General features: G+C 33.3%; 4 protein-coding genes across 6 annotated transcripts; 2 read left to right on the forward strand and 2 right to left on the reverse strand.

Annotated features, from left to right (window-relative positions):
* Window positions 1-36391: 36391 nt before the first annotated feature.
* On the reverse strand, window positions 36392-51364 carry KAT8_1 (K(lysine) acetyltransferase). Of its 2 annotated transcripts, XM_051215168.1 has the most exons (10): window positions 51200-51364; window positions 49219-49336; window positions 49104-49175; window positions 48895-49064; window positions 48125-48178; window positions 45474-45731; window positions 43440-43580; window positions 40913-41006; window positions 39296-39443; window positions 36392-38153 (listed from the first exon to the last, which is right to left on the reverse strand). In XM_051215168.1, the coding sequence occupies exons 1-10, from the start codon at window positions 51209-51211 to the stop codon at window positions 37865-37867; spliced, it is 1356 nt and encodes a 451-aa protein (XP_051068358.1). In that variant the 5' UTR covers window positions 51212-51364; the 3' UTR covers window positions 36392-37864. The 2 variants fall into 2 exon arrangements, with proteins under 2 accessions (XP_051068358.1, XP_051068359.1); XM_051215169.1 differs by having other exon boundaries at window positions 37612-38153; window positions 49104-49336.
* Window positions 51365-53653: 2289 nt separating this feature from the next.
* Window positions 53654-90093, forward strand: AK5_1 (Adenylate kinase isoenzyme 5). 2 transcript variants are annotated; one of them, XM_051215170.1, is made up of 19 exons: window positions 53654-53761; window positions 55144-55303; window positions 57251-57525; window positions 57582-57695; window positions 59016-59219; window positions 62223-62304; window positions 63166-63345; window positions 64246-64430; window positions 65351-65374; window positions 66372-66488; window positions 70399-70590; window positions 72870-72941; window positions 74195-74302; window positions 75091-75106; window positions 76430-76570; window positions 82281-82340; window positions 84433-84683; window positions 86647-86787; window positions 89618-90093. In XM_051215170.1, exons 1-19 carry the CDS (start codon window positions 53687-53689, stop codon window positions 89675-89677), a joined length of 2457 nt encoding a protein of 818 aa, XP_051068361.1. In that variant the 5' UTR covers window positions 53654-53686; the 3' UTR covers window positions 89678-90093. The 2 variants fall into 2 exon arrangements, with proteins under 2 accessions (XP_051068361.1, XP_051068360.1); XM_051215171.1 differs by lacking the exons at window positions 57251-57525; window positions 57582-57695; window positions 59016-59219; ... (12 more) ...; window positions 86647-86787; window positions 89618-90093 and adding an exon at window positions 55345-56099.
* Window positions 90094-95781: 5688 nt separating this feature from the next.
* Window positions 95782-111141, forward strand: MS3_00006935 (uncharacterized protein). The gene is made up of 7 exons (XM_051215172.1): window positions 95782-96736; window positions 96779-96925; window positions 96957-99190; window positions 101678-101811; window positions 104163-104295; window positions 107016-107225; window positions 110315-111141. Exons 1-3 carry the CDS (start codon window positions 96275-96277, stop codon window positions 97116-97118), a joined length of 771 nt encoding a protein of 256 aa, XP_051068362.1. The 5' UTR covers window positions 95782-96274; the 3' UTR covers window positions 97119-99190; window positions 101678-101811; window positions 104163-104295; window positions 107016-107225; window positions 110315-111141.
* A 9039-nt stretch (window positions 111142-120180) lies between these two features.
* Window positions 120181-129816, reverse strand: MS3_00006936 (uncharacterized protein; the record flags this gene model as incomplete). Its single annotated transcript, XM_051215173.1, has 5 exons — window positions 120181-120288; window positions 123108-123340; window positions 126101-126233; window positions 129499-129703; window positions 129746-129816. The coding sequence occupies 5 exons, from the start codon at window positions 129814-129816 to the stop codon at window positions 120268-120270; spliced, it is 663 nt and encodes a 220-aa protein (XP_051068363.1). The 3' UTR covers window positions 120181-120267.
* Between the last annotated feature and the right edge of the window lie 14363 nt (window positions 129817-144179).

Raw genomic sequence — 144179 nt, forward strand, 5'->3', positions numbered from 1 at the left:
GTACTGACTTTGAGTCCTGAAGTGGATATCAACTCTAGAATACAGTTATATCCAGTTGATAAGTCTCAAGTAGAACGAAACACGAGTCCTGAATTCCACTGCTAACCATCATTCATTTCTGATTATAATTTAAACCAGATTTATATTACTACTTATTAGTAGTCCTTTGGTAATAAATCACTTATTTTTGTACAATATTACTATATTTAAAGATAGGATAGTCAAATTTTTTAAAACCACAACAACAAGAAAAACTGAAAGAAATATTCACATTGTTTATGCATGAACGAATTAAGGATAATACACATATATGTATCTATGCATATAACTATGAACCAAGTTCTCCACATAAAATATACATACTATATGAAGTATACTGATAATTTCTAATTGTACAAGGCATACACTATATAGAATAAGATGAATTATAAATATTATGGTGTATATATAGAAGTCAAATTACATAATTTAGTTAACTTAAACTCAACTTGTTGTTGTTAACATAATACACAATAATGTAATAAATCTTACTGATTACCATCACATTTGTCAGTACAAGTTATGTTTATATAGATAAACATTTACAAAAGTGAAATCTTTCCAATCATAATTCCGTTGATTATTATTATTACGTAATTTGACAAATGATTAAACTAGAAATAAAAGGAAAACCCCGTTTACAATAGATTGATCACTATGTGTCAAGTCCTTATTTAGTGCAGACTGTGAAGCTGGGTGACACGGGATTGAATCCGCCAGGGAGCACTAGTTCCCTCAAGATTACAGGTACACCTTGCTGACGAGTGCCAACCCGGGTCCAGAGTTTCCTGTCGACTACCTTCAATCATCATCTAATCTCAAAAACCCCGTTTCTATGGTGGAATAATTACAAATAACTAATTCGCATATGTAAACTAGAATGATGAATAAATCTTTTTTTTAAACAAGAAATAAAGACATGATTTCATTTTAGCGTTAAAGTAAATTACCTTATTGATTATTTGTAAAATATTAAGAATTGAATTCGATCAATCAAATTGACGGCATATATGATGGAGAAGATTTATAGTTCAGGTGGATGATTTTGAACTTAAGGTAGAAGTTTGTGTTGATAATGTCGTTCAGAAGAATGATGAAAGCTTCACGACTAAACCATCCAGCTCAGAGAACAAAACTCTATCAAAATGATGTGATATAATAATCCTTTGAATGAATATCATAATAGAGATTATAGTTTAAGATTTACTATATTTATGAATATCATGAGGTAAGCGTTAACTTGAAATCTTGAAGGGAGATAAAAAAGAGGAAGGTCAAAGAACACACTGCGTTGAGAATTGAAAACAGACATGAGAAAGATGTATAGCAATTTGAAACAACTGGAAAGGATTGTTCAGGACAGAGTTGGATGGAGAAGGCTGATGAGCGGCCTGTGCTCCTCCGTAAGGGGTACAGGCGTAAATGAAATGAAAAATGAATGTTTATGAATAGGTGCTAACGATAAAATAAATAATTAAGGATAGTGTTTATTGGGAGACATTCTAGTTTGCTGAACTTACGTATCAATGTTAAGCTTTATAATAGTTATATATTTGTGTACATAGATATATTTACCGATGATCACAAAGGGTTTGTAATTGTTTAACTAAAATAGATAATTAATATTACTCGTTTGTTGGGAATGGACATCAGTAGCTGTATAATTGAAATTGTCCTACATTAAATGTTTCTATGCCATGAAATATGAGCTTTAAATTTTACCGAATTATTTTATTAAGAATTCAAATGGACTCTGCTAGTCATTTCATGCTGCCTATTATGATCGACACAAGCCTTAAAGAAATAAGTAAAGTCAAAGAAATGCTTCTTACCCTTCTTTTGTACAGTTGAGGAAGCAGCGTGATGACTGATGAGCGACAATGATGATGATGATGATGATGATGATGATGATGATGATGATGATGATGATGATGATGATGATGATGATGATGATGATGATGATGATGATGATGATGATGATGATGATGATGATGATGATGATGATGATGATGATGATGATGATGATGATGATGATGATGATGATGATGATGATGATGATGATGATGATGATGATGATGATGATGATGATGATGATGATGATGATGATGATGATGATGATGATGATGATGATGATGATGATGATGATGATGATGATGATGATGATGATGATGATGATGATGATGATGATGATGATGATGATGATGATGATGATGATGATGATGATGATGATGATGATGATGATGATGATGATGATGATGATGATGATGATGATGATGATGATGATGATGATGATGATGATGATGATGATGATGATGATGATGATGATGATGATGATGATGATGATGATGATGATGATGATGATGATGATGATGATGATGATGATGATGATGATGATGATGATGATGATGATGATGATGATGATGATGATGATGATGATGATGATGATGATGATGATGATGATGATGATGATGATGATGATGATGATGATGATGATGATGATGTAACTAATAATGAATATTTGCTTACATTCTCAAAAGATAAAAAGTAGCAAGACCCATGCATCAACTATTTTTAACACAGTATGAGGTTTTGGAGACTGTTAAGTTTTTTATTGAGATCATGAATTGATCAGTGTTAGACTATCACTGAAAATTTGGAAGAGCTGGACGGCCGTTTCGTCCTAGTGCGGGACTTCTCAGCAACGAGTTAAGCTATCTACGTTAAATTATTTCATTACTTTGATAAAAGTGAGCAGCTGACTGCCAAATTTATGTTATCAGATGCTAACATTTAACAGCAAACGATATTTTTATGATGAATGTTTTTACTGTATAACAAGTAAAGTATTAATATCTTAATAAACCGTTAGTCAGAATGTCATAATTAGTAGCTTTGTATGACGCTGGTAAAATATCACAAATAGAAGGTATAAATGTGAGACAATCAAAAATATTTCTGCATTCTAAGTGTAATTATTTGTAATAAGAGGCTTGGATGTCTCAAGTTCTGAACTTGATGAGATCATGAATACATAACTGTAAACATTTACGGCAGCGATAAGAACGTTCTATGCGACAAAACAGAAAATAACGTTCACTAGTAGGAACATATTTTCTATGTCCATAAATGACAAGCCTCCCCGTCTTTTCGCCTCCATGTGCATCTACCAGTTCACCTGCTCTCACGGAGCATGGTACATTGGCCGTAGCCAGAGTTTGCTTTCAACTCGGTTACGGGAACTTGTCCCTGTGCGGTCCTACAAGGGTAATAGTAAAGCAATTAGAAGTTCCATCTTTGAAAATCTAATCGACCCTAATCATATTACTGATCCAGAGGTTGAATTTAAGGTTATGTGTATGATTCGTTCAAGCCCACTCAGATTTCTTCATGTCAAATTCCTTAGAATAGCAGAAGCTCTCAATATCCATGATCCTAAGCCAGAAATGTGCGTACAAGAGAAGTATGTTCTATCATTATCGTTACCTTGGCCTCAATCTATTATCATTATTCCTATTGCATTCTCCGTTTACCTGTCTTATATCCTCATGAATTTATTCATAATTGTTCACGATATTACTTCATTTACTTTTTACACCTCTATTACCTTTAATGACCTTTATTTATTGTAAAAAAATATTTTAATCATCTTACTACATTCAAAATATAATTCGTTACTAAGTCTATTGTTATTAATCGCATTGCATAATCTAGTATTATAAGCTTTCGATTGCATTATCATGGTTATTCCATGTTCATATATCCTCACGGAACTAGTACTTTAACACAAAAAAATTGTTTCCATATATATACGATTGTACAGATTAATAATAAACTCGTTGAAAACAGATCCCTTCGTTGAACTTCATGTTTCTACTGTTTATTACTTTTCCAATGAAAATCAATCCTCAATGCTAACTGTTTCCGCAAAACACATACTTCTGTAATCTAAAATAATTTCATTAGAAATAAATACAATGGTTGTTATAAAGGAAACTGGTTACACACAACGATCGACAACGGAAGTCCTATATATATTCAAACTAAGAAAGAAAAGATGAAGTAAACAGATAACTCGGCTATTCAGTTTCATATGTTATACACAGTTTTTTTATGTTGACGATATTGGTAAATTTTGTTCACCAACAAGATCTATTAAGTTTAATTTATTACAAATTCTTTATTTATTCAACCTTTAGAACTGGATATATTCAGACAGTTTTAAAATATTTTCCCTTTCATAAGCTTTTCTCTTCTTCTTGATACAAGTTGCGTCAGTTCTACTTGAGTCAGGATAATCACAGACTCTATTTGTCCAGTGATAAATTTTTTATTTCAATATCAGGTTCATAGATATTTTACCTTAAATTATTCTAACCTCAAATAGTTTCTCTATTTAGAAGTTAATGTACAAGCTATCACTAGACCGAAGTAATCAATACACTATATGCTAATATAGATCTAGGCTATTAATCAATATATGCTCACTAGTGACTGGCTTCAAGAGATATATCCTGGAGTTCTAGTGGGAAGCAGTGACCAGTGGAGTTCAACCACGTCTATTGTGAGGTAGTAACTCACTGATGACAATGGTGGATGTATCGCTTGATTTTGTGGATTATTTGAAGTTAGATATTAACACCGTTAGATGCTGGCGCCAGTGCGAGACTGATAGGTACTAGGCTCGAATCGTGGATATCGTGGATGAAACGGCCATCCAGTGCTTCCAGGTTTGCCGTGTTGGTCCAGCTTCAATTGACTCATGATCTCAATCATTAAAAATTATTAATATTTTATTGCACAGTATTATGCCACTTTGTTATGTTTTGAATAAATGATACTTGGATATAACCTGTACCTACCCAGTTCGATAAATGAAATTCAATAATGAGAAATTAGTAATGACGGTTGTGGTTAAGACATTTGTATATTGAAATAATACATTGATAGTATTCTGTTAGTTTGGATAATTTCTAAGTACATTCAAACAGCACTACGGTTATTTCCCATGGTTGTTTATTACAAACTTATATATATCTGTGAAAAATTGATAAGTTCTTTCTGCTATATATGTGTGATGTCCTTTATGCAAATACTAGGCATAAACCCAAATTATTTGGCTAAAATGTTTACATATTTTATTTCATTATTCATGTGATAAACTAGGGAACGACAGTTTAAGATGTTTAATACCTTCACCATTTAATTAGTGTTTGTTAAAACTTGTAAACTGTGAATGATTAGCAACCATGTAAATTATCACTTTTCTTGTTGCTATAAATTTGTTTTTCTTCTCTTTTTTCTTTCACAATTATTTTGTGTACTATCTATGACATTTCCAATATTATCCTGACAAGTGTCATACGTGCTTAACTATGTAGGATTTATGTACATAATTGTCTAGTTCTATTTCAGACATCATTGCATTGTTGTACTTGCAGTCGTCATAAGTTTAACTTTCTTACTAAGATATAGTGCAATGATTTATTATCTAACATTATTCAAGACTCCTTTCTTGATACAACAATGTCAAGTTTTATGAGATGGAAAGCACAATATTTCAGGTAATGATTATCACAATGTGTGATTAATAGTATTTGTAAATTAACATACTTTTTTATCAATAAGAGCATATTTGGAGATGGTTTACTTTAGTTAGGATTCTTGATGTTTAAGTGAAAAATCAAAACTTCAGTTTAACGTCTTTTGAAGTTAAAACGGTTGCATATATGTTAAGCACCACCTAACTTGATGCGCAACGTTGTTTCGAATAGGAGTAGACTGAAAGGTTATATAGGACTGAATCAAAATATTATAATTGTTCATGAAATAACTAGCTGTTGAAGTGAGACGCATTGGCAGGTGGAGACTAATTGAATGTTCCTGGTATGATAAAAAAGACCAGTTGTTAGGGATATTAGATGACTATTCAGAATTCAATATGAGATCTTAGGTCTCAGTTTTCCATTGTATATACCTTCTTTTCAGATCCTAATTTAAAATGTTTCATCTTGTTTATATTGTGCTGATCTAACAATTACTTTGATTCCTCGCTGTTCATCTTATCTTTACAGTCCATCGTATTGATATTGCATAAACTTATTAAATGGCACTTATTTGTGCCAGTTAGCAATGTTATTTGTGACTAAATGAGCTTGACTACTATCACCAATGGTGGTCGCAGCCTGTAAATAATTAGACAGAAACTTATAAGTATAAATGTATCCTGTTCACTGACAAATTAAATTACTTTTCATTTGTTCTTACTTGTGATGATAAATATATGGCGTTTTAAATTCCTAGATCAAGCTTAAATACTTAATAAATGCATCATGAACTGCATCAAATAATTACAGTTTATTACAAAAACTATATTCAAATTCAACAACCTCTTATCACCAATCAATCTATTAAACATTACATTCTTGATTTACATAAGATCCAGTTTCATCAAATCAGAACAATTGGTAAGTAGACACTAAACAATGTGGTAAGAATTTGTCAAGGTTATTATCCGATATTAGTTCATGTTACCTTTTAGAAAAGTTTATAATATATTTAAAAATGTATGATAACCAGCACAGGAATCCATGACGTATATTATGTCCTATTTTGAGACTGTTATATCTTGAATGTTGATTTCTTGATGTACCGTGGATAACAGAGCACCAGAATACCAAAACCCTTACAAGTCACAATAAGAAGACAGAAGACTAATGAAAGGAATATTATTCCAAACAGTGTCAATTATAGTACAAAATTGTCAGGTATTCATAGTTTTTAGTAAGAACGAAATCATCATTACAGTCCTCCAATCCGCATACAGGGGCTACTAGCATTGTACAATCGGGAAGCTACATGTAGGAATTCTAGAATATTCTTCCGAAAGGTGGTTGGATGGAGCATTGTCGGCCCCTTCTGAGCCTCTTACAGCTTCCTCGCGTTCACCCGTGGTCCGTCGTCACAGAGACTCGTTAGCCTTGACGTACCAGCACCCCACAACTGATATTTACTCTAGAAATTTAACCCAGTGCCGTTAATTTAAAAAGCTATCACATTATCCATTTAGTAACTGAGTCCAGCTAGTCACTAGCTTGTGGAATGAGTAAACGGATGAGTTGCACTTAGTAACAAGTTTTATTTAGATATTCGATATAATTTTACTTTTATGAACTTCAGTAGAGTTTTGTTTTTAGATTGAAAAACTGTTATTCTCCTTTTAATAAACATCAAATCATTTTCAATTATTCAATTTTGATATTAATCAGATAATAACTTTACTAAATGGGTTTTTAATGATAACCCCGATAAGTCAATTAGTTAAATGATCATTTATTACTGTTTTCTATTAAAATAAAGTTTTATCATTAGTGTAGTTATGTTTTTGTTATGATTTGAACTTCATTTAATGTTAAGATCTGATCAGTAAAGAGCGAATGATTCTATTTTTTTCAATACTAATAATAGGCATCCATAATTATTCAGGGTGTGATGTGAGCTATTTATATTCACATAAGTAGTATATAACGATGGTTAGGAATAGAGTATATATTTCAGTAGAAGATCAAGAAGGAAAGAACTAGAACGGAAAGCAATTGATATGAAAATATAGGAACAATGAAATTTGAGACGATGGATTGATATTTGCAAAAGGAATAGTCAATTTTGAGACAATGGGTTGATATTTTGCAAATTAACTATTTACTGTATCAGAAGGGGTTTTGTGGAGAGTGTAATAATTTCAACAGTTGAGATCATGAGTCCATTGGAAAACCTAGAAGCATTGGACGGCCGTTTCGTACTATTGTGGGACTCCTCAGCAGTGTGCATCCACTGTATGGTTGTCAGATTTTAGTGAGATATTCTGTAATTTAGTGTTCAGGTACATTTGATTGTCCCCACTCGTGTTGTTGTTCATTACAAAGGATGTTCGAATGCTTACCTTGTGTATATGTATCTATCTATCGAAATGTTGATGTCATTTTGTCTTTTCTTCTTTTTTTATGAGATTGACATTTTGCATCTTTGTTGAAATGCTTCAAATTTTATGATTGATTCACAAGACTAATGTATAGGAATGTTTAACTTCTTTAAATTTGAACTTTTATCAAATAGTTGCAAAACTGTTGGGACATATTAACTCTCTTACTTGATATCTGTTTTATAATTCACTGATATAATCATATAAGTTATGAATGAAACATATAAATTGGTTGTTCTTTTGATTCATGTCGAAATCACTTATCAGTTATAGAACTAGAGAAATGTTAGAGTTAAACCTGAATTATGGATAGGTTTGAGTGCTTACATGATTGGTAAACTTGTTTTCCGTGATTATGATATGTTCCTATTTAGTCTATTCATATCACAGACTGTATAAGCTTGTAAAATTATCAGATGATGTATTTCATAGATTGATTAAGATATGAATAAAATGTGAACCGTCAGCAGTTTGAAAATGTAATGATTCATGTGTTATAATTTACAAATCATTCCTCCGGCTACTTCTAGAATACTGTCCTTTTACTAAAATATATCCTGAAGTGCTTACACTTCGTATTTTTGGAAGTAATTGTACTTTACACAACAAATTCTAAGTGTATTATTCTAGGACTAAATCGTTCATTGAAGTGGATATCTCAACTAAATCCAACCTCCTCAGCAGTGCGCATCCACGATTCCACAGGTGGAATTTGAACCGAGGACCTTTGGTCTCACGCGCGAACGCTTAACCTCTAGAATACCGAGCTGGCATCCAACGATGTTAATTTCTAACTTCAACCACAGTGCATAGAAAAAATGTTTAAAAATCTATTCAATTCTCAACCGAACCTCCCTTTAAATCGTTTTGATCTGAAGACACTGTCATTCGAACAGTGATTAAACATAAACATGACAATAAAATTCATATTTTCCGACTAATTTCATTTCTACTCGTCATTTAATTTGAATAGATTTACCAAAAACTAAAAGACAAAGATATGATCTGTTTTTGACGGAGTAATTAATGTGATTGGAATCATTTTTCACAATCTCATGGGATTGTTTATCAGGTACATTTAAAATAATTGCCATTTTTATCAGTATATTCTTGTTAATAATAGTTACCCTATAAGAAAAATAACTCCGCATGTAGCTCTTCTAGAGTTACTGCCGGTTCTAAACTCGGGTAATGGAGGAGCGTTGTGCATAGGGTCGGTAACCCTAACCCATAGAAAAAGAATCTTGCGAGAGAAAAAACGCCAACCCGATTAAGTAAATTGAGTACGTATAAGAAAAATACAAAATAGACAGCTAATTATGAAGTGTAACAACAAAGCTTCATCAAAATCATCCGTCTGAGCTACAAATCTTTTTTACCATCTCAGTGTAGTTGTTGGTACAGCAATGATCAAAAGTGTTAGTGATAATATAAAGCAAAGCCTAATTAACTAACTAATGAAAAAAACAAATTTTGTTTATATTTTCAATCGAATCACCTTTAAGGATAACTCCGCCTGAAGCCCCTCTGGGGCTACTGCCGGTCCCAAGCCCGGATAAAGGAGAAGGGTCTGGCATGGGGTTAGCGATCCCATCCCATAGAAAACTAACTCGCTAAAAAACGCTAGACAGAAAATTATTCAAACCACCTTTAAGGATATAATATGGCGGACAATTGAAACTTATCAACATATTTCATTTCATACATAATTTGAATCCATACTGAAAATACCTTCGTTTGATTAACTTAAGGAAAACAATAGTAAGATAATATCAGTTCATTTCATTTCATTAAGTACTATTTAGCTACTTATAACCTGTAGTTTATTGAAATCAAAAACAATAATAAAAACCAACATTCTGTAAAACATCATAGTAACAAAAAACTATACTCATGAGAATATGTGATTATGTAATGAACAAAATCTAACAATGATTAAGAATATAATGAGCCAAGTTTATTTAGCCAAAATATTCAATTATAAACTAAGAGAAAGTTGAAATATTCCACTAACAAAGTAATCAAATAGAACTATATTAACAAATACAATTTAACTAAATAAGTCTTCTGTCATTAGGACAATCAAAGATATTAAATTATTTATTTTTTTAAAATACAAATTGTGTTTTAGACACTTAGTAACAATCCATACTTACTTACTTACGCCTATTACTCCCAGTGGAGCATAGGCTACCGACCAGCATTTGCCGACCTAATTTGTCCTCAGCCTTCCTTTTGCAGTTCTATCCAATTAATGTTCATTATTCTCATATCTGTCTCCGTTTCTCGGTGCAATGTGTTCTTTGGTCTTTTTCTTCTCATTTGGCCTTGAGGATTCCAAGTGAGGGTGTGCTCTGATAAAATTAGCTTCAACATCATTTAAAAGACTTCAACTTGTCTGTTAATTAGCCACCTAAAAGGATATAAAAGTATCTACCTAATGTCATGCGTACAAGAAGTAACTAAAAATTATGAAACTGAATACTTATTTTTGCAGCAAGGAGTCTGTTTAAAATCTATTTTAAAAGTTGTCGATAATCATATTTTCCTATTCTACTAATATAACTAACGACATCTCATAGACCTAGTTTATGGAGCTTAAAACTTTCTATCAATTGTCTTTGAAGATGCAAATTGATTTTAAAAAGTTGAGTTTTTAGTGAATTTATCTTCTTTTGGTCTGTTATCTTCAACTTTACTAGGTTGGTCAATAAATGCGTGTAAAGCTTTTGTATTTTAGGCACAGTTTAATTCTTATTAACCCTACCTTCTTTCTGTTCACTAAACATAACACTTTCCACTATAAGCTAGTGACTTTGACCATATTTTTCTTGTATTCACTTCCTGAAACTAATTGGCCTCATGTATGAATCATTTCGTACATTCTTTCGGTAAACAAAACATTAACTTGTCAAGTATAGGGGTTGTGGAGATTATTAAGTTTTTGATTGAGATCATGAACCGATTGATGTTAGACCACCACAATTGAAAACCTGGAAGCACTGGACGGCCGTTTTGTCCTATTGTGGGACTCCTCAGCAGTGCGCATCCACGATCCCGCTCGCGGGATTCGAGCCCAGGGCCTTCGGTCTCGCGTGCGAACGGCCGTCCAGTGTTTCTAGGTTTTCGACTGTGGTAGTCTAACATCAATCGGAACATGATCTCAATCATTAACTTGTCAACCTGGTCCCAGTTGTACGGCAATATCAACAAAGTGTAACTAATCATTGTTTTAATGCCTTAAATAAAGTGAATATGATGATATTATGACACTACTTGTGAAAATTCTAATAGGTCGGTTTCATACCGGTAACTGTTCTACACCATAGTTGGATGATATATTAATTTTATTTTCGGATGTGTACATATACATTGGTGTAAAAAATGTAAAGGAAACACATCGTTTTATGAAAATAATAACATTTACTGTCAGTTTTCTATCTGACTTTCACTAACTTCACATCTAAATTCTCTTTTGACGCTGGAAACTGTCATTAGAACACATTATCCTGTTTCGTTTCGCATTCATTCACACTGCTCGAAATATAAATCATTTCAAAAACATATTTGATGTAACCTAGGATATAAAATTTTAACCACTAATGCCTGACATTTCAGATCAACGAGTCGTCAAACTATGGTTGACACTGGCATAAACCGACTCGTGAAACTCCAACCAACGAAATCCTTGGAAGAGTATTACGTAATTTCAGAACATCAATTGAAGCTAAACATATAAACCATCGGATGCCAGTACCGTGGTCTAAATATTAAGCTCTGGTTGGTATTCCTTCAGATCCTCAATTCGATCACTCGCGGTCGATGAAGAAAACAGCTGATGAGTCCTCTTCTAATGAAACGCCTGGTCATTTTTTTCCGGTTCTTAATTGTAGTTGTGACAGGAAAACAGTAACCTTTAATGAATTATAGATCATTAGTTCTATAAATTCATAGTATACAACATTTCCCCAGATGGATTAATTATCTCTAGAAATAAACATCTCGGTCAGATACAAATATGTAACAGTTAACATCTAGCCTGATGATGGGTCTGATTCTAAAAAACGGATGTGAAAAATCCTGAAAAAGCGACAAACAAGAAAAGAAAGTGCCTGGCAACTCACTGCACATACTAGATTTATTTACATTCGGTAGTGAAAGCAAACGACCACAATTAATAATAAGACAAGTGATATTAAGACAATCTGAATGTAGAACCTATAATTTAATATAATAGGGTATCAAGTGAGCCTCACTTTCGTATTATTATTATTATTATGGAGTAATCTGGTGACATTTTGATCGACGCCACTTCTCATCAACTGCAGTTATTTACAATCGATCGATCACTGAATAGTGAACGGTGTCATATATGTCATAGTACTGAAAAATTTTTGGCCATACTAGTCTAAGTAACGCAACAGCGCATGGATTATTTTCAAGCTTATATTATTACTTAAAGGTAACCGAAAAGAAACCCTTGTAATTTCACTAACAGTGAAGCTAAGTGACACGGAATCAAATTCCCCACGAACCATCCGTCCCCTAATGTTTACCTCCAACTATCACCTTACTGTAGTCATTAGACAGTCTGTCTGAAACTACATCTTTGATTTATTTTACAGACATTAATTTTACGATGCATCATTGCAGGTTTTGATGAATGTACTGTAAAGGTTGAATGGGTATTCTTTTGCATAATGTCAGTTGCAAATAATCTTCCATACTTGTCTATCAATATTTGTGAATGATATTATATCCTGACTCACTTTTGTTACTTTAAATAGAAAATATGCATATAATGTATAAACAATAAACACAGGATTAAATATTCTATTTGCCTCGGCAACGTTATCTTGGTTATTAAGTCTATCTCAAAAGTTCAATTTCAGTGCAAATTTCAGATCGATCGAACTAAGCACACTTATGATTGAAAGTAGGTTTTGTTCTTATATGTAGTGCATAAGTATGATACAAGATTCCGTATTCTTAAAAGTTTTATTTTATTTGACCAATTGTCTTATCATTAGAATATGGGCAATAGGTAATTCACAATTTTATGTTATGAAATGGGATTTTCAAACTTACCTTAAACGATTCAGTACAAAACATCAAATATTTAAGTATATATTCCTTGAGTAGATTTTATCTAAACAGGTTAAATATTTAACTAAAGGTGTACTCAATTGTATATGTAGTACCTGTTAGTCAAACAATATAAAAGACTTACAATGGGGTTAAGTATCTCGTTTTATTTGGTCTTTGTAAGTGATCAAATTAGGTTGAAATACAGATACTTTATTTAATTGTCCTGACGTTGTGATTCTTGTTAAGACCTGTATGACATTTACTAAAAAGTGTTTTTATTTAAAAAACAATTAATCATAATCAATTACTGAGCTTTTGTAAAATTTCACATCCTAAGCCAAATTTTGGTAGATACTGACTAGTTATTTCTGTCCTAGGATAGTACGTTCCTGAACGCATTGTATTACCCACGAATCACCGGTCATGTTAGACATTAACACCGTCGGATGCTGGCTCAGTGGTCCACTGGTTAAGCGCACGCACGCGAGACTGATAGATCCTGGGTTCGAATCCCGCGGGCGAGATCGTGGATGTGCACCGCTGAGGAGTTCCGTAATAGAACAAAACGGCCGTCCAGTGCTTCCAGGTTTTCCGTGGTGGTCTACATTCAAATGACTCATGATCTCAACTACTGAAATGTAAACATACTTAAATTCCAAATAATGTTGGTGTTATACTATTTCTATACTAAAAATAACTCAAATCACCTATCGACTGTTGATTGATAACCTCTGTGGAAGCTAGAGCACTCAAAACGTTTCTTGTTCACATTGGTCACCTACCATTAGTTATTATACTCAGCATCTCAGGACATAAAGACTGAGATATTCATATAAAAAATGACTGTAACGTCTCCAAATCATTGAAGTCACATTAGTATTGCGGTAATATCAATACAGTTAATTTGATTTGTCATATCGGTTTAACTATGACCTCAACTACATATTTTACATTCAGCCATGTATAGACATAATGTGACTTGCTTTTTTAGTCAATTTGGATTTGTAGATACCCAATAATGATATATTCACACTTCAAATTTCCGTTAAACATATAATCCTGTTTGGCTATATTTTGGAATATTAAGTATATTTTATGATATCACATCATTACTCATCTACGTAACTTAAATCATCTGATAACTTTCCTGATGCCCTGTATATGAATTCCAACTAATACTCGCAGTAAATATATGGTGAAAGAAGATTTGATGTGGAAAAACACATTTAAATCGAATGACGCAAAAGTTAAAAAACTCATACATCAAATACATCATTTGCATATCTTTCTTGAGTCGGTCTTCAATCCTGCTGTCATTACGATTGCTTTCTTTTTTCCTTCCTGTTCTATTCATTTCAGTCTTCTGCTCCTAAGCATTCCACTTCCGACTTCTGCTACCTACTACTTACATCTGTCCGCATAAGTAGTACAGATGAGCCAGAAGTAAAGAACGTTAATTTGCTTTCATCGCTTGTTCATCATATATCTTTCAATAAATTCTATGTCCGAATAGTTTTATTTAATCGAACTCAATATCTATTTCATTGACAGACAAATAATCATCCATTTAGTATTTTCATTAAAAGAAAAACGCCATCTGATAAAATCTTTAAGTATGTAGAATAGGTTGATTTGTAAAATAAATATGTTGATAGGCCACATTTTAGTTACAAATAAACGAGCAGAATTACAGGTTATAAATCACCTAAATTGTAAGATTCTTGACTGCTTTCCTACTTCTTCAGTACTAATCAAAGTTTCTACTACAACCTTAAAGTGAACAAGAACACGAGTGGGGACAATCGAATGTACCTGAACAACAAATTACAGAATATCTCACTAAAATCTGAGAACCATACAGTAAGTAGTTAATTTGCAAAATATCAACCCATTGTCTCAAAACTGACTATTCCTTTTGCAAATATCAATCCATCGTCTCAAATTTCATTGTTCCTACATTTTCATATCAATCGCTTTCCGTTCTCGTTGATTCCTTCTTGATCTTCTACTGAAATATACATTCTATTCCTAACCATCGTTATATACTACTTATGTGAATATAAGTAGATCGCAACACAACTTTTTTTAGGAAGGATAAATAAATTAGATTAAAAGCAATTTAGGTAAAAATTTGTGAAAGTAATGCGATTTGTCTATAATAGAAAATTCTATTAAATTATTACTGAAATGATGAAAAGTATTATTTTGTTTGAATCTATTAAATATGTTCACTGATCGTTCACTTTCAGGCAAAAATTTCAATACACTCAAACAAATAGTAATCATTTACTCACTATTGAATAACTTTGAAATAATTAAGTTTAGAAGATCTACAGAAAAGTAGTGACTAGCTGAATCCGTCCATTTTTGTTATGAGTTAGATATCACCAACTCTAAATAACTGTCAACCAATACCAAATTCAGAATTTTCAATACAAATGTCAAAACAGTTCTACTGTATGGAGTGGAAACTCGGAGAACTACGAAAGCTATCATCCAGAAAATACAAGTATTTATTAACAGTTCTCTACATAAAATACTTCGGACACGTTGGCAAGACACTATCAGCAACAACCTACTGTGGGAGAGAACAAACCAGATTCCAGTGGAGGAAGAAATCAGGAAGAGGTGCTGGAAGTGAATTGAACACACAATGAGTAACTCATCGAACTGCGTCACAAGGCAAGTCCTCCCTTGGCATTCTCAGGGCCAAATGAGAAGAGGAAGACCAAAGAACACATTACACCGAGAAATGGAGATAGACATGAGAAGAATGAACAACAATTGTCTAGAACTAGAAAGGAAGGATGAGGACAGAATGGGTTGTAGAATGCTGGTCAGCGGCCTATGTTCCATTAGGAGTAACAGGTGTAAGTACGTAAAGTTAAACATAGTATATCATCACATGGCTAATATGAATTTCATTCATTTCATTTAATTTGGTGTTCCTGAAGATAACACGCTCACGGCAAGTACATAAGGCCCCAAGTACGATATTTAGCGGCTTCGTGTTTAGCCATTATCAAGGATAAACCCTATATCCAGTGATTCCTAATTTTTAATGGTACTTCATCTAATCTCAATTGATGATTAAATTTCTTTGAACCTGAAAATTCTATGTAGTTTCATAATCTAACATATTGTTAATCTGAGATATACAAAGAAAAATCCTGTAGAAAATAAAAACGAATTATCATCATAAACTTCCGAAATATTTTATAAGCTCTACTTGCTTTTCAGCATTACATGGTGAATGTATGTAAGGTAAGTGACCTTTAAACCTTTGTCTAAGTCTCGTCAGCTATTTACACTGTCATTTTCAAACAATTTTGTGACTGGGAAATGTTCTAGTGATCTAGAAAACTTCTCACAAAAGCTAATAAAGGCTTAGGAAACACTAGAAAGCATTTTATCCAATCAGCGTTCACTAGAAGTTTAACCAGAAACATCAAGAAATTGAAAAGTCACATGTAGAGTTTCTGATTGGCTGATTACTATACTGCTACTATGCTTAGTAGCATTCCAGAATTTTCGGGAAACCCAAGAACATCTAAAATACTATAAAAACCCTATATTTTCTGTACTAGAACGAATCTTTGGAGTAAAGTGCTTCTCGCATATTTTGCGCCTTTTCTCTTGTGTTCAAGTCGCTGTGTAGTTCTAGCTTGGGGGTTACGAGAATAACTTAAGAACCGAATATAGCGTTCAATTAGCAAGACTTATAGGGAAGCTTAAATTTTTATACGGACACTATGCTCTAAACTCATAGATAAGAAGTGTATATCTACTTCAAACTATCAACTTCACTTCGAGATAATATTCAATGGTTATCAGATTGAGACATTAACTATTTGATTCTTTATGAAAGTCAAAGTAATTTCAAATCTTCAATAATGAATAAAGATAATTCCTAGATATTGATTACACTATAATACAAACAGAATAAAGATGGATTGTATCATTCAATCCGTTTGAAACATCTAGTTTTCTTTTCAAAAAAAAAGTTTCAATATAGATAATTTATTTTCATATAAGGTTCAATGTAAACATTAATTTTACCATTGTAAACATATTCGCAAACATACCAGTTTATCACTTTCATTCTTATTTCTTAATATGTTTCTGACATTATTAAAGATTCATTTTAAGTAGTACATATATACATATATTACAAATATCGGTTTCATTATGTAAACAATCACAAATATGTACTGTATTCACTAACGTCTCTTCCCATTGTTCCCTCTTTCTTAACTGATATCATAAGAATGAAAATTCAAATGATTAAATGAATAGTAGTCTTCCTATTCTTGAGATAGATAAACTATCACCTATGTCATAAATAAATTCATTTGGTATTGTTTACTTGAATCTTCCAATTGATGTTTAGGACTACAATTGATCAGTCTCTTATTGGCATATGTATCCACAAGGAAGTGGCTCTCAGGACTCAGTAGCTAAGTGGATAACACGATGACGTTTGAAGCGAACGTTACTGGGTTTGAATCCCAGAGTGAACATCAAATCTGAGTTGCAAGTACATTCAGCTGACGAAACGAGAGTCTTGGATTCCACTGCTAGCCACTATTCATCTTTGCTTAGAATGCTTGTCAACTAAGGTAATATTGAGGCAGTTCTTAGAGGATGCACATTTGCCAACAAGAGACTGTTCAACTGCAGTCCTAAATAACAATGTGCAGATACAAATAAACAACACTAAGTGAATTTACCATATTCTACAACTTAAGATGATTAATAGTTATTTAAGGCTACATATAGAACTCTTAATAACCTACACCAAGTATAATTAGTTCTCTAGCGTGTTTTCCCTAAGTGACCATATAGTGCTTATTTTATTCAGTAGTAAATATATATTTACAAAGTAAATTTTACAAAGGAACCTAAAATATTGCGGAAATATTTTAAAGTAAACTTTATAAAATGTATTAACTATTGGTTTAGCATAATGAAACTGAGAACTGAGATGGTGGAGAAGATTTGTAGCTCAAGTGGATGATTTTGATGGAGTTTTGTCCTCTGAGCTGGATGGTTTGGTCGTGTTTTCCACTTTGCTCAGCTATTCTCCATCCTAATGGGCAGTTGATTGGAGGTCTATATCTTACACTTGTTGGTAGAACACGCTGGCGAAGACACTCATGGAGAAAATATAGTTGTTCTCGAGTGGAAGCCTGCCTTTTGGCGAAATTCTCCCATTTTCGAACAACGAGAAGCGTATTACGCTCATATGATTTTGAGAGGACAAAACTCCATCAGAAACTGAGAACTGAAATATTCAGGGCAAATTTACTTCAATTGAAACCCACAGATTAATTGTTTATGAAACAAGATTTTTTCAATTCTGCATTTTTCACTCATTAAAACAAAATGTCTAACGCAACATGTTGATGTAGTACTGAACATCTTCAGAACTATAAAAGCTTAAGTAACCAGATGATCTCTACAATACTAGAGCTTGATAACTTTTTCACTTTTGAGAAACTATCTTTATAATGAATTCTGCTGACAGTAATCGCTCTTATCATGTTTAAAATCAAAGTAACAGTAGCTTTCATTCATCTAGTAAAAAGATAGTCACCACCCAAATATTATCAAAAAATGCCTGTAAACTCAAGTTTCAATCAGTAAATGTATTAACAAACACTCAAAATATCATACGACGATGATCGGACCAATGACGCATAAAACCTATACGAGCAGTCTAGAGTCATGATCTGTCCTTCTTCCTATCTAGACCAGCCAGTTAAGTCCAGAACATCATTCTCAGCCTCTGTGATATGAATCATTTATTTCAAACATACTCGGCTTATATACCAACCAGACAGACCAAATCGTACCAATAAAATAGGAAACAACATTTGTACAGGATTCGGCCAAATGTGGCTGTGAGTGTGGGAGGTAGTAATTAATAGACAAGGCATAATTCAAGAATGATAAATTGTATAATAGTAGTTCATAGGTCAAAATAAAGCTTATAATAAGAGGGACATGAATATGAACAGTTTAGTTATTTAACAATTATACGATTAATGTATACGCAAAGTGTTGGTCCATAAATGGATCCCAAACGTTACCATTCATTATGCTTATCGGGACCTAACACAAACTAACACAAAGCTTTCTAGTAATTCAGAGATACCTTTATAATGTAGACGTTGATGTTACCAGGAGCAATAATCGAACCTCATGAATGTATAATTTTCTCCTATTAAGCCATATGATTAGATGTATTCTCCTAACCTAATATTTTCACCTATCATTTTAGATGCAGTTTTATCGGTAATACTCCTTAGCGAAAGGTACTGATCACTCCCAAGGAAGATCATATTCCCAAAGATATTTCATCGTACAATATTCAACAGCATTTAATTATGTAAACACTCGATAATAAATATATTTTTTGATTATATCCCGATGAGTAGAAAAATCGTATTTCTGACGTTTCGTGACTTATTGTAAGCCACTTCTTCAGAAATACAACTTTTCTATTCACTTAGATATAACAAAAAATATATTTATTATTAGCTCTCTATCCAATGCTCAATTTATTTGAAACTATCAAGTCAAAACATGGAAATTATACCTATAAACTCATTGTGAACACTGGGTACTTTGAATAAAGTTTAAACATTTACTATTTCAACCTAATCATTCATCAGATTAGATAATCAATCATGTATATACGATCCTGACAGTGTTCAGAGACGTTGATGAGGTACAAGGAAATATAACTGAAATTTATCATTGGATCCAGTTAAATTTATCTGTGAAAGTGTTTAAATATTCATGAGATAACAACAATACGACTCTTAATTTAAATGAACGATAGTTTCATATGAATTTGTATATGAGCATTAAATAGCACTTCATTCATTTACGATAAATAACTTGACAAGAAACTATTACAATTCAAATGAATCGTCTGATCAAGATCACGAATTCATTGAAACATGATTACAACAATACCTTCTACTGATCTGAACATTATTCACTAAACAGGAAATTACTTTATACCCTACTGATGTTCACAATAATCGTTATAGAATTTTTTTTAAAAAAATCTTGCTAAGCCAAATTAACGACATTCTTCCTAAAAAATAAATCAATATTACATTTATCCTAAACTCATCTTATCTTTATAGAATATATATACAAATGCATAACAACTATTACAAAGATACCTTAGAAACAAAATTTGTTATACTCAACTTATTCACCATAATAAACCAAAATAAACAAATATTAACCGACTTAAAGTACACATATAGGATGATAAAGAAAGAAAGATAGAAAGAAAGAAAGAAAGAAATGGAGACAGATATATATAGAGATAGAATAATTAATTAATCTTTTCTATGATATTGTTAGACATTACTTCTTTCTCTTATTCTACTTTATCTAAAAATAAACCATTACAATAATTTATGATAATAATTTCATGTCATTTATCATAAGATAACAGTATAGTCTCTTTTTGTTTGATAAGATGAAAATAGAATAATACAATGAAACTATATCTGTTACATACTATACAATCTTTTCTATTCTAATACAGTGAACAAGAATGTAATTGAATACAAAATTAAAGAAACTCAGAACTATACAGTAAATAGTTCATTTGGAAAATATTGATCAATCGTCTTAATATTCACTGTTCCTTCATTTTTATAACAAGCATTTCTTGTTCTCATTCTCTTTTCTTTGATTTTTTTTTTAAAAACTTTCTGCTACCAGGTATTTTACTTTCGATTAATGATACATACTACTTATATCTGTCGACATCATAGACTATACTAGATGCTTGTGGTGTTTGAATGAACTAATGATTCCTTTGTACTTGTCGAATGCTTGATTTCGTATTCTAAATACAGTGCAGTCGTTTGTGATTATTTAGTACTTCTTGATCTGATTATGTTATTTCTCGGATTCTTAGTTCATACTATAATTCAAATACTCATCATCATCATAATGCTACATAGAATGAGTGGATTTAATACATTACTGAATACTTTCTCATTCAAATTGGTTATAATTGTTGAGGTAAAAAGAAGGTTAATCAAAAGGGTTAACAAATTCAATAGAGAAAATCTATAACGGTCGAATAATGATGAATAAGTGTTTTTAACATTTATTATTAATTAAAAACAAAGCTAATCCTGGACACATCTTAACATTTAAGGTCTAATATGTTTTATTCAGTTAAATAAACTTGTCCAATTCTGTTGCTAACTGAGCTACTATTTTAAGGCATTTTCGAAATTATAAAGAAATATAGTGATTGGATTTCAGAACTAGTAAAGGATCGAATACTTAATAGTTAAAGCATTCAGCTTTCAATTCATAGATTACAAATTACAATAACTTTATATATACTTCTATGAAGGTTATCAGGATTATGTGATACATTTGTGCAATACATATTGAACAGTTTGATTATGTATATACTTGATAAAATATTTGATATGAAAAATAAAAGATCATTTAGACAAATTAAAAGGTAAGTGGAAACAAAGATAGTAAAAAAGGAAACAAAACAAATGTGATTATCACTCTGGATAATGAATCAATATTACCAGGGTAGGTTTAGGGTGAGAACAAATTGTTTTTGAACATATAATGTGGGTTTCACTTTCCCTATAGTCAAGGCTTCAATAAACCTTAGTATACGTCCTTGAAGGCTTTTGTACAAAACTACAAAAGTTTACTTGATATCAATTTTATAACCGGTTTCAACCAAATGTTTCACAATTGAGGAAGATATTTGTCTATCCTGAGATCTTATTTGACCATTGGAATTCATTTGTTTTCGCAGCCATTTGAGTATGTGTTCAGCCACCCCTACTTGCAGATCACGATTACTCCTCCCTATGTACGTGTCACCGCACATACATGTAAAGTGATAGCCACATGGGTCTCATCGTATTGCAACCTTTTCAACGGTTTGTAAACTCCAATGAATAACCGTTGTTCATTAATGTTCCAGTTAAGAGCTTTGTGTCTTCTTCAATAATATCACTAGTACAAATATGATTGATCCTATTGAATAAGCCCTTTATTAATCCACGTTTCTACTGAGTTGGACATGACATCAAAGGAACACATTTTCTTAGTTTTTATATTAACACCTATTGAGTATTTCATTAATACAAATGAGTCTCTCAAGGTGGTGTGGGTGAGAGTGATAATGATTTGTTGTCAGACATATAGGTAGTCTGATGAGTTATATATTCTCCTATCCTTATAATAATAATTATTGATTGTTTATTGTTGTTGGATTGTGTCGAGTTTTGATGTGGAAATATATTTACGTTCTAGTCAAGTTAATCACGTGTTCTTGATCTGAGTTGTGTTGAAGTTCGGTAGAAAAGACACTGGAATGGAATCTAGTGTATATATTATTTTAAGGTAAATTAACTTCCCATAAATGTAAACGTGGAAAACCAACCGTTATAACATAAAGAATACTGAAAAATTGATTTCGTATATAGTTTATTACTTTGTCAACCATTTTGCTAGATTATGTTTAGGTGATCGACACATTGATAGAAATAAACCTAAGGGTGTTATTGAGTTTATGACTTTTTGGTAATCCATATAAACTGAAATACACCGAACTCATATGTTTCAATAAATTAAATTCCTCTTTGTTAATAGTATTCATGTTGAACGATTTCATTAGATTTGAGTTTACTTTCCTTCTTAATTTACGTAATCCATCGGTGTCAACATCAAACAATTAAAACATCTGATACTTTATCAAGGTTAACCATAATAATATCAGCATTATTTTGCAATTATTCTAATGATTTGAAGTTAATATACTTCTCTACATTGGTCTAAGAAAATGAAAATGGTGTGCTATATTCACTAGCACATCAACTTTGATTCTCTAAGGATGTAGGAGCATAAGTACTCAGTTGATCATAGAGATGTCTGAATCAGGCATTGATTACCAACGCAGGTGAGTCTTCTCATCGCATTATCCATAAATTATTACCTTTGATTACCTTTGAGACTGTTAAATCACATTAACTACTGATGAATTTTGATTGCTATGCTAGACGATGCAACCCTTTTTCGTTAATTGCTTAAAAACTTTCATTACATTGAAATAACACCCTTGCATTTATAAATTATTATGCTCAGGACTTGAAATTTTCGACCATTTTGATGATATTATGAACACCACTTCATTTTCATTGACTTCCGCTTGTATACGTTTGACAAACTTTGTTAATTTTGTAAAACTTCTCTATTCTATTAGAGACTATCATACGTAGAAATTTACCTATGAATACGGTTGTACAGCTTCAGGAAATGACATCATTGAAAAAAAATTTCTTCCGTGAAACATCTTCGTTGATTTCAAGGTAATTATGCCCAATCATCATCACTCTCAAAACTCAATGTTGGCTCCGCTGATAATAAATAAAAAAAATGGTTCGAGATGACCAAACCGAAATTTGGCGTCAGTTCAAGAAGTCATTTACTGCTGGATCGAGGCGTGCATAATAAATAAAGACTACACAGTTGACTTCTGCTAAATTATGATTAGCATTTTGTTTCCTTACAATTTCATCTTGGTGTGATGACATGATTTGACCACTTGAATTCAAGTAAACATGAGTCTGATTCTATATTTATTAAAATTAACTAACTTTTGAGTTCTGAATGTAAACTCATGTAGAATCATTAATGCCTACTGATGAAAAACTATTCGTGAAACAATATAACAAAACGAATAAGTTGCTTAATATCAAGATATTTTCAATAATGACAAATAATGATAGTTTCCATATCAATAACGTACTAACCTATTTATTTCTAAAAGTTAATATTTCTTTTTGATGGAGTTTTGTTCTCTGAGCTGGATGTTTTGTTCATGGAGCTTTCATCGTTCTTCTGAACGACATCATCAGCACAAACTTCAGATAGAACTCGTGTACCATTTTTCTTCCACTTTGCTCAGCTATTTTCCATCCTAATGGGCAGTTAATTGGAGGTCTATATCTTACACTTGTAGGTAGAACATGCTAGCAAAGACACTCATTGAGAAAATATAATTGTTCTCGAGTGGAAGCCTGCCTGAATTCTATCTGAAGTTTGTGCTGATGATGTCATTCAGAAGAACAATGAAAGCTCCACGACCAAACCATCCAGTTCAGAGAACAAAACTCCATCAAAATCATCCACCTGAGCTACAAATCTTCTCCACCATCTCAGTTAATATTTCTTCTATACATTTACAGAGAATTACATTAGATTAAAGCAATAAATAGACTTTTCTTAAAATAAATGCATATCACCCATTCACACTTTTTGAGTAGATAATCAAATAAGTAAATGAATGAAACTAGATTAGAAACATCAATTGGAATACAAGTGGTCTTGTGAATATTTTGTTTTGTTTTGTTTTACACTTAGAGCTAATTAGTGTGTTTGAGAATGAGATAAAGAATTCCTTCAGGAGCTATTAATTAATAAATCAATAGTAATATTAAGGCAATCTGTACAGAATGAATATATGCCAAATGAGACTAACTAATTAGAATCCTAAACACTGATAGGAAAATTCAAGCAGCTAATACAATTGGATTAATGTTTGTTGCCTTATCTATTGTAAGTCATGGTTTCACAATTAAAATAAAAGGTACTGGCATAGAGTCTTAGTGTGGTTATCAACTCTGGTGAGCATGTTTAATTATTATTATTATTACAGAATGCCTTCATAAAATTCGAAAACTATAGATTAAATATTTCATTTGCACATCATCCATTAATTGTCTCTTACAAAACTTCAATGTTCCTTCATTCTTGTTGTTAACATAATGACTTTCTATTTACAATTCAGTTCTCTTCAATTCGATCTTCTCAACCTTATGTCTATCAATATAAATAGCATACCTTGTGATGAGAAATCTGAAAAATCAAAACAGATTATAACTTACATAATGTAATTTACAAAAAAAAAGGTGCACATATTTCAACGAAGACATCGGCAATGAAACCGATTCATGTATTCTACAATAAATTGATAGAAAATATTAATTTCAATGTCAAAGCTTTAAGCAATAGACAGTGACTATCTACATTTTACATTGAACAATCAAATGTTTCCGTTTATATTCACAAGTTAAAAAAGAAATAAACATTTTGTTGTCAAGGTGTCTAGTTTGTTGTTTTTTTGTGATTAATTAATCATCTACTACATAGTAATTTCAACTTTTATTTGCCAGTTGAATTTATCATATTTATAGTCAGATATGATAGGAGAAGGAAGAAATATATGACTGAGAATGTTTTCTTTTGTAGGTAGATATAGTCATCTTTTGTTGTGATTAGTTAAATAGCTTATTTATATCAATAATATGAAAAATATTCTGAATGCCAAAAAAGTATCAAATAAACCGTAGAATTACAATGAAAACAAAGAGCTTCGACAGGTCAAGTGTTGGGGACGTTAGATCCCCAGAACTCATTTGAAAAAGGTCTTAATTTTGTAATTTTATTTTGAAAATTTGAATTTCCAATGTTTTCGCTCCAAAAGTGCCCTTTTCACCTTCATGTTGTATTTCCCACTTGGGAGAATCTTAAACCCTATTGGTCCGTTGTGCTTTTTAGTATGCTATTTTGTAACTCTTTCCAAGGACGGTTTTGTGCTGTATATATACGTTTTGATTTGTTTCTGTTGTTATCACTCGTGCTTTTGGCTTTTTGCGGAACATACTCCCCCGTTCGGACTTCGACTTCTCTCTCTAGTTAGCGGGGCTGGGACGCAGTAGAATAGCTAGTTTATTGGTCTTTCGTCACAAGTCTTTATAACGTTCACAGACTAAGTGGACTCGTAATTGCTTAAAACCTAGCATTAAGTTACACTAGTAACCATTAGTCAAACTGGCTCAACATTGATCTAAACTAAAAATAAACCTTCCACATCATTTTAGCAACAGATACCTATGAAACATGGGAATTATTCATACGAACATTGAACTTTATATTAGTTAACATTACAGAATTTGGCAAGACGGTTTGAGAAAATCAGGTGCTAATCAACATTTTTTCAACAGAGTATTGGATTATAAGCAAATATGGATAGCTATTAGCAGTGGAATCTAGGACACACGTTTTGTCGTATTTGGGATTCGTCAGCAAGTGGCTATCAGGACTCAGTAGCTAAGTGGATAACGCGATGACGTTTGAAGCGAAGGGTACTGGATTCGACTTCCAGAGTGAACATCAACGCTGGGATGCAGGTACATCCAGCTGACGAGTACCAAATAGGACGAAACGCGTGTTCTGGATTCCACTGCTATCCATGTTTGCTTAGAATGCTTGTGAATTAAAGTAATATTGAGGCACTTCTCACAGGATGCACATTATCCAACAAGAGACTGATCAATTTCAGTTCAAAATAACAATGAAAGGATACAATTAAATAATACCAAGTGAATCTAGTACTGGATTGCCTAGCAGTCCTCACACATGGAATTCTAGAAAGAAGCTGTAACCAATGTAGCTAAACCATGTTGGATATAAAAGAGTTATTTATCAATGGTATTAGAAGATAGTTGAGTATTACACTCTCAGTTAATTGGAGTTATAAATGAGAACATTTGGTTATCAACTCATTGTTCTAAAGTGTGATAGTCAGAAAGTTCGAAATTTGAACCTATCGAGTGCCAAATAGCACGAAACCCGGGTCCAGGGTTTCCTGTCGACTACCTCCAACCATCATCTAAACCAAGTTATTTTATGATACAAACTCTGTAACTGTGTAACACTGTTAGGATACATTTTACTAATATTCATTTCACTAAAACTCCGAAAAATCCTTTCCTTGTATAATAAACATTTACTTTTATAGCGAATCTCAATTATTTGTATCTCACTGGCAAACATGTTACAACATAAATAATTAAGAGCAGCCTACACACACACACACACACGATGAATGTCCTAAAACTGTATTATTTCACATTTAGAACATGAAAAATTTAAACTTGATTCACTAAGATCCAATAAGACTTCATAAATTGTCTTGAAAGCTTCTGGTTAAATTTATGCTTTCTTGTATAGAAAAACTAGAATATCAAGGAAATAACAGAAATATTTACATAATTTGAATATTCTATTAAAATTTAGTGAAATTCTATGGAAAGTTCTATTATATATGTGAAGCTTAATTGGATATCGAGGAATGAAACTGTTATTTCCTTGTAGTGTCGGTTACTATGTTAAGCTCACATAATTTATTCTAATTTTTGGACAGGCCAATTTATCCATTCTTCTTGAGTCACGTTTTGACTTTGTTAATTATTCACTTATCGACTCTGATTGTTTTTATATGAGCGTATGTATGTACACTTCTAATCCTATTCATCACATATCTGTAGCTTATTTTTGTGTGACTAAATATTAATTAACGTTTGGTTAAAGGGAGTTGGCTCACACTCCCTCCAATGCTCGTCATTTCGCTTTGCTCATTTGTCTTCGCTTCGTCCCTCTAATTGTCTGTGCAGATCAATGAGTGTACAAAATATACGTATTCAAAAATTTCATTATCGTATTTGACTGATTTAATTCCGTTATTCACCAGTTAAGTTGATAATTATATATGAGAATAGCCAGCATGTATATTTTGACAATAATCATTCATACGATATAACTGGAGTCAGATCTCAGGCCACAAAATCTCCAGCTTATAAGATTATCTTGAAATACGATTGCCAATTTAGATACGCTAACCTTTATGACCAAACTAGTGACACACACACCCGAACGAGCAGCCTAGAGTTCCGATTGTTTTTTTTCTCCTAGCCCTTCCTGTTGAGCTCAGAACGTCAATCTCAGTCTCCGCGATACCCATCATATATTTCAAGTCTACTGGATTCATACACAAATAAACTAGACCACATTACACCATAGAATCGAAAATAACATTTGTAAAAGATCAAGGCAAAAGTGGCTATGATTGTGAGGGACTGTTACTAATACATCGGGAATATCTCAAGAATAATAAATCGTATGATAATAGTCAATAGGTCAAATAAAAGCCTATTATGAAAGGAATATGACTATACATAGAATATGGTCACTTAATAGTCATACAATAAGAATATAACGTATAATATTAGTCCATATGTAGTTTCTAACGGTCACTATTGTCAAAAGTTTCGTTGATAGACACTATCCGATTGTAATTGTAACTTGTGACTAGACAGCAATATCGTTGCGATTTCCATAGAATAAATATATGCCTGAAGAGAATGATCAATAGTATTATCTTATGTTGATTAAAAATATATTTATCAGCTTTTCTTAATAACTAAATCAAGTATGAATAAATCAAAAGAAACATCTTCATTTTTGACAAAGTAATACAATCAACTGTTACCAATTCTTCATGAAGTAACAATCATCATCTCACAGTCTGTTATTGTGATAAACTTCATTTACACAATTTCATTTCTTTGTTAATCAATTGATCTTCGTTATTCAGTAGATATTTTCAAGCAAATCAAGTTATACTTCATAGTGTACACTTCTTTTTTCAAAAAATCTTACTTAAGATGTAAGCAATTAGTTGATAATCAGATTTAGGGATTTAGTGTATCATGATCATGTAACCTGAATGTATTTAAAATATTTTTTCAGATACAAACGTAGAATTTAACTATATTGTATTTTGATCTCTTATTGGATTTTACACAGTCACTTAACCAGATGAATAAACTCAAGCTTAATACATTTCTCTCCAATAACCACATATGGAGAAGTATCAAGTTTGTAGGAACATTAGAGTTAGATTAGCTGCTTATTTATCAAGACAAGATGCTATGTGTACATTTTAAATGAAAATTCATCAAAGATTGTGAATTTGAATTAGCGCCAAAACCAAGCTTCGTTAGGCCAGGTAAAAAATAGTCCGTAGTAATTAAAGGAAGTGAAAGCTTGAGATTCAAGGCACTTGTGATTTATTTGTTCGAGTGCATTTAGGCATTTATCTATTTATTTCCAGGTATAAAGTTATCTTGTTACTGTTCTTTAATAAGTAGTTTGATTACATCTGAATTTTGAATTAATTACTTTCTTACTTACGCCTGTTACTCCCAATGGAACATAGGCCGCAGACCAGCATTCTACAACCCATTCTGTCCTCATCCTTCCTTTCTAGTTCTAGACAATTGTTGTTCATTCTTCTCATGTCTATCTCCATTTCTAAGGTGTAATGTGTTCTTTGGTCTTCCTCTTCTCATTTGGCCCTGAGAATGCCAAGGGAGGACTTGCCTTGTGACGCAGTTCGATGAAAATTCTAAATTTGGTGTTGGCTGACAGAAACCATCGAATTTGTACAAGTGAATTCTACTTTCCAATAATCATTTCCAAACATTAATCTATTACTCAAAAATGTTGTTACATTTCACTTATCACTCTCCACAATACAACACACTTCATCATTATGTGGTAGTTGATCCAGATCAATATTCTGATCATTTGAGATCGTTACAGCAAACATCAATATTGTAACTTGTCATATTTCAATATTATCTTGATGTGCTGATGCCGTGTAATTCATATCAATTCCGATTGCATATTCTAATATCAGAGACACTACCTAGATCATCAAGTGTTTGCTGACTTATGTCTTTTGTCGAAATACATATGTTCTCTCGTTAACTCCCATCTCCTCTCTACTCACAACCCTGAAATACTAATCCATGAAATGTTCTTGTAACTGGTGTCCACTAACTAATTACACAAAAGAAACATTCACACTCAGAGAATCTCCCTTCAAAATTACATAATTAACACTGATGTAAAAAAGAACACGTAACAAAGTATGTTTGGTGATATAAAAACAAAACGCACATACACACACACACAAACGCACGCACACAATTTTGTACAATTTTCAACGCATAACTACTTCGCAACTATTAGAAATTAATAAATTAAACCAATAAAAAAATGGGCTACGTATTTCTGACATTTACAATTAAATACACACTATAAACAAACAAATATTGTATTTTATTTTAAACAAATTCACATGGGATATGATGAATTCATATTGAATTATTGAAACGGTATACATAAATATAATAAATATGAGAATGAATAAATTTTATTGACTAATAAATATTTGAAATAAAAGAATAATTAATTAGTCTATAGATCATGACGACGAGAAAGTAAATAGAAAGTAATTCGGGAACTCACACACACACACACACACACACACATAGACACACGACTAACTGGGAAATATTCAACAACAGAATGCATTCATGATACATTCAAGATATACATATGTATAAATGGAGTCCTTTCAATAGTTTGTCTATTTTCTCTAGTTGTTTACATTGTGAATTATTGGTCTTTCAATATTAATTAATGACTATTATTTGAGTGTTGAATTTTGTTTTGTTTTTTTGGTCTGAAAATGAAAAAGAAATTACAATTTTGGTCATTGTGACAGTTGCTCGGTGCGTATGTGTGTTTAGATGATATAACAGTTATAATGGAGTTGAGAACAGTTTGTACTACAGTTGAATAGACTGTTGTGCGTGAAACAAGATAAATGAAATACTCCGAAATATTATTGTGTCCAGAATGATGTTGATAGAATAGAATAGTGTTGTGACAATATATCGCATTAATTATGCTATGACTGGTGGTTTACTGTTTTAACTAGATCACCAGTTGTTACGACTGGTCGTCGCTGATTGTTATTTCGGAGTCGCTCATTACTTGTACTTCTAAAACGAGGAAACACTGCAATTCACACAACGCAAAGTGTGAACACCAAGACTGAAGATTTATTAACCTCAAAACGTGACGATGACCCTAGTTGAAAATACACTCAAATTTATGTATTTATTATTCACCCATTTTGTTAAGGATTAAACCCCATAATTATATCACATTCTGTATGTCATGATATGCATAGTCCATGTTAATTTAATACAGGAATATCATATGTTATACCGAATAAAATATCATACTGGAGAACAGAAACAAAACCTACACTGAATAATCATCTTATATAATTAAAAGTGGAAGTAATTGTTGAACAACAACCATAATGAATAACTGAATGTAATTTAACCTTTTCATCTCGTTTTAACACATCTCTTTCGTTTTTAATGAAATACGTAAGAATAAGTTTTCTATGGATAGTCTATTTGAAAAAAAGTGTTATTCTTTTCCTACTTGCTTGGATCTTGGCTGACTATGTGGTTGTGTTCCAACTTATGTGGTCGTATTGGTGCTTGTGGGTAGACACAGTGGTTGAAAGATCATTTTGTGACCCTTGGACATTCTAGTTTTGCAACTTCTTCGCATACACTTGTTATGTCAACTGATTTATCATGTTATTGAAGAGGGATTTTATGTAACATACATGGGGTGTGGGAGCACCCAACATGTTTTGCAACGACATCTGAAATGTGATCAGAATGTGACTCATTTGAAAAAATTTTCTCACACTGACTGGACATGAATGGGTTGTAAGAATAATAACATTTTTCGTGGGTCCTACAGAACTATAATTAGATTTGAACCTATTGAGAATTTGTGCTTCATATTGACTAAGGTTTTTACTATAAACGAATGAACCTTGAGAACATGCAACATTTATTATGATTTCATCAGAATTCGAATCATTTAAAATATTTTTCTCAAATTCACTAAAGACTTCATTAGAAACCAATAAATTATTAAGATAGTCAGCATCTGATATGACAGCATTAAAAATTTGATCAGAAATCGGTTCATTCGAAACACCTGTGTCACAATGATTTTGAATTTCACTTGGGGTGACTGGATAATTAGAATGAGAGGAATCTGATGAAAGAGTACTTGAACATTGCCCAGAGTCAACAGTACTAAAGAATTCGTTGACCTCTATATCAATCATAAAACTATTTCTTATTGCATCACATGTATCAGTTATCTCGTTAAATATGTCTATAATTTTGGATCCTGATTGTGGTGTATGCTTCTATGCTGATATATACATAAGTAATAAGCAGCCGCAATCGTAAATGAAAGGCCTGGTAGCAGAAGACTGTAATAAAAAGAACAGAAAGAAATTTGAAAGCATTCAAAATCATAACAGAATTAGAAGAATAATGGACTAGGTAAGGAAACTCAAAGAAAATGTAGAAATGATGTTTTTGATTTGTGACTTTCAGATTTTACTGAGCAACTGTTCAAGTTTGCACAAAACAAATTAGTCTTAGTTCATTTCATGATAATTAATTAGCACTTCGCGGACGCTCAAAATATTCAACGCATCTCTTCTTCTTCAATCAAATCAGAAGAGGTTTGGGGGATTCTATATAAGTTATAAAAGTTTGTGGGTTCTCAAACGTTTTCAGCGTTTATTTGTGGTTGCAATAACCTTTTTTAAACAATCGGTGGTTTTGTTAAATCAGTCAGTACAAAACGTATTCAGTTCTCCTTATGTATAAGTCAATATTAAATGTTCTCTGAAATATTAACTTCCCGATGTCACGGTTTAAGATCTATCACTGACATTCATTATATCACTGATACAAAGCGTTCTGTGAGTTCAAAATCATGTTTCTTGTTCTGTGGTGTATTTTCAGTGCAAATGCGTTTTGATTACCGTACAAAATTCTCTGGTTCGTTATCAAGCTCTAGTTTGATTAATAGTCAGGTTTTTAGTGAAGGTCTGTAATAACTGTTTGCAACATATGATTGAATGTTTCATCGAATAAATATTAAAATGTAACAAAATCACTCAGATATTTGTCTAATTTGATTGGCGTATATTTGTTGAACATAAATGTTCGACAAATCTACACTAGTTTGCACTTACATTGTTTACAGTCTATTTCGGGGAATACTCCCCACCCATAAAACTCAAAGTTTGTCTATTCAATTCGTGAATCAATAACTCAAATAACTGCATTACAGTATATTTTGCTCAGATAAACTATGTTGATAATAGTTAACTAATAGTACATTCAATGTTTTAAGACTTCTTGTCGATCGCTTTTAAAGGTCAACAAATAATATCAACGTATTTCTGTTAGACACATGAAACATACTGAATGTCCCTATCAATTAACAAGAAGGACATTTTAACAGTTAAATAACAATCAATATCTTTTTAAACAAAATATCCCTCTTATCAATCGGCAAACCAGTGAATAATCACTAGTTAAAGGGATTCGACTTAGTGGTATCTTAGTGTACATAGTAATATCAACAGACTGATATAGTGGTGCATTACCACAACACTCCTCGCATAAGATAAACAAACACTTTGACTTAATCGACGATCATTAATAATTACAATTAATGAGGTATATTGTCACAACACTATTCTATTCTATCAACATCATTCTGGACACAATAATATTTCGGAGTATTTCATTTATCTTGTTTCACGCACAACAGTCTATTCAACTGTAGTACAAACTGTTCTCAACTCCATTATAACTGTTATATCATCTAAACACACATACGCACCGAGCAACTGTCACAATGACCAAAATTGTAATTTCTTTTTCATTTTCAGACCAAAAAAACAAAACAAAATTCAACACTCAAATAATAGTCATTAATTAATATTGAAAGACCAATAATTCACAATGTAAACAACTAGAGAAAATAGACAAACTATTGAAAGGACTCCATTTATACATATGTATATCTTGAATGTATCATGAATGCATTCTGTTGTTGAATATTTCCCAGTTAGTCGTGTGTCTATGTGTGTGTGTGTGTGCGTGTGAGTTCCCGAATTACTTTCTATTTACTTTCTCGTCGTCATGATCTATAGACTAATTAATTATTCTTTTATTTCGAATATTTATTAGTCAATAAAATTTATTCATTCTCATATTTATTATATTTATGTATACCGTTTCAATAATTCAATATGAATTCATCATATCCCATGTGAATTTGTTTAAAATAAAATACAATATTTGTTTGTTTATAGTGTGTATTTAATTGTAAATGTCAGAAATACGTAGCCCATTTTTTATTGGTTTAATTTATTAATTTCTAATAGTTGCGAAGTAGTTATGCGTTGAAAATTGTACAAAATTGTGTGCGTGCGTTTGTGTGTGTGTGTATGTGCGTTTTGTTTTTATATCACCAAACATACTTTGTTACGTGTTCTTTTTTACATCAGTGTTAATTATGTAATTTTGAAGGGAGATTCTCTGAGTGTGAATGTTTCTTTTGTGTAATTAGTTAGTGGACACCAGTTACAAGAACATTTCATGGATTAGTATTTCAGGGTTGTGAGTAGAGAGGAGATGGGAGTTAACGAGAGAACATATGTATTTCGACAAAAGACATAAGTCAGCAAACACTTGATGATCTAGGTAGTGTCTCTGATATTAGAATATGCAATCGGAATTGATATGAATTACACGGCATCAGCACATCAAGATAATATTGAAATATGACAAGTTACAATATTGATGTTTGCTGTAACGATCTCAAATGATCAGAATATTGATCTGGATCAACTACCACATAATGATGAAGTGTGTTGTATTGTGGAGAGTGATAAGTGAAATGTAACAACATTTTTGAGTAATAGATTAATGTTTGGAAATGATTATTGGAAAGTAGAATTCACTTGTACAAATTCGATGGTTTCTTACCGCATAAATCATTGTCAGTTGTGATTTTTGAGATTGACAATCGAGTGGTGAGCATATTTCAGTATGCTTGTTGGTTTTCATTACTATTGAGTTTGAATAATCTCAAGTTTCTTATTACAGTTACGTTTTATGAAAATGTAAGAGGATCGGGAGATTTCACTATTTTAGAAAACGAGATCATTGGTTACGAAGAAGTATATTATTGTTGAGAGATACAGAGATACATTTCAGTCAATTTCTTTTGATCTTTAATTTTGTGAACTTGTTCATTTTAAACGAAAGATAAATGATTTGAACTCATTTGAAATCGGAAATACACGACAACACTGAATTATAATGGTATATAGTGTTATGTAGATTTCTTTGTTTCACGCTGTTTTGCAGTGCCTATATTTTAAATGTTAGTTGTTGTGTTTAACAGATCATTAATCTGGGAACATGGACCACTGAATACTCTGATAAGTGTTGGTAAAATGACCTATTGAATATGAAACCTGAACTTATTATGAACGAACTTTGGTGGTGTCGTCAGTGAGCATTGTGGATGTGTTATATACTAGATCGAAATATTCGATCAGCTCTGTTTGCAATCTAGTTTATTTTCCAAAACTGTACAAATCGAAGAAGCTCTTTTGACACATTGTTTCTCAGTGGAAATCTGTCATATTGGGAGTTTCAAGGATGGATACTACGTGAGTTATCGAATAAGCACTGATGCTATTCATACAGATGCTGGTGAACTGTGGACCATGATAGAGGAATCGTAAATGTTTCAATAAATAGAATTTGAATCCAGACTTTGTTTTGTTTCTGTGATGAGTGTTTTTCTAAGTCATTAAAAGAAGTATTGAAACAAACGTTTGATTTTCGTGTATGTTTTGGTGGGAAGGTACTAGTCTTTGTTTTAAAAGTTGTATAACTCAGTGAATTCACGTAAATTTATGATGTGTCTAGCTTGTAGTGTCGGTTATTATATTAAGCCCATACACGTTATTCTAGGCCATTCTATTCATTCTACTTGAGTCACATTCTTACCTTGTTAATTATTCGCTTATCAATCTTGACTGTCTTTATATGAGCGCGTAGGTGTGTGTACATTTCTTATCCCATTACTCATCACATATCTGTAACTTACTTTTGTGTAACTATAAATATTGATTAACGCTTGATTAAATGGGAATTGGCTTACCCACCATCTCCACTGTGCGTCGTTTCTCCTCTCTCTAATCCATTCACTTTATATACTAAATATATGTATTCACAAGTCCATTCTCATTATTTGACTTATTTAATTCCTCTATTGACTGACGCGATTTAAGTCGATGACTATAAACGAGAATAGGCGACATATATATTTCAACAACAATCATCATTACGATATTCTTGGAGTCAGATCCATGGGCCACTAAAAGCTGTCCCATGCTAACCTTTAGATACGTTGTGTTGGATAGCATTCTGAATGATTCCTGTCACTAACTTCCAGTTGTCAACATCTATTGGCCTATACCATTCTCGTGACCATGGGGCGTGGTAAAGATGCTTCATTGTGGTAGCGTTTCCCGCTCTATTGTAGCTGAGGTATGGAACATTCTCGTACCACTCTAGTATTTCGTTTACGAGCACGGTGTGCATGACTGTATAATGCTCACAAAGGAGGAGATTTGGGTATGGGTCAGCACTTTATTCGGAAATCGCGAGACTGATATCCCTTCCAACAATTAGATCAACAATTAACATAGATACATGATATATCCAGACAATGTGGGAGACTGGGTGGGCTACGTAAGTGAGGAGATATAACCTGGTGATGTTCAGAATAAGTGAAACCCATTGGATCCAAGCTGGACAGAAAATAATAGCCTCGAAAGAGGTGCTATCGAACCCTGACCATGAAGAAGAAAATGCTTCGAATTCACAAGTTGTTACATTGATGGTGTCCGAAGAAGCACGAAAAGCACGTATAGGATGGGAGTCTCACTGACGTAGAATCATAAAAGGATTCTTCGAAAAAAAGGGGACTACAATGAATGCTATCCATTGTTGTGCGCCTACCAATGGTAGCAACGAAGACGATAAAGATCAGTTTCATGAGGCTGCAGTTGATTGTAAAGACGAGCTCAGGAAAGGACCTGACCATATTGAGGGAAAACCGAAACGCTAAAGTCGTAATGTACAACATCGAGTATGATGATATTCTGGGACGACATGGAGTGGGAGAAAAGAACGACAATGCTAGGAGATTTGCAAATTCATGTGCTTTCAAAGAAATAGTTATAAGTGCCACCATATTCGCTCACGAACACATATACAAAGTTACATTGGTTTCACCGGATAGCACTACAGAACCCAATATCATGAGGAATCCAAAAATTTATTATCTGATACAACCTAAAACTACATGTCGGTTATATGCTGAATAGACACTGGTAGATTACAAGACTGGTTAGTGGACAGTATTCTGGAGTTTAAAGCAATACAAACTTGGGTCAAGTTCAACGTTATGACGATAAAACACGAATTCTGTGTTCCATTTTTAGCAGATATCGAAATGATTATAGAAGTTCCCCTGAAGCTAGTCGTTGTTGTCCAACCTGTGTCTAATGTGTTTCACTGATTTCAAATACCTCCAGGTTGTATCTCTTCATTTCTGCAGCAATTTGGATGACTCTCCCAGTCTCCCACATTGTACAAGCATTCTATTTTTTAAAATGTATTTTACCTCAATATATTTCGTAAGCAAATAATTTTAAAATAATTTCAACAATTACACAACTGTCTACACATTCAATGCATCTTGAAAACTCTTACATAGAACTAATAAACATCAAAGCAAAATTTTTAGATGGACGATAAATGCACATTTAATTTTAATTTCTTTAAAAAAACAACTTGTATTTACATCGAAATGTTGAGAGAGATCAACTTCATGCACTAATTAATAATAGCACAATTAAATAAATCAAAAAAATATAGTTGATTATAAAAACAAAATAAAACTTTAAAGAGAATCTCATTACTACTGACGATGATAATAACAGTAGTCACTGAATTTGTACACACACAAAAAAAAAATAAGTAACAGCATTAATTACATTTGACTTTCTTTGTTATTCTGTGATGATTTAATTGGTGGATCCCATTTCAATCGATTGATATCCAATACAAAAGAGTTTTTATGCATCAATTTACGATTTTTCCGTTGTTCTTTACCATCTGTAGGAAAGGCTTTCATAGAATGTTCATCATTTAATTGATTCAAATATTGTTGTATAGTATCACGATGTAGGCATATCTGATGACCATGTTGCCAGTTATTAATAATTGGATGATATTGTAATGTCCAAATAATATCATCAATGGCAATACATGTTTTTGTACTAAAATGCAAAATGAACATATGAAATAAGGACTGATAGAAAATGTTTACATAAAGAAAGTTTGTGATATTAATGGTATTACTTTGTGGATTGTATTTTAACATAGACTGGTTTCATTTAAGGTAATAATTCATTGAAAACTAGAGAGTATTGGCTAGCTGTTTCATGAGAAGGATTCACAATAATATAAAACAAATTCACTCGTCAAAGACTTGAATATAAATCACAATCTAAGTGTGAGAGCTAATGATACTAACCGTTTAACTAAACCAAAATAGGTGTAGTGGGATTGGATCAGAAAGTGATTATCAATAAAAACTAGGTGTTATTCAATGAACAGCTGTCTCGTCTTAGTATGGAGGCAATCGTTGGTGGAAAATTTGGGTGTGCACACTCCAGAACATAGCCTACAAAAAGGTGTGTAGAAATCTAACTAACTACACTTGGAAGCTGGAATGACTAGATTGTGACGCGATGATCTAAAGATTATCTCTCCGCCGCCAAATCTAGGTAAGATCCCTGATCGAATACCACTGCTGAAGAGTATGAGACTAGCATGGAACAGCTCCTAAGTGTTTTCTTATATTCTCTCAACTGTTTATCAAATGAAACCGGTTTATATTGTGCGAACAATCTGAAGAGTTTAATTACTTAGTATTTATTTCTACCTCATAACACGTGAACAGAGAATGTTATTTAGTTTGTAGGTATAATGACACAAATTTGAATCCCATAAGGAGCACTATATCTCTCAAGATTCCACGTAATTCAAGCTGACAAGTGCCAACTGGTACGAAACTTAGATCCTTGGTTTCCCATTAACTAACTCTATCAAAACACATAGTAAGCTTAGTGGAACAAGAGAGAACAGAAACTCCACAATTGCATGCTCAGATCAGAATATTTCGGTTGGTCTATTTTCGTCAGTGTTGGTGGATAGGGTAAATCAAGAATATGGAAGATTTTTCTGTGAATACTATGCGAAACCCATATTTTTATTACTGAACGTCCTGTGGTTTTGGTTGTTCGGAATACTACTCCCTTGTTTGCTTCTGATTTGAATCAAGTGAATGTAATGGACAAAAATTACTATCTATTTATTTAGGCAAAATACAACTACTTTTAAACATTTATAAGCTTACCTTAATTCATTCATTGTACAATTAGGATTTTCTAATAGAAAATTCAATATCACCTTTTCCCAATAACTACGATAACTTAAACGACCTAAATCGGAGAGAGGTTTCTCTGGTGTACCAACAATTTGTTCAATTTTAGCTAATTCATAACCTGAACAAAGAAAATAACAAAAACAATAGCAAAACAAATAGATGTGATTAAATTAAGTGAATGAAATTGTGTACAACTTAACCGCTACCTTAACGTAGTGATCAGCCTTGCTGAACGTGATGACTTACCTGAGCTATATTGGCTGGAACACATGCTTCTTTAGGTCCTACCATGCCAGACAGGTCAGTTGGAGGAGGATGGTAGTAAAAGCAGCAACTTAAAATTTGAGAGTGAAGTCATATTGTATACTGTAGAGCGGTGTGACAACAGTAAGGTGTTTTTCTCGGATAATCAGCATCTGCAGCAAAGTGAAAAACGCCCTCATACCTCTAGGAGCACCCGAGAACATCATGTTCATGACCGAATTCCTACAACCAATTCTGCTCGTATATCTTTATCCTCACGTGTCACCAATGCTAATGATTTGAGTTCACGAAATATTATTTTTGGTATCCGGAAACCACACTCTAAACTGCATTGAATGGTCAAACCTTGTATCACATAGGACAACAGGCTTCTTAAGCTAAGAAGCTAAATTCTCGCACCATCAATGTGCTTTGTCTCCGAAACACACATACAGGATCCAAGTATTGTCAATTACTTGACCCCACCTTGCCAATCTAAAGAACTGGCACGATTTACATTTATATATCTGGAGTCCTCACTGTTCATTCCCGTGACCTCGTCGGTATATGTACGGCATTAAGTTTGGAAGCACAACAGGCTTTCCTAGAATGTATGCTAAAAGACAGTCGTTTTTGTGCTGTCCAACTAAACTGGACAGTAAGCACTCAAAAAGATAGGGACACGTGCCGTTGTCTTTTCATTTTCTCTGCCTACGATCACACAGATTCGGATGAAGTAAGAGATGAATTTTATAAGAAGCTATCCAGCCTCCTTCAAAAAGCAAAACAGTGATGTAATTGAATGTAACTGAATGTGAATATTGTGGGTTGAAAATTTCAATATTGTATAGTTCTGACAAAAAATATTTTGCAGAAACCATTTATAAATTGTTAACAATGTCTGCATATTATCGAATCAGACGACTTTAAACAATGGAAGGATGATAAATATAGTTTCAATTACTCATTACCCACTTATTATCATAAGTATTTCCTGTCTAAAAGTATCACTATAAAAAATATATTTGTATCAAGGATATATATACAGAGAGAGATGCATGGATACAAACAACCAAATACATAGACAAGGTACGAACTAGTACAAATATCTATCGGTCTAAATCGTCACAAGTTGCGCCGGTACATAGACAGAAAAACGACAAGAAAAGCTGAAGAACGAAAAATATTATTTAAGCTAACAAAACAAAATAAGTGAATTTAGGCTGCATCTAGACATAATTCATTCAAAATTACACACACCGAATGTTTTCATAAACGAAGTCATTTAATTATGCTAAAAAAGAAGCATAACAATCGCAATGTATAAATATGAGAGAAACTCACTGAGACTAATTAAGAAATGACCATATCCACGACGTTGAAATGGTGGTAAAGTTAAGATACATGCAAGATTATAATTATCAGCAGATACTTTTTCCTGAAAAAAAATGGGAAAAGAAGATATTTTAGAAAGGAAAGACGATGTAGGATTTGCTTAATATTTCAACATACAGAGCAGAAATTGGTTGATTGATATGTAACATAGCTGATTTTTTTTGTCCCAGAGAATGCTCTTAAGACATGACATATAAATATTATATTATCAACTCATTTGCCAGATACAGACTCATGAACTTGGTTTTAAGTTGCATTTCAAGTGTGAGGGACAGTGATCGTACTCAAACGATCAAATAGAAATAAGTAGAGGGTCCTTCAAGTATGCATCTTAGTGGATAAACATTGAACGCATTAACTACTGGGTCACCGTGCCAAACATAACTACTAAAATAGACAACATTGATGACTTTCAAATACTTGAATTTCATTACTTAATTTTAATGAAATCACAAAACAAATAAACAATTAAAATTAAAATGTACATTCGTCATAAATTAAACAAATAGTGTGATAGAAATCGGCTGCTAAGTATGTAGCACACATCAGATGAAGAAATTATATTTGAGCTAATCTCAGCAATTGAAATTTAAATAATTGTAAAGTTTCACCTGAGCAACTGACCTGAACTTCAGTGAAATAATCAAAATCAGAACTACCAGAGAATAAGATTAAAAGCAAGTCTACACTAAACATTTAGCCTGTTATGTTTAAATGTTTATTTTGCGAACAGTATTAACACGAAATTCATAAGGGCTCTATGCATACGTTATCTCAGTAATGTCCTTAAAGTTGTGACAGCTATTTTGACTGACGAGACGGAATTATTAAATAAATTGACCGTTGAAAATCTGAGAAAAAAACATGTTAGTGTAAACAATATAGACTAATAGCACAGTGATTGCGCTATTTGTGATTTTCCTTTGATCATTTTTTTGAAGTTCAGATCAGTTTCTTGGGTGAAACAATGGAATTTCAGTTGATAGGATCGTTTCAAATGTAAGTTCTACACCGAAAATTAAGTTCAGTTAAGCAACACAAGCAAACTGAACTAAGTGAATCACGTGTGGAATTATACTGAAAGGTTACCCTTGGAGCCGAAGTTGAATAGTATGTCAATGCAAAAGCAATCATAGAATAAAGTGTGTATAGCTAACCTACAAAGGCCTTCAGAATGACCTTCAAAAGACTCAATATATTTTTTCTACAAAAAAAGTCCATAAGATAACAAAAATATGGTTGCAGTTCTTAGATTGACGATTTTTCTGAATCAATACACAATTAACTGATCCAGCTACAATCTTTGTCTTTCTACTGATCAATGTATAATACATTATTTTAATCATAATTTCTTACAATCTACTTCTTTACTTTTTAAGAAAAACTCCATTTTCATGTTTCATTTTATACTTCTGAAGACACTTGTGTCACCGAAAACTGATACATAAAATAATGGAGAAGTATAGGACAAATCTATTGCAGTAGTTCCTGGCATTTACAAATCTTGAACAGCATAAAATACATATAGTCTTCAAATATTGTGATCACAAAACACATTCAGACGATTAAGTAAAGACTCATTTATAAACATGTTCAGATTTAGTTATTCTGGTGATATGATGCGATCACTACTCACTGTTATCAGATTGTTAATACCTCACTTTGAACAAACCATAACTGTTACCTTGATGTGGTGGTCGAGGTTGCCCACCGTGATAAGTTCATCGAGCTATATTGATTATAACAATTTTTTCTTCATATCCTACCATCCCGAGATGGTTGACTGGAGGGCGATAAGACCGAAAGAAACGAAACTTACGGTCCAAGGGTGAAACGGTAGTGCTGATTGTACAAGGATGCGATGCTCGTAAGGTATTTCCATCAGACAACCAGTTTCTGCAGTAATGCTGCCTTCCCAAAGAGGAAGAAGAGGAGTAGGAATGGTCAACCCTAAAAATAGCGTACCACATCCTCCTCTATGGATTACATGAATACAGGCAGTGTGTGAAATATGATTATAGTCCCAGGTCGTCGAAATCACCGCTTGTCCAGTTTCCGTTCCAGATGACTTAAGAATAATCGTTGTACGGCGTGGGCATTCGGTTAGGGACAGCCGGTCGCACTCCTTTGACAGTACTACAGATTCCGTTAATTGAACTACTATTCCTTACTTTTCTCATTGTTTTTAATCATCTTCAGGATTGTTAACATGTCTTCTTACTAATGAAAGTCGCTTAGAACAAGTACAAACCCAGCTACTTAAAATTCGAGCCACAATTCAGTTTTGAAGATCAATGATGCTATATTTGACTGTTGAAACTGAAACCAGTTGAGCAAAGTACTAACCCGTACCTCAATCCACCAAGTCGGCGTACTTCATCATTAATATGTTTTATATTTAAAACGCCAACCGGTGAGTAAGAATTTGATTTCTTACATAATGAGAAATAAGAACGACAAGATGAATACAAATTACCTTGGAAAAATAACCAACAAGATGTACTCCATCATTGTCTATCTCACATAGAACATAGAATATAAATGGTGAGACATTATAATAAAGTGTTTTATGATCTAGAAACAATTTGGCCAACAGACATAGATTTTGACAGTAAAGCTGTAAAGAAAAAAAGATAAAAGTGAAAAAGGATAACGTCATTTCTTTTTTTGAACAGTGAACACAAGACTTATCTATAATGACGATACTACCATTGTGAAATAACATGAAATATAATACAAAGCTAAACTTGTTAGGCATCTACGGCGTTTGCCGAGTTCATGTACAATCAGAAAACAGCGCCTCCTAAAATGGATATATAGTTATTTATAACAGCATACGATTATATATGTGACAGCTAATAGCTGTATCAAAAATATAATGAGAGATAATGTCAAAAGAAAAATGAAGAACATCAAAACATGGAGACTGTTATAATAAAATAAACACTCATCAGATACACTGGAATTGGAAATATTTATTCCTGGTATTAAGAAGGTGTGATTATAATAATAAATAAGTTGAATATAATCAGCTTATATGTATACTTAAGAAAATGATATGATTACAAATATACGTCAAACTACGTGTTCAAAAGTTGCTAAAGATGAAACGTGTTACTAAAAATTAATAAGTAGTACAGCATATTACAAAAAAAGGAAGAGAAATCAGAAAACAAGGACAATGAAAGTGAACTTAGCATACATGTTTGCGCTTTTGTTGTTGCTGAGGTCTCTGAACTAGATGATTTAATTATTGAGAGAGCTCATTGTCATTTTGGACAATATCATCAATCGCTACTTCAAGTCGAAGGCCCTGGTGGTGTTGATCAGAATGACAATGGACGGCAAATCTGTAGTTGCAGTTTTGTACAAAAACCTTCAAGGGCGTATACTAAGGTTTATTGAAACCTTGTCTATACGGAAACTGAAACCCCCTTTAAGTGTTCAAAAACAATTTATTCTAACCCCGAACCTACCCTGGTAATATTGATTTATTATCCAGTGTGATTCTCACATTGTTTTTGTGTACTTTATTACTATCTTTGTTTCCACTTACCTTTTAATTTGTCTAAATGGTCTTTTATTTTTATATAAAATGTCTTAATATGAGACACCGCGTTGATAACATGATTCAATTAACGGTAGGATAATTACATCAATTTTTTCATAGATGGAACTTTATCCAGTTTAGGGATCAAATTCTTGATATGATATCGTCAATGTAATCATTTATAAATCAATGATAAATAGTATTACAGATCACAGCACCAACACTAATGGTTTGGTTGATCCAAGGTGACTAGTTATATCCGAAAAAACTCACAATCACATAGAGATAAGATGGATGATGAAATTGCTAAGAAACTAGTTGACTAAATTAGGTTTTAACACAACTTTCATATAGTTATCTTTACATAGAAAAATTTATTCACTGGTTCAACACGCGACCTTATTAATAATAACTTTTATAGAATCCATTGTTCATCACCAAGAGAGTAATACCGAGGTTCGACATATTTTGAGCACACTCAGCCATAGATCCCGCCTACATATTTATGCTTAGATGGTTACAATTCTTGGGTTAACTAAAGTTTTTAAAACTAATTAATTACTTGATAGAAGCAATAAAACCAACTATCATATTAACATATTTGAAAGAGATACTCTACTCTACAAAGACATAAGAACTGCCACAAACACAATCGATGTGGCATGTTCTGGAGCGTGTCTAAAGCTAACAACAACTGTCGAATTTTCAACAAATACGACTGATAGATAGGTTCAAAACCTGGATGTAAGTTGGTGTGCAAGTTCACATAGGTTTGAAGCGATCTTTGTGTATAGTGAAACGACCAAATCAACAACTCCGAGATTAAGTGTAAATTATGTACGAATTACAAATGGCAGGTACTGCCTTGGCCAATGGAACTTGAGGTACAGTAGCATAAATCGTAACCAATCGAAAACAATAAAACCACTTTCATCAACAATAGCGAAACATAACGTATACCTTTTGTACATTGCCATCTAATTCAAAAACGCATAGATTTCCATGATTGTATATTTCTTTACCAGGAGGTCGTTTTGCTTTACAATCATATTTTATATGGTTTAACCATGTTTCTGAATACTTCATATATTTTAAACAATATTCACATATCCATAACTTTTTCACTTGTCTAAATTCTTCGGGATAAGGTGAAAAATACCATGTGTCAATTTCGTACTTGCCAAATTGTATCTGATCAATAAATTTCACTCGAGTAAACTGACAAGTAAAGTTTAAACACAAAATAATTGAAATGAGAAATAAAAATGTTACACGGACATGATATAAGCTAAAACAGTATAATTGAGCTATCAGCTGACAGGTTCAATCAATATTAACATAATTCGCACTTATACAGACTTCTCTGAGATAGTTGATTTACATGGCGGCTGTGTTTTGCAGCTGTTTCGCAATATAATGCGAACTACTATGAAGTCTACTCACTTATCGGTTGATAGAGATTTTACCTGAAGCACTTGTGTCACAGACGGACAAACGTCCAGGGGGCTTTTAGTTTCCGCGACAAGATCTAGCGATTCAATAACTCACAATAGGGATAAGGATTTTAAGGTGTGTTGTGTAGTCAACATGATAGACTACTCCACTCAAGATAGTCAAACTAAGTATTGATCAAGACCAGTTCTGAAGTAAAATCTTGCATTCAGTGGGAAATAAAAGTATACTTAAGCCTGTTAACTAATTATAATTATCACATATGCAAGAAAGATTCTATTCCAAAAACAAACGAAGTGTGAATACTAAACGTACATTTTCACGGTCAGGTCATAAAGACTTATTCTATTTATTATTTATTCCAATGGTTAAGATCATGAGTCAGTTGAAGCTAGACCATCTGGAAGCACTGGACGGCCGTTCTGTCCTATTGTGGGACTCCCCAACAGTGCGCATCCACGACCTTGCCCCCTGCGAGACTCGAACCCAGGACCTACTGGTTTCGCGCAAGAGCACTTAGCCACTAGACCACTGAGCCGGCATCTAACGGTGTTAATGTCTAACTTCAACTAATCCACGAAATTGAGCGACACATCCGCCATTGTCCCACAATAGGACGAAACGGCTGTCCAGTGCTTCCAGGTTTTCCATGGTGATCTAGCTTCAAATGACTCATGATCTTAACCATTAGAATTACTATAATATCCACAAAACCCATCTGATGTTATTTATTCACTTAAACACATAAACATTGTTACAAGGAGGAACCAAACAGATATGCGCCACATAAATCATTCGATTTGTGTGGACTAGGATACTGCCCGGGTGACCAAACCGAAGCAGGTGGTCTACTTAGGGGGTCACACTCCGAGCCTTTGACCTGAAGGTCTAATCCGCAAGAGGGAGATGCAGTCCCATGGTAGCCGGTGACCAACAATTGGTTCATACGCCACTTGTTTCCATAGGATCCTGGAGCCCATGTGCACCATTGGTGTAGAATCAGGGTTCTCCTACTCTCCTAGGTGAATCCACCATAAGCACTGACCCGGTTAAAGCGCCGGACATTCGCTTTTCGTCCTCTCAATTTTGTAAACAACTCTCCCGTCGGCAGAAGGCGGTGAGTAGAACTTCCCTGGCAGTGGTTGTATGCACGTGGCCACGTGGGAGCATTTAGAGAGGGAGATGACTCTCCCCACTCTTGGCCGTACCAGGGCAGAAAATAGACAAGAACTTTTGAGGTTCGATATTCCGAGCTAATATTTTAGGCCCTATATTAACTAACACAACTCTGTGTTCATCACAAAAGTACTTTCACCATTTTATTTAGACTGGGACGATCAGCGACTGTGGTCATTCTAGATTTCAAGGGATTACTCTACACTTAAAGTCTACCTATTTTGCCGTCTCGACCAGCTATTTGTCAAATACATAGAGAAATGCAGAGTAGACTACTTATAATTAAACTCGTTGATAATGTAAGGAACCCATGGTAATTTGTTTCTAAAGGTCAAGAAGACATCGGAAAAGTTGACTAAGAAAACTTTCAAACACATAATAGTCACCAGTCGCTTACATCGTGAAAACTGATATTTTGTCTAAAGTGCCTAAAAGAACAGTTGAATTGGTTCCAAAATGACATCACCTTGCGGACGATCACATACAGCCTTTTACATGATCATTTGTAAGTTCTATCTGCTCTACATCTGGAAGTATTAGACTAAGTTAACTGAAAAAATGATGAGATAGAGAAAGGATAATTCATTTGGCAGTTGCAAGTTAGTGTACTTGACTTCAAGTCACATCCTAACTGTGAGGGTTAGTGATATTAAGTCAAAACAATTAGAGCGGGATTCGGACCCGCAGCTTTGTGGCTCGAAATTGAACGTCTTAACGACTAACCTACCATTTCATTCTAGAGAGAACTAGTTAGAATAAACCCTATTAGTCTAGAACGTAACAACATTGATTTAATGGATGTTATCATTGTTATTTTCCCAAATGTTACAAATCTATTACTAGGACCATTTTTAGTATAGCTATTCCCGCAAAATAAAACAGTATTTTGTGGTATAAACTCATTGTAAAGAGATAAACTCAATGGAGAAATTGAAGCGCGATTATCAAAGTTATGCGAATTAACTTTTTCAAAAAAACCTTACTTCTTGATATTCAAGCTCCAATTTTTGCGTAGTAGAGTCTAAAGAGTCACTTTCCTGTGAATAAGAAAAAATATATATGATAACAACCAAACCAAAAAGCATGTGACAACAAACACATGAAATGAAGAAAATAACATGGCAAAAGAAAGAAATCACATACACAACAAACATGCAAAACATCTGTGGAGTGAGAATCAGATCATTTCTTTGATCATTCAATCATAATCAACTGACAGCCTAACGCAAATGTGCGTTGGGTGAATTTGATACACTACGTCAGCAAGATAAGAATGAACTAATAACATGAATAAGAAATGGATAAAAATGATGTAACAACTATAATGACAAACACATGATACGAGAAGGAATATGTGAAGGGATAGTAGAACTAAAAACCTAGAGCAGGGCAGAGAGTAAATGCACATGGCATTGTGACTGATCCTGAAGTATATCATCGAACCTCAACTCCTGATTGCGGACCCCATAAAGGTAGTATCTACCGACACCATTCAGGTCAACAGCTATTATTTTCATGGACTGATACCACGTTTTGATTTACCTGTCCCTAGCTTTCTTCCAACCTACTACTAGGTCGGCTAAAAACGACTGTTAGGGTAGTAGACGGTTGAGAATGCGTAACACGAGTTCGAGCCACCTCAGTCAATGAAGATTCACAACCTCACTAACTGATTTGCCATTTTTTCCTTCTACGCTATGGTTAACCCAATTCTTTACTTCGCTGTTATGTAAACTAATAATTTACCACTCACTTGAAGAACTTTGGAAGTTTCTTCCAACTTGCGTTTCTGATTTCTGGTGAATCGGACATCACACCCAGCAGAATCTGTTAACTGGTTAAGAGACGACTCGCATGGAATTTTAAGCTTTGCAGAACAGTCAATTCGTTCAGATGTAACCCATTCATCTAATCTACGGTCGTCTGGATAAATGTAACAATTAAACAAGTAAAACAACATACGATTGCAATAATGAACATAATATTCTTTATTCCCATTACCATCTATACGACCTTCTATTACAGCGGCAGGATCTATGTCAAGAGGAAGTAAGTTTCAAAATACTATGGACGTTACAGTATTGACCAGTAGATCGTAAAACTTTATACACTTCTCCAATTTGTATATCCGGATCAAGTGTTGACACTTTTAAATCAATATCATCAGTCGGATTATGAACCATCCTCTTTTTTACCTAAAACGTTGAAACCCAATAGACTTAGTTACATAAATACTTTCGCCTACAAACAAATATTTCAATTAGAGAAGTAATATGACGGAAGACATGTATTTATGGGTGAGCCATGTTGGTAGATGCAGACTACTTGGTTGGGGTCCGCGTGACAATCGTAACCAATGGTTGGAGACTCTTGGTGACATGGCTCGGAATCGATCACAATGGCGTCGGTGTATACACTCCCTGTCTTCCCTTAAACTAAGAGATTAAAATCACTTCATATCTTTCTTTCTACGAACTAATTCTTTCTTCCTATACTATATCCTTATTGCAATCTTTCTCCTACATATTACCACCTTTGACCTAACCACTCCTATGAATCCGGTTTTCATCTTGCTGTGCTAATGAGGTATGGCAACCTGGACCGATGCACACATGTGCCTGGTCCTACGTTGTAGCTGACTGATTGACTGACTGATTTATGGGTGGAGTAGTAGCTAGGACTGGAACGTTTCAAACCAAAACCAACATAATCCTCCTACAACAAAAGAACAGCATTTCCAACTTTGCATGATCCAAGCACTAAAGTCAGCTAAACATGATTTTTCGAAACAATCTTTGCTCATACATACCAGTATTACTTTACTGGTTTACCTACAAATACATAAATTAATGGTAATGGACAAAATAAACTGAGTTAGTTTCGCGCTGAGAAGTACTTATCATTTTTGTATTAGATGTGAATGACTTAAAGAGTTATTACATGACGATAAACACTATATCGTAAGATATAATCATGCTATTAGACGACAATCACATGTTACATTTAAAACGCGCCGTAAGTTTTTTTGTGTACATATATAAATTATCTAGAATTTGACTGAGTGACAGTAAATGGTTCAAGAAGCTTGTACTTTGTACGGATAGAAGCGGTGTAAAACCCAGTAATTAGTCAATCAGCTACAACGTAGGACCAGACACATATATTCATCGGTCCAAGTTACCAAACTGATCAATTGACATAAATATACAATAAAATACGTAAAAACGTAGCACTTTACGGAATGTATCAACATATGATTAGTACTTTGACTCCCTTATGTTAAACAAAAAAACAGGTATATTATCCAAGTGCGAATTTCTCATAACATGATGATGAACTGTTTCTACATAAGTTGGACTACAGTTAACTACTGAGGAAATATGATCAACTTCCGTCTAAATAACTTTGTACTACGGTTACCACTTACAGCACAAACAGGAAGCGTGCAATTACTTAGGTTTATATATTTGATGAGATTTTGGTTTGACTAGCGTAACGGTACAAGCACACACAAATCAGTGTAGTGAAAAGATTATGAGGAATTTAGAAACTTGGAACTTAAGAAGACGAAGAATGGATGGACCCGTGCAATTGCAAACGTTCTATACTATGTCATTTAAAGTCTCTGATCATTAGCTACGATATTCACGCGGACCTGTTAAAATGGCTTCATTCGATCGGTAATTGGACTGGTGTCACGTTTAGATTTGATTGCGCATGGTTTTCTTCCTACCTAATCATACATCAGACACGGCGAGACCATAATTTATGGACGAACCAATCACGTGTAAAGTGACAGGTCTCGAACTTTGACGCGAAATTCACTCATCCACTTGGATAAATATATTAAATTGTAGCGGATCGCGTCAGGCCAAAAGGTACTTATAAGAAGCCGGGGTAGCGCAAAGACATTAAAAATGAAGAGATGACTCGACAACCCAGTAAGCTTATAGTTCATTCAAATCTACAACGGAAAGCGACAGACAACAATCAAAAAAGAACACAAGCATCAAATTACGACAATCTGCGAATCAAAACAAACAGATAGTTCAACCTACTACAGCATTCATGAATGAAAATTCCGCTCAGCTTTGAATTTTAACGCTAAAATTAGTTCGATTGATCATGACCAAAAAGTATGACCACGTTTACGGAAGAAATAAAATGATGAATAATAGGTTATCATATGCTACGTAACGCAAGTGTCAAAAACCCGCAATGCAAAGCGCGACAAATGAATATCGGTTAAGTAGTAGAAAACAAAATGAAAAGATCTACCGTCACCTGGAAATAACTCAACACGAGTAAATTTGATCGCGTTTCTAAAAGAATAAAAAACCTAAACTATGTGGCGTTCCTTCTGTAGCGGTAAATAAATCCCCAAAAGATATAGCTCTGTAAGTTTTCAACATTGGATGCTTACCACATTAGTTTTAATGGAATCGCCTAGCTGAAGGCGCTCGGTCATGCATCCGCAGCAAATCATGAGTGGGAACGCCGTGCTCAACAACCCCTGCAGTCGATAGCCAGATTAGATCAGACGATCCTCGATATATTGATAGCCTATCAAATATATATTCCAAACTCCTCGCTTCTGTCTTTTGATTTCACTTGGTGGGTACGATTCATATTAGGTGTTACTGGTTAAAGCGCTGTCAAATTCCGAATACCTGTGGCATCTTCAATCTACCTGCACTAGTCATAGAATTAAGAACTTTCAAGTATCTTTTTATAAGTGTCTTAAGGTGGACAGCCGTTTTTGACGAAACGAGACGAACAATCGTATTCTAAAATATAGAGGACTAGTAGAAAGTAAGGGACAGTTTGTTGAAATAGCTTAAGGCTCAGCGAAAGATTTCAACAAACCTACATGATGCGTTAAACTCGTTTCATCCTGAAGATGAGACGGGTATTTCTAGTTTGAGAACACTGTATCCAGTAGAACCTTCTATAATTGAATCGTACCCACCCAGTGAAATCAAAAGTCAGAAACGAGGAGGTTCGAAGATATATCTGATAAGCTATCAATATATCCAGAAGCGACTGATCTAAACTGGCTAATAGTTGTAAGAGAGGTCGTGCGCGGCGTGATCTGGTGCGGATGAATGATCGAGTGCCTTCAGCTAGGTGATTTCTCTAAACTGATGTGGTCAGCATCAAAGGTCGAAGACTTACAGAGCTATTTATTTTGGGGATTTAATTACCGTTACAATACCCACGAGTTTTTCAGGGACAGCTCTTCATATCGTTAGATACCAATAAGACAAGGACATTAAGGAGACAGCCACTAATTGACATGTTTCATATGAGAAATTAGGCTGCATGAATTTCTATCGAAACCATCTTCATTGCCTCGGACAACTCGTTAGGTTTTATCAAACGCTGCCTGTAAATGGACAGTTTCTTGGTCGTACTAACGTATGTGACCTAGAATCTAAATCCGTTTTACTCTTGAAGCTATCACAATTGTTTTCCCCACCCATTATGTTCTTGCAAGGCCAAAGGCTTTTCACAAGTCCAAACAAAATGGAGACGTTTATGAATTCTCCGATGCATTGAGTATTGCGTTAAGCTAACTTTGATCCTTATTCGTCCTTCCATTCATTCCGACAGAGTTGGGGAAAAACGTTTCGTCGCATTCAAAATCAGCTGAGAACAACCATTGTTATCTTTAATAATCACCTACACAACTGATGAACGAATTGTATCTTACATCATCCATCAGAAAACCATTCAGTCTTTAATAAATATTTTTCAGGAGGTGCACCGAAGTGCCCGCGATATGTTTTCGGAAAACTGGTTGCATTCGTTGTCAACTTGTTTCTCATATTGGTAGAGATATTTTGAAATCCCCAACATTGTTGGCCCCCTTTCGATTGAGTTAAAAAGCCGTAAACAAATCCAGAGACGCATAAGGAGCAGGGTGACAAACCATACGAGAATTAACCTTATCATCTGGGACTAAAGTAATTAATTCGTGGAAGGACAGGGAGATTTGTAGTATCACAAGAAGGATGGGGTTTAAAAAAAGAAAACGATATAAACTATTCCATTGCCTACACATCATCAAGACATCTTTGGATATGAATTAAGATATCTGCCAGGAAAATAATCCATTTCCTCCGCTTTGGTTACTCGTTGAGGATTATACACAATTAAGTGGCTAATCTCATGCAATTGAGACTCTAATTTTCAGTAAATCGGCACGCCATATCTTACTCCTAAGGGTGCAGCAAAGTTAAAACCTGATACCAAAAGTAATATTAAAAGTGAAGCGAACAACAAAGTATTGCTCCAAAAGAAGGCGGCGCAGCATCTCATATGTGAATTGAATGAATATGGAATGGCATAGTATACTCACTATGTCGACGACAATTTTTTATCGCGAAGGTTTAAATAGTCAGAACATTCAAAAAATTTCAACAATTCAACTACAGACGAAAATATTCAAAGTTATAGAAACATTTGGAAAGATATTCGAGTCACAATTGCTGTCGTTTGAATGCATCGGTTTCTAATGTAGTTTATAATGTGGCTCTTTAGAAATGAAAAGTTCTAACGGTGAAATGGTTGATACTAGAGATTACCTTATTAAAAAAGGTATTCCTCAGCTTTTTGAGGTATGTCACTTAACATTTATAGGAACATTTTACAGTTTTGAAAATATCAAAATTTTGATTTTTGGAAGAAAACCGAGTTTTCATATCCCGATTAACATATTTGTTTATGGGTTTCTCGTTTTCTAATTTTTATAATGTAATTCAATAACTTATATGGTTTTCGATATATAAATCTATCACAGACATGCATTAACAGTCCGAAAGTATTTAATACAATCTCTATTCTTATGGTCATTCTAGAAAAATGATTTATTTATCATTTATCTGATACTGAATGATTTTAGATTAAAAGAACCTATCTGCCAAAATCAAACTCTTGCGTCTTCCACTCTTGCCTAAATGTGGATAAGTTTCGCTGCAACTTCAATTTGTTGCAACATTTCCGTTTTGCCATGAGTTACATCGTACCTCAGAGAGCATACAAAATAGTGTGTAAAAATCTGATGAGAATGTCGATAAGTAAAACAGGCCACTGACTTGGTATTCACACTAGATTCAAATGTACCTGATGACCATAGTATTTGATGACAGTCACTGCTGACACAAGTATGAAGCCGAAACAGATCTGCGAGACATTGATAGCAATAAGATTTTGGGTCTATCACAATGTATTTTGAACATAATGATGCTTATGTACCGTAGGCAGTCTCAAATCTTCGTTTTTTTTTGCTTTGACTCTGTGTGTTTGTATATATGAGCTTACATAGGGTTAATATTTTGGAAATTAATTCTCGTTCTTGATTAGTAGAAATCATTATCAAGATATGTTTCTACTGAGCCAAAGAAGTGACTCAATGAATAGTTTTCAAGACCTACCGTACAAAAGGCGAAAAACTCCTAACATACCGATTTACAATCCATATAGATTTCTTTCTGTGTTTTCGTTTTCATTATTAGAAATTTTATGAAACCCATAAGGTCATAGCTTCTACCGTTTTATAACATTTTTCATACAGAAAAGCCTTTTAGAATACTGATGACGGTAGTAAATCCAAGTTTGAATGAAATAAATACTAGTCGGAATTCGGCTGATGCTGAAAAAGTTGAGCAGCATGGATCGCTGAACATTACACCTCAAGAATACCATTTCTTAATAGCCTTATATTCTGGCTATAGTAGACTGGATCTCTAAAAAAAGGAAGTTGTATCCTATGTTAGTACATGTTGCTACTCATGCTTTGCAGCATTGTAGGTTGAGCCATGAACTTAGTATCAAATGAGGAAGTCAATCTCAAGTTATATTTTCGGTGTGAAGTTCAGTGACACAGCCTACTTGATCAAACTGAAAGTGCTAAAGTAGACTGGTTCTTTTCTTAAAGACTGGTTAATGTAATCACTGAGATGTGTCGCAGATGCTAAAATTATGTTTTTTTAAATTTTAGTGTTTATTGACTGGACTAATGTATCATCGTCCGAATGATCATTTAGACTATATGCAACAGTGTATTGAAAAAATAAGAGCGAATGGAATGAACAGTGTACGATGGGACCTATTTCTTCAATCGAAACCAGTTGAACAATTATCTTTACATACGAAAGCAAGTAAGAATTTTGCTATACATTAATCTTTTACAATAATTTAGAGGATTATTTTTATAATGAACATGTCAAAGTTCTTTTAGGGGTTCAGGAACCAAGATATCAACTAGATCGGAAATGTGATACTTGTCTAGTGACGCTTTTTGACATTAACTGCGTTCTGTCAAAGATCACGAATAAGAAATACTTAGTTTCACTCTGGCCGCGAAAAGTCATGCTGCCTACTTCGATACCTAAAGGTCCCAGGATGGATGTTACATGTGGTCGTGTATGTGTAATTCTGGTGATTCACTAGTTGGGTAAAGCGAGTAACTCAGTTCTTTTTGGTTTATAATTAATCTCCAACTGACGTCAATTCATGATAAATATTACTTACAAATGGAAAAAACTTATATGACGAGAAGAAAAGTCAAAATTCAATTGATTTACTAATTATGAGTTTTTTTCAACATCACTTCCGTTCTGATTCAATATGATGATTATTCAGTGTAGAATTCGTTTTCTTTTCTCGTATGATATTTTGTTCTGTATTATATACGATATTCTTGTATTCAATGAACATGGACTATGCTCAGCATATGTGATTTCATCCTAATTATTAATCGAAATGGGTGTACAATCAATATATTGATGAGTGTATTTTCGACTAAGGTTGTCGTCGTTGTCGTGTTTTGGGGGTTAATAAATCTTCACTTATACAAGTCTTTGTGTTCTTACTTTTGCGTTGTGAGAATCGCGGAGGTCCCTCGTTTCAAGTATTAGTGATAAGCGTTACTGACAAAACAATCAGTGACGACCAGGCAAAAACTGCGCAAACCACCAATCTAAGTTGAAACTTAATGAACTGACATTAACAATTTTGACATCTAGTGTTCCTGAGCTGGTAGTCTGAGCCATGTTGGTAGATGCAGACTATTGATGACATGGCTCAGAATCGATCACAATGGCGTAGGTGTATACACTCTATGTCTTCCCTTAAACTAAGAGATTGAAATCGCTTCATATCTTTCTTTCTACGAACTAATTCTTTCTTCCTGTATTATATCGTTATTGTAATTTTTCTTTTCTATATTACCACTTTTGAATTAACTACTTTTATGGATCCGGTGTCCATCTTGTGTTAATGAGGTATGGCAACTTGGACCGATGCATATATGTGCCTGGTCCTACTTTGTAGCTGACTGACTGAGCTGGAAAAATTTAAAGTCCTGGGACTCATTTTTTGTATCTTCCTGTTTAGCTGAATTATTGATGGTTGTCAAACAGAAGTCCTGCTTTTTTCATTTCAACTGAGACCATAAAACCGTTTGACTCTACATGCCATAATCAACAGTAATCTAGTACAATATGACGAGATTTTCACGGCAGATGACTAGCTTACTTAAAGCAGTGTCTCGAAAACACAATAAAATGACTTTGTGGAGCGAAAAAGCTAGTCTTTTTTAACAAACCGTGGACGTAATAGTTGGTAACACTAACATATTTGTGACATTCAGTCATTTTAATTCAGTAAATTATATTACTATTCACCAATTAATATAAACACTTAGTTTCAGAAATTTATACTAACATGTCTAGAGACTTAAGTGTTTTAATTGTAGATGTCAAATTCAATCTTATTCAATTTCATGTCAGAATGTTAGTAACATTAGTTTTTGTTTGATAAGTATTAGCTTAAAATCTAGAATATGAACTAATATTTTACAACTAAATTTGTTTAACTATTTCATAGTATGCGATGAGAAAGTGAGTATGTCTGTAGAACATGTAATTTATTGGTGTTCCTACTCGAATTTAGCCGCAATCAAACGACCTGAGCATTAAATCCATCCAGTTTCTATGATCCCAGTAAATAAGTAGAATTATATCATGTGAAAATATCAGTTTAGTTCTTTTTGATAAAAGCAAAAGTGTATTGTTCATTTTTTAATTCTTTATTTCTAATTTTAGAAGTTGATAAAGACAGTTCACAAAATGATGCAACTTCTGAAATCGATTCACCTAGATTATGTATTGAAGAGGACTCAGTGGTTATATGCATAGTAGCTGGGCCAGGCATAGACGGATCCACATTTTTAAAAGAACTGATCATGCATTATCCTAAATTTATTTATGTCAATTTACCGGATTTATTGAAAACGCGTGCAATAAATGAACAGAACCAACAACAATCTCGTTGGCATGAAGCTATACAAAAGCTTAATAATCGGGAATTATTACCAAATGTAACATTTTTTTCTCATTTTATATTGACGCTTATTCTGTTTTTTGTTCTTCATAGGATATAGTTTTAGAAACGCTTTTATTAAAAATGAATCAACATAGTGACGTGGATGGCTTCGTAATAGATGGTTATCCGAAAACAGAAACACAATATTTAGATCTTAAAAAGCATGTAAGTTACTGCTGGTACACTTATAACGTCTCATCTCTTTAAAATAAGTACAATCACAGATAGATAATTGAGCTTATTTTTTTTTAAAATTTAATAATAAGCCTAGAGTGACCAACTCTTTTATCCATCAGATGGTTGAAGGTAATCGTCTGTAAACATTGATCGACATAAGTTTCAGATTAGTTGATATTCGTTAGCAAGACATTTCTACAGCCCTGAGGAACCTGATATTTTATTTTGAGTTACCACCTAATTGATTATATTCGAAACAACGAATAGATAAACAAAACTTTGAATCAGTCAATGTAAATGTATTTAATATAAATTTGATGCGTGAGGAGTAGGTAGGGACGAGTGTCATTGACGGTTTCGTAGTAATCGAACTACTTTCAAGTTCCATCATTTACTGATTTCTTCACCCCTATCTCAAATTCTATAAGATGACTAATCAACTGACTGATTTCTGTAATATAACTGGATTTTATATAAATTGAAATGTAAAATTTGCCAATTAGTTAGTTTCTACTTCTTCATTGGTCACATGATATTCAACGTATTTAATAATTCCAGCGAATTAGGAGACAGTAATCCCTATGTAAATTTTGATCTACAACTCTATTGAAGCAATCTTGAAAATTTTTACAAACATGTATCTAGAAAATCAGTCCATACAATTTGTTTAATAAGTATAGTTAAATTGATAAGTTTGAGAAACAGCTAGTTCGAGTAATCTGTACTTTAGTTTTAGTGTTACCAAAGAAACAACAGAAGATATACACAAATCAATTAACCATACGCTTACTAGACAATATTTTTCGTATGAATTTCTGAAGTCCCAGAGATAAGCTTTGGCTTGAGAAATCAATAAAGTTGGAAGTGTTGGAGTGACTTAATAAAAAATATTTCTTGAAGATCAAACCATATCACAAAATCATTAAAGTTGGAAGTGTCGATTATCGCATTTTTTGTAGTTATTGACTTAATGTTGGTTATGATACCTGAAGGGTCTGAATTCTGCCCTGTGTGTTGGATAGTGAACGAGTATTGCTGAAGGGTCTTTAACTAGAATAAGACATCTATCCGATACTTGGTTGGTTCGCATTAGTATCTTGAATGACATCCATCACTGTGTAAACCGGCAGGTTAAACACTAAACTGTTAGACGTATCACTAATGGTGTCGATACTAATCAAACTAAGGCATTTTCGCTTCACTATTTAATTATGATTTCATTCGAGGAAACTCGTATGCATTATTTTTTATAGTTCATATTATTGTCCAGACTTTTTTCATTTTCTTCTTATATACATTATCAATCAGGTTGGCATGGATAGATTGAAGTGTGTGATTCTACTTGATATCAGTGAAGATTATTCTAGACAACGTTTAAGTGAACGAATATCACATAGAGATGAAGTTGGTAATAATAATGAATCAGATTCCATTGACTGTTGTATCAGTATTTTCAAAAGTCAAACGTTACAAGTATGCAAAATTATTGATGATGACGAGAAACTCAGAGTTGTAAGTTCTATGGAAAACCATTATTTATCCAACTATTATTATGGCATTTATATAAATAATGTGAAACCCTTTTTTGCGTGTTATGAGTACGATAAGTTTTATAGAAAAAAGAATTTTAATTTGACTTTCATTAATTTCCTTTCAGACAGTTTTTAGTCCAGTAGGCAACCTTGTTTTTGATGTAAACAACTGACATCTACCTTTAAAAAAAATCTTATTTCATAGCTATACAGAAGAACAGATAACGTCAATAAACTGTCCAGTCAACTTGTATAGATATCGGGAAAACATTCCTGTTGAAACTTTGTAGACTGACATAATCTTTTTCTTTCCTGTAGCCTGGTTTCCAAGGGAGTATTGAACACCGGGTTAAGCCGTAACTAAGTAAATGTTTCAGGGCGTAAACACACTTTAGAGAGTATGGTGTTAGGTCAATTTTGTAATCAGTTTGTAAGTTTGAATGATGACATTTGTCTTGAATATCGTCTATTATTAAACATTTCATTGATATATATATATTTCATACAGGCAATTTATCGTAGTTCTGTTTTCAAAACTAATCTACAACTAACGAAGGTGATTTAGGATTTGCTGTGAACAATTTATTCTTATATATCTGTCAATATACGTAACCATCTATGTAAATTTTGAGATTATGATTTGTTGTGTTTAATTTGGTGAAATAGAAATTAACTCTAAATGTTATTGCTTGCACATAACCATTGCCTAACTTCTAGATTTAGAATACATCAGTAGGACCATCTACCTTGTTAACGAATTACTTTATTAATATCCATATTATATTCATTTGAAACCTGCAAATAAAACGACGTACGTGAAGGACGTCAATTAAATTTTCAGAATATGGCAAAGAATTTTACAATCTAGTCAGTAAGAAAGCGTTTTCATTTTTGGTTCACTAGTATTATCATGTCCTTTTTAATGATATATTGACTATTAACCTAATTCCAGTGTAGTTATTTCAGAAAAAATCATACTGTTTCCTGTTCATCATCATTTTCAAAGATACATAATGTTAACAGAATTATAACTAACATTTACACGTAATTCGAAATCGCTCCAAGAATATAAGTTTTTGGCAAAATTCCGTGAAGTTTTAACATACTCTGACAAGTACTTTCAAATAATTTTTTTTCAGTAGTTGAGATCATTAGTCAATTAAGCTAGACCAACATGGAAAACTTGGAAGCACTGGATAGCCGTTTTGTCCTATTGTGGGACTTCTCAGCAGTATGCATCCATGATCTCGCCTCGTGAAATTCCAACCCAGGAACTATCAGTCTCGCGCACGAACCCTTAACCTCTAAACCTGTTGGGATATTCAGAAAAATATCCTAAAAATTATCCTGTTAAGTCTAATGCTAATCCATTGGGGTTTGCCCTCGTGGGTTAGAATCCCATTCCCGTCGCCAATTGTTATAACTTGTGACAGCCTATTAGAGAGTAGTGACTTATCGATCGGATCAACGTCGCATAAAACTCATACGAGAAGCCTAGAGTTCTGATTGGCCCTGCTTTCCGCCTAGCCTAGCCAGTTAATTCAAGAACACCAGTCTCAGCTTCTGCAATATAAATCATTATATTTCAAACATACTCTGTTTATATACCAATCAATCCGACCACAACGTACCAATAAAATATGAAACAACATTTGTACAAGAATTAGCCAGATGTGGCTGTGAATGTGGAAGGTAGTAATTAATATACTGAGTATAACTCAAGAATGATAAAACATATAATAATAGTTTATGGGTCAAAATGAAGCTTATAATAAGAGGAATATGAATATGCATAGTTAAGTTACTTAATAATTATACAATAGAAATATACGTTTAGTATTGGTCCGCAATTAGACTCCAAAAATCACCATTCATTATTCTTATCGGGACATAAAAAAACCACTTAGCCGGCATTCAGTGGTATTAATGTCTAACTTCAACTAATCCACGAAATTGAGCAACGCATCCATTCATCTTACAACAGACCCAATTGAACTCCACTGTTAACTGTTTCTCACTAGAACTCCAGGTAATGCTTATTGAAGCCAGTCACTAGTGAGCATATGTTGATTAATATCGGAAGGGGCTTTTGTGGACATTATAATAATTTCAATAGTTGAGATCATGTGCCATTTTAAAATTTTCATCGTATTACAAAAATCATAGATATTTATAAAAGAAGAATGTTTCTTTTTTCAGTAATTTTTCGTCACATTCTGTAGTTATAAATTCAAATTAATATTTCAAAGACAATAGTCAAGTTCAAGACATTTAGATCAAAGAAGCTGGATATATTTTTTTCTGGATACATAAATTTGGTCTTCTAGAGTTGATCCAGATGGCTTCGGCTATGTAAAGTAGTCGTAATCTAGCTCGTTCAGGTAGGTATTTTGGAACTTGATATAAAACAGAGAAAGCTTCTATTTTGATATGATGTTCACTATCTACCTATCTAGTGAACATCATATCAAAATAGAAGCTTTCTCTGTTTTATATCAAGTTCCAAAATATCTACCTGAACGAGCTAGATTACGACTGCTTTACATAGCCGAAGCCATCTGGATCAACTCTAGAAGACCAAATTTATGTAACATTTAGATCATTTAAAATTACAGTAAATGAATTTAAACTTCCCTGATGAAATAAAACAAATTATAAATATTGAAATAACTCAAGAATATTGTTTGTATGAATCAATTTACGAATCAATTAATATGATAGAATGAATAAATAAAATAAATGTAGCTAAAATTCTCTAAATTTAGTGGCTTACACATTGAGTTATGGAACATGAGAACATTTAATTCTTCTATTCATAAGGATATTATAATTGGATTGTTTTTTTTTTTGTAACTAAAAGTGTTAGTGTTTAAATAATGAATGTGTAATGTTAACATGAATTAGTTTCTAGGTTTATTAATATAGTGAATAATAGTAATGATCATTAATATTATAATCACTTATTATGATAATTATTATATAGATTGATGGAGAGTTAAATAATGATGAGATTTTAGAGGATATTTTGGAATTGTTTGATCAAATGATTTCTAGTAAATTAGTTGGTGAGTTCACTTAATTTCTATTGAATGATAATTTAATTATAAAATGTTCAGTACTATTATTAAAATGAATAGGTTGTTCTAAAGTAATTCAATATTGTTTCATGTTGTGATTACATCTTAATGCTTAAGTTTTTAAGTGATACTAAACATACTAAGTTAATTCTAACAAAATTATGATATAAGAATTTGTAAGTGTATGTACTTTCTATTGTTGATACTAACAACTCTCAGATAATTATTTTCTGTTAATAGGTATACTTTTTGAGCAGATTGCCTCGATTTTGCCGTTTAGTCAAAAGTTCACGCTGGAGTTACGTATTGGCTTTCAATAGAATTAAGGATGCACATTTCATTCTTTTTGAGATTCACCAACTGGTTATACATACATGCATATTGAGACTCGAATCCTGTACGTTTAGATTTAAGTGCTAATAAGTCATCCATTGAACCGCTGCGTCCAAATAGCCTTTGCAGCTTTTATGAATTTATAACTATGGATGAAGTCTTTGAGGTTAGAGACGAAATGTACTTTGCTCGAGTCTAAGTGTAAGCATCAGTCCAGAGCCCCTATAAGCGCATCCAGTTAGTAAGTTCTAAATAGGACGAAATGATCGTCCTGTATCCCAGTGCTATCTATCATCCAACTTTTATAGAAATTTTAGTACAGTGTTTTGATGTCGTGTTTCTAATATTGAAACCAGACGCATTCGTGAATTTACATTCCATATTTTCCAAAGAGATCTCATATATATATATATATATATATATATATATATATATATATATATATATATAATTATTTTTGTTTAACCACTGCAAAAATGTCTTTCATGGGTGATTTTTATGATTTACTATATACAGAATCAGAAGTACATCTTATCTCAAATGCTTCGCCTAATAATGTGCTTGCCCCAGTAAATCGTAGAATGAAGGGGTATGAAAGCCGACCAAGTATAAGTAGTATTCCAAGAATTGTGCCAGTATTCCCTGATAATGGTCGAATGCATGGTATTAATAATTGTCCAATAATTTTATTATTAGGTAAGTATACATAAAATAAATATTCTATCAATTGGCATGGAGAAGGCGATGAATGTTTTCATTACTAGTATATATAGTTTTGTACTATAGTTTATTTGTGGTTATGATGTAAGAATTCTTTTAAAAAAGACTCACGACCAAATCAATCATAAACATATTATGGTAACTTTGAAGCTTTAGTGTAGGATAAATAAGATGAGATTCTTTTAACAAGTAATATTAAGATGATACCTGTATACAATATGTCAGACATTTTGGTTTGATGTTAAATAGTTTGTTTAGTATAGGCGAGCTGATATTACTAAAAATGTAGCATTAAATGAAATATGAGTTTGTTCATTCTAATGCAAATTATTTTTGGCAATGTAAATCCTTAAGGAATAGTTTTATGATCATATGTTTTTAAAACTAACTCTTAGAATTATTCATAACATTCAATCATTGTGTTAAATGATTGCCACTTCTGTAATGCGCAGATATTTTTCGAAAAATGACTAGAAAATTAGTTTTGCACTAAATTCATTACGTTTACTTACTAATGAATATAGTGTAGTGTAGTATTGCTTAATCAAGTGTTTATAGCCTTTGTAATAATGGTAAAAAGAAAAGTAACATTATCAGTACTTTTTATCAATGAATTTTCAATGAGAAACATACACATTGATATCAAGATTATTTGTCAAGGTAATTCCATAACTTTTCAATGTTAACTTTTGTATACCAGTTTGTGGTTCAATAATTTTTTAAACTGTAAGAGTGTCACAAAATATGATTCATTAGTTAGTAAGGGTTATTGTAGTCTCATTACCACTTCGCGAGTGTTGTAAAACGTGAAAGGTTTAGCAAAAAAGTATTCTATATAAAAGTCCGATTGTACATTTTCAATTCTTTTTGTTTCAGGTGGTCCAGGCTCTGGACGAACAGAACAAGCATTGAGTTTATGTAAAAAATTTCCTGGTTTAGCATATTTCAATGTTACGGACTTTTTGAGGAAAAATGTTTTGGATTTTATCAATGAAAATGATACTAAAGATTGGGATGTAATAGCACGTCGAGTACATTCTAGTGATCCACCGTCGAATAAAGTATGTGTGTAATGTAGTCTAGATAATAATGTTAATAATAACAAGAATACTCGGTTAATTAATTACCATATATTGGATTACAATAAAAAAATTTCAGTAAAACTGTAACGAAAATGCTGTTGTATGTAGATTTAACATGTGAATATTCAAAAAATGTCTATAAAGTGTATTTTAAGTAGTGACTAACTGCAGTTCATGTTTATCCGTAAATATTTACGAAAAACTTTGCAACTACGATATATATTTCCGTTTTATTAGAATCACGAATCTATGTAATTCAAAAAACCATAGAAAACTTGAATACACTGGGAGACTATTTTGTCTTAATGTAAGACTCCTCAGAAGGGCTCATTCGAAACCAGTACTTATTAGTTGTCTAATAAAGAGCACTCCTTACTTTAAACCGAAGTATTTCTTATCAATTCAGGGAATTTTGAAACCAAGTATATACAATGGCTTCAATGTTACTCGTTTCCAAAACTTTCTCTCACCATAGCATTGTTTAAATCGTTCGTTAAGACATATTTAATGCAAAACTACATCCTGTTATGGTTAGATATAATTGCCTAGGAATAATTCAATTTAGTCAGCCTAGTTTCATAAAATGACTTAATAATTTACCTTTATCAACCAAAACTTTTAATTCAATTTCCGATTCCGCTTATTCAGTAATCTTACAACAGACTGGAAAAATGTTTCGACGAAACTTATTATTAAATATATTTGACCAAACAACTACTGAGAAATATAAATGTGTCTGTCATCTGTAGCTAGATGGATTGACTGTAAATGAACTCCGGAATGTAACTGAAAAATTGATTTTTGTTTGTTTACTCTGCTTGCATATAAATGATTCTTATCATTCCAAAAAATGTTTATCATATTCTAAAAATCTTATTTGATTATTTTTTTAAATTTAGGATAGACTCATTCCAGAATACTGGGTAGGTTTTTGATGCGTTCCGTTTTTGTTAATTACATATTACAATTTTCTATTTTAACGGTTCTGTGTAAAATCAGGGTATTTCTGTCAAACATTGACATTAGGGGGTTGACGACCAACCACTCAAAAATGAGGAAACGTTTATCAACTATTATTGCTTCCAAATTTTGCATACTATTAGATTTTTAATCCATTTGATCGGTCTTTAGTAAAGTTGCAAATATCCAAAAAATGTGAACACTATCTAATACGTGGAGAAGAGTTTCAAATTCAAAATGAATAGCTAGTGAGTAATTTCACTTTATCATTGTATGATGTACTCTATGTATGCTAACAGAATTAAGTAGTATGTAGCAGCAATCGGAAGTCGGATGCATGCCAGCAGAACATTGAATTAAAGAGAAGGGGAAGCAAACAGGGAAATTAGAATAACAACGTATTTGCGATGATCATGAAGTATGCAAGGGACAGATGAAAGAGGATGTGAAAATAATGTATCAAATCTATGATTTATATATTTCATAAAGGTCGAATTCTTTTGTACTGAGCATTGAGTGGTATTTTCATTACGATAGCTGGTTACCTCGAAATAAAGTATATATGGGCTGGAGTTCGAATCTACCACGTAATTGTTCATGTTCCTAAACACAACCACTTGTTTAATCATGTATAAATTAATTATATATACGTCCAAGTCTCCGAATGTTTTACGGACCTATCACTGTGTTTGAAGTATATAGGGTTGTAGGATCTCAGGAAAACATGAGAACGACTGAAGATGAGAGCGTCTGCGTCATTCTAAATGCTGTTGTAAAACAATATGATTTTTTCCTCATATCCGTTCGTTTTTAATAGTGTGGTGTATCAACTTATACATTTTGCATCTTTCTAGAAAGACCTTGTTTGTCCTAACAGCCAGTGTATTTTACTGATTTCCTGATATCTCAGGGTAGCGCACTTGTTAGTTATTTGCTTATCACATTTTTTTTGCATGAAAGGACGTGCAATCTGAAGTAATCCGTCTAGAGTCCAGTAATTTGGCCGAAAATAATAGAGCTGTTATCATTGAAGGATTCCCATGTCATGAAGGTCAACTAAATACATTTAATCAATGTGTGAGTAACTTCATTTTCCTTTTTAAGTTTCGACGAATTATTTACTGAATAAGTTATATTGATAAACTCAAATTATTAGTTGAATACTCTGAAACAGTTAATCTTTTCGATAAATTATAATAGTGGAATTGTAAAACGAAATTTATCGGGACTATGTGATGTATATTAGTGAAATATATATTCCAAACTGTTGAACCCCAAATTATTTTGTTGAGATATTTATCTTAATACAGATTAGACAAACAGGAATATACAAATAAAAAAAGGTATCGATGAAAACACAGATGATACCATTTTGGATATTAAATTCAGAATCAATATTACCAGGGTAGGTAAAATGTAATAGAAAACTATTTCTAGGAACATAAAGAAGGTTAAAGTTTTCATTTGGTTAAATCTTTAACAAACCTTATCATTCCCCTAACGGCACTTTTATACAACATCACATAGGTTGATTTGATGTGATCTCTAAGATCATTTACAATTAAATGTTCAATAGTGTAAGAAGATAGTTGTTTATTATGTATCCTTATTGAAGGATTGAAATTCGTTTATTATGGTGTCGATTTAGGTGTATATTCAATCACTGTTATATGACTATCACAGTACAGACATTGGGATGTTATCTAATCCTCTGCATGCTGTTTGCATTTTTGGGGAAACATGGACCCTGACTTTTCACCAATGATGAGCTGAGCTACATGAGAAGTCCTAGTGACCGCTAATTTAAGTTTCGTCTCAATACTAGGTTGTTCGAGTTGAACTTGTACATGGCAACTGCACCTGATTCTTTATCATTTTTTTATGCAGATAAGAGTCAGAATCGATTCATTATTCTTTTCACAAAGAATTTAAAGGCCGATAAGTTACTACAATTCTCTGCTCTGATCCAGGATTATAACACTGATGAACAATTTCTATCAGTTTAAATTAATACCAATGAGGATCATTAAGAGATTTAGAGACATTAATATTTAATTGATCCTATAGATAAGCCTGACTAGAACTTAAATATACTTCCACACCAAAAGCCAACAATAATCACGGTAAGAATAAGGGTAAGAGAACATATAACTCATCCAGTACGTGTCAGCAGCTCAATTATCTGTGGAATTGTTTAAAATTAGAATTGATTGTTGAAATGGATCTTAGCAATTATCAAATTTACTGTTTTATTATTCTTCATTCATAATACCTTTATGATATTTGAAGGACATCAGTTAGTGAAAAGTAAATCAAAAAAATTGTTGTACATCCGTTATGTGCAAAAGTGAATAATCTGACATAAACGTTTTTATAACTTGTGGCCTGAGTACCCTGTTAATGTATAACGTAACGATACCGCCAATTAGAGAGCAGTGAATTATCGATCGGACCAATGACACGTAAAACCCGTAGGAGCAGTCTAGATTCCTGATCGGTCCTTCTTCCTGCCTAGCCCATCCAGTTAAGTCCAGAACACCATTCTCAGCCTCTGTGATATTATTCATTTATTTCAAACATACTGGGTTCATATTACCAACAAGACAGACCATATCGTACCAATAAAATAGGAAACAATTGTACAATATTTGGCCAAATGTAGCTGTGAATGTGGGAGGTGTTGATTAGTAGACAGGGCATAATTCAAGAATGTTAAATCTTAGAATAATAGTTCACAGGTCAAAATAAAGCTCATAATAAGAGGGACACGAATATGAATGGTTTAGTTATTTAACAATTATACGATAAAAATATGCGTATAGTATTGGTTCATAAATGAGTTCCAAGAGTTACCATTCATTATGCTTATCGATGCATAACACACGTAACCATTTTTTTAAAATTTTTACCTTCTGTGAGCCAAATAAACTGTATTATCTATTATAAATCTTCATATATAATTAACTTCTATTCTTATTGATCGAATTTTCTCTTAGAATTTTCGATTATGAGATTTACAATGATATTTGCTAATTTCATGATTTCTTCTTCAAATATATAAGATCTTTGATAAAGTCTAGTTTCCTGTCTTATTACTGGTACCCGATTATCATTTTTGAAGTGTTGTGGTGTATACTATGCTCTTCAATTGATCTACTCACGTTAACTTGCCTTTCATATTAACAGTAGGTTTACTAGCATCAAAATTAACGATCTTAAAAACGTGCTAGTTTTTACTGGTTTTATGGGCCAACCTCAAACATTCACTGAAAACCAAGAAGCACTAAACAAATACTTCATCTTAGTATTAGACTCTTCGTCAATGTGCACCTAAGATTGTCATCAATAAGGATTGAACCTAGGGATGTCGCTCCGCGTAAGAACGTCTAATCTATTCACCAGTTAACCAAAATCCAGTATAATGCATGTTTAATCAGTCCACAATATTGTTCCACCATCTTTAATTGTCGTTGATGAGAAACCACTTTACACCCCACACCTTTTGAACTCCACTGCTTACTTCTCACTACAATTACAGAATGGACTCTCGAACTTATTCACACTTGAGGCCATATGGTAGTTATTTACATAAAGGTTTGCGGAGATTATCGAATGCTATTGATATTACCAATCTTCCTAATTAAGATATCAGTTGAAGTTTTTAAATAAAGATGACATGTCTTCAGACTAAAATGTATGAAAGTGTGAAGTTCACATATAAAACGAGTTAAATATAACTAATCAGCTAATAAACCTCATCTCAAGTACTTGTAAACAGGTTGAAGAGTTTAGGTAAACCACACATACACCATTATGTAGTTTTTTTCATGTAATACGATGAATCACTCAGCATCTTTGATCTTAATTAGCAACCAAAACTTTTGTTATGAGGTTTATTAAAATTGTGATAGCATGATATAAATACATATAGACATATTTGAGACAAAGTAGATTGTTTTCAACTGATTGACAATTTATCAGGATAATCGATATAAAAGTCTCATTTATCTAAAATGACAAAAACGTTGATAGTTTAACAAGTCGGTATGTGACAAAATTATTTTCACTTATTAATAGTCTGACAGTCATTCTATTATTAAAAAATATTCTTAATAATAGGGGATTTAAGAAGAATTTAGAACTTTACACTTCGGCTCGTCTTAAGATTCTTTAACAGTGTGCAGGTATGACCTCACTTAAAACCAAACTAAAGAACTTAGTCTCGTAATAGAATGGGTTGAAATGTTAACTTCAGACAATTAGTGGTCTATTGTTATACTCATCGATCGTAAGATATACATTGGGGAAATGTAAATTCAGTCAAATGAAGGTGTGATTAATTTTGGATATGAGTCTCCAGTTGTGGAACATAAAACATTCATCAGAAGAATCTACTTACATCTCAGTGTTCGTATTTATATTGAGACTCGAATGCAATGCCTCTCGTTTCAAATGACAACAAACTATTCACTGAGATAATGAGTCCAATTAACTACTGACTTATTCAGCAGGTATAAAGATATTAATAGGAATTAAGTCATTGATAGTTGAACTAAGAGATGTTGATAGATGCGAATTACCTGGTTGGGGTCTTCACGCTTATCATATCCAATTGTTAAAAATGTTGAATGACTTCTCTCAGAATCCATAACTACGGAGCAGGTACATTCCCACTTTGTCTTCCCTTCATTGCTTAGTTCTGAAATGATCCTTTAAATTTTCTATCCCACAAGTTCATTTATTCTAATCTTTTCCACTGCTGCTGATAATATGACTAATTCTACTGCCCTACGAATCGTTTCATTAACTCATCTGTCTTTGCAGATAGAAACAATGCACAACAGTACCAGTTTACATATTGTACATAGTTGAATGATACTAAATAGAGACAGTCTTATTTTCACAATGCTTCTTCTTTAGATATGTCTAAACTATCTTTTTTTAGTAATAACCTCACTTACTGTTTATATTTTGCTTTCTATTAAAGATTGGTGGCGTAGATTTAGTCATTTTATTAGACTGTGAAGAGACAACATTAATTGATCGATTACATCAACGATATGAACGTTTAAAACGTGCTGAAGATGAAGATGCTATTGTATTACAACGTATATCATTCTTTAAACATTGTACATTACCTGTTATAAGATATTATGATGAACGAGGTAAATTAGTTACAGTAAGTCTAGTTAGTTAACTAACTCCTTGTTAAATACTTATTGAAAATTTATGCTGATAATACTTTTTTAAAACTCTCTAGGTTCATTTGGTTTCTTGTTTACAATTGAAGCTTTAAAAAATGAAAATGCAATCTATTCATTGAATACATGTTTTATGACACAAACCGACAGTTTATAGTGTGATCTGATGAAGTAATTCTTTTTGATTACAGACAATGTTCAATTTATCCTGTAACGTGCTATAAACCATTATTATCAGGTTGTTAGACTAATTATTGTAAATTATTTAATTATTATAGATTAGAAGTTGGTTACCAAAATATTTATTAAATATTAACATCGAACTGTTATCAGTCATATCTGGGGTCTTATCAGTGTAATATTTCTACAGGACGAAGAATAGTTATTTATTGTTAAATATCATCTATTTACTGTTAAGTGGTGGTTGGAAGTTGTGGATAGGAAACCCTGAAACTATGTTTCATGTTACTTGATACTCGTTAACAAGGTGTATTTGTTAACCTGAGGAGATTAATGCTTCTTGGCGAACTCGATCCTGTGTCACCCAGTTTCACAGTCAGATATATTGCCACTAAACCATCCGGGCTGCGACTGATTCCCTTCAGAAATGAGACATATCCGCCAGAAAACGTTAGTTTCCTAAAGATTACAGGTACATCTTGCTGAAAAGTGCCAAATAGCACGAAATCTAAGTACAGGGTTTTCTGTCGACCATTTTCATCAATCAATTTACATTTCAACATGTTGCATGCGATGTCGAGTCACCTGGACTAATGACTACATTTGAACTTTGTCGATAGAATTATATCGGCACCAACTTGATATTTATGACATTGATTACTATCTGTTAATCAATCAACTGTAAATAATCCACTTATTATAAGATTATTAATTCAATCGGTCATATCAGCTTCATTATTTCGTTTTATATTTAACTATAAACAGTATTAAGCCAGACAGTTTTTGATGTTTGATATTTTATAAAATGAAAACCCCGATACTGACTCAACGATTACAAGAAATTTCAATTCAACAGATGAACTTTTGTTTAACTATTAACAATCCAAGGTAAAAAGAAAGGATATACCGCTGAGTGAATCTCGAAAACAAACAGATTTTAGAATTAAAAGTCTGTGACAAGTACCATATGAGTATACAAATCTTTTAATAGACCAGATCATATCGTCTGCGTATTCTAAGTTTCTCATGATATGAGATCAAACCATGAAGAGTTAAATAAGGAACCATGATTTTTCGAAGAACATCTATGACGAAATTAAATAAAAGTGTGAGTAATGGTCAGAATTGATAGATATCACTTTAGTTAGCAAGTTAGAAGACAATTTACCACAAGCTTTGACTTGACCATTAGTTTATGAGTAATGAGCTCTCTGATTGTCAAACATTGCCACAAAAACTCTTGGTTAAGAAAGCTAGGTGTTATTTTCAAGTCTAGAAGTATCATTATTATCGGAAGTCAGTAATTATGTTTATGATTCAGAACCTAACGAAGGATGAACATATAATATATTTATCTACGTTCAAATGTGAAGTCAGCATGATTTTCTCAGGTTTGCTAAACGTTGGATGAATATAGAGGCTTACACGCTAGCTAATACATTAGTAAAACTTATTCGTCTGGAGTTTTGTTCTTAAAGACTGGAACAATCAGCGATTGAAATCAAACTTCTGGGATTGAGTCCAGTTTCTGAACTCTAGATAATTTCCTAGTCAAATTAGCTTCTAGAAGTGTTGCACTTCTAGAGGACTTCTGGAGTTGATCTATCAGATCTCGCTACTCTTCCTCACCTCAAATTATGTATAGCCTCTTAAAAATCATTAAGAGTTATTGTACTCGTTTCGATTTTCTATTTGGGTTTGTTGAATACCGTGGGAAACTAGAGAGTAGCTGGCGAAGAGTTTAATTGTTCACCCCTTCGATACAATTTCTTGAACTAAGAATGGATGATGGTCCTGTTTATTTTTACTAAAATAGTTTCACTAACAGCTCATTTCTCAGTAACTGATTCCTTGATGAGCTGTAACAGTTGTTTAGTGTATCAATGTATAATATAGTGTAATATTGTTAACTAAAAATGTATCTTTTATTACCTGAATTTACCAACTCGTTATAGCAACAGTAATTTTATAAAGTGGTATAAAGGTAAACATTTGTTTTCGTATTATTATTATATACCAGATAAGAATATTTCAAATATAGTGTAATCTTTTTTGATCTTATTTTCGTTATTAATAGATTCCTGGTGATCAAGAACAAAGTCTTATCTTCAAAAATTTGGTTGCATTAATGGAATTCTTTCTAAGCACAGTATGTTTATTTCATCTTATTCACTTTATATAGAAAGATAACCCCCGTCATAAACTTCCACCATATAAGAAATTATTATGTGGTCTTGAGTGCTGTTCGAGGTTTGAGGGCGGCTATCACTTCCCGGTTGCCCACACCGTGGAAGGGTTGTTCTGGAGGTACCTGAAAAAGAAATTGGATTAGAGGTGGTCTTAGTGACCTGAGAGCGTGACCGCAGTGCCCAAGGGACAACTGCTTGAGGTCGGTCACACACGACCTTTTTATGAGTAATTTTTGTGTTAGCTCCGTACTTGTTGAGACCTTACCGCCGGAGAAGGATATCGAGGTGTGCATTTTTAGGGTCGACCTTTGCTAACCCCACCCCTTCTTGTGGGAAGGCAGCATCGCTGTCATGCTGGTTGTCTGAAGGAAACACCTTACTGCTGTCACACTGCTGTACAGTCAGCAGTACGACTTCGCCTTCGGACCTTGAGTTTCTTGCTTTTGGTCTTACCGCTTTCCAACCGGTTGTTCCAGCCAGTGTAGCTCGGTCGCTTCATCACGATAGGCAAGCCCGACCATCACGTCAAGGTAGCAACAACGGTCGGGATAGGAAATTATTAAATAATTGGAAGTACTAAGCCACAGACAAGAATATTTAAGTGGATTCTTACTTCAATAGGAGGTGTATATACATATTATGTATAGTGCTTCCAGTAAATCTTTATGTTTCTTAGTGGTTGTCTGAAAATCTTATCTGTTTGAAACTTGGCTAATGCAAGCTTACGTATTCACTATGGTGCCTAGGTTTACAAGGTATGATCGTGAAAATACTGTATCATCAATAGACGATTATCCGAGATGTTAGGAAGATGTAAAGATTTGAGCAGTGTGTCAAACTGCGTAGCTATGCATCCTACTCAAGACTTACATCACGATATGAGGACATGACTATTATTCATTTCTCAAATCATTATTGTGTTCTGAGTTAACATCAGTACAATGATAGTTTTGTTTGGTCAACATTTGTTTTTCTCCTAATAAGCCAGATGACTATTCAATCTAGTTTGTGGAAACTCTCTGTTTATCTGAATAGTTCTGATTGTGCACACTAATCATAAATCATAAATAAAGATGAAAAAGTTTCGTTTTTAAGAAATTTGAAGCTTATGTGTAAAATGTCTTTTCATTATACATAAAAGGAAAAATTCATATTGTGTCATCATGGGAAATAATTTATGCATTTTATTTCATATTCTATCTTTAAAAAAAAGAAAGAAAAATCAAACAATGAAACATCCGATAATAAAATTGTAAAAACTGAAGAAATTATACCAGTCATATCAAAACTAATAAAAAATGAAAGTCGAAAACTTTTAACGGTAAGATTTTATAACTTTTAAGTCTACTTAATTGAATATAAGTAATATTTAAAATGCTAATATATTTGCTTTATTCATTATTTCCTCATAAATTTCTATGTTTTACAATCGTACATCGTTTGTAATCGTTTAATTTCATACAATCAATGAGATGACAGTTTGTAGTCTTCTGTAAATTAATAACTGCTGATAGGCCAAATAAAGATACTAACACAACCACTATACTGATAATTACCATGTGCTCACTAGTGACTAGCTTCGTGAGAAAATCCTCGGAGTTCTGATGGGAAACCGGGACCAGTGGAGCTAATCCGTGTCGGGTAGAAACAGGTATCTACCTCAGTACATTGGAAGATGGTCGCGCAATTTCGTGGATTGGTTGAGGTTAGACATTAACACCGTTGGATGCCGGCCGGCTCAGTGGTTCAGTAGGTTAAGCGTTCGCGCGCGAGACTGAAGGCCCTAGGTTGGAATCCCGTGAGTGGGATCGTGTATGCGCACTGCTGAGGAGTCCCGCAATGAGACGAAACAGCCGTCCAGTGATTCCACGTTTTCAATGGTGGTCTTACATCAATCGGTTCATGATCTCAATCAAAAACTTAACAATCTCCACAACCACTATACTGATAAATAAATAAGTTGGATTTTACTTGTATGTATATAATGATTTGATAATGAAAACGTTCTTAATTTAGCTTCGTTATTATTTTTTTCAATTTCGTTGATAAAATCTATAAAAATAAAATTAAAAAGCTTTCAATTTTCCAATGTTATTTTTGTTTGTCTAGAGTGTGACAATAGATGGTAAGTCATTTGTGTGTGTGTACGTTTGTATGTGTGTAATTTTTATTTGGCGCATTTTTCGAAATTCGATCACGTAATTACGTTTCATTCAAAATAAATTTGATTGACTATATATATTTCATACTTGTTTGTTTTTAATAACACTGAAGTTTATATTGTATGGTTTTCTTAGATGTTCAACATATAAAGATTGAGAATTTTCATGAATAATATGAAAACATTTAAGATGTATAAGTGTTTTCAAGAAGATGAAAGTTACCTAAAAACCTTCAGTTTACTACCGATTGTATAATTATAAAAACTTTATTCAGCTCAACTCGACCGTCGTGGCTGCTGCCTTGACGTGGTGGTCGGGCTTGCCTTTCGTGATGAAGCGGCCGAGCTATACTGGCTGGAATAACCGTTCCTCAAGGTCCTACCATGTCAGACAGGTCGGTTGAAGAGCGGTAAGACTAAAAGCAAGAAACCTTAGGTCCGAAGGCAAAGTCGTACTGCTGACTGTACAGCAGTGTGACAGCAGTAAGGTGTTTCCTTCAGACAACCAGCATGACAGCGATGCTGCCTTCCCACAAGAAGGGGTGGGGTTAGCAAAGGTCGACCCTAAAAATGCACACCTCGATATCCTTCTCCGGCGGTAAGGTCTCAACAAGTAATTGGAATAAGTCATAATATATATTGTTTATTTCAAAATGTTTTCTACTGTAAGTCAAGCTCATAAGGATGTAAAGCAAACCAAACAATAGTTTTGAAATCATTTAAAATTATTTTGAAGAAATACTAACATGTTATGGTTCATAACTAATTTACTCAAAATGTCTGTTATTCTGAATAATTTACGTTTAATAACAGATATACATAATAACTGTTAGTGGAGTTTATAATTCACATTTTGTTCTTATCAAAATATTCTACTTGAGGTAAACGTTAATGCTGTCATTTAGAAAAATCAATCTAATAGCTTGGTGATAGTAAAATTTACCATAACATACTTAATATTATCAAGATTATTCACCTGATTTATAAATGCTTTGCATTAGTTCAATTTTAATTAATTTCAATAGTTGAGATCATGAATCAATTGAATCTGGACTACCTGGGAGCATCAATTGACTCATGATCTCAACCATTGAAATGACTATAATATCCACAAAAACTCTTCTGATATTTATTAATTTCCTTTGTTAATGTATAAACATGAGCTGTACCGGTGAATAGATATGTGTATTAGTATTTTCATTTAAGAATGTTTCACAAAACTACTGATTTTAATTGCTGTTTTTTCTAAAAAAAATAATTTTATTCTATCTATATTCTTTATAATAGATGATCAGTCACTTGAAACTAGTTTTGAAGATAGCGTAACAAAAGATAATGATTCTTCTCCATCAAGTCAAATAATAATTACACCTGAATGTAAACAGAATTCATTAGATCAGATTGAATTGAAATTGGATAATTTAGAAGGTGATTATGAACTGAACTTTTATAACAACAATAAAAAACACATTACGTTTAATGTATCATTTGTTTTTCTTCAGGAATATAATTGTTTATTATATCTGAACATGTATTGATACACAATATGTAGTTAATCAGTTAGCTAGTCATTCAATAAATCGGTCACTTATTCAGTCAATATCCGTAGGTATGGTATGTGCTTTGCACCTTCGAAGTGCAAAGTACTTCTACAAGACTGGCAGGATCCCAATCCTGTACTCACCCTGGATGGTGAGCAGATAGACGTAGTCGAGAAGTTCGTGTATCTGGGTAGCTGCATAAGTGCTGGTGGGGGGTGTGAGTGATGAGATCAATGCACGTATAGTGAAAGCCAGAGCGGCTTATGCCAATCTGGGCCACCTTTGGCGCTTTCGTGATGTTAGTCTGATTGTAAAAGGTCGGATCTACAACGCGTCAGTGAGAGCAGTTTTGCTCTACGCTTGTGAAACCTGGTCTCTCCGAGTTGAGGACGTTAGACGACTCTCTGTGTTCGATCATCGCTGTCTCCGAAGGATTGCTGACATTCAGTGGCAACACCATGTCAGTAATGCAGAGGTTCGGCATCGTGTGTTCGGGCACAGAGATGATAATTCAATTGGTGTCACCATCTTGAAACACCGACTTCGGTGGCTTGGACATGTTCTCCGAATGTCGTCCCAGAGAATTCCACGTCGTGCATTATTTGCCGACCCTGGGACTGGTTGGAAGAAGCGGAGAGGTGGTCAGAGCATGACATGGTGTCGTGGTATGAAAGAAAGCTGCAAAGGACTGGCTTGTGTTGGTCCTTCACGACTCCCTGGTTGGGGTCCGAGAGATGGTGCAACATAGTGGCTAGAGACGTTATCAGATATGGCTCAGAATAGAAGCCAGTGGCGATCCTGCTGTAACCTTCTTTTACTTTCTTCATAAAAAGTGGTTGCGTCTCCCTTACCTGAAAGATTTCTTCCGATTGTACCTTTGCGTTCCATCATTACTACCACACTACCTTACACCAATCTCTTCGTTATTGTTCTCTTTTTTTTTCTATTTCTCTTCGAATTCTCATTGTTTTGTGTGGCGCATATATGTTGGCGCTCCCTTGTACCAATATTTATGTGTTCAAATAAATAAATAAATAATAAATAAACAGTCAATATCATAAACAGTGTAGAAATCGTTTCAAATAGAAGTTGGTTTAACTTATAACATTTTCTATCAACACAATAAAAGGAAATTTCAGTAGACAAAATTTAGTAAAATCAAAATAACAGTATTAATTGATGATAATAGAAAAAGGATACTTGGAATTTGGAAAAAAATGTAGTTCAATGAAGAACAAATGAAATTAAGCAACAAAAAAAGTATGAGATCACTGTCAAACTTAATGGTTAAAGTTATTCATAGTGTTTTAGATATTCCGTGTGTTAGATCTGGAACTTTTCATTTATTTCGCTGTTCATTTAGTGAATAAGGACTGTAGATTAGTGTACTTTTCAATTAAGTCGTCATTTTAACAGTTAATGTGTATTGTGACATTTCGGTATGTGCTACACATTGCGTCAGGATTTGGAGGGAGGCATCAGAAGAATGATTAGCAACTAGAAAGAATTACCCGGGACAAAGTTCAATGCATAATCCTGGTGGCGCTCTATGCTTCTCCATGAGAGGTTACAGGTGTAAGTAAGTATACTGAAAATGTTCGTAGCAGAAAGAGGAATAAAACTCCACATTACTTACTTACTTACTTACGCCTGCTACTCCCAATGGAGCATAGGCCGCTGACCAGCATTCTCTAACCCACTCTATCCTGGGCCTTCTTTTCTAGTTCCTTCCAATTCTTGTTCATTTTTCTCATGTCTATTTCCATTTCTCGGCGTAATGTGTTCTTTGGTCTTCCTCTTTTCCTTTGACCTTCAGGATTCCATGTGAGGGCTTGTCTTGTGACGCAGTTGGGTGCTTTCCTCAATGTGTGTCCTATCCACTTCCAGCGCTTCTTCCTGATTTCTTCCTCCACTGGGATCTGATTTGTTCTCTCCCACAGTACGTTGTTGCTAATATTGTCCGGCCAACCGATCTGAAGTATTTTTCGTGGACGACTGTTAATAAACACCTGTATTTTCTGGATGATGGCTTTCGTAGTTCTCCAGGTTTCCGCCCCATACAGTAGAACTGTCTTGACATTTGTATTGAAAATCCTGACCTTGGTGTTGGTTGACAGTTGCTTTGAGTTCCAGATGTTCCTCAGTTGTAAATATGCTGCTCTTGTTTTGCCGATCCGCGCCTTCACATCTGCATCAGATCCACCCTGTTCATCAATGATGCTGCCCAAATACGTAAAGGTTTTTACATCTTCCAAATCGTCTCCGTCAATTGTGATTGGATTGGTGCATTCTGTGTTGTATCGGAGAATCCTGCTTTTCCCTTTGTGTATATTGAGACCTATTGCTGCTGAGGCTGCTGCCACACTGTTTGTCTTCTCCTGCATCTGTTGTTGCGTTTGGGATAGAAGGGCCAGATCGTCTGCGAAGTCTAGATCATCCAACTGCATCTTAGATGTCCATTGTATCCCGTGCTTTCCTTCAGACGTTGACGTCTTCATGATCCAGTCGATCACCATGAGAAAGAGAAAGAGTGAGCAACCTTGCCTAACACCAGTCTTCACTTCGAACGACTTTGTCAACTGTCCTCCATGCACGATTTTGCAGTTTAATCCATCATATGAACTCTGTATGATATTGACTATCTTCTGAGGCACGCCGCAGTGTCGAAGAAGTTTCCATAGTGTTGTTCTGTCCACGCTATCAAATGCCTTTTCGTAGTCAATGAAGTTGATGTAGAGTGATGAATTCCATTCAATTGATTGTTCCACAATGATCCGTAGAGTTGTGATTTGGTCTGTACATGATCTATCCTTATGGAATCCTGCCTGTTGGTCACGAAGTTGGGCGTCTACGCAGTCCTTCATCCTGTTTAACAATACCCTGTTGAAGACTTTTCCCGGTATTGAGAGAAGAGTGATGCCCCTGTAGTTATTGCACTTGCCGAGATCGCCTTTCTTCGGTATTTTGATCAGTAGTCCTTCTTTCCAGTCTGTTGGTACTTGTTCCTCATCCCAAATCTTATTGAAGAGAATGTGGAGTATCCTTGCAGTTGCCGCTACGTCTGCTTTTAGTGCCTCTGCTGGGATGTTGTCCGGTCCTGCTGCTTTGCCACTCTTGATTTGTCTGATGGCCATGCTGATTTCTTCAATTGTTGGTGGGCCAACATTGATTGGGAGGTCCGTGGGTGCTGCTTCGATGTTGGGTGGGTTCAGTGGAGCTGGTCGATTCAAGAGTTCTTTGAAGTGTTCTACCCACCTGTTTTGTTGCTCTTCAATGTTGATGATTACCTCGCCTTCCTTGCTTTTCACTGGTCGTTCTGGTTTGCGGCGATTTCCAGAGAGTTTCTTTGTCGTGTCATACAATTGTCTCATGTTTCCTTCTCTTGCAGCCTTTTCCGCCGTCGTTGCTAAATCTTCCACATATTTACGTTTGTCGGTTCTGATGCTCCTCTTCACTTGTTTGTTTATTTCCGTGTATTCAGCTTGTGCCTTGGCTTTTTCTGCTCTTGTTCGGCTGGTATTGATCGCTGCCTTCTTGTTCCTCCTTTCTAGAATCTTATCCAGTGTATCAACAGTGATCCATTCCTTGTGATGGTGCTTCTTGTGATAAAGGACCTCATGACATGTTGAAGTGATTGCCTCTTTGATCCCCTTCCAGTTGCTCTCCACAGTAGTTCCTTCTCCATTGAGTAGATCATGAAAGACCTGGAACTTATTGCTGAGGTCTATCTTGAATTTGTTGAGTTTGTTAGTATCCTGAAGAAAGGCCGTATTGAACTTTTGTGATATTGTCTGCCCCGTTGTCCAGTGCTTCTTGAGTTTCAATTTCATCTTGGCGACCAGCAAGTGATGATCTGATGCTATATCAGCTCCTCTCTTGGTTCTCACGTCCTCTATAGTCCTCCTGAACGTTTTGTTGATGCAAATATGGTCGATTTGGTTTTGTGTAGAGTGATCCGGTGAAGTCCATGTGGTTTTGTGTATGCGTTTATGTGGGAATATGGTGCTGCCTATGACCAGCTTATTGAAGGCACATAGATTTGCAAATCTCTCACCATTTTCGTTTCTTTCTCCCAGTCCGTGTCGTCCCATGATGTCTTCATATCCAGTGTTGTCCGTTCCAACCTTGGCGTTGAAATCTCCCATCAGAATGGTCAGGTCCTTTGTTGGGCACTTCTCGACTATTGACTTCAGCCTATTGTAGAATTGATCTTTAGCGTCTTCATTGTAGTCATTGGTAGGCGCATAGCATTGGATGATGTTCATTGAAATGCCCTCTTTCTTTGTTTTAAACGAGGCTTTGATGATCCTTGGTCCATGAGATTCCCATCCTATAAGTGCATTTTGCGCTTGTTTGGACAGCATCACTTTTTATTATTCATCCACTCTTTAAGTGTGTAAAAAAAACCCCGAAAGTAATGGATATGACACAGTAAGAATTAAAAACATTGCGTCTAACTTCAGCCAGCTTAAGATTTTGAAGTACTTTAGTAATACAATTGTCATTTCAACACAGACCTGCATATTAAGATAACGAATACCTCTTGTACTTTAACCAGAACATTTTTCGTAACAAACTAACACACCTCAGGTTAAATATCAAAGTCGACCTGATATTTCTTGCTTTTCTCTTTCATATCATGATACGTTGATTATTGGTAATATTGTATTGAAGAGGCCAATCCAAGACGTGACATCATTTCTACCATCACTTATACTGTTACTATCTCTACTACTTTGATATTTGTCATCATAATTTCATTTCAGTATGCTGATATAATGCAACGAGTAGAATCGATGCACATATGTGCCATATTTTGCATTACTTATAGTCGATTGACTCATATTTCATCAATAACATCCGAAAGACGTTTGACGAGATTGTATGTATGCGTTTGCACTTATTTATCCAAAATACAGTGCGTTATTGTCACATTCTCCTACAACGACCTTGAGGGTGTCATAACAATTAGTCGTGTATTCTATAAAAACATCACAAGAATGTCACTAAAAAAATAAAAAGAGATATATTTCACTTTCCATCGATTGATAGTATTCAACTATGAAAAAAGCAGCCATAAACAGGCACTCATATGTTTAATGGAGGATAACATGATTGACTGTTAGTTATTGTGATTTTGTAAATCTTGAAATGTCATTGTTTGTCTTCGGGAATTCTTGAAAATACTATCATTTAATAGAAAAACATGTCTTATCGTTTTTACTAGTGTTTTAAAGCAATAAAGTATACGCCACTTATGTCCTTTCGTCATATTCTCATTCGTCATCTAATGGATCATGTTTGAAACGATGATTTTATAGTTTAAATACTGATCTTCATAAATTGATGAATCGCCTCACCTACTTCATTTTCAACATCTCTATAATGTCTTCAACGCATACGTCTAAACTGTCACTCAGAATAAAAATACATAAACCTGTACTTTATGAATTATATATATTACATAGTTTACACCATGAACTAACTTTACTTCGTTAACCATTGAAGTCCTGGAAACTATAGATAGCTGTTATATATATATATATATATATATATATACCCAGTTGTCAACTATTTAATTTGTCTTTTCAAAATAGGAAGTCCGGAGAAAACTGTAAACGATTATTTGGACAAATATAAATTTGTTTTTGTTATCGGTAAATTATACAAATTTATATGTTATTGAATAATTTATATTTTGATTTGGTTTCGCAAAAGATAACAATGTTTTATCGTTTGATAGTATGATGAATACATATTTTAGCTTGATGATATACTCCGAATTCTTAATAAGTTGACTTATTTATTGTTATCTTTATTAATAATTATTAATAATGCGTCGTCTTCAAACAGTAGTTTTCTTTATGCAGTAATCTTAGTCATGAAAGTACATGTATTTATCAAGGCTTAACTAACAATCGGACTCTCCATATTTTGGTGTGATCATACCTTTTCCGGTTCATCCATGTTGATTTACTGATTCAAGTGTTTCCGTGGAGACAGTCAAGATGAGCACACAGTTAAAAAATTTCGTAACTGCATTCCTAGACATCGTCCCACCTGACTAAGTAAAGAACAGTTAAAGTTAACTGAACGCCTTATACTCTTTAGCTTGGTTGATACGAGAATTTGTTGGACGTGAATAATGACGTTCATATCATTCACCGAATTCCACTAAAGTTTGTGGTACATATCGTACAAATATGTCTTTTACATGTAAGCGGAGTCATCAGCATATATCTTAAGAAAACACGACACTAGTACTCATAACAAATTTGCGAAACCGCTCTTTCTATCTTAACTATAAAAGTAGCCAACACTTAAAATGGATTATAAATGTCTGAATTTATTCGCCCTTTTATCAGAGGTCATATTTATTTTCTTTTCGATATGTGCTGTTCAATAACTCTAATAATCTGTTTATTCTTAAACAGCGGTTACTAATATTTGACTTTTTTCGGAAAGTTTATGATTTCTCTTTATATATGTTAACCATGCACTTGATTCTTCACTGAGTGTTGACCAATATTGTCCATCTTCCTAGTGTGAGGCGTTACTACTGAGCTGTTTGAGCTGACATTTTTCTGCCAACTACCTCAAACCATTTTGCATCTCAAAAACAATACACAAGATACCAAATATCTTAGACTGGCGACCCCATTACAACTTCATTGATAAAATTTGATAAATACTGTGGATTGGACAAACGTTTTATTGTTCATTACTCATTGATTAATCAATTGTAAACATCTCAGTCCCATTGGAGATCAGGTAGAGCGTGAATAGCTCGGTTATAATGTTTCAGACTGTGAAGCTGGGTGACGAGGTTTTAAAGCTCAGTAGGAGGGTCAGCATTGGTCCCAAACGAACACAAAACCTAGGTCAAGTAGAGTTCATTATCAATTACGTCCAACCACATAACAGGTGTCATGCAATCTATTTATTTTATGACTACGTCCTATTATTCATTCATTTATTAATTGATATCTCTAAATATTGGGACCCCTCTGTTGACCTTCATTTTTAATTACTTTATTATTCATCACTGGTAATTATTTTCACACACTACTGAATTTACAAGAATTTTACCTAACTACTGTGGTTTATGCTACTTATGCAAAGAGATATTATTAGTATGTAGCAGCAATCGGAAATAAAATGCCTGCCATTAGAAGGTTGAACTGAAGAGAACACGACGAGGAACAGAGATAGATTGCAGTGATAACAGAATTAGAAGAACCATGAAGCATGTAAAGGACAGTTGAAAGAAGATGTCTAAATCATGTATTTGATGTATGATTTTCATATTTGATAAAAACAGTATTTAAAGAGGAAATCTCACTTTACTAAAATAATCTAATTTTATAGACTTGACCTTATTTGTGGTCAAAATTATGATTTGTACTTTAAAGAGCGATCATTATTAATTACATCGTTTTCAATTCAATTTTCTTAACAATTTTAAAGAATGAATTATAAGAACATTGCTTGTCTCCCCATATAGTTTTATATTCATGGATAGGTATTGTTTTCCAATTGAATTAATTTCTATTATCAAAGATCAGATAGGATTACATCAGTAAATAAGTTTACAAACAAACAGATTGTTTTGAATATATTGTAATCATCTGAAATAGTAGTTTAACTTCAATGAATGAATTATAAGTATACTTAAAAGTTTTCTTCTTACCATTGCCATATTTCTTGTTGTTTTTATTCATTACTAATGTAATTTTCTTTTCTTTACAGGTAGTTGTGATGAGATAAGACGATTGTATTGTAAACATATATTAAAACAATGTAATTATAACTATATTTCAATGAAAAGTATAACAGATCCAGTGAATTTCGATGGAGATAATACTTTCAATTTGGATAAATTAATTCAAATTATTATAGAGGAGATGAGTAGAACACGTAAAGCAGGATATATTATAGATGGTATACCAAACAGTTTAGCTCAAGCGAAAGAAATTGAAGCATATAGTGATTCATTGAAAGTATAATACATAGTTATGAAATTTTGAGTTGTTTTGATGTTTTTAAAGATTTTCGCACTTATATACAGCATTTCATGTTTTAATGATGATGCTTACGTTTATTTATTGATTTATGAAATGGTAGTAGATGTAATAGTTAATGTGAGTAAAAACAAATTAGAAAATTAAAATATTCACCGGTGTTAGTTGATGTAGGAGTAAGCTGTAAGAAAACTACTGGCGGAAAAACCAAAACAGAATTAATCTATGATAGCATTAACTGTTGGTTCAAGCCATAATAATAGATGCAAACTACTTAATTGAAGTTCTTGAGATAACTACCATTAACGGTTGAAGATGATAGGTGATATGCTTCACGATCTGTCATAATGGAGCAGATCTGTTCACTGTTTATCTTTCTCTAGATCTTCAGTTCCAGTTTATTTATTTATTTTAACACATAGATATTGGTACAAGGAGGCACCAACTACATATGCGCCACACAAATCTCATTTGATATGTGTGAGGGCTGTGATACTGCCCGGGTGCCCAAACCGAAGCAGGTGGTCTTCTTAGGGGGGCATTCCTCGAGCCTTTGACCTGAAGGTCTGACCCACAAGGCAGTGGAGCATCGTAAGGAGATACAGTTCCATGGTAGCCGGTGACCAACAATTGATTCATACGCTATTTGTTCCCGCAGGATACTGGAGCCCATGTGCACCATTGGTTTGGAATCCGGTTAAAGCGCCGGACATTCACTTTTCGTCCTCTCAATTTCGTAAACAACACCCCCGCCACGAGAAGGCAGTGAGTAGGACTTCCCTATCAGAGGCTATACACGCGTGGCCATGTGAGAGCATTTCGAGAGGGAGGGCGGACTCTCCCCACTCTCGGCCGTACTAGGGCATTTGGGGGGCCAGTGTGTCATTAATTATAGTTATTCTTTTTTTCCTAAGGTATGATTTGATTTCTTTACCTTTCTTATTATTGTTGTTACTATATTATTTCTATAGTTCATATTACTGACTTAAGTCTGCTCAAGAAGTTATACTGTAACCGACAAAGTAAATCCATAGCCTAATACTGTTTATTCTGTTGTTATCTAGTCGGAAATAATGAGTAGGAAGCTGTAGAACCAAATGTTATTTTAGTTGAGACTACCGAGTGAATAATGTTCAGATCAGTAGGTGCATAGTACTAAGTTAAAATGAAAAACCGACTGATGAATTAGTGAATCAATGCTAAATATTGTGCTGTCATTCATGTCATATTATTGTAGAAATTTTAGTTTAACTGTAAATTTCAATCGACTTTTAGAAAAGTTTCTGATAGTACCTACCAACGAATGAAATGATTTCGAATAAATTATTAAGTACTATGCATGCATTCTTGTAGTATATTTTTGATCTTCATTCCGATATAGTTTCAGAATTTGGTTAATTATATAATTATACAACTTGATAACGACTTCTCTGTGATGCTATTTTTATGAGTCTATATAATTCTTATACAACCTAAATATTCCAGTCATGCTGTTACTTTGAGTTTGTTTGACTTCTACTACTGATCAACTATATACATGCACACTTCAGAGAAGTCCCATACTAGGACGAAACGGTCGTTCAATGTTTTAAAGTTTCCAATGGTGGTCTAACATTGATCGGTTTATGATCTCAATCTAAACTCAACAATCTCCACAACCCTATACGATATTTATATTATTGTTTGGTCACATGTGTGAAAAGATTAAATACTGAGTGAATACCTACTTCTAGGAATATATATATAAGTTGGTGTTTGCTACTTTAACTACACAACTTATGGATTACAGTAGTCAGTAGTTTACTGTAAGTAACGATAATAACCGAGTGTTTTTGTACTACTATTACTAATATTATTATTACCGATGTTATTATTCGAAAGTAATCCGTTGTAAACTAAAAAAATGTTTCTTTTTGTTTTTCAAAACCGATTTTTTTCAAAGTTTTCAAATTGTAAACTGGTCGTTTTATTAGAAGATAAGTTCTCTGAACATGACCATTCCGGAGATAATTTACAATGTCATAAGAATAAAGTTGAGGAAAGTTTAATTGAATTTCTAGAATCTACAAAAAAATTATATCGTGTAAGCTGATTTTTGTCGCGTTTTCTTATTTTTTAAAAATTTTATTTTCATTTCATGGAAGTTTCTTTAACCATGATGAGTTTGCGGCTGATTAAAATCTTAACATTAACTTGACACAACTAAAACGTAGTTTAAATCATCCGTAGTTCAGCTGTACTTTTCATACCTAAACTTCTGATGTGGTAATGTCTTTGTAAAGTAAGATAACTACACACTTGTGCCTGGTTATTTATTTTTGATGAGTGATTTTATCATAATTTCATGTTTTGTTCAAATTTTGTAGTTAATGTTATAGTAATCTTTTATTTCACTGTATATTTCGAACAATTTAACTTGCCTAATTGTATATACATAATGAACATTTCATCATTCATATCTACATATTTAAGTTCGTTGAGTAACACATTTGTTTAGTAGAAGTAAGTGTACACGCCAATAAACCATAAATTCTCGTGCGAGAACTATAAATTCTATTTAACTGCACAAAAGTAAGTGAAGTAGAGCTATAACTGATGGTCCTGTGAATTATCACGTGACATAATCGCCAATCAGAACACTGACTTAAATTACCCTGTTCGTGTGTTAAACCAATGACATGTCAACCATGAGTCAACTATGAATTCTTAATGGTCCTCGATGTAGTAGCTCCTTGCTTAGCCGTGCCCATTGAGTCCACTGTATGAATCGTATATTTAAGACATACTCAGTTTATATACTAGCAGACTAGACTTCATAACACCATAAAATGTAAAAATAATTATTATACATGATCTAGCCAAAAATGGCTGTCAGTGTAAGGTACCGTAACGGAAAAGTTGGGAATAAATTAAGAATGGTAAATCGTATTCCACTAGCCAATAGGTCAAATGGAGCTTATAATAAAAGAAATATGAATACACATATAATATAGTTACTTAATAGTTGTCCATTAGGAATACATGTAGTAATAGTCCATAAATAATTCCTAGCAGTCATCATTCATTTGCTCTTTGTCGGGATATAGCAATTAGGATTCGAACCACTAATGTATTGCCGGAACGTGAAGTTCTCTAAACATCAAGCCTCAACTCCATGTATTAAATCCTAGATAATTAACTAAATGGATACTACATCAATAACTCTTTTTGTCTATACAAATCTAATTATTGTAACTGAATATATATCAACAATAGTAAGAGAATTCTCTATTCAAATTAAATAATCTGTGCTTAGACAAGTTTCATGTATTACACACCTTATTTACACTGTTGCGATCATATAAAATATACTTACATTCAATGGTATTATCAAGGATATAGACAACATAATACTGATGATATGTATCATTTTGTTTCGACATAATCGGTTAGTCTTTTTTTTTTTCAACGATTTAATTAAATTTTACTATTTTTAGTATTGAATACTACCTCCGCCCTCAATATAATTTGTTTACTATAAAATCGGTTTTTCGAACTTTTTCTTATAATTAAAATTCAGTTTTATATATATATATAGACTGTAATTTATTTGACTTTCATGGGTGTGACATGTTTCATGTTTGCTTTTTTTTGGAATAAATAATTATATTCAAACAAATGTTTTGTTTATTTATTAAAGTTACCATAGTAACTAGAATCAATTGATAATTGAAGTATCAGTCCTTTTGGATCTTCAAATATATATATATATAAACTTTTATGCCATTTATACTTTTATCATAATTAGAGCGTAAGTACAGTATACACATCCACTTATACATAAATATATATTTCCTTAAATAAAATGGGACTTTACTCTAGGTTCATTATCAAGCTATCAAATTGTTGATTCGTGTTATTGATACATTATTTTCATTCTATGTAGAACGGTGAATATGGTCAACGTTATTATTCATATAGTATGAAGCCTCAATATAAATGAATGAGTGATAGATTTAATGAAAAATTAGGTCTATGTTAGGTTTGAAGCTTCATGAGTTCACTTAATCTGCGAACGAGAACAAGACTCAGTGACCAAAGACCAGTAATCTAGCTATTGATGCGTCCCAGCCCCGCTATCCAGAAGGAGAAGTCAAGGCTTGGTATAGAAAATATATTCTCCTAACTGCCAGAAAACGAACGAGCAAGCACTCAAACACAATCTAAAACGTATATATACAAATATATATATAATCGATATTGTCATAGTAAAATGTTTTTAAACATGACTAATTAGGTTCATCAATCGACAGGCATTCAAATATTTAATCGATAAATTAATCGATATGATAAAATTATAAATATGAATTTTGGCGATATACCGTCCTCAATAGTCGACAGCTAGCAGATACAATGATATATAGTACACAACAATACTTTTAACAGTGATAAGTTCACACGATTAAGAAGACAGAAGAAGAAACTTTGTGAGTAGGAACACTGAAGCATGTAACAGAATGGTACATTTGATACTTTTAATAGTATAGTATTTAATAAAAATAAGTATAAACTTTATTAAATTACAAGTGTTACGATAATAGTGAAGTATGTAACATCACAATCATAAAAGTTGTAATAACAACATTAACAGATCAACTCAAAAATTCTGAGTTTTGCACTTGTTAAAGTTATATATAAACACTGTTTGTATGTTTAGATAAAACAGATACCCTATGCTTTTTGCTTTTCAATAAATTTCTAACAAAAGTTCAACTTTAATGTATAAATTCAAAACAAGTCAACTTAATGACAAAAGCTTTCTAAGTTAATACACATTCTGTAAAGCTTTGTCTTTTCCTTTGTTTACTTTTTTCAACTACTGCAATATATGTAATTAACGCTTTTTTTTGTTGTTTTAATTCAAAATTTTATAGATACCTTGTTCACAGAATGAAGATGAAATTGCTTATCAATTACATAATTTGTTTACATAGCCTGTAATCTTCACTAAAAGTTTCTTATTGTTCTTTTTTTTGATCTCTTCAATATTCAATGTTTTGAATGTTGGAAGTTTCATCTTTACAGCTTTAAACAAATTATCCTTATAGAATGTATTTACTTCTTAAGGAAAGATAATTTGTTGTACTTTATTTTTTAGAAGATAACCAGTTTATTCGTTTCACATTAATTAATTGAAAGATATATATATATATGTAAATCTGTCACCCTCATGAGGGGGGGGTATATATTTTGTAAAACTACAACTAGTATGAACTACATTCTAACCATTAAAATAATATTTTACCAGAAATAGTGTCGTCTGCTCTGTTTTGTTCGTTTCTTTTTCAATATTCTTTCTTAATTTTAGGTGTATTTCATCTAAATTAAATTTGTTTGTCCAAAAAAAGATTCTATTCTCTTTTATTTTAGACACTTAATACTATGAATTAAACAAAGGTGGGACTTAAGTTTATGTGATTCAATAATTGGTCACATCTATTACCGGATCAAACAATTTATACGATATGAAATAATCTGAATAGTAAAACTAACATCATATATCTTTGACGATGTTCATTTTCCACGATAGGAGACCAAATGAATTGTTATTTCGTTCGAAATATATGATTAAATGAGGAAATCAATCAGTATTGTGTCTTTTCCACATCAAATCCTAGCTTGCATGAAAACAGTATGAAACATTATTTGAATTAAACTGAATTTCGTTGTTAATCGTAAAACATAGTTCTTATACCTTTTTTAAATTGAAGTTGATGTTCAGAATGTAATGTTTTCAATTATATAAACGAACATATATGTTTGTGGTGTATTCTTCTTATGTTGATAGATATAAGTAGTATATAACACGAGTCGAAAGTGGAATGCATGTCAGCAGAATATTGAGAAGATTCAATTAAGAAGAACAGAAAATTATTGTACTAAAAACAGAATTCGAAGAATCAAAAAGCATGTAAAGGACAACGGATAGAAGATGTGCAAATCATGTACTTATGTATGGTTCTCATATTTTAAGAAAGTACTCTGTAATTTTACACTAAACAACAACTTGGTTTTCCCTAACTGAGTGCTAGGTCACCACGTGTGAACCAAACTTAGCCTTCGGTATTCTCTTTAAAAACTTAACGTTTAATTTTTGTGCTTCTAATAACTAAATCAATAAGTTGCGTAGACGAATTGCCTTTTTCATCCTGTTTTTTGTTCTGCATTTGATAACATGACATAACATATATGCCCTAAGCTGTCGGACAAAGCCTGACATTTATGGACAATCATCCACCACATATAATGATCATAGCATGGAACATGCTGCAGTGTTTTGGGCTCTGTGATATCCTATCTTCTATCGATGCGTTGAGAAGTATGTGATCTAAGCTGATTATCTATTGTGAAAGATGCACGAAACGACATAACTAAATGTGAACCCGCATGGATGCTTGACCTAACACCTGTTAGAAGCGTGTCCATTACAACTAATGAGGTCAGTGACAATATCGAATACTATTTAGTTTGAGGGATTTATTTCTCGCTTCAAATTCCAACAACAGGTTTTTATTATACCAATATTCACCTACCATTGACTTTCACCGTGATTATCTATATTTCATCCGTAGAATAACTAATGACAAATTAACTTTACTAGTATTTTTCTCGAGCTCCGAAGTTTGGAGAAACTCCCGAAGTCAAGTGACCTTCACCAACATTTGAGGAAATCCCCAAAGTCAAATGACCTTGACCAAGGTTAAAGGGGAACTTTGGTGAAATTTTGGGGTTTTAGTGCCATTTCCTCTAAGTTTACTATAGCGGCTTCCCCAAAATCGGGAGATCGGGTTGTTTAGATACGAAAAAGACAATTCGTGCAAATGTTCATCATGTGGAATACAGTGGTAACGACTGGATAAAATTTTACTATGGTTTAAAGGTCGCGCTTAAGCAAGTAACCTGGTGATCGTTAGGATTACATTCTATCACTTGATCACCAGAATTAAACAGCTATTTCGTTTGCACTTGTCAATATGAAGGCTGTCTCTGTCAAAGGCATTGAGATCTCATTGGCATTTCAGGACCGAAATAAAATAGTTGCATATCCATTGTAAATACGTTATTCTAGAAATGAATCCCCGTTTTTAATACAAAATGGCTACTAGGAAATGTGTACATAAGCGAGAGAAAAATGGGTTGATTACACTTCTCAGCTATTGCATAGGCACGGTGGAAAAGTGATTTCTGCTGTTTTCGTGCGCGTGTAATATGAAATTGTTTGCATTACTGAATCAATATTTCTCATCTCAATGATGAAAATTCGCCATATTTTGACTTCCGCGCATTTCAAATAATGTCAGCTCATACGTTATGTGTGGTATTTGTGCGAACTAACAATACCTTTTTACTTGATTGAGTGCTGATTACGAATTCCAAATACAATGTGTTTATTTGTGATTACCCAGTTCTACCTACCTCAAATTACATTACTTAGGGAATCCTAATTAGCACAATAATTCGAATACTCTCTGTTAGCATATTATGGTAAGCAATTGTAGTCTATTTTAAAATACTTCATTTTTGAGATTTTTACATCAGCTTTATTCTTTTCTTTCAAGCCAACCAAATATGGAATAATTTTATTGTCGTTGTTAAGCGAGTTCCCACGTATGTTCAGTATCACCTTTGGCAACTTAACAAACGTCAAATGTTATTCGTCACGCGAGTTAATATGGATATTTTCTAATCATTTAAAAGTGATAAACTATGCACTAAGGTTGGACTTGAGCGTGCTTTAACTTGCAAGTTTTTGTAATTTCATTCATTTTAAAGAGTATTTTTCTGTAAAGTACATTAACAAACTCAACTAAAGCTGGTTATCTGGTTTGGAAAAGATGTTGTTTAGAAAATCTTTTCGAAGTTATTATTCAGTTAGCACTATCAGACAGTGACAATAACCGTTCATGTTTGTCAATACTGTTAAGAATTATAATGGAAATGTTCGTAAAAAGCGGTTATTCACGACAGTCTTTGTAATATACAGATCGGATAGATCGCTCGTCCGTTTGAGCGTTAGCTCAAAAATCTGAACTTCACGAGATAGTCTTCAGAAATTATATGGAGTAGTCCCCTTAATACCAGAGAGTTTTAGCATCTTATCAATAAATTCATGGGTTGTTATGTGTTTCTGATCGGATGATTCCTCAAGAAGATCTAACGCCTTACCATAGTCTTCTGGTTCGAGAAATGCACAATCAGTAATAGTAGCCCTGGCTTCACCATCACAACAGTTCAACGTAGATCGACTTCTTACACATTCATTGAAACAGTTTTCGAAATTTTGGATGAAACTATAATAATCGTCAAACCTTATGATCTATCTTTTTAGTAGGTTCAAAGCTTTAGATATAATTGATTTCGAGTCCATCTCATGAGGATGACCGACTTTATATGAGACAGATGTAGACTCGTACGACACCATCTTGTCAGCCACAACTCGACTCTGATTTTCTCTTCGCCCTAAACGTGACTTTCCCAACTCAATTTCTCCTTCTGTCTGAGCTTAGCGTGCTTTAACTAATTTTAACTATAACAGCGGATCCGCTCGGTAGATGTTTGCTCCAAACTGGTCATCAGTACAAGTTTCTGAATTGTGGGAAGACAATTCAGGAATTCGGTCAGTTTTACGATTCACCGTAAACACTTAACAGAACTCGAATTATGAATTTCTGTAAAGTTACTGATCGAAAATTTGTGTGAGTTAATTTCTCCTACAGATATGCTACGGGATAATACTGTCTTCCAACTGGTAGATCACATGTAACAGGGATAGTCTACAGACACATCAGGCCAGTTGTCGTGATGAGCGTTTAAGCAACGATTTGGTTGGTTAGTTGTAGAAATAACTAACAGTACGAACGTCGACATTCGCCATCTTTAGTGAAACATGTCGGTAGACAGTATTCTCACGTCTTTTTGATGGTTTTGTGAGCAGAATTCATATAAACAACTTCTAGAAATTATTTACGTAATGCTAGTTGATCGTAGCTAATAAAGCACACTCTATTTGCGAGTCCGTCAGCGTAAAAATATTTTGGCAGTTTATCTTTTTGTTCTAAGGAACTGGAAACTTGCAGTCAAGTACCACGGCCTGAAAATACAAGAGTACGTGAACATACGAGAACCTTAAAATCATGCTAGTCCGTACTCAAACAACAGACCACAAGCACTTCAAATATGCCGTCGTTCAAGAACGTAGAAATCAACTTCATACGGATATGAAAGTCGATTGCTTTTCTTTCGTTTCGCGAGCGCAAATTTATTCCAAATTTCCATTTGACGTATGATATTCGAAGGTGATAATCGGTTATTTATTCACAAGGTTGTGTGTTGGGTGGCCCATCGTTACATGTAGCTTGACCGCACTAAGTTGCATCGAGCATTTTGGAAACTCCCAACTGATCGATCGAGCAGTTTACATAAAATATGAACCTACTAAGCGTTTGACTTGATCAGATGCTTTTTGATTGTCTATTAGAGAGGCTCGCGTAGAGTGTAGCAAAGGGCGATGACTTCGACCGACCTAATTTACCCAATATCTTTGATCCGAATTTCCCATTCCAACTGTTAATACTACTGTTTTTGGCAAATTTTATGGTACTACGCTGTGTTTTAAATTCATTATATACAATAATGAAATAAAAGGTAACATTCGGCATAATTCGTCTGTGCCTTTGGGAATCCAGTTTCTTAGCTTCGAGTTTATCTGTATAAATGAAATAAAGCGTAAGAAGTCGTGTAGAAATCACATTTCAATCTTCTGTCGGTCCAGGAAGCACATGCAACTAAAAGTGTTCATAAAGTATCCTAGTGGAGGGAGAACATATACCTTACGGAGAATCATTTTGCAATTTTTAAAAATAGAAGTTACGATCCATAAACTGAATAAGTCTATGCCTTACGAGATCTGAGATGTAGCTTGCTTGGTAAATAAACGAATAATAGAATATATCACACTCGAACCGAAGATGCTGTGTAGTTGTCAAAGGGATAGACAGAAAAGATCAAGCCTGCTACAGACCAGCCCCACTGCCCTCAGTACTGTTGAAAGTAATGGAAAAACTGGTAAAAGTGCAAACGAAGGAATGCACTGGATAAAATAACATCAGGAAAGGCAAGTCCTTTGCGTTCAATCTACTCATATAACATAAAATCTAGACGACCTGTTAGGACCATAAGACACTGGTTCATATATTATTCCTCGAACACGCAAATGTCTGAATATCAGGACTTTCACAAGAAACAATCTACCGTCTACTCCTGTTTCGAATTAATTTCAGACGACTTGGTAGATATAATTGGCTCGAAACAACATGTTATGAAACTTCCGATCTATGGGACATGATTAAGTTACATTCTCAATGAGAATCCGCTCTTGCTGCAGCGTCGTTAGTTGTTTTTTCTTAAAATATCATCACTGCTCCACTATGAAATACATAATGTTGTTCTGCCGTCGCTCTTCCAAAGAGATATAAATCTCTTAATACAAGTACCTAGTGGGTTGTAGGAGCAAATCATAAAGAGACAGACTCCAGCACCCGAGGTCACTATCGCTGAGTTATAGGAAGATAAGAGCTGATCTGACAACGTCATATAAAACATCAAGTGTGGCTAGTCAACCCGATATGAACGTCACTACCAAACCATCCAGCTCAGAGAACAAAACACCACCAAAAACTACCACGCCTCTCAAGACAACTCCTGTAAAAGTGCACATCATGGCAAGAACAGCCAGGTACACTATCACTTTTTCTCATTAAGAGTTTTACCCACTCAGAGTGCTCTCCCAGCCGGGCTGGCCAGAGCTCCATCACTAGATGGCTTTGAAATAAGATTCGGCAACACACGCTCACTCATGAATTACCACCTCACGCTTGGACTATCTGTTCCTGATCACTCATAAATTACCCACTATTATCGTCACCCTATACCAGTGACTACTTCTTATCTAGCTTATCATATACGTTGCCGCTATTATTCTTAACCTTCCGCCTTATCGTATATTCTCAAGTATGTCTCTAATTAAAATGTAGCGTAAATTTTGACTTTCCTAGAAGACATCTCGCTGAACTTCAATACACTTCTTTACATTACTTATGTGTATATGTATGTGGCTATCGGTTGTTTTCTTAGTTGCCGAAATACTTTGTACTGAAGATTCTATATCGTACCAAATACATAATATCGTTTAATGAGTGAGCGTCAAGAAATCGATACGTCAATACAACATCTATACAAAAATTTTGGATTTTGGGTATCGTATTAATAACAGTACGGATATAATCAGGAGGATTAACATATGTGAGAAAGTTGTCTGGTAGATATTGGAGATTGCATAATAATCACTGTTATCGAACGCGCTAACAATAAAAGAATAATTTGTTTTCGTTCCACGTTCATATTTCATGCATCAACCTATCTGAATGACATTATTTGAAATTAATAAAAACCCCAAGATCAAGTGATTTGACGTCTGATGATGGAATGATGTATGTTTGATGGATGAAGTACAGCACACTGTAGATTGATTCATGGATCAATCTATAGATGATGTCAAGACTCTAACTATTAGGGTGATCGACCATATGTTTAAAATCCCCTCAGACCAAGGATATGGCTCAAATGAGTTCAAATCAATCATTCACCTTTTCGATAGGAGTTTTTTTGCCATCGAGAATTCTAAAAACGCAATGGAAGATTATCGCCTTTGGATAGCTACAAAAGTGTTATCTAGCGGTGAGTACCCCTACCGTCTTACTCAGATCTTTACCAACTTGGGAGAACATTCCTTCGGATCTCTGAGTGTTGGGAAAGAATCCTACAATGAACAGTACATTGAATTGCTATCATCCTTTCAGTTGACTTTGTGCAATTATCTTGAACTAAGTGAATTACTGGCAGAGAAAATGTCAATGCAAGATGCTTATTTGAAGGAAATATATCGTATTCATCAAGCCATATTGTCATACAACGGAACTTGTAGTGAGGAAAAGGTAAGAAATTCAAGCTAAATTTAATTTGGGATTATTCCTTAGAAAATCACGTTGGTGGTAGAAATAGTTGTAAAAACCCTTTACAACATGCTGCAACACGAAAGCCCAATAATATGTTCTGCCCTCAAAAAGCATAATCTCATAGATATTGTTACACATTATGCGAAGTCCACGAATACTAATTTGCAAGTACGATAATAACTGATATCCATTTTTTTAGATAGCTTCTTATCTAAGCTTAGCGTACATTTATAATGAAGATCAGCTAATACCTGGGGATGACGAAAATATAAATTTTATGGTGAATATGCTCGCTTCTGCTCTTGATAAACCCTCGACAAGGATATATGGTTACTCATGTGAAGAAATCTTAAAAGGATAGTTCTATTTACATGTTTTATTTACTTTGGTTGTCATCATATTGTTCACAGTTTAACAAACTTAATTAAGCGCCATGAACGCCTTTATTGACATTGGAGGCGCAAACTACTATTTCTGTACTTGAAGAAGTCATATGAAAATCCTTTGTTTCCCCCATTTCATTCGTATATTTTACTTTTCCTCAGTCCCTTACCCACAGGTTTTGTAAAGAAGAAGAAACCAAACGGGCTTGACTTTTGAGAGCTGTTTTACTGAAAACCTGATCTCAGCAGTTATTTCAGATATCAGCCGGACAAATCTGTTTATCTCAGTTGAATACTGTGTGTTAAGAGGTCTTCATGAAACAGTTTATTCTTTAGTGGTTTTTCTTACAGGAAGTCAAACATTTCTATTGACCTGCAGTATTGTATTTCATTATCACTATTTCTTACGACAGGCTTTTCAACAAAATGCTATCGACTCCGTAACTGATTCCTTACACTTGATGATCATGTTTTAGTAGACTTCTTTGAACATTTTTTGATTGCTGTCTGTTACATGGAGGATACTTACTTTACAGAGTTCCTAAACGTTATTCAATAATAACTAGTTGTAAAAGTTCAGAGCCAAATATTGTAGTACAGTTATGATACAAGGAATACTGTTGAATGGTACAAAAGCACAAACGATTAACAGGCCATCCTGGTACGAATAAGATTCTATGACACTAAAAAACGGTATTTTATACAAACGAATGTCACAATTCTAATAATTCATAGACAGTTAAAGAGAAATCAGATAGTAAATTAGAACGGTTTCATTCATCCTAAATAAAACAAGATTCCATGCATAACGCGACATAAATAAACTCGAGCCGTTTGACCAATTGGCAACAGTGATATTTGCTAAAAAATTAAAATAAACCACTAATTATCCAAGTATGTAAGATTACTCAAAAACAGGTTGTCGAAATTACAGCGACGATGCCTTTAATCACCCATAGAGCTTTTAAAAATAGAATTCGGCCATTCATAAATACCGTCGCGAAATTGGCTCAATCTAACTGTGTAGTGCTTTCTCTCTTTCTAGACACATTTGTCGTTTCGATCTGAGTTTTTTATCAGTTGTTACTTTCAGTAATTGTCAACCAGGAACAATATTACAGCTTTCTTTGTGTTTATGTTAGATGCATCACGTTTCAAACATAACGACGTTTTTTCATAATTTTCGGCCAATCGTCTATAAGGTTCTGTTTGGTCGTGAATTAAATCATTGTCTTTTAATTCCCATTTAGGGATAAATTGTTACTGTGAGCACCAATACTGACATACAGATATACTGGGTTGATAAGCCTAATGTGAGATAAAAAAGGGCAAACTGAACCCCACTTCTAACTACGATTTCTATGTTATAAAAGCAAAAATCTTCTGGAATTTCGGCTCAGAAGGCCACCTCACAAGATGTGTACAAGAAGAGATAATACATGTGGAAATTTCATTAGACTTTTACAATGAGTATTTCATAATTGTGTCATTAATTTGATCAATGTCAATATCAGTGCAAGTTTCCATAGATAATATTAGAATAACATTCAAAAAATATTTAATACAATCACGAACAGCCTTTTGGTGTAAAAAAGGTTGAATTCACTATCACCGAAAAAGTTTTTTTGAAACGACACTTACCAGTAACCAATAAAGGAGTCATTTATTGCTGTTGGGTGATCGATTTGTCACTTTCACTTTGAGAACGAAATTTAGGCCGTCCAAATATAGACAATCCGTGTTCCTTCTTTTAATATTTTTACAGGTTTGAGACTATTGGCATCTAGTGATCAAAACAGACAGTTCATATGCCAGTCGACTATACTGCAAAGCATTCAGTGCACTATAAAAACACTGACAGGAAAAGTATTAGAAGAAGTTATACTTTTTCTATTGAAATTAACACTCAACTCTGGGACAAGAGACAGAATAAGAAGAGACTTTGGGGTCATATTGAAGAATTTAGACATGTCTTTCATAGCGCAAGAGTCTGAAACCTCAAACAACATAAAGAAAGCACTTAATAGCATTTTATGGCAGATGAGTCAAGGTTAGTATATATATAGATAATCAGATATTAAACAAGTACTTTATGTAAATGTAAAATTCCATGGTATTTTGCTAACACAAGTGGTTTTCTGAAAAGAAAATGCAATAGATTTATCTAGTATATATAGCCCACTTATCGCTGAATCAAAAGTAATTCACAAAAGTTACTCGATACTCAAAAATAGAAAGGTGTTCATAAAATTCCATTCTCTTGAGTTATCAGCAAGTCATAAAAAATGTAGACTTGCAAAGATTCTGGGTCAACATTGTAACAAATACAAATTAGCTTTATCAAATAAACTCAGTGTAGTTGACTAAAAAACTCAAGAAAACGAGGATATGATTTCTCCATCCATAATCTAACATTTTCCCATAAAACTTCCACTATTCATCATAAAGTGACTTTACTAACGACATTAAAGCAAATGCTTAATTGTAAATAAATTTTCTAATTTCCCATATGGATATATTGAAAATATATTTGTTATTAACTCTCTATCCAATGTTCATATTATTCGAGATTATCACGTCCAACCTTGGTATTGACACCAATAATCAACAGATTTCGAATATGACATATAATTTTCCTATCTATAAATTAAAAATAAGTATCAGTCGTTATTACTATGTGTTTGGGAATAATATTCATTATTTTCAAATGAATAATATTTCTCAATATGGAGGTTGTTGAAGCCGCTGAATTGTATTAAATTTAACAGAATAATCTAGGTTATACACTCGGTGATGTCTCGGGAACAAGGAACAGCTGATTCGTACTAGTATATAACTCGTCAGCAGCGTGCACCCACGACTCACCACCGGAGATCGAATCGAGGACCTTTGGTCTCGAGCAAGACTGTTTAACCCTTGAATCATTTATTCAGGACTCAATAATCATGTCTAACTTCAATCAATCTGTGACATTGCCCGACCACCTTCCATTTTTCGAAGCACTATCTTCATAACCAACATAACTGTTTAACTAAGATTGGTTTGGAACTTAAGTAATAAAACACATCGTCAGAAGTTTTCAATCTAAGATCCCATTGTTAAACAGTCACAGAAAACCACTAGGCGTAACGTTATCTGGAATATAGTGAATTCTCTGTTTAAATTACCAAAATAATAGTGAGTGTAAAGTAGTAACTTACCAGAATATGCGCAACTTTCGTCTTTGAGATACAAAGGAAAATTGTCAGAACTTAGTTAAGTGTATTGCATAATCAATATGTGAACTAAGCAACACAAAGCCTATATAAACATTTAGCTGGAATATAATTTATTTCAGTGATCGCTAGACATATGTTTCCCAACTTCACTAGCAAAAGGAAGAGATATTTATGGATTTCTGTTGTTTATTAGGAATCTTTTGAAAAACAAAATCAGACATTTTTATATGATTGCCCGTAATTGAAATAATTATTTTGTAGTAGCTCCAGTAAAGTCTACCACTCTAATTATAAATTTGATAGTCAGAAGTATGTATATCACAAAAAAGATTTCAAATTTTTCTATGATAAAAGATTAAAGTACATGATATATCTTGTGAAATCCTATAAAAACCTACTTTGATTTGCTTTATTTTATTTCTATATGTGACTAATTTCTTGCCGCCCAGCTTGTTTCTATTACTCCATGTTTATTTTTAAGTTTTATTTTTCATATATCGTGACGGACGTTTCAATGTATTATGAATACATTGTTTAGACCACATATAATTACCTACTTCAGCAAAATATGACGTCTTAATAAAGTTTCCTCTGATAGTAGAAAATAGTTTTTCTTTACAACAGGTTCTTAACGAGATAGACTGTTCACTTCCTAACCTTCAACTATTTCATATTTAACCGATGATCATTTGCGTTTAACACCGATCTTTTTCTATTCTTATTTTTCTGGTTACTTATATGGTATCATCCCCAATTCCTTCGTTACTGTAATTTATTTAAATTTTGTATACTAATTTGAAAATACTGTAATTTAAACCATTATATTTTTGCCCCTAGGTTATTACTATTTTAGCTCAGTTTCATCAGTCAGGTGATTAGAATGTTGTTGTGGTCGATTAAAAGTTTGTATTTGTTTTTCTATAATAGCTAGGGCGTTTTGCCCGTCAAGAGGCATAGACTGTTCATTAGAGATCTCCTTTCAATAAGCTCTAAATCAAAGACAGTATAACCAGTGATATCTTGCGTGACAGAATAATCAGAGGTCATATAAGAAACATTTATTTAAATAAACTTTGTGATTTTACAGTCGACTTATTGTACTTACTTACTTAGTTATTCTTGTAACCCTTCGTGGAGGAGCATAGGCCGCTCACCAGCACTATCCACACAATTATATCCTGGGCAATCCTTTCCAGTTTATAATAGTTTAGAATAATCAGTATATAACTGAAAACAATATCATTTTGATATACATTTATATAGTCTTCATTGATGCAGAATTTCTCCTGACATTTTATTATTTTAATTCTATAATTTAGATAAGAATTCACTAGATTATGAATCCAACTTAAATTCTTCTACGCAACTTGAACATTTAATGATAAGTTATAGTCATAAACAGAAAGAAACTGCAATAAATCTTACAAAGCATTTAAAAGAAAAAGGATATAAGGTTAGTGATTTTTTTTTAAAAACATCTGAAAACTTAACATTATTCGACTGTACTAATAAAAATTAACAATAAAATTGTGATTAATTTCATCATTGTTGAAAAATGTTCCTGTTTTTATGTATTCTCATAACAGTTTATATTCTCTTCAATACCTACTTACTTACGCCTGTTATTCATTGTGGATGAGCATAGACCGCCCACCAGCACTCTCCATCCAACCCTGTCCTATGCAATCCTTCCCAGTTCTTTCCAGTTGCTATTCATCCTTTTCATATCTGCTTCCGATTCACGACGTCATGTGTTCTTTGACCTTCTTCTTCTCCGTTTCCCTTCATGAGTTCAAGTCAGAGTTTGCCTCGTGATGCAGTTTGGTGACTTCCGTAATGTATGTCCTATTCACTTCCATTTTTTTTTCTTAATTTCGTCTTCAACTAGAAGCTGGTTTGTTCTCTCCCGCAGAAGGCTGTTGCTGATGGTACCCGGTCAATAAATGTTGAGCAGACAACTGTTCATAAATACTTGTACCTTCTTGATGATGGTCACGGTCTTACTCTTGTGATTTGTTGCATGCTAAGAACCGTCGACCAAGAATCGAAGTTTTCTTTGGCAGCCCTACACACAGGGCTTAAAACTCAGCCTGTAGCTGTCCCACAGTTACTGGCGGCCTCAAGCTCGGGTAAAGGAGGAGGGTTGGGCATGAGGTCAGCAACCCCATCCTGTAGAAAAAATCTTGCTAATAAAACGTCAACCGGATTCTATACAATAGATTAGTAATATTTAAATGTCATTATTAACATTGCTCAAAATTAAAATATGAGTATTCTCCTGTTTTATATTCTTTGACATCTGAAATCATTCATGACTAACGTAAATTAAGTATACTCGAAATACTTGATCAAATGTCAACATTAATTCTTTCTATAATTTCATATTATTCATTAAATACAATATAATTTATAATTCAGCTATTTATGTAATGTATAACTGTGGTGATTAAACAAATAAATTAAATAAAGGTTCTATTTATTAAAACAAAACACAATTCCAACAATTTGATTTGCATTCAAAACTCGAAAATTGTTTTTGGTGGAGTTTTGTTCTCTGAGCTCGATGGTTTGGTCGTGGAGCTTTCATCGTTCTTCTGAACGACATCATCAGCACAAACTTCAGATAGAAGTGAAGTGCTCTAATTTCTCCATGTATGTTTCACAGCTTGTTCTGTGCAACTCGATGTTGATTGGTTCTTATTGACCTTAAATTTGTCATTGTTTATTTCTTTGTTTTGGTTGTGTCTCCCATTGGTTTGATTTTTGTTCCTATATTTGTGCCACAAGTCTTCTCCACCATCTCGAAAATTGTTTATTTTAAATTATAAGTAAGATGAAAAGTTTGTGAACTTGTTGTTTATTGAGAATACTAACAAGAATTGGCATCATCTAGATTATCATTAAAATTGGAAAAAATTCCTGGTAATTTAAGATTTTTCAACAGTACATAGATTGACTTCAAGTCTCATAAAGAGTGTATTACTTTCAGAACATCTCGTTAAATTCAACGACAATATTATATCTCACAGATTGAAAACATGAGTCAGTTGAAGCTAGACCACTATGGAAAACCTGGAAGCACTGGACGGCCGTTTCGTCCTAGTATGCGCACTGCTGAGGAGTCACATACTAGGACGAAACGGTTTTCAATGGTGGTCTAGCGTCAACTGACTCATGATTTCAACCTGTGAAATTTCCTAAAATCTCCACAAAACTCATTCTGATAATATTATATCTATCAATTTATGATATTGAAAGACCAATATATAGTTGTCACCTACTTTAGATATATGTTAGCAGAACATATGAAACAAACGTAAAAATCTTTTTCTCGAAAGGCGTAACAGAACGTCATTAACTGTTAGGTTATCCAAAAGCTAGTTAACACAGTAGTAAACGAGAACATACAATTGGGGAACAACCGAATGTGTTTGAATACGAAATTACAGAACATAGTAAAATCTGACAACCATGCAATCAATAATTCATTTTCAAAATATCAGTCAATTGTCTCAGAATTGATTGTTCCTTCGTTTGCACAGCTATCATTGTCTGTTCTCCTTCTCTTTTCTTTGATCTTCTTAACCTTCTGCCTCCAGGCATTTCACTTTCGATTGATGACACGTACAACTTCTACCTATCGAGATCAGTAGCACACATCACAACACTACATGTTTGAAAAATCAAGGTTAATAAACGCTTATTTATTAATTTAGATGATGAAAACCATTAATAATTTCCGATTATAATTGATAGTTATTTAGAAATGTCTTTATATAAGTGTTGATGTTTTGATTGTATCAGGTATGGTTCGATCAAGACAATCTGAAATATGCTGCAAATACATTTAGAAGTATGGCTGAAGCCATAGAAAAATCTTATGCTGTATGTATTATATATTCCGAGAATTATAAAAATAGCGAATATGCTGAAATGGGTAAGTGAAATTAATTTAAAAGAATAACCAAATACACTGAGTACAGCTTGATGTATTTTTCCTTGAACACTAATATTATCCGATTGGTTAAACCGAAATCGATTGGTTACTACTTTCACCCTTTGATTGGACAGTTGAAAGTGGACAATGCTTAACACTTTATAACAATTCTTATTGGAAGTTACATATAACTGTTACATAATGTGCGTTAAAATATGAGATTGATACAGCAATATAATACTTATCAATGAAATACCAAGAAACTATTATTCAGGTTACTACAATTATTACGATTAGTGTTTTAAAATCTAAACCATTATGATCATCTATATATCGATAATTATTAATATCTCTTTAACAGCTATAGTGTTTCTACCAGTAATTGTCTTTAGAGCACATCATTGTTATGACCTTGATGTCTGGCTATCACGCGACTTATCGACCAGTCAGAATACGACTTATACAATTTTGCACTATGCCAAACCAATGACGTCCAACCGGTATGAGCAGTTTAGGGTCTTGATTGGTCCTTTGTCCTCCTAGCCCTTCCACTTGAGTCCAGAACACAATACCAGCTTCTGTAGTATGAATCGAATCGAATCAGATCGAATCGTTTATTTCAGACATACTCGGTTTACATATCAATCAGACAGACCACAACGTACCATAAAATAGAAAATAACATGTGTACACAAATAAGCCAAAAAGTGGCTGTGAACGTGGGAGGCAGTAGTCAATAAACTGAACATAAGAGTCGTAAATCGTAAAATAATAAAATATAGGTCAAAATAAAGCTTATAATAAGAGGAATATAAATATACATAATGTAATTACTCAATACTTTTACAATAAGAATATTTATAGAATATTAGTCCATTAATAGTCCTCGGGAGTTACCTGTAATTTAATCTTCACCAGAATATAACAGTCATTGTACGTAATCTACCTGATGAAACTTTGTTTAATGGTCATAGCAACTTTATGTAATTTGAAGAATATGCATTGGTTACAAGCTACATATTTTAAACGCTCACACTACCCTCCATTCCCATTGAACCAAATATTTTTGGAAGTCATCGTAAATCAGAATTTACAGTTATTTTATCGTTTTACACTCAATTAAAACCACGTTCTTAAATTTTTGAAATCGTTTCTCAAGTGCCGCTTACGTCCACAGTAGATGCCAGTACTTACGGATGTTTCTTTTCAAGGAATTAACAGACCTCATTATAAAGTACATGTAATAAAGAGAATATCTTACTACCAAAGTATATTTAGTTACGAAATTCTTAAAAATTGGTATCATCATTCTCATAATTGTTCAACCTAGGATAAATTACTGCATTCATTTCTCTAAATATAGTTGTAAATAGTTTACATCGACTCAAGCATTTACAAAACAATGTAAAAAACTTTGTGTTTGTTCAGTTGTAATAGCACTTACTATTAGTAACAATATAATGAGCACACAAATAAACTCAATTTTAAAATCTCAAATGTATTGGTTCCTAAATGATCTACGAAATACAAATCCAATATTTTTAATGTTTTCATCAAGTTGTGGTCCTGTTTATTTTGAGTCGAAGACTTTGTAAATGTCCACGTCATTAAGTTATACAGTAAAACCGTAATTTTGCTCCCCAGTTATTCCTTGTCATAATAATCTTTCCTTGCGTGCTTGCACCAGTTATTTGGATTTGTGTGAAATCACTACCCAACCACAGTCAAGTCCGACAATTCGCCAAAAGTATTCCATAATATAAGCAATCTTTTGACTGTTTTAACAAAAATTCGTTTCACAAAAAATCTAATCGATTTTTACATTCGGCTATTAGTTATTTCAACATATATTTAAAGCATGATATTATGGATTAAGTTTGATATAACAACTGTAGAAATCACAAGGCAATAGACACTTGTTTTGACGTAGTATGAGACACCTTGGAAGTGAGCATCCACAACTTCGGCAAAGATATGAGCCAGGACCTTCAGACCTTGTCTAGTTACCATTGTAGCGAACAAGAACACCAGTGGGGACAATCGAATGTATTTGTCACAAAATTAGAGGACTTGTCAATAAAATTTTACAATCGAATAGTAAATACATAATTTGCAAAATGTCCATCAATTATCTCATAATGACTCAGACTTCATTGTTCTTGCATTTTCATACAAATCACATTCTGTTTCCATTCTTTACTGTTCAATCCTCTTGTTTCTCTGCTGCCAGACCTTCTGTTCACGACTAATATCATCTACTACTTATGTCAATATAAGTAGCACACACCATACCGTCAGAAGGAATCATATAAAATCTTATCAACTATATTTTTCGATTAGACGGCTGAAGCATAAATTTGGTTACCATTTACATTTGAAATGTTATTAAATTGCCAAAATTGCCTTAGATTCTACACTTGTTGACTTCTTTCTGTTAGCTTACACAGTTGAATCCGAATAACCTTATGCAGTTAATTCATTGTTTTTAAATGACTGGATAAATAGGCAGTAGCTATTTTAAAAGCACGACTGAATGTTGAAGAATAAAACATTAAATATTATCTAGTAATGTCCAGTTTTAACTATTAGGTTTTATTTACTATGAAACTACAAATGAACGTTATACTTAAAAAAATTGGAACAGTTCATAGTTATCGATGTGGCAAAGTATTTTAATTTTCCGGTGTTAAGTAGATAATAAATCTTTTTTTATTGAATAGAAGCAACATATGCAGTTTGTTTGAAAAAACCAATTATTTGCTTACGTGCACAACGTGACTACAAACCAAAGGGTTGGCTTGGTCTTATAACTGCCCGAGAAAATCGTATCGACATTTCTGGAAAGTATCCATTTGATGAGTATTTTTCTACTTTATGTCGAAGAATCAATGAATGCATAAAAATCAAAACGGACCATTGTAGTTGATCACGTAAGTCATATCATTGATCAGTTATTATTCATCATAATTATATTTTTAAATTAAAAGCAACGAAACCCTAAAAGACTTTTATATCACAGTTGAAATGAAAGTATATATATTTTGTATTTTTCAAATGACGAAGATCAAGATGGAAACCAGTGTAGTTTGAAAATGATTTTTGTTACAAACTAAATTCAAATAGAAAACCATTTAGATATAAGAAACATTTAACAGCTGTTTCATTCCAGTATTGAACTTCAAATCAGTAAGCACTGGTAACTTAGATACACTTAGAACCAAAAGCATTCATTTTTCACAGTTATCACTGTTTTCTTAGGTCAATCATTTAAAATTTATTGATTTTTATTTACAGTTTAAATCATTTTATGATGAACGCGTCAACTATCCGATATTGTTGGTAAGATTTGTTTCCATTTTGATGTAAATGGACATCATCACTTACGGCTTCCTCCTGAAACTATGCATATAGCTAATAAGTATTGAGCATATAATCTTTAGCGATTCTAAGAATTTTTTCAAATTGTTAATTTTACAGATAAATCATTTAAAACCAGTGATTACTAGACAGTTATTTTGTTGTGATTCCAGAATTCTTAAATCCGTAAACTAAATACGCAACTGAAATTGGATTTCAAGATCTTGAAATATTAAAGCCAGAAATTCAGCAACAAGTTTTTAATCAACACTACTAAAATGAGATATTTTTTAACCGATATTATCTAAAGAAATATGTTATCTTTTAGTACATTTCCACGGAAGATCGTTTTGATGATTATATAGAAGCTTTTAAAGACTTAATAATCAGAGATGGATGGTGACTAACGGCAGAATCCAGGACGCACGTTTCGTTTTATTTGAAACTCGACAGATGAATAAACCTGCATTAGAGAGCCGATGTTCACTCTGGGACTAGAACTGACTACCGTTCATTTTAAACGCCATCGCTCCATACACTTATTTATTGAGTACGGATAGCCACTAGCTTGTGCAATGAAGTGAAGTTTAATTCATTTTTGGATTAATTGTTTGAATCTTTCTACTGACGTTTAGGACTACAATTGCCTATCTAGACTCAGTAGTTTAGTGGGTAGTGCGACCGCGTTTAAAACAAACGGTACCGGGTTCGAGCCTCGGAGTAAATACCAACTTAGGGGTGCAAGTACCAATTACATGCAGCTGAAGAGTCCAAAATAGGGCGAAACGAACATTTTGGGTTCCACTGCTAGCCACCAACCATCCCTGCCCATAATACTTGTGACCCAAAGTAATATCAAGGTGACACTCACATGATGTACAAATGTCAATGGGTGACTGATCAATCACAGTCTGAAACGTTAATGAGAAGATCCAAACACCCCATTGAAAAATGAGTTTTTATTGACTTTGTTCGTTAACAGTAGTTTATTTTCTCCAATTGGTTTGAGTTTATTTTGTTTCAATTGTTCAACTGGTATTTTGAAATGATTTAAGTACTTTGTCAATCTTTTAAAATCAAGCGATATTATTCATTTGTTGGCTGTAATCTTCTTCATTATTATAACAATATGAAATGTAGTTCCGGTTATAAATATGCATTTCATTTCAAATAAATATTTCTATCTGATTTTGTTGTGTACAATAATTCTAAATAGAAGAACTCTTGAAAGATCAATAATTGAACTGTAGTTCATAGTACTTGAATGTCATTTACAGTATTTCCAGACAGTCAGAACGTGAACAGCAATAGAGTTCAGAAAGCGCTTTCATACTATTTAGCACTAATAAGCTCAATGTACCTCCATCTCAGAGTTGGTGTTCACTCCGAGTATCAAACACAAAGAAATGTGGGTCCTGGATTACACTGGTAGCCATGTCTCATCTTTTTTATGTGAACGTGTATTACAGTAGCTATATCGAGGCAGTCCGCATAGGATGCTTATATGCCACGTGGGAAAGAACAAATTTCAGTTAACATTTCAGCAACAGGATAATCTAATCCATTTAAATGTGAATGAAAAAGACATTTTGCAGCAGGTCTCAGAACACTTCCGTGTATTTTGTAGATTAGTCAAAAAACTGTATAAGAACACTCTTCCTATTGGTTTCCAAATATTAACAAGATTTACTGGGCTTCCGTCAACCTTTCTTCAAATAGAATTTATTCACAGACTTATAAGTAATGTTAGTTGGGGATTCAGAATACACACACTCATTTCACTAAACTTCGTACTGATTTATAACATAGCACTTTAGAAAATACAGTTGTTAGAGGAATCATACCAATATAAAAACATTAAATGAATTTTCCATTTAGATTGATTATTAACATCCAAGAACAATTGTTTTTCGATACTAATCTAAGGAATGCGACGTCTTGTTTAAGCAATTTCAGTGTGTGCTACTTATGTGAACAGATATAAGAAGTATATATCAAGAATTGGAAGTGGAATCCTTATCAACAGAAAACTGAAATGAAGAGAAGAAAGAAAACAGAGATCAGTTAGAACACTGCAGAATTGGAGGAACGATGGAGATGTGCAGATGAGGATATGCAAATAATGTATTTAATTTATGATTTCAATACTTTACAAAGGCACTGTGTAACTTTTCCCGAACATGACATTGTTTTTACCTAATTACTCTTCGCTCTCAACATAACCATCGCTCTCACGAGCAATCAATTGTAGTCATTAACATCACAGACGAAATTATACACAAGTGTATAGTTTAGTTCATCCCCCCTCGCACATATTAGTACCTAGTTAAACTCAGAACTTAGTGAACAACGGGTTTATTGTTTGAAACCATAAGTACTATGTTCGAGTCCAGTGGAGAGCCTTGATGTTGAAATGTGTTAGGTACACCTAATTGACGAGTTCCAAGTAGGATAAACCATTCATCTTGGATTCCACTGTCAGCCTCTATCGAATGTGACTAAAAACGTGTGAAGAGATGTTAATATTAAGGCAACTTGCTCAATATAGACTGGTTATTTGTAGTTATTAACACTGGCAACGGGAGAATCCAAACCATTTCAAATAACAAATAGACATTGTGATCAATGAATTCTCAAGTTTATTATTTTCGTTCATTTCCAGAAATATTTCTCGATTTAATCTTGGCGTGATTTTTGAATAGACGAAAGAATTTTACGCGCCTGGCAACAAATAACCTCGAAACATAACTGACAGTGTGTGTAATCAAGTTCAAACTTAAAACAAATGTGAAGATTGTATGTTTTTGATTTGATTTTTTAAATGACATTGTAAACTACGTATGTATACTGCATACATTTCAGATATCTCTATGCAAGGAATTATGAGAGCGTATACTTCCATTTATTTTAAATCTTCTTGGTGGAATGTTCATGGTTTACTAGATTTCATTCTTTATCTTTTGTTTACTTATTGTAGTTTCTATTTTAATGATGACTTCTTTCGAAAAATTTCGTTACTTCGTTTAAAAAACAAAATCAGTTTTATTTATCTTGGCTCATCCAAGAATCATTGTTAAGCACTAGTGGAAAGGGTATATGTTACATTGCATTTAATAGTGTTATGTCTACAATTAACATATTTTGAGAATGAAGCATATTTGGAAGAATTTTGTCATGATAATGTAACTGTTGAAATGTAACTTTTTTCCCATATTTTAAATCAAACAGTTATAACTTATAAAAATCAATCCATTGAATGTTGTTCAGTCCAAAATTCTGTAATGCTTCCAGCTAAACATTAAATATTTTGGTGATAATTCAAACGTTTTCATATGTTTCAATAAAAAGAGGATGAAAATATTCTTAGAATAAGATTATTTCAATGGACATTGTTGCTTTTGATCCATCTACAATGTACAATTTGATAAGTATAATTGATTGAAGCAACTAAAAAGTTTGGAATGTTTGAAAAAAAAAACTTGATACCAGGATAATGTAAAATCATTTATAAAACGTATTTGTAGTAAGGCGCCTGTTTGAATGTTTCAGACGGATATTTTTATAGATAATTGAAATAATAGTTCTAGAATAATATCACACAGTATTAACAAAGATACATACTTACTTACTTACTTACGCCTGTTACTCCTCGTGAAGGAGCATAGGCCGCTCACCAGCATTCTCCATCCAACCCTGTCCTGGGCAATCCTTTCTAGCTCCGTCCAGTTGTAATTCATCGTTTTCATATCTGCTTCTATTATCCGACGCAATGTGTACTTTGGCCTTCCTCTTTTTCGCTTCCCTTCAGGATTCCAAGTTAGGGCTTGCCTCCTGATGCAGTTTGACGATTTGCGTAATGTATGTCCTATCCATTTCCATCGTCTTTTCCTAATTTCTTCTTCAGCTGGAAGTTGGTTTGTTCTCTCCCACAGAAGGCTATTGCTGATGGTATCCGGCCAATGGATGTTGAGTATCTTGCGTAGACAGCTATTTATAAATACTTGTACTTCCTTGATTGTGGTTGTTGTAGTTCTCCAAGTTTCAGCTCCATACAGTAGAACTGCCTTGACGTTCGTATTGAAGATTCTCACTTTGATATTGGTTGAAAGTTGTTTTGAGTTCCATATGTTCTTCAACTGAAGGAATGCGGCCTTTGCTTTGCCAATCCTCGCCTTTACGTCTGCATCTCATCCTCCTTGTTCATTGATGATGCTTCCTAGATATGTGAAGGACTCTACATCTTCCAGAGTTTCGCCATCAAGTGTGATTGGATTGCTGTTCTCCGCTTTGAATTTGAGTACCTTGGTTTTCCCTTTGTGTATGCTGAGGCCTACTGATGCAGAGACTGCTGCTACAGTGGCTATCTTCATCTGTTCGTGTGTACGTGATAGGAGGGCTAGGTCATCTGCGAAGTCCAAATCGTCTAATTGGTTCTGAGCTGTCCATTGTATTCCGTGTTTTCCTTCAGATGTTGAGGTTTTCATAATCCACTCGACCACCAGAAGAAAGAGGAAGGGAGAGAGCAAACAGCCTTGTCTGACTCCGGTCCTTACTTGGAATGCATCTGTCAGCTGACTTCCATGCACTACTTTGCACTGTAGTCCGTCGTATGAGTTCCGGATAATATTGACAATCTTCTTAGGAACTCCGTAGTGTCGAAGAAGTTTCCATAATGTCCTCCTATCTACACTGTCGAATGCCTTTTCATAATCAATGAAGTTGATGTATAGTGATGAGTTCCACTCAACTGATTGTTCGACGATGATCCGTAGTGTTGCAATTTGGTCTGTGCACGACCGATCCTTACGGAATCCAGCTTGTTGATCTCGAAGTTGGGCGTCTACTGCATCCTTCATCCGGTTCAGCAACAATCTGTTGAAGACTTTCCCTGGTATTGACAGTAGTGTAATGTCTCTGTAGTTTTCACATTTGCTCAGATCTCCTTTCTTTGGAATCTTGATGAGGTGTTTTTCTTTCTACTCCATCGGCAGTTGTTCCTCCTCCCAAATCTTTTTGAATAGAAGATAAAGCATGCTTGTGGTTGCTTCGATGTCTGATTTCAGTGTTTCAGCTGGTATGTTGTCGGGTCCTGCTGCTTTCCCGTTCTTGATTTGACTGACGGCCATTCTAATTTCTTCCGTAGTCGGTGGATTGACATCTATAGGAAGATCTATGTGTGCTGCTTCGATGTCCAGTGGATTCATTGGAGCCGGCCTATTCAGGAGTTCCTCGAAGTATTCTACCCATCTGTTACGCTGTTGTTGAATTTCGGTGATTTTCCTGCCTTCTTTGTCTTTGACCGGCCCCTCTGGTTTACTGTATTTCCCTGCTAGTTTCTTCGTTGTATCGTGAAGCTGTTTCAAATTTCCTTCTCTAGCAGCTTTTTCTGCCGTCGTTGCTAGTTCTTCAACGTATTTCTTCTTGTCGGCTCTAATGCTCCTCTTCACTTGTTTGTTTGCTTCCATGTATTCAGCTTGTGCTTGGACTTTCTCTGCTCGTGTTAGGCTGTTGTTTATCACTGCCTTCTTGTTCTTCCTTTCTTTGATCTTGTCCAATGTTTCTGTAGAGATCCATTCCTTATGATGGTATTTCTTTAGACCGAGAACCTCTGGACACGTTGAAGTTAATGCTTCCTTGATGCCTTTCCAGTTGTCCTCCATACTAGTTTCTTCTTCTTTCAGTAGATCTTGTAAGGCTTGGAACCTGTTATTGAAAGCTATCTTGAATTCATTGAGTTTGTCAGTATCTCGAAGGAAGGCTGTATTGAACCTTTGTATTGCTGTTTGTCCACTTGTCCAGTTCTTCTTTAGGTTCAGTTTTAAATTGGCTACAACTAGGTGGTGATCTGAAGCAACGTCAGCACCTCTCCTGGTTCTCGCATCTTCCATTGTTCTTCGGAATTTTTTGTTGATGCAAATATGATCTATTTGGTTCGCTGTAGTGTGGTCCGGTGAGATCCACGTAGCCTTGTGTATACGCTTGTGTGGAAATATTGTGCCTCCTATGACCAATTTGTTGAATGCACATAGATTTGCAAATCTTTCTCCATTTTCGTTTCTCTCACCCAGTCCATGTCGTTCCATGATATCTTCATATCCAGTGTTGTCTATTCCGACTTTGGCATTTAGATCTCCCATCAGAATGGTGAGGTCCTTTCTTGGGCGCTTCTCTATGATTGACTGTAGCCTAATGTATAATTGATCTTTAATGTCGTCGTTGCTATCATTGGTGGGTGCATAACATTGGATAATATTCATTGTGATCCCCTCCTTCTTTGTTTTGAATGATGCTTTGATGATTCAGGATCCGTGAGATTCCCATCCTACAAGTGCATTTTGTGCTACTTTGGACAGCATTAGAGTAACTCCCTGAGTGTGTGGAGCATTTTTCTCTTCATGACCGGAGTATAGTAGCATCTCTACCGTATTTAGCCTTTGTTGTCCAGCTTGGTTCCAGTGGGTTTCGGTGATTCCCAGTACTGCCAAGTTGTATCTCCTCATTTCCGTTGCTATTTGACTGGTCTTCCCGGTCTCCCACATTGTTCGGACGTTCCATGTACCTACAAAAACTTTCGCTCTGGTTGTTAGAAGGGGCATCGGCCTCGTGGCTTCCGAAGGAGCTCGGCTTTCACCATGAAGCGTCATAATTCTTCTAAATGAAGACCTTCTAACTTTCAGGGCAGAGCTAAAATGGTTTGAATAATTTTTACTGGTAGGCGTTTTTTAGCGAGTTAGTTTTCTACGGGATGGGGATGCTAACCCCATGCCCAACCCTCCTCCTTTACCCGGGCTTGGGACCGGCAGCAACCCTATAAGAGCTACAGGCGGAGTTAACAAAGATGCATAAGGAATATACAATAATAAAAAGTAATCATCAATAGTCATAAATAAATCATTGAATAACAGAAGTGTAATATGTAAGCTTATGTTTACTGTTGTTCGTTGTAAAACTTTTCAGTCTGTTGTGTAAAGTAACCTTGTATCTAGTTCAATTAATTTAGATTTATGTGAAACTTTACTCATTTTTTAATTCATTTTAAACTAGACTTCATTTTTAATTTCCATCTACCGCTGTGAACAAACAAATATGTAATTTCACAGATTGAAATTATGAGTTAGTTGAAGCTAGACCACTATGGAAAACCTGTAAGCTCTGGACGTCCGTTTCCTCCTAGTATGGGACTCCTCAACAGTGCGCATCTACGATCCCGCACCCCTCGAGATTCGAACCTAGCTACCATCCTTGTTTTTTCTTCTGAATAAAACATTGGTGGTTGCTGTGACACTTTTATTATCTAATTCTACTCTCTATAGTGTATATTCAATGTCAGTTTATGAAGAAGCCTATCATTAATTGGATTTAATCAAGTTTATTTTATATTGGTATTAGGTTTTCCCATTTGTGTTAAATGAAATTAACAAAACATTTTAGAAAAATCATTTTCTGGCTATGGACTATCGTATTACATGATCGAGAATATTTTTTAATGATTTCTTTTACTTTGTATAGACATATTCGTACTGTTCGATAGACGTTTATAGAACTAGAAACACATAGACTGCCTAATAGACATACAAACTGTTATTGATTATGCGAAGACAAACAATTCCCCATAAATTATTATAATCTTACAAGTTAATCAATAAAATAGATGTAAAAACGACGTCAAGGGAAATTAGCCAATCAAAATATTGAAAATAAGTATGATACTACGTATGAACTCGTAATGAAACAATCTGTTTACCGAATTGAAAACGGGAAATTCTTTTGAAAGAACAGTAATATTCATTGATGAAATTCTCAGATAGGTTCTTCACCAATTGGGATGTGATTCGTAAAAATCAGGACATGCGTTGATAAGAGGAAAACATGAGAGCGTATTATAGATACATGTCTAAAAGAATATTTATGCAATATTAGTAGAAACCAGTATAATGTATCTAATTATCATTTGAGTTCAAATTCTGTCAATCAGATTTCAACTTACTTCGTGTAACTCAGTAAAATGTCCCTGAATATAAGATTCTATGAAACCGGTATTTATTTGAAGGTTTTGTTAGGATTTCAAATATTGCAAAATTTAAACACAAGAGTTTTTGATGACTATGTTCCAGTATTCAGCATCAACTTTACTGGTTCGTGTATGGTTAGTTGATTGAACTTGATTTGAATATTTCTTCAAATTTTATCTTCATAATAAACTTGATTCATACTAGAAAAATATTAACAATATGCTATATAAAATCGTAGTGTCATGATAAAAAATCGAATTAATGTATGAGGTTGTGGTGATTATTAAGTTTTAATTGAGATCATTAGCTGATCAGTGATAGACCACCATTGATAATTTGGAAGCACTGGACGACTATTTCGTTCTAGTATTGGACTTAGCAGTGCTCAATTAAAATCTAACAATCTCTACAACCTTATACTGATAATTATCATGTACTCACTAGTGATCAGCTTCGGAAGACAATCCATGGAGTTCTAGTGGGAAGCAGTAACCAGTAAAGTTCAGCTGTATCGTAAGAATCAGTTATCCACCGAAAGCAATAGAAGATGGTTGCGCAATTTCGTGGATCGGTTAAAATTAGACATTAACACCATTAGATGTCGACTCAGTGGTCTAGAAATTAGGGGTTCGCGCCCGAGACCGGAAGTCCTGGGCCTGAGTCCCGCGTGCGGAATCGTGGATGCGCACTTACGATGAATACCATACTGGGACAAAACTGCTTTCCATCGCTTCCATGTTTTCAATGGTGGTTTAGCAGTGATCTGTTCATGATCTCAATCTAATCAAGGTAATTAATCTGTACACAAGCACATGTCTTGCTGAATATCGATCAACTCTAAGTTTAAAAGTATCGATGTAAATAGAACCAACTTCTGAATAGTTAGTACCAATTTAATAAAAAAACGTGATAAGGTTTTCTAATGAATATGTTTCAAAATTCTACTAATTTAAATTAACTAACCATTTGACCTGAAAGATAACAAATTCAAGTTAATGAAAATGATGTATGAAATATTTTGATCATAAATGAAAGAGTCAAGAGAAATATAAAATATTTATATTGAAGAATAAAAACGAAAGTTAATTTTATGGCCACTAATCTGTTCAAGCCAAAACTCATTGTTCAACAATGTAGATATCTTCAAAAATTGCCATTGTCATCTTTAGAATAACTTCAGTTCTATAATAACATCTTTTTTAGCTATGATTAAGCTAATACAGTTGACTTATATTGTATTTATATTACCTGTAAGATGTATTCTTCGAAATGCATTAACACTGAATAAGTCAGGTTCGAATCTCGAGGCTGTCATTAGCTCCCTCAGAATTTTTGACAATTAACTGATAGTACGACATCGAAATACAGAGTTGCTATCTCGGCCTAAGTAGCCGATCTGACTGTATCAAATATTTCATGAACAATTCCACAATCAGTTGCAATTAATATTCGAAATACAATCTGTAGTGTTATATCTACTGATGATAATACTGCTGATAGTTTTTAATAAAACATCTACTTCTGAAAGTTCAAATATTTTAACTCTATCTAACTATTGATACCAGATTAGAAGCACAATAGTTTGTTTGTTATACAATATACACTTGTGAGTCAGGGTAATTTTACATTGGTTTTCAGGAGAAACAGACACCATCCATACTTTCACGTGACAACCCAAACAGCACAGTTCAATCCTGTTTGACTGGAGAGCCAGAAACCGTATAGGCTTTAAAACTACAATCTGAATAGTACAACTTAATCCTGTGACACAACCATACAGGTACCGAGCACCCTGGTGGACCAACAATAGTTTATAATTTCATAGTATTATGATGCATGAAATCTCTAATTTCAATAAAGAAGCCTAATTGGCAAAAATATCGAATTGTCTAAATTGGAATACAGTTGAAAATTCTGAATAATAATGTAAAGATGACGTTGAACCATTTCTACTAACTACAATTTAGAACTCAGTAGCTAAATATTATTTGACAACGAAATTTATAATGAGTGAGCAGCTTCTTTCATTATCAGGATTTCTTCTTTATAAGAAATCAAAATCTACACTGTAATTATCTTGTAACCACAGTCCTAACGATTTTACCAGCAAAATAGATTTCGACAGAAGAATTAGTAGTCACATTAAGGAATACCTAGTTCATTATGAATGTTTAGAATAGAATAAGGGATAATCATAAACGATTTTAAACATCATGAATAACTTTAGTTATTATGTTCTAGAAGATTACTTAGTTAGCTTTCATTTCTCAGAAAATTTGACGGTTCCAAAACAGGTTACAATGTGTGTCAATTGAAAACCATCAATCACCTAGATCCCATATTTCCATATCTCCATATATCTCCCATATGAACATATAAACTGGATATAAATAAATCTGTAGTTCTCTTTAAAAAACAAGAATAATTCGTCCTGTTTGACTAAAACACTAAGTGGTCATTAAAGTCAAAGTTTAAACCAGTTTCATTTGACTATCAGTGATCTCAGAATGTAACCAGAGTTAATCACTATAGGATGATTGACTCAATGGACAGATATGAGGAAGTGACACTTAAATAAAAGTAACATAAATGGATAAGTATATATGAATGACTTTCTTATGTGAAAACAACAAGTGTATAGAAAGATTATCTCAAAGATGATTTCTCAACATGTCTCTGATATCTCTGCATGAATCTAAAAAACAAAAAATTAACTGTCAAAAATAAACAGTTTAAAACCATTTAAGCGGGTGACTAGGATTCAATTATCTAAACTATATTTCGTCGGTAATAAGATCTTCAATTACATTTCTTTAAAACTAGAAAGCATCTATCAACGTTAAAAAGGTATCATTTGATTTGGTAATGATCTTCAGGTAGAAATTACATATATTAGAAAATTATAAGTAATCAACAAACTGTCATTTAAGTAAATGCATTAGTTCAAAAATGTTAGAACATAAAAGTGTACTTCATGGGTTAGATATCCAACTAAACCATTACTATTATTTCTTGTTGATACTTCTTGATAACTTTGACAGTTTGCTTGAATATCTGAGCTACCTGTTCCTGCTATCAACATGTTTTCTGTTTGTTTTTTACACATCATTATGTTTGTTAATTGTATAACCTAATTAATCGCGTTTATGAAAAGTTTGCAATATTTCGCCGTACAACTTACAAAAAAGTACAATCAGAGATATTGTGATAGATGTCACTATGCATTAAAACGAATGATCATTATTCAGATATCGATTCCTGAACTGCAGACATCTAACTGGCAATCACTCAATATTTATCGTCAGGTTAGATGAAGAAATAAGGAAAGATAACTTGTTGAAATACTTTGTGCTGAGAATTCTATATTGAATAATGCTATTAGTAATAATAATAATAATATCATGAATGATTGTACAGCACACTAGATGGATATACTGAACTATATAAATAATACAATATTTTCTTTAAATTTTTCCTCATTTAACTCAATAAGTAACAGTGATAATTTGACAAGATCTACAGCATAAACCAAGCATTTATTCAGAATAAAAATCTTGATGGAGTTTTGTTCTCTGAGATGGATGGTTTGGTCGTGGAGCTTTCATTGTTCTTCTGGACGACATCATCAGCACAAACGTCAGAAACTTCAGACTTCTATCTGAATTGTGTGCTGAGAATGTCGTCTAGAAGAACAATGAAAGCTCCACGACCAAACCATCCATCTCAAAGAACAAAACTCCATCAAAATCATCCACTTGAGCTACAAATCTTCTCCACTATCTCAGAATAAAAATCACTTATTTATAAGACTTCATTCATTTCTAAAAAGAACACCTAATATCATACCAGGATTCAAGACTATCATCAGGTGACTCAAAATTAAAAGGCCACAATCCAATCGTATATATATATGAAAATATATTTCTGTTAAAGTACTAGTTCCGTGAGGAAATATGAACAATGAATAATCAAGATGACATAATAGAAAGATTACAATACTATATTAGGTAATACGTAATGTTTAAATGGGAAATTATCTGTCTAAAAGAATAATGTAGTCTAGTTTAGAAGAGCTGAAGAAAACAAATCAATATTTTATGACAAGAAAAAAATAACTCTCAGATGTAAACAGTAAAATTCAAATGTCAAGAAAAATCCAATTTGAACATTTCAACAGATCTCAACAACATTGACGTTAACAGTCAAGAAACAAAGACTCATCCGGGTGGAGATTACAGTATTCTAATCATCATTTATTTGTAGTTCATGCGAAAAATATTCATTCAACATCATTTTTGTATTCATTACTTCTCATTTGTGAAATAAGAAAAAAAAGCAATATGAATCAATAAATAGGAATATGTAAATCACAGATACCCAGAACATTTCAATGAATTAAGTAGTATAATGAAAACAGTGAAAGAAAAATACAAACAACATAAAAGAATACAAGACACTCAAAAAGTATTATTCATTACTCTTTATGTTTAATTGAATTCTATTTTCAAATTATTTCCTTCCCTTTTTTTAAGGATAAATTATGTAATAATATTTTGTTATTCATAGTTTGTAAGAAACATGAACCAACTCAATGTTTACACATTTAAGTAATTGAATTGGTATTCTGTAAAAAGAAAAAATTGCAAATGCAAATTATAGTGTAATAGATAATGTTATAAAAGATATGAAATTCTGTTACTTATTATGAATATGAAATAGAAAATAGTAAAAGCTCACAAGTTTTTTTTCGGATTACCTAATTGTATTCATATGTTACCTGTTTATTGAATTATGTACAATTCATGAAGTAGTGAAAGTTCATCAGTTGAGATGGCCGGTACACGTGCTACGTATGGCCATCCATCGACTGATCCGATGTGTGATGTTTTATGGTGTAGGAGTAGGTTGGAAGAAAGCTAGGGGTGACCAGACTAAAACATAGCACAAATCCATGAAGTCACTGACAAGTGGAATGAGCCATGTTGGTAGGTGTAGACTTCTTGGTTGAGATCGGCGAGACGATAGGAACTAGATAATAAACTACATTTCCTTGACGTTTTATTGAACAGAAAAGAAAATGGTCCTATCAGTAGAAGTGTGTATAGGAAAAGTTCTTCATCAAGGCAGTACACATATTTCTTGAGCTTTGTACATCTTCAATGTCTTACAAACAGAGCTAAAAAGATATGTTCAGATGATACAATAAACAAGGAATTAGAGCTAATACATAATATATTGATTGAAATGGGTTATTCATAAGGTTTCCTTAAAAATCACTCGCATGTAACAAATAAGAAAATAACGACATCAACAGCTAATAAGAAACCTCTCTTATTGAAGCTGCTTTTTAATGGAGATATAGCTGGTGGTGTGCCACGTGATTATGGACTGACTAGAGAAGTTAAGAGAACGTTTAATGCAACCAACCTCTGTCTGTCGTATTCGATCCGACCTATGGCGATTCCCCAACTAAATGATAAGTTACATGGTTATGCCACTTCTATGTGTATCTACGAATTCAGCTGCTCCTGTGGAGAAAGCTATAGTGAGCGCACTACCGGACACCTGAGCCAAAGAGTTAGTGAACACCTCCCTACATGGTTGGGAGAAGGTACTGTCAAGACAATGTGCAGCTCGGTCCTATCACACTTGATCGATAGCGGTCATATAGTAGACAGAAATAGGTTAGTTTTCTTTATGAGGTTTGATCTGGTCTCTTACATATAGCGAAAGCAATGGGAATTCGAGCCAACAACCCAAGTGTTTATGTTCATAAAAAGTCTGTAATACCTTTTTCTCTTCTTTGGCCTTAATAAATGATATTATTTATTATTATTTTACATATTTCCTCGTCGTTGATTTTTCTTCACCCTCTCCTACCATTTTATTTTATTTTCTCTCAAATATACGTTTCACGGTCCAATTATCTGAACACTTCTTATTACGTCTATATTTTTCTAATTATTGACCTATTTCCCATTATGTAATATTGATTGAAGCCTTTATTATTCTTATCACAACTAGTACACTTGTCATCACACTACCAATTTGTACTTTTCACTTATTATATTTAGTTATGTAATCTATTCTACTATCCCCATTGACTCATAAACTACCTTGATTGGTTTAATAATTTCGTATATTCATATCAATTTTACTGTTTATTAAGAGTAAAGCCTGATGAAGATTTAATCGAAAACAGTATTGTTCACTTATATATGTCGTTCTAAATCACAACGGGGTTGAGCTGTACTGTTTGGGTTGTCACGTGAAAGTCCGGATCGTGTCTGGTTCTCCTGAAAACCGATGTAAAATTACCCTGGCCCACAAGGGTATATTATATAATAACTGTGAAATCACAATATGGGTATTTTTCACACTTATTTATGATCACATAATAGATATTTATTGAGAACAATAATTTATATTTGTTAATTAAACATTTAATGCTTTCATTTAAGGTTCCTGAAGCTCTTCCAGGATTACTACTGGGTAAGAGTAGAATGTTGAGTATGAGATTAACCACTCTATCCTGGCAAAAATAACCTTCCTGTATAGCACTTGATTTACACAACCTTCTTATGAACAATATTTTTAATTTGCTAGTGAATATTCACTTAATATTGCTGATTATTGTGAGGTCATAAAATCTGTTTATTATAATAAACGAAAAATATTTTCAGTCTTTGTAAAAATCACTATGGAAACAGATATTGAACTGAATAGTTTACTGTCAATTAGAATCAAACGATTTGAGAATACTGGATGGCGACCTATACTCCATTGGGAGTAACAGGCATAAGTAAGTAAGCAAGTAAGATTAATTATTCACCATAATCTGATAACATCGAAAAGTATTAAATGGGCAATTACAAATATAGATATTATTCATTCGTTCACAAGTGCAACATGCTTTATGAAAATTTTGCTTTGGAGTATTAACTGACAATAATTGCTTGTGTTATTCTAGTACATTCACTCGGTTCGTAAATAGTAAAATAGCTTTAACATGACTCAGTGAATAAAAAAAGAAGGTTTTCACCATTTGTTTTCATGATTAGAAACAGGTAATCATCAAACTGATCCTTTTGTTTTTATCGGTTTCATATATATATATATATACACTTTTATACGATTTGTACACTAAGTAAATCACGATACTGAATTACTAATCCATCTCAAGACTGTTACTGTTTTTGCCAATCTATGAAAACTAAAAGCAATTATTATGAATGAAGATGGTTGAGTTATAGAAAACACTATTAGTAGTTCCATATAATGATGAAACAGATATGCAATGCCCCTTAGTTTCCAAACGTACATCAATTGATATAAGCTTGAGACAATTATAATCTATAAATGAAATTTTCCGCAGCATTATATATTCGTTTCATGTTACTGAATTTGATATAGTTACAAAAGAAGACATGAAATGAAACATACCACTTCTATTGGTTTATTTTGACAATGATTACTAAGTTGATCAATGGATTGCTTTTTATATACGTCTATTCTTTTACACAATTCAATAAATTTGTCTTCAAAAGGATATTTTCCAGAAATATCAATATACAATCGTGTTCCCATCATAAAACCTAACCATCCATCTGGTACATATCCTCTTTGTGCACGTAAAAATAATATTGGCTTTTTTTCATGATAAGCATATTGAGCTTCTGGAATCAAAATAAAAATAGGTTGTTCTTTTTAAATAACGAATATTAGTTAAAGAATACAATAAAATATGTTTTTAAATATGAGATTTTGCTGTGCTGCTACTTATATTGATATAAGTAGTATAAGACGTGAGTCAAGAATATAATGTCTGACAGTTCAGGGTTGAGAAGATCAAGAATTGAAGAATGCGAAAAGTAATTGGTATGGAAATGCAAGAACAATGAATTCTGAGACAATTAATGAAAATTTTGCAAATTAAGTATTAGAGTATGGTTTGTCACCTGTGTTCTCCTTCACTACCTTGCTACATCCTGATTTCATTGAAAGCATGCAAGCGACAAAAATAAATGTGTAACCCCGTGAATAAACAGTAAATATCCCTTCTTTATGAAAATACAAATATCTTGTAGATTTGGTATGTGCCCAAGACGTGTGTGTCTTTCTATTTAAGATTCATCAGATAGATATGCTCTTATCTAATTGTTAATGTCTATATCATGATTCAAATCCAGAGTATTTACCTTCAAACATCAAAGAATGTTGGGGAGTAAACAATGGAATTCTGAATATCAACATTCGAAAATTAGAAACTTTCTCGTCAATTCGATGGTTTTGGCCTATTCTTCGAATAGCGATTTGAATATTTTATTTTATAGATGAAAGTAAAATTTCACGAAAAGACAGGTTTAAATTAACCATGTATATTAGAAATAAATTAAACCGATGAGAGCTGCTTTTATATGAGATTTCGAGAATCGACACAGTAATTCCTAACAAAACATTGAGCTTACCTACAACTTTTAAGTTCTGTCGTACAGTTACTAGGGATCAAACTGAGATATTTCCACCCTTATATATTACACATACTATTCAACTGAATTTATATTTCAATGGTTAAGATCATGAGTCAGTTGAAGCTAGACCACCATGGACAGCCTGGAAGCACTGGACAACCGTTTCATCTTATTGTGGGGCTCCTCAGCAGTGCGCATCCACGATCCCGCCCCGCGAGGTTCGAACCCACGACCTATCAGTCTCGCGCGTGTAAGCTTAACCACTAGACCACTGGGCCGGATGTCATCCAACGGTGTTAATGTCTAACTTCAAATAATCCACGAAATTGAGCGACACATCCACCGTTGTCTTCAGTGAGTTACTATCTCACAACAGACCTGGCTGAACTCCACTGTTCACTACTTCGCGCTAGAACTAGGTATATCCTGGAGTTCTAGTGAGAAGTAGTGTCCAGTGAAGTTCAACGGGGTCTGTTGTAAGATAGTAACTCACTGAAGACAATGGTGTATGTGACGCTCAATTTTGTGGATTATTTGAAGTTAGAAATTAACACTTTTCGATGCCATCCGGCTCAGTGGTCGACTGGTGAAGTGCTCGCTTGCGAAACCAGCAGACCCTGAGTTCGAATCTCGCAGGGGGCGAAGTCGTGGATCCGCACTTCTGAGGAGTCCCGCAATAAGACGGAAGGGCTGTCCAGTGCTTCCAAGTTTCCTATGCTGGTCTAGCTTCAGCTGACTCATGATAATAACCATTGAAATTACTATAATATCCACAAAACCCATCTGAATTTATATTATTCACAATGTAGGAAAAAACATATCCTAATAGTCAATATATGATAATTAAGAATGGTATGGAAAAATCAAATCGAACTTACAATTTTTTATGATTCATAGTACACTGTCTGATAAACTTATCTAATTTCATATGAATTATATTCTAATGTGAGGAATTCCTAAGAATAGAAGTTCATTTGAACACAATGATATTTACGAAAGAATAACGATCATGACCTATTCAATGGGCTTACCTTTCAAATATACACTCTTAATTAGTGAAAGTTATATTTGTACTAGGAAATATCGTAGTATATAGACCATGCAACAAATATACATTCCATATTATACGATTATATTAAATGAATAGTTATCTATCCGTAAACTGTTTCTAATATGTGTCCAATAAGTGACTAATTCTATCTTCTGATTCAGTAAAGTTCAATGATTCATTAAATGTTTTACCTGTTTTAAAGAGTTCCTAATGGGAAAATCTTGTTGAATTTCAGGCGAATTCTATAAACCATCTTAAAATCACCTTTTAAGTCATTCCTATACGTAGGATCACTTAAATGTCTAAATCAGACCTTTAGTATTGAATATATTGAGAAAGTACTTCATTTTTTCCAAAAACAAATAAAACGTAACTTGAAAATGAGTTTCCAAGCCGTTTCAATAAGAAGATAAAGAGAGTTAGTATATGAAATCAAAAAAAATTTGTCCCAAAAAGTGCTTTTTTGGTCAAATGGAAATTTTACAGTTGAATTTATGAGTCAATTAAAGCTGGACCACCATGAAAAACCTGGAAGCACTGGGTGGTCGTTTCATCGTAGTATGGGACTGTTTAGCAGTGTGCATTCACGATCCTGCCCCTTGCGAGATTCGAACCAAGGACCTGACAGTCTCGTGTGCGAACGCCTAACCTGTAGACCACAGAGTCGGCACCCAGTTCTGTTAATGTCAAACTTCAACCAATACACGAAGTTGAGCCACCGTAAATCATTGTCTTCAGTGAGTTACTAACTCACCACAGATCGTAGTCTCATACTAGGATGAAACGTCCATTCAGTGCTTCTAAGTTTTCCATGATGGTCTAGCTTCAATTGACTCATGAATTCGACTAGTGAAGTTTCTAACATCTTCACAGAACCCCTACTGATAATAAAAATGAAAACTTATTCAACTTACCACATTTTGTGTGAAGACTTTCTTTATATGATTTAGAGTAGAGAATACAAACAACATATGAATTTTCTACAGCTTTTGCCATACCCTCCATTACATCAGTTTCATACATCATATCTTTATAGTCAATCCATACCTAAATGTTTATATACATATACATATGTAAAAAACAATCATTACAGATGTATGACTCTTCAGTAAAATCTGTTTACATTATTTAGAATAAATAGATTAGCTACATTACAGTACATTATTAGTGTTTATGTTGTTTTACCGATTGGTGTACCTAATTTCAGATAAATCACTGGAATCTTGGCACTTGTGCATAATAAACATCAGAATTATTAGCATTTACGATGTTGCAAATGTAAATTTTAATTCTATCTATTTGTCAGTACAAGATGCGGAATCATGGATACACACTGTTGAGGAGTTTCATACTAAGATGTAACAGTCATCCAGTGCTTCCAGGTTTTTTCAATGGTGGTCTAGTTTTAATTCATCAGTTCGTGATCTCTATCTATTCGTCTAAATAACAGAAAACGGAAACGAATGAATGAAACATATTGGATCATCAGTTTACCAAACGTTTTTTCTTGACTAATTAAAAGAAAATTTAAGAAGTAAATGCTTTTATGTTGATTGAAACTTTTGCATGTTGGTTAAAAGTGATCACGTTAAACTAAAGCAAGCTCAGTAAACATTTAAATTTGTCCATTAGTAGCAACAAATACAAATTTAGTCATCTAATTTTGAATAGATATTTCGATGGAGTTTTGTTCTCTGAGCATGATAGTTTCGTCGTAGAGTTTTCATCATTCTTCTGAACGACATTATCAGCACAAACTTCAGACAGTTCAGAGAACAAAACTTCATCAAAATCATCCACCTGAGCTTCAAATTTTCTCCATCATTTAAATATAGTTTACATTTACATTTCTATTCTGTTTCAATGGTATCATTAATTTTCTTTGATAAAACAATGCTTACTATAATCAGAAATTTTCATTTATCATATAGTCAATGGTTATTTCACTTAAATAAGACACTTGAGTCATAAGTAGCTTAATGATAACGTCTCAAACTGGATGATTCTAGTAACATTCCTGACAAATGTCAACCTTGTTTAAGGTTTACTTGTTGATTACCTCTTATCAAGTAACATTAAACTCTTAGATTTAATATTCCTTGCTTATGAATATCAGCTGTGGTATTGCTGAAAATAATAGAGAATGAAAATGTGTTTAATTCAGCGTAAAAATACATCTGTAATTTGTACTGTTAATGTATTTTCAGTGGAAGGGGCTTTCCACTTTAGTGGCTCGGGTTCTGATTCTAAGGAGATTGTAATGATGATTGTTGTTGAAATATATATATCGCCTATCCTCGTTTATCATCGTCGACTTAAATCGCGTTAGTCAATAACGGAACTTAATAAGTCAAATAACGAGAATGGACATTTGAATACATATATTTTGTATACAGACCGAATGGAATAGAACAAAGCAAAACGACGTACAGTGGAGATGGCGGGTAAACCAATTTCCCCTTTAACCAAGCGTTTATCAATAATTATAGTTACCCAAAAGTAAATTACAGACATGTGATGAGTAATGGCATAAGAAGTGTACTCACACCTACGCGTTCATATGATAACAGTCAAGAGTGATAAGCGAATAAATAACAAGGTCAGAATGTGACTCAAGTAGAATAAATAGAATGGGCTGTCCGAAAGCTAGAATACGGTATATGGGCTTAACATAATGACCGACACTACATATACATTGACATCAATAATTCAGCCCCATTTTTAATTAGTATTATTATGTACGAAGTTGAATGAACTAGAAATAATGACATTAAATAAATTTATAAGAACGTGATAGATCATATCACCGACCATAATTCATTTACAAGGGAATCCATGTAGGTATTCAGTTAGGAGGAGATGTCCTGAGGGCTAATGATAATACCTGTCTATATAATCAAATATTTCGGTGAATAATATAATCTAACGGTTAACAGCTGAATAATTTAACATATAATCTAATAATCTAATCTATATTCAGCAGTTTTAAATTTAAGGCAATACAATTTCTATTGAAATGTAGCATTTCACTAGACTGAAAACTCTAATTTAGTCTTATTTTATACAGTTTCTTGACAATAAATTTACTATGTATCTACTATTCTTCAATATGGAGGAATTCTACTTCACCACAAAATGATAAAATAACAGTATAAGGAGTCACTACAATCGATTATTATATCGGAACATAGCTAACGTTTCTTGAATAGTTAATTTGAACTTGTTAAACTACATTGCTGTTACCCTTGAATTTATTATTTTAGATATTTTATATATTATAACTATCTATATTTCCAAGCAAACATGGGTAGTGGCTTGCAGTAGAATCCAGAACGCGTGTTTCGGCCTATTCGAAACTCGTCAGCTGGATGAACCTACAACTCCGAGTTGACGTTCACTCTGAGACTCGAACCCAGTACCGCTCGCTTGAAACGTCATCACGTTATCCACTTAGCTACTGAGTTATGATAGCCACCTGCTTATGCAATGGAGTGATACAAGTAAACAATACCAAGTGAATATGTTATATTTGTATTACGAATACTGTTTATTTTCATAAAGCTTGTCATCGAAAACGATTCTCAAATCTTATTGATTGTTTAGTAATTCTGATACTCATTCTTATAAAATTACTGAATAAAACAAATATTTGAGTAGCATCAACAAATGATGACAATCATGAAGTATTAAAAACGATTATTTGTTTAATTATGAAGTATTTGCCCATTTACAACTACATATAAGAGTCCACTTAAAACATTTAAATCTAAATGGTATTTGTGTCATTTGTTTTAAAACAATTAGATCATGACTATCAGTGGAGTTCAGGATATGTGTTTTGGTCTATTTTTCAGTCGTCAATTAGATACTTCTACACCTCATTGTTGATAATCACAATAAGAATCGAATCCAATGTGTTTGACTTTAAATAGTAACTGATTACAATTATCATATAATAGATGGAATGTAGATAGTAGTAATGTCTAAGACATTTCTATTTGGCTCTCATCAATTAGATATACCTGCAACTTAGAGATGATGTTTGCTCCGGAACTCCAACTCAATACCTTTCAATTCATAAAAAGATTCAATACACAATGAACTTCTGACTTCAACGGGACCATTCAGACCATTATAAATTCCATTCTGAACATTGATTTAATACAAACAAAATGAACTATGTTTACCATTGATCATATATCTTTAAACTAGTGAGTTTACTAGATAAAAAAATAGTAAATAAACGAAGAAAAAAAACAAACGAAACAAGCCTTATCTCATATCACTTCAAATAAATAACAAATAACTTTACCTTGTAACCTTTATTTTCTAGTTGTTCACTTAAATACATTGCCATATCTTTCTCTTCATGACTATAACTAATCAATATATGTGGTATTGCATCCACTAAACCTATATTACTTTCATTATATATAAGCCAATCAGTTTTATTATGAACTTGTTCATTATTTAATGATGTTTCAACAATATCCTTTGCATCATTATCATTAATAGTTCTATTAGGAAATATAACTTTTCTTGAATTGGTTGTGATATACTTTCTAATTAATTTCATTGTATCAATAAAATAAAGACATAATAGATAAGTAAGCATTAGAAATCTTGTCATGTACACAGTGATGCTTAATGATCAAAGGAGACATTCATTTGAGAAAGTTGAAGTTGATTCAAATACATTCTTTACAGTTTTATATAAATGGATTGTTGGCAAATAGTCTAAATTTATATTTTCAATGAATAAACCAGTCTATATTTAGATTAGATTGAGAGATTCATGCCTAAAATAGATTACCAATATACATAATTGAATAATAATCATAATCGAGTACTAAGGAAAGTTTATTGCGTCATTCAAAAGCTAAAAATGAAAAAGATATATACATATTGATAAACTACAATAACTTGGGATCTTCATTCTGAAATTTTGTTGTATAATCGTAACTACTTAAAAATAATAAGTAGCATTACTATTTTTGATAAAACTGTTGAAATGGGTTGTGTCTCATTATGAATTTATTTTAAAAAAACAACATCTAATTATGTTTATAGCTTATCAGTTATTCAGTTTAAATGAAAACAAGTGGTTAGTTTTGTCTTCCTGGCTGACACAATGTTGGTTCGTAAATATTAAACGGTTCCTAATCTAAACAGTTATAAAATTAACAGGCTAATATCAATACCATTTCTAAGCGTAATACAGTTGATTAAGTCTTATTTGACTATAATTGTTCATTTGTTGACTTCAAAAAAATAAATATATTTCGAATTTAGCAGATATATGCTACTTATGAGTAAGTCAATCATTTGCCTTCTTTTCAATCCATATCGTCATTTGACGCATGTAAGAGATGATCAGTCACTCAATGTTGATCTATCAATCGATTATTTTTAGACAATTGCAGTTCAACCTTGACTAATTGTTTGACTGATCAATTTTTCAGAACGTATGATATGAACTCATTGCTTATCCATCAAATTAACAGCTGTATTATTTACAGAAAAAGACATCAAACAACATGGCTTGTTGACTGATTGTATACTGTAGGAAATTAAATAGATGTTTTGTATCTAAAATATGGGATTTAATAGTTGTATCCATGGAAGTTTCCAGATACAAAGGGATTAACGAATGATAAATATGGATATTTTTCAGTTTGCACATCTCACTGATACATAAAGTTCATGATTATGCACTATGTTATTCGATGCTTAAGCGTTTATTATCTGCTCAAAGAAAATGCAAAATCTAAGGCTGTTTTATAGTGATACGCCTTAAGCCATTCTTGTCGCTGACTTCACTTATACACCCAATATGATTAGGTTGATATTTAATTTTTATGAAGTGAAAGTCTTATTCAGTGACTGAATTGAAATGTATTTTGATTTGAGTATATTTCATTTTAGTACCTTTTTTGTTTCCATTTTAGATACAGTTTATTTAGAGAATTCTTGTTTTGATAAATAAATGCTTGAGCAAGCCCACGTTATTCAGGATATAAATCATTTATATAAAATTTATTCGCATGATTCTGATTCGATAACTGAGTTATACGCAAAAACCCGGTAAATATTGCGAAAGACAACGATTACAATAATGGTTTCAAACCTCAAATGATAATGTGGCCAAAAATTGACAACACGTAATTGAAGTCAAACGTAGCATATAGACTTTTCGAAGAATGGACAAATACAAAAGGTTGCGAAAGCAGAAAAATTAAGGAGGATAAAAGCAAAAATTTTCCATCACCAATATAAAAATAAACCAGAAAGACAGAAACTGTGGAATCCCACTTGTGCAGGAATAAAACTGTTTAAAAAATCAGATTACTGAGTAATATTAAGTAGTATAAAATATTAAACAAAAATGGTAGCTAAATTAACAATTCAATATTTTAACCTGTAATTTATTAAATCATTGATTTGGTAACAACATCATGCGTAAGTGTAGTAACGCCATAGTGCAAAATAGACGTTAGTTTACGGAGTTGGATAATCATTATTCAGCATCGTATAGAGAAAAAAGTTGGGGACGGGGATCTGGTTCAGTGGACTAAAATGTCAATCGTGATATGGAAATCGAAATGATTAAATTCCAGTTTTTAAGTGAGTTCCTGTAGAAAATATGCTTTTACAAGTTGATTATATTTAGGATTTTAGCTTGAACATTTTCACACGAGGTGGGAGGCTTGAAAACGGATAGGTTGTACTTTATTGAAAGCTGAGTACAACATGCCTGCATTTATTTACTTGGATCCTTAAAACTGTTAATATGGTTAACGCAAACAAATGAGAAAAGTGTTTTATAAATTCACTGACGTAGCTTAAATGCTGTCGAAAGATTAAAGCATCCGGCAACAAATGAGGAAGCGACCGATTCTGACGGAATTCCTTAGATGTCTGTTCCCTTTACCTACATATATACTTGCTTCCTTAAAACGTATCCGTCAACTCCCGAACTTGTCATATATTCCCACTAGGTTAGTTGCTTGAAGCCATAGATATTTATCGTTCTTCCTCTTAACCATTAACTTATCCTCCTAACTTGTGCGCCTAACAATGACCATAAATTCTAACGTAATTACCAAATTTTAATCCTAATGCCTGATCATTACCATAAGTTTCGTGCGAGTTTCTATGGAATAAATTCCTTATTTGCATCACTGACAAAATAGGTGTCTAGAAGTTAGCTGTTCTTTCCAAAAAACCATTCCGCTTATCAAATAAATGAATGCAAATATAACTTTAGTCACAAAATAATGATCAATCAGTGCAAACAAAGAACTCATTTCAGTATTTCCTCTCATCTAACTACAATCATCTGATATTTACAATGTAAGAATTTATCATTTATACCAATGACAACATCACAATTACCTTAATAAGCAAATTTTAAGTGTTTCTTTTCCTAAGTGCACCTCATTGCGATTGATTTGAAATGAATTGAAAAGAATGTATTATCACATGAAAAACTCATTAGTTATGATCCAAACAAAATGACATAGCAAACTTAGTTAACAGATAAGTATGTGGATGCGCACTGCTGAGGAGTCCCACACTAGGACGAAACGGCCGTCCAGTGCTTCCAGGTTTTCCATGGTGGTGTAGCTTCAATTGACTCGTGAAATTTCTAAAACCTCCACAAAATCCCTTCAGATAAGTATGTGTATATGAAAAAAATGAATAACAATTGAATAGAACTATAAAGGATGGCCTACGACAGAATAGGTTAGACAACACTGGTCGGCAGTTTATGCTCCATTGGAGGTAACAGGTGTAAGTAAGTAAGTAAGTAAGTTAGTAAGGAAGTAAGTAAGTAAGTAAGTAAGTAAGTAAGTTAGTAAGGAAGGAAGGAAGGAAGGAAGTAAATATGTATGTATGTATATATGTATATATTGGAATTAACGTAGATCCTTCTCTTACTTTTTCTGTAATAATTGTTATTCAGTTTCTGTTGTTTCCTGGTTCTATAATGATTTTTTGTCGATTGTGTAAAAAGAAACACTGTCTATACCTCTAACGATATAACTTGAGTGACATATCATTAAGAAAGGAACAGTTCAATGAATAAATCTTTATTGTTTGTTTTATCCACTATTCAAATGAAAAAAAACATTAGTATCATTCAAAGATGTTCCTTTCTGAATTGATAATTGTTTTTCAAAATATCATTCAATCGTCATTTTAAAGATATAGTTAATTTGTTGTTTACGTTTACTAAGTCTAGTGATTTCATTGAAATACCTAAAGAAATATGATTTTCAATAGTTAATATCATGAGTCAATCGAAGCTAGAACACTATGGAGAACTTGGAAGCACTGGGCTTCTGTTTCATCCTATTATGGGACTTCTCAGCATTGCGCATCCACGATCCTGCTTCGCGAGATTCGGACCCAGAACTATTGATCTCGCGCGCGAACGCCCACCCTGTAGGCCACTGGGCAGGCATTCAGTGTTGTTAATATCTAACTTTAACTTATCCACGAAATTGTGTGACACATCCACATCTCACAACATCATTTATCACAATGTGTAAAAAATGTATTTCATAATAAAGATCTATTATAAGTGAAAGTGAGAGCTAATGATTATCTATCTAAGTTAAGATTGATTACTTTTTGATATTCATGACCCAAATGTGTAATGAAAAATTTCATGAAATAGGATGACAATCTATAGACTATTCGAGCAGATTTCACACCATATTCTTTATGAATGTGAGCAGATCATTCATAGACTGTAATGTATCTTCGAATTGTTCAATTTATTTTTTAGGTCATTCTTGTAGTTGATTGTTTGTACACATGTTCATATCCATTTCAAAAGAAAGTAAATGGTTTATTGTAAACGAACTCATTTAATAGTATGTAGTTAAGAATCTTAATGTAAAAAAGTAAGCTATTTATCACATATCGACAAACAAATGAATAACTAGATAATCTCAACGAATTTGATTTCATGACTTAAAAGGATTTCAAATATACCAGTAGTATGGCAGTTACACATCAATGAGATTGAGTGATAGTCAAGTAATATTATGAAAAGACTTAAATTACAAATGTAAATGACTGTGATTTGAAGGTTAAGTACTCGTGCCTAGGTATGATCGTCTTAGGTTTTGAAATATGGCGGGTGCTAGGTTTGAAGCTATTACGAATTCACTTAGTATACGAACGGAACAAAGACTTGTGACCGTAGACTAATAAACTAGCTATTTGATCCGTCCCAGCTCCGCTAACTAGAGGAAGAAGTCCAAGCTTGGAACGGGAAATTATATTCCGTAAGCCAGAAGCACTAGTGAATAATAACAGACACAAATCAGACGTATATATATACAGCATAAAACTGTCCTTAGGAAGCGTAGAAAAAACAGCATACTAAAAATACACAACGGACCAATAGTGCTAAAGATTCTCCCAAATGGTAAATAGGACATAATGGTGAAAAGTGCGCTTTTGGCGCGAAAACAAGGAAATTTAAATTTCCAAAATAAAATTATAAAATTAAGGCATTTACTAAGTGTGTTCTGGGGATCTAACATCCCCAACAGCGGTTCCAAAGAAGTGCACATCCAGGATCTCTCCTTGCGAGGTTTAAATCCAAGACCCATCGGTCTCGCGCGCGAACACTCAGTGGTCTAGAGGTTGAGCAATAGGTCCTTGGTTCGAATCTCACGAGGCGGGATCGTGGATACGCACTGCTGAGAAGTCGCACAATAAGAAGTGCTGCCAAGTTTTCCATAGTGTTCTAGCTTCAAAGAATCTCATACTTTGTTGTATAGTTTGTGAATTATATCCTCATTGCTTAGGACTAAAGATTGAACTATTTTGGTATTTTCTTGGTCATAAGATTTTCATAAAAACTTATGTGGTATTTTCAATTCAACTTGTTTTAACAAAATGAGTAAAAATAAATTAATGCTCAAATGAAGAGGGAAATAACATGTGATTAGTCCTTTTCAATTAGATTAATGGATATTGTCAAATTTGGTATCGTTACTTAACAAGAATTGAGACTATCGACAGTGATGGCCTTTGATAAGAATCACATATGTAATGTTTCAAAAAACCAAGGTTAATGATGTATCTCAATGGATAATGAATATACGATCCGCAAGTATTATTTTCTCTGTATTCTCTTCTTATGAATATCTATAGAGTTTATGTATGCCCATTGGTTTTAAGTAATAAACTAAGTTAAAGCAGTCTAATGAATGAAGGGTTTATTTATTCCAAATAGATTCATCACTGTATGTTCACTGTTTAACAAGTCCCAGAAATAATAATTCGTTCAAGGATTTAATCCCAAAATCATGAATAGATTCATTGATTTATGTCATCTAAGACGTACTCAGCCTTTTGGTGTTGAATTAAACTAGTTTTATCAGTTTACAAAATGTACCCGTATATTTCATTCATTATAACATAGATATTCAATAATACCGATACTTCTATGAGTAGTAATATTTGTAAGCAAAGATGGATAGTGGCTAGCATTGTAATCCAGGACGTTCGTTTCGTCCTATCTTGGACTCATCAGCTGGATGTACCTGTATCTCAGAGTTGATACCCACTTAAAATGCTTGTGAACTAAGGGAATATTAAGGCAATACGATGCCCTCTTCACCTTCGCCTGCATAAACATCAATTAGCAGTCAGACGCCATGACATTTCCTCACTTATACCAATACACGTGGACAAATGCGGACACTCATTTGACTCGAAAAATGTGGAAATCTTGGATAGAGGAAATTCCAAAAACACCAGAGAATATTTAGAAGCCTGACACTCAGTTCAATCAGCAACCAACAAGCACATTGAAATCGTTCCAATTTACCAACCAATCAGAAAAATTATGCACAAACATAGGAATAAAACTCAAACCGATGGGAGACACAACCAAAACAAACAAGTAAACAATGACAAATTTAAGGTCAATAAGAACCAATCAACATCAAGGTGTACAGAACAATCTGCGAAACACATATGGAGAAATTCGAACGCTTTACTTCTATCTGAAGTTTGTAGTGATTATGTCGTTCAGAAGAACGATGAAAGCTCCACGACCAAACCATTCAGCTCAGAATACAAAACTCCATCAAAATTAAGGTGATACGTACAGTATGCATATAGACCAATAAGAGATTGATTCATTATAATCCTAAACATCAATAAGAAGATTCAAGTAAACAATACCAAATAAAAGTATTATACATAGTTTGTATAATCTATTCCTGTAATAAACAGTCCTATCAGAGATCTCATCTAATAATGAACAATTTATTTATTTATTTATTTTAAAACCCCAAATTTAAATATCCCTTTGGAGATTAACGAAACTTTATTGTTTTAATAAATAGAGTGTATTTGTTTAATTGAACAATGAACAGGTGAAGTTTATCGTGATATTAATTGATAATAACAAATAAACTGGTCAATTCTATTGTTATTCAACTGATGTAAACATTATGACTGTATAAATAATAATAATATTAGTTTGCCTGTTTGATCCAATATCAATCTGAACCATCAGAATCATAGGGTTGTACGTATTCTATATGTCTGGTCTTGTTTAGTTTATAAACTAACTTGATTATTCTTGATTAGTTATACATTGAAAAGAGTTAATTGATATGATTGTAATGTTTAATTTATCTTCTTGGAAAAGTATTTAACGCAAATTACATTATTTTTCGCAAAACATTATCAATTACTAAGTAATTTTAATAATTGAGATCATGAGTCAATGGTTTAGAGGTTTAGAGGTTGAGCTAGACCACCATGGAAAACTTGGAAGCGCTTGACCACCGTTTTGTCTTATTGTGGAACTTCATAGAAGTGCGCATCCAGGATCTCTCCTAGCGAGATTCGAACCCAAAACCCATCGGTCTCGCGCGCGAACACTCAGTGGTCTAGAGGTTGAGCAATAGGTCCTTGGTTCGAATCTCACGAGGCGGGATCGTGGATACGCACTGCTGAGGAGTCGTACAATAAGGTGAAACGGAGGTCCAGTGCTTCCAGGTTTTCCTTAGTGTTCTAGCTACAATGGACTCATGATCACAACTATTAAATTATTATAATATTCACTAAAACCCTTCTGATAGTAATTACTGAGTAGTTAGCCATTAATTGGTCTAAATAACTACATCAAGAAAACTTTCGGTTTTAATAATATAACAGTATCAATATGTAACTATTGAAGAGACAAAAATCAATCGTAAATTGTATAGATAGCAAAATAATCCATCACATGCTACTGAATGATAAGTTGTGCCCCACTGTTACATTAACATTTGAATTTGATCAAAGTTTATTCTCCACACACATATATATATATCCAAGGAAGAGTTTTGAATCAATTTTGCGAAAGGAGGAAAGTAAATATTAGATGACAACTGTTCGAATAAGCCTAGATCACTTGGAACCTCCAACTACAATTATCAAAAATGACTTTAAAAATATTAAAGAAAAAGCATCAAATCCTAATTCAACATTCAGCCATTCTGATGACTGGTACTTACATGTAGTTCGATAACTACCTGACATTTTAATCTAGTTCAGTTAACATTATGAGCTGAGGTGGATGTTGGTTTCCTAGTTATGAAAAACTTATTGAAAGTATCTAATGAAACCATATCTACTGAATTGTATTTTAAACGTTTATTTGTTTTCAAAAAATTTATGGAAAGGTCAACCGGATGCCAAGTAATTTACTATAACCCGTTGCTATGGAAAACTGAATAGTAGGCTCTTTCCCTACATTTGCACTGCTCATTTGAGATAGAATTTAAACATCAATGGTGTTTGTCATGAAAAAATTGATAAATAATACAAATTGTAATGTATAAATCCCAAGCGGCTATATCAACAAAAGAATAGTTTGCTTGCTAAACGAATGAACTTGGAGTTTTGATTTTGATCCCATATGAAGTTTAAACAAATGCTGATAGACGATCTTAATATTTGAAAGGAAAACTTTCCATCTTTGCCCATTCAGATTAGATCTTCCTCAGGTGCAAAGTGTACTCAGTTACACGGTATAAATTTCTACGTAATAACAATTGCACATCCTATTGATTAATGAAAAGTATTTCAACGTGAAACATTTGACTTATTTGTAAAAATATTTTCATTTCTGTTTAAGTCGGAATCTTCAATACGAATGTCAAGACAGTTTTACTGTAGGGAGATAAAACTTGGAAAACTACCGCAAACATCATCAAAACAGTACAACTATTCATAAACAATTGTCTACGCAAGATACTCAATGTCTGTTGACTGAATACCATCAGAAACAGCCTACTGTAGGAGAGAACAAACCAGCTTCCAGACGAAGAGAGCAGTAGGAAAAGACGATGGAAGTGGATAAGACAAACATTGAAGAAATAATCAAACTGCATCACGAAGCAAGCACTAACTTGGAATTCTGAAGGTAAACGGAAAAGAGGAAGGCCAAAATGTACAATATCTAGAGAATTGGAAGCAGATATGAAAAGGTTGTATAACAACTGGAAAGAACTGGAAAAGATTGTCCAGACTAGAGTTAAATGGAGAATGCTGGTTAGTGGCCTATGATTCTCCAAGTTGGGAAACAAGAGTAATTAAGTAAGTAAATTATTTCGAACAAAAAAACAAGTTACGGTAGTTGACTTTTAATTAGGCTAAAATGAAATATGTGATACACAGTAATTTCGCTAGGAAACAAAAATATCTCCCAAGAAGAACCCGAATATTTTATTCTTTTCACAATTTAGTCATTGTTAAAATGTTTACCTACAAATTGACTTGTCATTGTTTACTTTAATCTTCCCATTGATGTTTAAGACTAAGATTGATAAGTCTCTTATTGGCATATGTGCACACTGTGCACATTGCCCCGATATTGCCTTAATTCACAAGCATTGCAAGCAAGTAGCTATGAGGGTTCAGTAACTAAGTGAATAACACGATGGTGTTTAAAGCGGACAGTACTAGGTTCGAGTGCCAGAATGAACATCAACCTTGAGATGCAGGTACATTATTCTGACGAGTCCCAAATAGGACAAAACGCGCATCAAACTGGATTCCACTGCTAGCCACTATCAATCTTCCTTTTTGACCTACAAATATAAAAGTCACTTCAATGGTTAAGATCATGAGTCAGTTGAAGCTAGACCGCCATGGAAAATCTGGAAGCACTAGACGGCTGATTTGTCCTATTGTGGAACTCCTCAGCAGTGCGCACCCATGACCTCGCCCCTGCGAGGTCCGAACTTAGGACCTACAGGTTTTGCACGCGAGCACTTAACCACTAGACCACTGAGCCGGATGACATCTTCTATCTCACAACAGACCTGGTTGAACTCCACTGGTCACTACTTCTTACTAGAGCTCCAGGATATACCTCTTGAAGCCATTCACTAGTGAGCATATGTTGATTATTATCAGATGGGTTTTGTGGATATGGTAATAATTTTAATAGTTGAAATGATGAATCAACCAATGTTAGACCATCATGGAAAACCCAGAAGCACTACTCGGCCGTTTCTATGGTGTTCTGGCTTCAACTGACTCATGATCCTAACCATTGAAATTACTATAACATCCACAAAACTCATCTGATGCAAATATAAAAGTACTGAGCTTATGTTATGTTTTATTCAATGTGAACATAGACACAAATATACTAATGGAATAATGTAACTTGAAAAAATTACATTAAATAGGAACTACGCATTTGAAAATGTACTTCGATTGATTTAGAGCTTTTGTTATTTTTATCGAATTTATTCAACAACAAAAAACCCCCATAATATTCATCGTTGAAATATTGATTACACGATCAAGTGGATTCACAGTAATTGAGCTATCACATGCCATAAATTGCCAACAAATCCAACTGATTTTCTTTCAATTCCAAATATCTTTCTGAGAATTATTAATATCGAAATCCAACACATAAACTATTGTGGTGCGTGCTACTTATATTGATATAAGTAGTATATGACGCGAGTCAGGAATGTAATGTCCGGCAGCAGAAGATTGGGGGAAGATCAAGAAAGGAAGAACGGGAATAGAAAGCAATTAGTATAGAAATGCAAGGACAATGAAGTCCGAGACAATTATTGAACATTTTGCAAATTAGGTATTATAGTATGGTTTCTCTATTTTGCCAAGTAGCTCCGTAATGTTGTAGCAAATACAATTCGGTTGTCCTCACCTGTGTTCTCCTTCGCTACACCATTACCATAAAGAAGTGCATATTGTGAAAATACACTTTAACCAATCAGAAATTATATTAAAAAATTTTTTTAAAGGACCATGTTGATTGGTTAAAAAAAGTTTGGAAAAATTTCCTCAATTATATTATTCAGACTATGCAACAATATAAATCAAAATTTGTAATAGAAAGATTTAGAAGTCATCAAATAAAGTTAGACATTTACATGATTGGGTGCCGTATCAGTAGTCTAGTGGTTAAGCGCTCAGGTGCGAGACTGAAAGGTCATGGGTTCGAATCTCGCGAGGAGGGATCGTGGATGCGCACTGGTGAAGAGTCCCTTACTGGGACGAAACGGTCGTCCAGTGCTTACACGTATACTATGGTGGTCTAGCTTCATTTGACTCACTAATTCAACTATTAAATTATTATAATATCTATAAAAACCATCTCTATATATAAACAATTGTTTGAGATGTAAATTTATAAATTACTCTAATTTCTATCAGTTTTGGGGAGAAATGTTCCAGCCAATAATCAATTCATTCTTAATTATAGAATAAGGTCTTATTAACAAACAGATTTGTTGACCTATTTATTGACAATTTTAAAATAGAGCTCTTCGTATCCAACTCCTAAAAATAGCCGAAGCTCTTACCATCCATGAGCCCAAACCAGAACTGTGCGTACAAAAGAAGTGCATCCTATCGTTACCTTGGCCTTAATCATTATTATTATTACTACTGCATTTTTTCCTTTACTTATGTCTCATATTCTCATTATTTTATTCACTATTGTTAATGTTATCACTTTATTTATTTCACCTCAATGACATTTATTGACCTTTATTTATTGTAACAAAAATGTAATCATCTTACTGCATTCACATTACAATTCGTTACTAACTTATTAAGTCTATTGTTATTATTCGGCTTACGTAAACTAGCATTATAATCCTTCTATTACATCATCTTGGTTATTGATTGAGATCATGAACCGATTGATGTTAGACCACCTTTGGAAACCTGGAAACACTGGACGGCCGTTTTGTCCTATTATGGGACTCCTCAGCAGTGCGCATCCACAATCCCGCTCGCGAGATTCGAACCCAGGGCCTTCGGTGTCGCGCGCGAATGCTTAACCTACTGGAATACTGAGCTTTGGTTATTCCTTATTCATATCTCCTCATGGAACTAGTAATTTAACAAAAAAATCTCATATATATACAATTGTATAGCTTGATAATAAATTCGTTGTAAAGAGATTCCTTCACTGATCATTGTGTTTTTAAAATTTTAAAATAATTGCTTTTTTAGAGAAAATATACTCCGGTTAATAGAAGATAAGCGTTGTATCAAAAACTATGGATTGGATGATTAAAGTTAAGTTTACAGTCGTTCACGTTTATTTTACGACATCTAATTTGTATTAAACATTCTGTACTGTTCCCAAATGACATTTGACTAAATGAAGTATAATGATATCACTGATAAAGTCAATTAAGAAGTGTTAACTAATGAAAAGTATACACTTTTAAAAGTATTAACAATAATTGTAATTAGCATATTCATTGAATATGGTTATGACTACGTGGACTGAATATGTTAATGAATAACTTATGGATATTTACAACGATATTGGAATGGTTTGTGTATCAATGGAAATCTCAATAAGTTTAAAATAGATAGATACAAACAACTAGTCACGGATTTTATTTATAGCAATAACTTATAATCATAATAAATGAGTTGTTTTCTTTTTATTTATTGAAATATAAATAAAGCCAAATACAATTATCAAATACGAATACTTACGCCTGTTACTCCCAATGGAACATAGGCTGCTGACCAGCATTCTACAACTCACTCTGTCCTCCGCCTTCCTTTCTAGTTCTATATAATTGTTGTTCATTCTTCTCATGTCTGTCTTCATCTCTCGACGTAATGTGTTCTTTGGTTTTCTTCTCCTCCTTAGGCTTTCAGGATTCCATGTGAGAATTTGCCTTGTGATGCAGTTTGGTGCTTTCCTCAATGTGTGTCCTATAAACTTCTTTCTGATTTCTTTCGACGTTGGGATCTGGTTTGTTCTCGCCCGTAGTAGGTTGTTGCTGATAGTGTCTGACCAACAGATCAGAATTATTTTGCGTAGACAAATGTTGATAAACACCTGTATTTTCTGGATGATGGCTTTTGTAGTTCTCCAGGTTTTCGCTCCATACAGTAGAACTGTCTTGACATTTGTATTGAAAATCCTGACTTTGGTGTTGGTTGACAGTTGTTTTGAGTTCCAGATGTTCTTCAGTTGTAAATATGCCGCTTTCGCTTTGCGATCCGCACCTTCACATCTGCATCAGATCCACCCTGTTCATCAATGATGCTGCCCAAATATGTAAAGGTTTTTACATCTTCTAAATCTTCTCCGTCAATTGTGATTGGACTGGTGAATGTTGTGTTGCATGGGAGAATCTCGCCTTTCCTTTTGTGTATATTGAGACCTAGTGCTGCTGAAGCTGCTGCTACATTGTTCGTCTTCTCCTGCATTTGTTGTTGCGTGTGCGATAGACGAGTCAGATCATCTGCGAAGTCTAGATCGTCCAACTGCATCCTAGATGTCCACTGTATCCCGTGTTTCCCTTCGGATGTTGACGTCTTCATGATCCAGTCGATCACAAGGAGAAAGAAAAACGGTGAGAGTGAGCAACCTTGCCTGACACCGGTTTTTACCTCGAACGAGTCTTTCAACTGTCCTCCATGCACGATGTTACAGTTTAATCCATCATAGGAACTCTGTATGATATTAACTATCTTCTCAGGCATGCGTAGTGTCGAAGAAGCTTTCATAATGTTGTCCTGTTCACGTTATCAAATGCTTTTTCGTAGTCAATTAAGTTGATGAAGAGTGATGATTTCTTTTCAATTGATTGTAACTCGCTAAAAAACCCTAACCAGAAAAAAATTATTCACATATGAATATCATTAACCTAAACATTGAATAAAAACCATTCAATCTAATAATAGTGAACTACGAATACACACAATCTCTATGGATAACGATGAAATGAATGTTAAAGTTTCTAAATAAATAAAAATAATTCTGGTAAGAAAATACCAGGAATCAAATTTTTTTCTTTTTTTTACAACAGTGAACTTGTTTAACATTGAGAATTTCAGGTTATTCTTTTTTTTTACCTCCCTCCCCCCCCACTCTCTCTCTCTCTCTCTTTGAATAGATGTATAATCATAAACAAAACCAAAAAAAATTATTTTTTTCTTTTATGATCAAATGAGAATTCTTTTATAAAACAAGGTGATACATCAGATTTAGTTGCCAAAAGAAAAAAGAGATAGATTCATTGAATCAATAATTTTTTTATTATTTGTTGTTTTTTTTTCAATCACTTTAAAACTTGAATGTTTCTAGGTAAAAATGTTTTTATTTATTTATTAGTCTTTAGTTCATTCTGAATGTATATTGTGAAGTTTAAAAATCATAGAGCTTGAAAGTATGAAAAGGTAAAATAAGGAGAGAAGTAAAAGAGACATACCTGACGATAATCTTAGAAAAACAGCAAATCGATTTAATGAGATCATGAAAAGTATATAGGGTTATTATTGTGTACAGCTTCATATATATATATATATATATATATATATATATATATATATATATATATATATATATATATATATATATATATATATGGTAACTACAAACATCCTGAACAAAAGACAATTATACATGGGATTGTCAATATTTCAAATGAGGAATTACAATGG

Source organism: Schistosoma haematobium, chromosome 2 (genome assembly GCF_000699445.3).
Source record: "Schistosoma haematobium chromosome 2, whole genome shotgun sequence".
Classification (NCBI taxonomy): Eukaryota; Metazoa; Platyhelminthes; class Trematoda; order Strigeidida; family Schistosomatidae; genus Schistosoma; species Schistosoma haematobium.

Bases quoted from the DNA above. Each gene is read 5' to 3' on its own strand.
- KAT8_1 (XM_051215168.1), bottom strand. The intron at 49,176-49,218 runs GTAACGTCCATA...CTCTTGACATAG, and splicing joins ACGATCTACTGGTCAATACT to ATCCTGCCGCTGTAATAGAA. The intron at 45,732-48,124 runs GTAAGGTTTTTT...TTTACTTGTCAG, and splicing joins TGGAGCTTGAATATCAAGAA to TTTACTCGAGTGAAATTTAT.
- AK5_1 (XM_051215170.1), top strand. From the start codon at position 53,687: ATGAAAAGTTCTAACGGTGAAATGGTTGATACTAGAGATTACCTTATT. The intron at 57,696-59,015 runs GTAAGTTACTGC...ATTATCAATCAG, and splicing joins ATTTAGATCTTAAAAAGCAT to GTTGGCATGGATAGATTGAA. The intron at 59,220-62,222 runs GTAAGTTCTATG...ATTATTATATAG, and splicing joins ATGACGAGAAACTCAGAGTT to ATTGATGGAGAGTTAAATAA.
- MS3_00006935 (XM_051215172.1), top strand. From the start codon at position 96,275: ATGGATCAATCTATAGATGATGTCAAGACTCTAACTATTAGGGTGATC. The intron at 96,737-96,778 runs GTAAGAAATTCA...ATTATTCCTTAG, and splicing joins GAACTTGTAGTGAGGAAAAG to AAAATCACGTTGGTGGTAGA. The intron at 96,926-96,956 runs GTACGATAATAA...CCATTTTTTTAG, and splicing joins CCACGAATACTAATTTGCAA to ATAGCTTCTTATCTAAGCTT.